Raw genomic sequence first — 127847 nt, forward strand, 5'->3', positions numbered from 1 at the left:
AAGGGCGTGATGAGCTCCAAATTGCTTACGTAGGGTCGTACCACTTACCTCACGCAGTACTGCAACTTTCAATAGGAAAATTCAACTGCAGTAGCCACCGTTCAACCTGAAGAGGGCAGCACTTAGACGTTTTTACTTCATATATTGTAGCATTGAAACACTTTATACCCAAATGTCAAAAAAGTTACTAAAATCAATGAACAGTAGTACTAATAAAGCCCCATTCTTACAGATCTTTAACTATAAAAAGTTGGTTTAGGGTTTAGTTACTCTTTAAGTGTTATAACTGGGTCCCCAGTGCTTCTATCAACCTAGAAAACGTGAAAAATAACAACCCAGTAACTTAGTTTGGGTAAGGCATTTTCTTCAAACATGTGAATAATTAGGTAATTCAGATTTTGCCTGTTTTGTGAAGTAGGTAGCAAGGCGAATCACAGTTATACCCGCAATAATCTGGACCAACCACTGCACTGCCATTTAGTGCAGAGAAAAGAGAGAAAAAAAGAAAATTGACAGCACAATTGAGTTTCAATTTCAACAAGCCAGCATCATTGTGATCAGTGTTTGCATTTCAACAGCTCATTAGCATTTTAACTCTTTCCCCGCCATTGACGATATATCTCGTCAATCAAGAGAAAACGCTTCCCCACCAATGACGAGTATTTCCGTCTTTCCGCAACTTTTTAAAACCGGAAGTATTGCCCTAAGCAAACGGCTGCATGTCCGTGTCTGTTTTAAAGATCGCTCTGAATGGGATCTCTATGAAAAGTCAGTCACAAAAATGGAATTATCTCTGCTTTTTGCTCAAAATGTGGTGTTTTTGCAGAAACCTACCCATATTCAAAAGCTGATTACAAAAGAACTACTGAAGGTAGGATGAAACTTTTTTTGTTTGAAGAAGAACATTTTCTGAAAGGCATTAAACTTTTGTGAAAATCATAAAAAACTCTGGCGCTGGCTGGCAACTTTTTTAAAAAACGCTGGCGGTGAAAGAGTTAAATGACAAACCTAAAAACGGCACACTTTGTGCCAATTTTAACATGCTGTAATTAATTATCTGTGAAGTATTTTGAGCTAAAATTTTACGTACGCACTCTGGGGACACCAAAGATGTAGTTTACGTCTTTAAAAAAATCTACTAATATGACCCCTTTAATATCTTTATGGTTTCTGGCATTCATTTTTTTTTGATAATTTTGACCCATACAATATATTTTTGGTAATTGCTATAAATATTCATGTGTTCCTTTTTTTAATCACAAATAGTAATGATGTGATATTTGGCTAGTGGTCATGCCTTCAACCATTTACTATTACTATTTATATACCTAAACCAAACAAACAATAATTTCATAGCTCTTGCTCTCAAAAACTTTGTGTATGGCCAAACATTTGACAAGACTATACATCATGTGATGTCTTGTTATTTAATGAATAAAGTTGAGAAACACACCATTGAATGTAACACACACCACTGTTGATTTGATTAACCAGAGAGCAGATTTTGACATGCGGTACTTCATACGTGAAAGCAATACAGGGCAAACACAGCATATACACTTAATTTAAAACAATTTATTTTTTACATATTTTTAATGTACAATCAAACCATCAATCATATGTAAAATTCTCAGTATTGTACAACTCTAGCACTAGTATAAATAAAAAAAAATTGGATCAATATATAACAACATTGTTTCCTATATCGATTAACAGAGCAACATCAACTGCTAATGAAAACACAGAGCCTCACTCACACAAACTCATTTAGCATCAATCAGCAGGGTCACCATGGAAACAAAAATGACAATTTCACCGTCCTGTTAAAAAACAACACTTCAGCCTTGTTTCAGAAAAAACATATGCTATCAAGTAACTAAAGAAGTGAAATTTTAAGAGAAAACAAAAGGTTAAGAGGAGCTGGTATGTTATAAATATGTGATTTAACATACAGAATAGGGAAGAGCAAAGTCAAATTTGCACAAAACTGAGCCATTTATTTTTGCAAAAACGATTAGAGTGACCGAAAGCAACTGTCACACATGAAGTGCAACTATTCATTCCCACATTCTCTAGTATCTCAATAATAAACTCTGCAACTGTGCCAAAAATAGCAAGTCTGCATGATTTACCATTTCTAAAATAAAACCCTGCAGAGATGGTTTATATGCAGCCTGTATGTACATGTGGTTTTGATGAACCTTCCTAACCCAAAACTCAGTTGCCTACTCAAATCAGGGTAAGATCTTTTTCTAATTACTGTAATGTGATAAAGATATTTATTCAAATTGTTTACAATGTACATTGTGCAACTAATTGTTGTAATTAAATTCATGCTCAAACGCAATATACTTTCTATAGACGGGACAGGATTTGTGTTAGTGTATTACAATACGTGACTTATGTATTACAGTAGAGTCAAAAATGTTGGGTTGCTTTAACCCATAGCTGGATCAAATATGGACAAACCCAACTGTTGGGTGATTAATAACCCTTCACTGGGTTGTTGTCATCCAACTATGGGATGAAATAACCCAACATTTTTAGTGTGTAAAAGAAAAAATAAATTTTGAAAGTTTAAACAAGGCTTTTATCTAACTGCTCTGGAACCAACAATCTCCAATTTGATCATTTATGTTTGTTCACCAACACAATTTTGTTAGAGTAGTTACTTAGTATGTTAAAATAGGACAACCAAGACAGCAGCTTTAAAAGAAGTACCTTCACGTTTTGTTGATGAAAAACAAACAAGTTCTCAGATTTGTGGACACTAAATCCGGTCACAGAACCTTGGTTGACATACTTGGACTGCCATTTGTAGTGTCGAGGTTTAAGGGGATTAATGAAAGTTAACTAACTCACCCTGTTATCTAACCCTCCTGTCGCATAGGTAGCACAAAACCTGCTTTTTTAATGCTTTTTGATAGTTTTAATACTTCATAAATATAAACAGGCATGATCTGTATACACATACAGGACTTGGAGCGTTATATCCTGGCTGGAATGTTGGGATGCTTTTACAAACACAATCTCACTCCTTCAAAACGTACACACAACAGGTAAACAATGTTATGCAGTCTTTGTTTTTGGGCAGTGAGTGAGGTCTCGCTTTGCAGTGAAGGTCCCTCCTCGCAACCGAGCGGTTCATCTTGACCTTCTCAAGACACATTTTCTCAGGCAGAAAGCGAAGGGAGGCCAAATAAAGAGAGCCCGAAGGTAAAAGAGTAAAGGTGCCTTGTGTGGGTGTTTGTGCATGCGTGTGAGAGTTAGCTTTAGCGTGTTAGCATGTAAACGCTAACCCGAGACTTTTCTCAAACTCCAGACTTCTCAAAGCAGCCAGACTTTACCTCAACTATCTCCTTCTGGTATCTTGTGCATGTATCCAGAAGATATGGCCAGGATGGGGTCCCATCTGGCATAGTGTTTTTTTTTTGATGGGCAGGTTAAGGGTACCAAATGAACGTGTGGTCAGAGGGATGAATTGTCCAGTAAACGCACCTCCTCTTCACTTTCTTCCACGTAGCGAGAGGAGGAGGATGCTAATTGAACATTATGGACTCTGGGTCTTGGTTTGCCATCTGGGCCATATGACGGAGGATATCTTTTTTTGTAATAATACCAAGGAGGCGCCTGCAAAGAGAAAAGGGTAAAGAAAAATGAATCGTTGGTATGGTTTCTTGTCTTAAGCAATGAAAACTGTCATTTCTGTTGCCATGTTCTGCAGGGAAATCTCACACAACTATTTGTTTTTGAAGAATTTTATGAATCTTACAAACGAAGATGTGTTATACTATAATTGACAATGTTTGAATCTTAGTCAAATTATTGCTATAATTAGATTACGCCAATTCAAAAATGCAGTTTTGGCAACAGACAGTTGACAGCCTTTGGATAAAAAAGGGCAGAGAGTGTGGAAGATTGTACAGGAATCACTACAGCATTTCTATAAGCCAACAGCACCTATACAGTGTGAAGCAACTGGAAGTGAAACAGTGTGAGCGTCTTCATCTTCACACACTCTGGCCTTGGTGAACAAAAGAGCAGACAGTTATTTTACAACACAAATTCAAGAGCATACTTATACAGAATATTAGTTTGTTCATTTATTTGTAAACAGTGTTGGGAAGTAACATCAAAGAGATAATTCACCAAAAGATGAAAATCAACTCATCATTTAATTTATGCCTTTCAATGTCACTATGGGTTTCTTTGCTCTTTGTAACCAAAAAGAACATTTAAGAAACGCTTTTGGTTTATGTCTTTATAAAGGCTGCGCAAATTACTTATTAAGTCTTATTTAAAGGGATACTCCTTTTTTTACCGTTTTGGAATCCATTCAGCCGATCTACGGGTCCGGCGCCACCACTCTTAGCACAGCTTAGCACAATCCATTGAATCCGATTAGACCATTAGCATTGCGCTCAAAAGTAACCCAAGAGTTTTGATAGTTTCTTATTTTAAACGTGACTCTTCTGGAGTTACATCGTGTACTAAGACCGGCAGAAAATTAAAAGTTGCAATTTTCTAGTCCGATATGTCCAGGTACTATACTCTCATTCTGGCGTAATAATCAAGGACCCTGCTGCCATTCCACGGCCGCAGGAGGCGCAATGATACTACTCAGCAGCCAAAAATAGTGCCCTTGGTAACTTTCAATAGCAGAGGACTATTTTCGGGCAGTGCGTAATATCATTGCCCCTCCTGCAGCCATGTTACGGCAGCAAAGCCCCTGATTACCACGCCAGAACGAGAACTCCCAGCCATATCGGCTTAGAAAATCGCAACCCCCAATTTTCCGCCAGTCAGTTAGTAGACGATCTAAGTACAGAAGAGTCAAGTTTTAAATAGGAAAAATAATGAAACTCTTTGGTTATTTTTGAGCGCAATGCTAACGGTCTAATCAGATTCAATGGATAATGCTAAGCTATGTTAAACGTGGTAACGCCAAACCCGGAGATCGGGTGAATGGATTCCAAAACGGTAAAAATCAAATGTTTAACTCTGGAGAGCTGGAAGATGAGCATATTTTCAATAAAAATTGGAGTATCCCTTTAAGCCAGGGGTGGGAAACCCTGGTCCTGGAGGGCCACTGTCCTGCAGAGTCCAGTCCCAGCCATACTCAAACACACCTGAAAAATCTAATTTAAGTCTTCAGGATTACTTGGAAATGAACTTCAGGTGTGTTTGGTTAGGGTTGAAACTAAACTCTGCATGACAGTGGCCCTCCAGGACCCAGGGTTTCCCACTCCTGCTTTAAGCCCAAAGTGTAGTCTACTTTTTATGCATTCGCGAGCGTACGTGCATAGTCGAATGCAAAGCATCATTTATTTGACTCAATGCACATGCGCAACGTCAGTGCACATGTTTGAGACAAAATGCAATACCTCTTATGGCCTACATACTACATACTCCTGTGCGACCTAAGCGAAGTAGTACAGTACGTGCACACTCTTCTGATGATGAAAATTCCATCATGCGCACTGTACGCAGGTCCTCACAAACGTGTAGAAACTGGACTATAGACCGTTTTATTGGATGCACATGCGGTGACGCAATTACACGTCTTGTCTGAACTTTACTTCCGGTTTCTGTTAGTTTAATGGTCTGACTAGTTAGACTTTTAAACAAATACTTTGTCGAAAATAACAAATGTTTTGGTTTCATAGGTTATCTACGTGTTGTTTATTTTGCTTTTTATATAAATAATGTTATTTATTCTTCGCTGAGTTTACCGGAAGTTACGTGTTTTCCACGAAAGCCGCTTGTTTATGTTGTTACCGTCTATACTTCCAACTTTAGAGTAAGACGATTCACGCAGTTCAAAAGTCAACAATGTGGGTTCTTATGCCCACACCATACCCTATCTAAGGGGAGGTTTACACAACAATGATTGTAATAAAAACTGAATGTTTTTTCCTTAGTGTTGTTGAAACATTTAATGTACACACCACATCATTGTAACATGATCCATATATTTACATGGATCCACAATGGTTGTCAAGTACTTACGCATGCCTGTAGACTAGAGACATAATCCGCATACACATGAAGTCACGGTTTTCACAGATTTATGTTTTGAAAATTTAGAAAAAACTTTGAAACCAGTTTTTAAGCCCCCTAAAGACTGTAAAAACAAATGCAGGAAAATGTTATGTAAACGTAGCCTGAATGCAAACCTTTGATAGGCAAGAGTGTGCACACAAGAACCCGCTTTGTTGCTTTTTGAACTGCGTGAATGACCCTTGTTCGCACAGTAGCTGGCAAAAAAAGAAAAGTTTTTTGGCACTCTTGAGAACAAGTGAACAAATACTAAAGGTTACATTTTTGGGTAAACTATCCCTTTTGTACTTTTTCTAGATGATATATCTCACCACTCACATAGTTGTTACGGCTAGAAAAGCAATGGTTCCCGTTTGGTGAGTAGTACAATAATGCAGTGTGTCAAGCAAACTGTATAGTTACATTATTGAAAGTGACAAATTGCTTAACAGAAATAATCACTTTGCACTGCAATTTACCTTTAACATATTACCCCCACCACTGTTTGTCTAGATATTTTGTCTGGAGCCAATCACTAATTTCTCTCGCTAAAGGTACATAAAGGTAAAGGTATTCTTTACATGAACTATGCTCTTGAGTTTGGTCTTAAAAAAAAAGAGGTTTAAGTCTGATGACAATTAGTTTCACACAGAGAAGGTTAGACAATTTGACAGGAGCTGGAAATGTGTTAGCCCATCCAAACAGAGCCAGAGGCATGAAACGCTTGTGAAATGAGTGTCAAACCTTCGTGAAATGTCTGCAAAATGTTTGTGGACAAGAAGTAAAAGGTCAAACGTCGGAAAACTTAAAAGGGCGGGGTGTGGGATTTGAAACAAAGTGAGGATTGTTGGTTTGGGGTTCAGCTGATACTACAGCAGGAAGAGCTTTACTTCTAGAGCCACACCAAATCAACATGGTAACAAGACAGCATCCTATTCACAGATAATACGACTACTACAGAGATGAATAAATAGATATGTTGCTGAATGAGAAGATATTCACTACAAAGGACAGTTACTCGCCAATCATTTAAGGGCGGAGCTGCGCAAGGGGTCAGATGTCATCGATCTGTTGCCCAGCAGACGCAGAGCAGGTGCCCCGATGAGGAATTTAGCATTAAACAAAGAAGGAAACAAAATAAAATTCAGATGAAGGACATCACGGCATGTGTATTAGATGTGCTTTGCGAGTACACGTGCACAATGCAGAACTGAAAGGGAAGGGCGACATAAGAGTGCGTTTTAAAGACATCGCAGCTGTGTGACAAACTACTCTACTCTGCAGTGATGACCAAGGACAGGAGCAACAATCTGAGTGAAAGCAGATCTTATGAAAATAGGACGTCTGCAGAAGAATAAGGCATTCCTGTAGGCAGGGTCCAAAACCCTCACAGTCAATGGGAGTTGCTGTGATTTAAATTTTTGGATGTGTGCAACAGTAAAAGATTGGCTATTTGACAGTAGGATTTCCATTGTGATGACTGCCAGTCGCCAGTCTCTACAGTCAACAAGAAATCAAAATCTCTTTCTGGATTTTTCCACCATTTAACTCTTTCCCGCCATTTTTTTAAAAAGTTGTTATGCAGCGCCAGCATTTTTTATGATTTTCAAGTTTAACGCCTTACAGAAAATGTTTTTCTTTAAATATTTAAACACTATATCAAATAAAAAAAACAGACCCTCTGCTTTTGAAAAACCTGTTTTATCCTATCTTTACTTGTTTTCTTTTTATCATCTCTCAAATATGAGTAGGTTTCTTAAAAAATACCACATTTTGAGCAACAGGCCAAAAAAAGACTTTTGTTAGAGATCAGATTCAGAGCGATCATCAAAAATATACACATAGTTTTTACTGTTTTTAAACCAGTGGATGCTTTAGTTGAGTAAAAGCGCCACCTGGGAAGTGTTTTCTCTCAATTGACGAGATCAATGGCGGGGAAAGAGTTAATAGAATAAAATCCTATTTTATTCAGAAATAACATCATTCAAGTAAAATATGTTGTAAACATCGACTGTCGTCAAAAACAGACTGATGCAATGGTTGAATGATCAATTTTACAATGCGATTTGACTTGTGAAATTTAGTTACCAATTGGCCAGTAACCCTTTATATTTATTTGCCAAAGCCAAATTGTACTATTGCATTAGGTACTGTTGAGGCTTTTGGACCCTGCATATAGGACAGTTCCACAATTTAAAATATTTCGAAATGGTTTTAAAAAAAGTCTCCTACAGACATTCATTGAAGGAAAACACCAACATTTTTCAACACCTCACTATGTTTTTACCCCAACCCAGACAAATTATACACACCCATCTTCACTCAATGTGTGCACTTAAAGGGACAATAAGTAGAATTTACCCCCATCTAGTGGTGAAATTGTATTTTGCATTCAAACGAATAGTGCTCTCTAGCACCTCGCTTTTCCAAATGTGTGTTGCAACTATTGTAGCCGTTACGTACTCACTGATCTCCTTGTCCGTTTCAGCTGGTTCACGTGTTCTGAATGAAAACACGTTGTGGAAATGCGTTGGTAGGCTAGTGCTTTTTGTCTCTCTCTGCTATTATAGTTTATCAATACGGCAGAACAACATGTAAGCCTCCTTGGACTTACCCGTTCAATGTAAGTAAAGAGAAAAAATTCTAAGCTTACAAAGGAAAGTCAGATCACTGGCAAAGGTCATTTGACACCAACGAGGACATATTTATGAATAAAGATTGATTTTGATTAATAAAACACTTAAAACCCTACTTACTGTCCCTTTAATCTTTGTACAGTGCGCTGTGAACGTGCCAGCATCCAGCCCAGCCCCATCCACTCCCCAGGATCCAAACAGGGATGAATCCAGAAGCCAAAACACCTCCATGTTTTCCCCACTCAAAGACTGTTACATGAGTAGTTATGGTGGCACAAAACAAAAAGCGGCAATTTTTTAAGGCGATAAAAAAGAACTATACTGTATGGCAGAAGAGCACCCAGTTTGCAGCACTTTGATCTCGAGCGCAGTAATATTGACTGCAGTTTGAGCGATAGGGGGAGTAGGCAGGAGTGATGATGTAAGTGCGCGCCGAGGTCAAAGTGCTGCAAACCAAGTGCTCCTCCGCCATACAATACAGTTATAATTTTTTATCTACTTAAAAATAACCACGTTTTGTTTGTGCCACCATACTTACTTGTTTAAATAGGGAAAACCTGGAAGTGCCTGGTGGCTTCCAAATTCATCCCCGCCTGGATCCCAAGGAATGAATGGGGCTAGGCCAAACGCCAACACATTCACAACGCGCCGCACAAAGATTAAGTGCACGCACCGAAAAAAGATAGGCATGCATTAATTCATCCAAGTTGAGATAAGAACATAGCAAAACATTGAAAAACTGTGGTGTTTTCCTTCAAAGTGACTAGAATAAATGTAGAATTTGTAAAACTGAATGTAGCGACATATAGAATTGCATCTTATTTGTTTTTTAAGGGAACTCAGACGTGTCTATCTTTTCACTCAAGTTTCATGCGTCCCTCCTAAGAGGTAGAGTGGGGGGGCATGTGCGGGGCTAATCACCAAGGGCTCCACTTGCTGCTTGATCTCTTCCAGGTGTTCTAAAATATTCTTCTTTGTGATGATGCCCAATACAATCCTGAAACACACACCGTGACGACCATCACTTAGCAACAAAAATTACACCGACAACTGAAGTACAAACAAATAGAAATTAAAAAACAACATAAAGAGTAATAAAGGCAACAGAAGCAATATGAACAGATCATCAAAATTAACAGGTGCAATGAAATGAAATAAACCGAACATAACCAAATTAATTAAATTGGAAATATTAGCCACCACCACCATAAAATAAAAAATATATGATTAAGAAAGTAATTTTTATCAAAACTACTACAAAAACTACTTAAACTAGTCAAACAAATTTTTGTATTGTTACTTACTACAGACCCTTTAACTGTTAGCAAACATTGTGACGTTTTTTGTGGGCGAAGTTTAGGTGGAGGCAAACCGACCGCTGATCTCTTCACTAACGCTAGCTAATAAGTTAAGTATGACTTCTTATAGTCGAGGATTCGACGTTTCGATTCGGAAATGTCTGATTCGACTATGAACCTCATAGTCGAATAGTAGGGAAGTGTCATGTAACCAATGAGCAGCAGCACTGAGAAGCTTAACAGCATGGATGACAAGTAACCGCAACAACCGTGCTTTTCACGTTAAATTCATATAAAGCTATGCCCTTCTTTTTTTCCACATCATATGTACAATAAAGGCAAAATAGAAAGAGTTAAGAGAGTAACTTGTTTTTCGTACATTTCTATTCAAAATGTAATACTATGCAAAAGTGAAACTAAGATGACAGAATAACTGTAGCGTAAATTAAATTACTTTAATTTAACTGATTGCTTTCCAGCATTAAAACCACTTAAAATAAAAACATTTATAGGTTTTTTCTTTGTATACAGCGTCCGCTCCGTGAATAAGGAGCTGCAGCCAAAAACGCCGGTGGCTTTATTATTAACAGACTGAACACTTGACTCTTACCTGGATATTTAGATATGAAAGTTTTTCATCAAAAGTATCTGCGTGAAACATTATAAACACTGAAAATCACCTGCGACTCGACTGTTTAAGCACGTCCACTATGTTACAGAGAGTCCGCTTAATTAACGGCTTTTCGTTCAGTCCGCGTGAGCTAAACTTTATGCTCCGTTATTTTTTTTTACTATATTTTGCTATATTTCTACATATTTTTGACCAAGTAACACTCGGATATAATGTAGTTGTTTTGTAATGTAAGTCCATCAAGCTTAATTTAGCCAAAATAATGATTTATTCGTTTTCATACTTTATAAAAGATACACATTAATTTATCTACTAATATACTATTGAAAATACCATAAATAAATATTTATTGCCTTCTGTACAGGTGCATAAATACTATCTTAATTTTAATTTCTTTTAGACACTGCTTTGTTCTGTATTTAAATTCCTTCACCGCAACAGCCCTAGCTGCTATCTAAAATAAAGGTTCGACTATCAGTCGACTACGGCAAAATCTAACGAATCAGATTCGACTATGAAAATCCTTAGTAGAAAACAGCCCTAAAGTTAAGTAAGCTAACACTATGACACCGTTGTATTTGTTAACATTAGTAAATGCATTAGCTAACATGAATTACCAATAAGCAATGTAGTTATTCATCATTTATTAATCTTTTTTAATGCCAATACAGTTATTCATGTTCATAGTGAAATAACTAATGATAACAGATACAACTTTTGATTTTAAAACATATTAGTAAATACTTAATTAACATAAACCAATAAATGCCATTTTCATTGTTAGTTCATGTAAGCTGATGCATTAACTCATATTAGCAATTACAACCTTATTGTAAAGTGTTAACATTTTGAAACAATGACTGTAGAAAAAGTTTAAAGTTTTTAACAGACTGGCACACGCTCACAATGTATGAATGATGTGACAGGATTACCTCCAATTAAGTTAGTGGCCTGATATCTACACCTAGTGTTTATATTAAAGAGAAATTGAGGGATTATAAATCCTTAGATGTCGATATCTACTGGATGGACGCGAACATGAAGTGTGCAAGTATTTTTGATGATCGTTTCTGTCCAGTCTGCCCGTTTTATAGCATTTAACCACTGCTGTCATCGTTGTTTTGCAGGGTATGCATTCATTTTGTAGCCGACTCTATGCTATGTATTGGCGGCCTCCAGTTTTTTCTTTGTTTTGCCTCCAGCTAGCGCTGTGACGTAATTGTGAAGTAGGCCCTAAAAGGATCTATAGCAGAGGTCTCCAACATGGTGCCTGTGGGCAAAGCACATTCTACTAATAGCCCCAATTTTAATATTTATTTATTACATATTTTTATATTAGCTTGCCTTGTTTTATGCATGTTAACATTTTAAATAATAAAACAATAATAAAATCAACAAGTAAAACAAAAAAGTTTTGAGTAGACTATATCAAAAAATAGGATTGGGGAAATTATTCAGCTTTTTGTTATGATGATCTGGGTCAACATAAAAGCAGATAAAGGATGATAGAAATTTTTTTATATATTCCTATTCCAAACGACTCCAATGCTTCATAGACTGTAGTACATCGTTTACACAGCAGGGTGCGCTGCAAAGCAACAGCTGACTAAAATTGCATCACATGACTCTTCACATGACCAAGTGGATTCATGGGATATTATAAAACCCTGTGGCCTTTTAAAAGAAACTTAAAGCTAATAAATATGCCATGCATTTCATTACATTCACTTTACTTTTAAAGACAATATTGCTGGTGTGGCTTTTTTAATATTTGAAGCTATAGTTTTTGAGACGCGATTATGCACACAAGGGGATAAAAACTGCACAAGGAATGAAATCTTTGTTTTTTGTGCGGGTGTGTATGAGTGTTGTTTCAACCATGGCTGAGCAGGAGACAAGCAGCTGAGAGTCACAAGGTTCAGTGTGTGAATCCCCAGATGAGTGACACCACAGAGCCATCAGCACTCTACTGATGGGATGCATGTTAGTTGAAAACTATTACACAAAGAACACTGGGGAGGGAACACGTTTCATGCTCCGGCCTCCAAGTGGACACTTACCCATTGTGCGTCACAAGGCACTGACGCAGCCCGAGCTTGCGGAAAATGTCGACCACAATCTCCATGGGTGTGTGGTCTGTGACGGTGAAGGGGCTCATGTCGAGGATGCTGCGGAGTTTCAGAGGCCGCGGGCTGTCGGCCGGAAGGGTCGGGGCATGCTGGGTAAAATAAACTCGTGAATTCATCACTATTCCCTCCTGCTTACGGCGGGCATTTTCTGAAGAGGGTAAAAAAAAGAGCAAAGGAAACGCTTTTGGTTAGCATATGTCTGTTTGGATACATTGTTTACGTAATGATGTGCCACAACACCACAGAGTACTGGACTTACAGTAAGAAAATAAAGTACAAAAATGATGCTGAAAATAGGTTTAATTTTAACCTGCTAACTGGCACTGTGCCTTGAGCGGGACACCTAAGTTTACATCAATATTTTTCATGTAAATGTTAAAGGCGGAGTCCATGATGTTTGAAAGCCAATGTTTATATTTGAAATCACCTAAACAAACACGCTCCTACCCCAATAGAATCTGGACCTTCTGTTGATAGACCCGCCCCACACATACGCAACCCGGCATTTGATTTGATTTGATTGGCTATAAGTGTGTTTTGGTAGTCGGCCTGTCTCCTTTTCCAAAGCGTTTTTCAAACATCGTGGACTCCGCCTTTAATCTATCACGACAAACTATTGAGGCTTCAAGACCAAAAAAATGGCAGTGTTATATTAATTTGAAGGTGTACATCAACTTTACACCACCACCCCACTCAAAAAGGGCTGCGCCAGTTAAAGGGTTAAATCTGTAAACAAATCAAAGCTTATTGCTTAGGATGTTTCCCTGAAATTAAACTTAAACATGCTATTGACAGGTTCAGCCAAGTTCACCATTTTGTTTGTTGCGTTTTATTTTGGGTAACATTGGCCCCATACACACTGCAGCTGAATTTGTTTGCAATTTCACTTTTTAGTATATATAATCCTATTTTTCTACACACACACTAGTTATGGGAGTGACAACCGCATTCAAATACCTAAAAGAGCTATGAGCATACTCATGTTTACATACTCATGTTGCCAGATCTTCAAGACAGCAAACAAGAACAAGTCCATAACAAACCAAAATATATCCTAATCTTTTACATTGAAATAAGTCCAAAATATCACACCCCGCACCTGCCCGGTTTTAATAACCCTCACAACTTGATCGCTTTATAAGCCCAACTCAAACATTACTTATGATAAATGTAATATTACTTTGGGTTAAAACAGTGAATGCTGAACATGTGAGAGGACAGAACGTTTCTATCGTACCTCTGTGTCAATCATCTCAATGTAAACTATAGCCCTGTACACAATGCAAAGTTTTAGGACTGGCAACCACATTAAAATTAGTAAGTGAATCTCCTTGCTCGCTTTTTCTTGTTGCATCTTTTTTCGTACAAAATCTGGCAACACTAGTAAGCAAACACTCATCATACCTCTGTGACGTTCTGCACTGTGCATACAGAAGATATACTGTCTAAATATTTATTAATATTTACAATATATTATTGTGTTTGTACAGAACAGGATTAAGCACTAAAAGGTGAAGTGACAACTGAACTTTGCTGCAGTGTGCACTAGGGCTGTCACAATGATTAAATAATCGTCTCAGCGCCATTGTTTGACCTCATCGTGATGATTTTAGATCACCGCAATGATTGCACATTTCTCTAAAAAACACAAGGGGGAGCTGCAGGAATTTATTTTTTTGCAGCCACTACAGGTATGTGGTCCTGCACTAATATGATCTTAGCAGGATTGGCTACTATTTAGGCCTGTTCTGGTATAGTTTATTTTGATTGCATTTTTATTTTCATGTATTTTTTAGACACTTTATTGTGTTTATTTCTTGTGAAGAATTTTCAGATTTTGAAAGATATATTAATTAAATAATTATTTTGAAATAAGTGTTATGTGTACTAATATTTACTGCCAGGTAAACCTTGCAAAAGATTTAATTAATCGTCATAATCGCCATAATTAATTAGGCAATTAACCATTAGCCAAATTTCATAATCGTGACAGCCCTAGTGTGCACAAAATGCAAGAGAAAACAAAACCAGACAGACTATGTATGAGAACAGACAAGAAAGTGTATTTTTGTTACCTATGGCAATCGTCATATCCCTACGCAGGGCAAAGCCCACCAGTCTCTGTGACTCTTTGGAGACAATGACGGGGAAGCCATTGTAACTCGTTTCTGCGATCATGGCCTGCAACTCGCCGAGCGTCATGTCATCCTGCGTTAGCACGGCCAGCGGTGGGTCACTGCGACGTGGACGCATCACTTCCCGTGCCAACGTGGTGTGCGTGAACTCTTCTTTAGCGTCCAGGAAGGGGTATCCGTTCAAACGAATATGGGCCTCATATATTCCCTCTCTCCCGAATGCATCGCCCACCCATTTACTGGTCATCACGGCTGCCATTAAAGGAACAATGTATTCCAGCCCACCAGTCAATTCAAACACGATGACCACCAGAGACACGGTCATTCGAGTCACACCACCTACAGCGGGCATAATGCTACAAATTAGTTCACAGACAAAAGCAAAAACACATGCAAAGGACAAAGCAGGATCAAAGCACGCATGCACACTTACCAAGGCAGGCTGCCGCCCCCACCATAGCGTACAGTCCAGGCGTGATGCAGTCTGCACCCACCTCACACCACTCTCTGAACAGGAACCAGTCGTGGTGATAATACGCCAGCTGCTCTACAGCGATGCCCACAATGCGTCCAGCAATTGCACCAATGGCCATGCTGGGAATGAATAGACCTGACGGCACCTGTGAATACCATCACAAAACCAAATAAATATTTTCAGCCCATTGTGTTGAATTTCATAACTGGCTTGAGTTTTTAGTGCATGTGATTTTTCCTATTTAAAATATTGAAACTCTTTGGTTATTTTTGTAGGCGCAATGCTAATGGAATAATCAGATTCAATGGATTGTGCTAAGCTATCCTAAAAGTGGTAGCACCAGACCCTGAAATCGACTGAATGGATTCCAAAATGGTAAATATCAAATGTTTAACTTTAGGGGAGATTTAACTTCTGGAAAATGAGCATATTTTCAAAAAAAGTGGAGTGTCCCTTTAACTCATACTATGTCCACCTTATATTACTTCATACTTTATTGGGTATGTAGTGTAAAAGTAAACTAAAACTTCATGTGCTGTACAATACATTAACTCTTTCCCCACCATTGACTAATTATCTCATAAATTCAGAGAAAACGCTTCCCTGCCAAAGACGAGTTTTATGGCAAACTATTTTCAGCTGTTATCCACTAGGTGGCGCTCTTACCCAACTTATAAACACTTAAGCACCAACTGATGCAAAAACAGTAAAAACTCTGTCTATGTTTTGATCATAATTCTAAATCTGATCTCTAATAAAAGTCCTTTACAAAAATGCTAGAATTTGGTATTTTTGAAGAAACCTATTTAAAAGGGATAGTTCGGCCAAAAATGATACTAAACCCATGACTCACTCACCCCGAAGCTGTCCGAGATGCACATGTCCATCATTTTTCAGACAAACAAATTTTCCGTTATTTTAGAAAATATCTTATATCTTTCAGCTGCTAAACAGTAAAGCTACGGGGTCCACGTCCTTTAAGTCCAAAAACTGTGCATATATCCTTGCCCAAAGAAATCCAAACGGCTCTAGGATGATAAATAAAGGTCTTCTGAGGGTAATCCACGCGGTGTTGTTGTAGAAATATCCGTATTTAAAACTTTATAAACAAAAGTAACTACCTTGCGGTAGCGCCGCCATCTTAGACTCCTCTGTATTCAGGAGAGTATCAGCGTAGTGTACGCACTTTTCTTAGTGATGTATGACAAATTCGGAGGGGGTGGCACAGAGCAGCAGCAGATAAACCTCTGTAAGCTGTGTAAGCTCTCATCTTGAATGCGGACGCGACTAAGATGGCGGCATTACCAGAAGTAGTTTTCGTTTATAAAGTTTTAAATGTGGATATTTCTACAACAAAGCGAGGCGGATTACCCTCCGAAGGCCTTTGTTTATCATCGTGGAGCCATTTGAATTTATTTTGTGAAGGATAGATGCACATTTTTTGGACTTGAAGGACGTGGACCCCATAACTTCACAATTGATTAACTGAAAGATCTAAAACATTTTCTAAAATAACTGAAAATGTCATCGTCTGAAAAATGATGGACATATGTATCTCGGACGGCTTGGGAGTAAGTAAATCATGGATTTAATATAATTTTTGTCCGAACTATCCTTTTAAGAGGTGATAAAAAGATAGGATGCAACTTTTTCTGTTTCTTTTTGTATTTTCTTTCATATGATATATGGTATGTTTATATATTTAATGAAGAAAGTTTTCTGGAAGGCATTAAAAATGCTGGCATTGGCTAGCAACTTAAAGGGATAGTTCGGCCAAAAAATGATATTAAACCCATGATTTACTCACCCCGAAGCCGTCAGAGATGCATATGTCCATCATTTTTTTAGACGATGACATTTTCAGTTATTTTAGAAAATGTTTTAGATCTTTCAGTTAATCAAATGTGAAGTCCAAAAAATGTGCATCCATCCTTCACAAAATAAATCCAAACGGCTCCACAATGACAAACAAAGTCCCTCTGAGGGCAATCCACGCAGCTTCGCCGCAAAAATATCCATATTCAAAACTCCACAAACGAAAACAACTAGCCTCCGGTAATGCCGCCATCCCAGTCGCGTCCGCACTCAAGATCAGAGCTTTACACAGCGTACGAAGGTTTCTCTGCTGCTGCTCTGTGCCCCCGCCCTCCGAATTTGTCATACGTCACTAAGAAAAGTGCGTACACTACGCTAATACTCTCTCCTGAATACAGAGGAGTCCAAGATGGCGGCGCCACCGGAAGGTAGCTATTTTGGTTTATAAAGTTTTAAATATGGATATCTTCACAACAGCACCGCACGGATTACCCTCAGAAGACCTCTATCCATCATCCTGGAGCCGCTTGGATTTATTTTGTGAAGGATGGATGCACATTTTTTGGACTTGAAGGTCGTGGACCCCGCAACTTCACATTTAATTAACTGAAAGATCTAAAACATTTTCTAAAATAACTGAAAATGTGAAAAATGATGGACATATGCATCTCGGACAGCTTGGGGGTGAGCAGGGGTTAAATTGGGATTTGTTATGTGGGGGGGCTCTGCGGGGAGGGTACTTTAAGGGGTAACATGTTTAATACTGATGACAGCAAAGCCACTGGTGTGTTTTAATGACATTCTGGACCTCTGATAGGATTTGATAAGTTTCAACTTTAAATCTGTGCCAGAGATTGACCACAAATATTTTATAAAGAGTGTCTGAATTTTAAATTATGCAAATCTATGAGTTTGACACCCTATATCCTTTTGTTGCACATGTCATTATGCACAATTGATTAAAAACTTTAAATGAAGTAAAAGGAATCAACCTCCTTGAATAATTCTATATGCATAAGATAGGCTACCCAAAAAGATTAAATTAACAAGAAAAGGTACAACACACAGTACTGTATTATCAACATGTCATAATACATTAGCAATAGAAATTCCCTATGCTGGTCAGCAGCTAAAACAATCAAAAATCTAAATACATAAATGTATTAAACTATACAGTGAGTTATATCCAGTGTTATCCAGTTAACAACATACTGTAAATAGATGAGTGACATACATACTTTAGTCCGTTTCTAGTCTTCTATTAAATTTCCTCGACGTGGGCCCCTCTCTCTCTCTCTCTCTCTCTCTCTCTCTCTCTCTCTCTCGCTGGCTCTTTCTCTCTGCGCGCTCTCTCTCTCGCTCTCTCTCTCGCGCTCTCTCTCGCGCTCTCTCTCGCGCTCTCTCTCTCACGCGCTCTCTCTCACGCTCTCTCTCTCTCTCTCTCTCTCTCGTCTCTACAATGTCAAATGATCCTGTGTGAAAGCGCGTTCTTGAAGTTCCTGAGTTTTTTCGCTCGAGTTGCATAACTTGCGCGAAGACGCGTTTAAAAGGAAAAGCGCGTGTTTCCGCGGCAATTGCGCCGCCCAATTCGCGTCATTTGCATCGCCCCGTGCTAGGACGCGTCTGATTGCGTCTTTGCATTGACTTTGTATGTAATCTACTCGCGCAAATCGTTGAACTTGCGTTGGTGAGTATGCCCCATAATGAATGGAAACACATTATTCCCTTCGCGTCAGTGCACACGCACCAGCGCAGCGGGGACACTGGCACGAGCAGAACGAGACCTTCAGCCTATGTGCCGGAGCTTAGCCCCGGACGGCCCCGGCCCAATTTAAACCCTGGGGGTGAGTCAATCATGGGTTTAATATCATTTTTGGCCGAACTATCCCTTTAAGCAAAAAAAAAAAAAAAAAAAACGCTGGCAGATGTTATTAAGCAACTGAAATAATGGTTGGTGTAAATTGCCAAACAGCAGATGCTGGATGCTCACCTTTAGGCCGAAGGTAAAGATGGTCATGATGATTTTAAAGATGAGTGCCAGGCTAAGCTGCCACATGGCTGAGTAAACACCTGGCGTGGCGGCCTCTGATCCTTCTGGGTAAGCTTGACTGCCGTTCATCTGACTTCTGTACTGGCAGAGTTGTGATGACTCCAGCGGGCCACAATCTGTGAACAGCTCCTTAATCAGCTCGCTGGTGTTCTGCCGCGTGTACGGATTTGGAAATGCAACGATGGCCGTGATAGCAGCGACAGTGATCACTTCTAAGACCGGATACTTTCCTGGTGTAACAGATGTAAGATGTTTACATTACTTGCCTCATGATATCACTGCAATTGAAATACTAATATAATTTTTCACAGTATTGCACCAAAAAAAATTATTCTCACAAGAAAAGATGTCATGGATATCTGGGATGGCATGAGTGTTGTGCAAGTTAATGTAAAGAGATTTTTAAAATTTTTGGTGCAATATTTCTTAAAAACCACATAACACATTTTTACCAAAGCGTGTGGATTTGCGGCGCCGGCACCACGCAATATTGGCCCGGATGAAAAAGGCCCCCCATAGGCCACCAAATACCCCCAGCAGGATGAATGGGAAAAGCTCAAAAAGGTACCAGGGAGTGTGATACTCAACGTAGAACAGCACTAGCCGACTGTTCCCGAATGGATTTATGGAGCGCAGAACAAACGCTGCCACCAGTGCAGCGAAGAAAGAGCGCCACAGAGTCTTTAGAGGGAAGTAGTAACTGACCTGAGGGAAAACATAAGCAAATATGTTAGGCTAAATACCCGTTTAAGGTGATCTAATTGGTTGGAGTTGCTTGGGTGTTTTGAATGGCTGTTTAAAAACCCATCTCAAAAAAGCCTACTCCGAGGTACTATAGTATTGATATTCTGGTTTGCTGGGTTAACCTGGTCATTCCTTCAATGTATCTTTATTAGCTATTTTGCCATGAGATGTTGTAAATCAAATTGGTTAGATTGGTAACCTAACTATAACCAAAAAATATCTTATGCTTGTCTAACAAACCTGTATAAATTTCTTTGTTCTGATGAACAGGAAGGAAGACATTTGGGGGAATGCCTGCAACCAAACCACTCGCGAACCACATTCACCTCCACAGTAGGAAAAAAAGAATACTATGGAAGTGAATAATGGCATCATCCTCATAGTAAAATAGCAATAGCTCACCTCCTCTAAACTGAAGAGTACTCCTCCTATAGGAGCTCCAAAAGCAACAGACACTCCAGCAGCAGACGCGGCAGACAAAACCTGCAACAAGAGAAATACACAGAGCCATGAAAAAAGGTATCCTAAGTATCTTGTTTCTGATTTGTCTGTTGCTAAACTACAATCAATACCCAGACTATCTCCTAACCCCCACACTGTTCTGGTACTGATGTCTGACCTCTCGTTTCTTGGCCTCGTTTTTGCTGTATTTAGGGAAGAGGTAGGAAAAGATGTTGCCACAGCAACAGGCCACGTGGACCAGCGGGCCCTCCTTTCCGAGACTGAGACCTGATGCCACAGCTAGCACCAGAGTGATGGTCTTTATCAGAAGGGTCCACTTCCCAAGGTACCCCCGAATAATGAAGCCACTCAAAATGGTTTTAATCTGACAGAGAAGACACAGAAAGAGTAAGATGATCGCAAAGTAGAACAGAGATAAAGGTCAACTGCATTTCATAATGTTGCTTAATTTTAAGCTCAACACAGTTTTGTCATGCTGACACCAGCGCAGCATATTAAAACTGATAATGGCAATGCAGATACATTTGGGGCTCACCGGCCAATGCTTTTGGACCCGGACGATAAGTTGATATAGCCTACAAGGCATGGACTTATTGCCTACAATTCAAAAGGTTACCTCAGGTATTCCAGACCCGCAGGCGTAAGGTGCAAACACTTTCACCAGAGAGACTGCCAGGAAAGCAAAGGACAGCGCCCAAAACGTGAACATGAAGTAGTTCATTATATAGGAACCAGGCCCCTAGAGGACACAACAAAAAGAATATAAATCTTTGGGTAAAGCACCATCTGGTGCACATGAATACTGATCCAGAGTCAGTTTTACATGGTTCTGACCTCAGCCTGACCCAGGATGAGTTCGGCCCATGTCTTCCACTGAGGACACTTGTCTCTCTCAGCAAAGGTGGTCTCGTTGGAGCCCCAGCAGCACTGTTCATGATTGAACCACATGGCACTGAGACAAACGCCCTCCTTTAGGTCGTTCATCCAGTCAGCAGCGATGTCTATGACGCCCGCTAATGCTCCTGATGAAACAAGACAAAGACCAATAAATGCGTCACTTCTAATTTCTGTTAGTTTTTTATTCTTCAGGCCATCCCAGACTTAGGTGACTTTTCCTACAGTTTCGCTTTTTTAAAATGTCAATATATAATCAAAATCCATAAGAAATCTTTTTTTGTGTGTTGCCTGGATCTGCTTTTTTGACTCTCAGATGATTGTATCTGTGCATTTAATGAATACCCAAGCAGCATGGTTGTTGCTAAAATCTTTACTCATCTACTGAAGAAAAGTCATCCCTATCTAGAGTGAAGACAATGCAGTATTCCTTTATACTGAATTACTTTTAATTAAATTTTTGTACCTGAGAAGTACAGTACTGTTAGATCAGTCTGAAAAACCTAAACAGGACTATTTTATTTCATTATGTTTTTACTGTTGTTACTGTAATTATCTGTGCCATTGCTCATAATTTGATTATTACTAACGGTTTACTTGTCTTTAAAAATATTAAAACGCTTCTCTCGTGTGTGCACTATTGAGGGCCCTTAAACGTGCGTGCACACAGAGACTGAGGGCGAATCACAAACAGTGCAGAATCAACAATCGCTCCACATAAAAACGTTACGTTGTTTTTCATTGCTTTATTCGCAAAATGTATGTTAATGGACTACAGTATGAGACACATTAGCGCGACTCTCTCTAAAGTTCACACATCTTCTGATCTTTGAAGGGCATACTGTGATGATCACGTCTGGACCGGACACATTAAACTGCATGTGCCTCAGTGCGTACAGAAAGCTGCTCACTTTGGCTTCTTTTTGCGGTTTAATACATCCACAACGCAGACATGTTGCTTCAGACAAGCACGTGCAGGTCACGTTTTCTGTTTGTGTCATACAACCAAAATGCTCTTTTGGGCCATTTTGGGGCCTATCTAAAATGAACAAAAATGAATTAATGCAGTTAAACTACATTACTCATTGTCAGTTCATGTTAGCTAATGCATTTACTAATGTAACAAATGCAACCTTATTGTAAAGTGTCACCTATAGACCGTTTCAGCAGTAACAACATAAACAAGTGGCTGTCGCGGTCCGCATGAACTTCCGGTAAAATCCGCTAAGAATAAATAACAACAAAGTTCTTTAAACGTAGTTTATTTATATAACAAGCTAAAAAACAACACATAGATTACATAGGAAACCAAAACATTTCTTATTTTCGACGAGGCATTTGTTCAAGAGATCAGTTTAGCACCTACTCAGACCATTAAAAAAACGAAACCAGAAGTAAGGTTCGGATCTAGACGTGTATCACGTGCGTCCGATGAAACCGTCTATAGTCAGTTAAATTGGGATTTGTATGTGGGTGGCAAATACTGAAATTGTGTTACAAAGAGAGAATATAAATACAAGATATTATCAGTAGAACCTTCTTTTATTCATGAAAATTAAACTAAAATTGAAATCGCAGGGCTCCACAGTTCCAAATTTCATGATTAATAAAAACTAGGGATGTCAAAATTAATGCGTTAATATAGCGTTAGCTCAAATTCATTTTAACCCACAAATTTTATTAACACGCGATTAACGCAACACACAATTTCTGTTTGAGCCGTGATCTAGATAAATTGAGACAGCCGCGGTAGAGGCGGCAAGCCTGGTGATTTACATGTTAAGTCAATGCAAAGGCGCGATAAGGCATCCTGCAGCGCGAATGGCGCGGAACGCGCGAAAGGCGCCAGGCGTTCCTCACAAATTGAGCGTTGCCGCGGGAAACGCACGAGTTGAAAAATCTGAACTTCAGCGGATTTCCGCACCGCGTTAACCAATCAGGGCCTTGCTGTAGTAGTGACATGATTACAGGAAGCGAGCGGAGTCTCAGCAGAGTCGCAGAAGCCCCTCCCATGACGCGGATTTCCGCGTGAATGTCTTGAATGAATAGAATTTCACTCGCTGCGAATGAAGCGAGTAAACTCAAATGTTCAAGTGTCCAACTACACGCAAATAGCGCATTTTTGCCGCCTTTTGCCGTGGCTGGTGTAAACACAGCATTAGACAGTAAATATGATCCATGCTGTCTAAATGAATCAGAGGTTTTTATAAAAATAAGAACATTAAGCCCTTGTCTAAAGAAATCTGATAGTTGTACAGTCTTAAATGCTTAATCTAATGGCGCTTTTCCATTGCATAGTACCCCACGGTTTAGTTTAGTTTGGGTCGGGTCAGCTTTTCCATCGAGTTTGGTATCACTTCGCAGTGGGAGGGATTATAGGCGTGTCGTTATATTTGCGCTGCCTACTGCTGTGACATCACAAGTGAGAGCGTCCTTGTAAATTCCCATACATTTATTTATTTCTCAGTCCGCCACAAAATTAAAATTGGCCACCACAAACAGATGTTTGCACATCGCGTTTATTACTAACGTAACCTCTATCTCTCATGACAGTTTCTGTTTAAACACCCGTGGTGTCAATAGTTGACGCACTCCGCTGAGCCTCATTTAAGTTGCATTTAAGCATATAATGCTGACGTGCTCGTCGTGAAGGTTCTGCCACAAACTGCAAGTTTGGAAAAAACTGGTATGGTGTTTCTGATTCTCAACCTGTGGATGTTTTTCATCGCTAAAAGGGAGTTTGGAAACTTATAGCAGAGCACAGATGACAACATGTTTGCTCGAGACAGCGCAAGCTAATCTTTTAAATTATAGCGATGACACTGGTAGTTCTCTCAGACCAATCAGTGATCTACTGTGGTTTCGCGTCACGTTTGGTATCAGCTCGGGTCGCTTGGAACCCCAACTGAGATGGTATGAAAAAAGTATCGGGTACTACGTACTGCACCTATGGAAAAGCTCCCAAAAGTAAGCTGACCCGGCCCAAACTAAACCAAACCGTGAGGTACTATGCAATGGAAAAGCACCATAATACACAAAGAATGGTTGTCCATACACTTGCGCATCTGATATTTTGGTTTCGGTTTTAAAGCATGCAGGAATTAGAAAATTGAGTGCAGGACTTGCTTGATGTTTCACAATGGTGAAACATTACTGGTGTGCATCTTGAGACAAAACAATGGCACTTATATATTTAAAGATATGTCAGCACAAGCTGAGGACAACTCAAACAAGCATTTTAGTCTTGGACAAGAGTGGGCGTCTTTTGTGGCTGCTCGAACACATTCGACCACATGCACGTTTAAACCACAAAAGCATTCCAGTCGAATGTGTTTTTGGCTGCCTCTAAATGTGGTCAAAAGTGGACGAGCTTAAAGTTTTGAACACCATTTACACCTGTCTTTAATGTCATCCACTTGTGATCCGATCGACGAAAATGTATCTTAATTCCAGGTGTAAACAGCCCCTATAAAGTTACTTAACCCATAAACCTGTACTTGCATTTAAAGTCAGAACAAGAACAGTAAGACACTGCTTCATACTAAACACATTTCCCATTTTGTGCTTGGATCCCTAATAAATCTCTATATGGTTAGGTTAAATAGCTGTTAGCTTGAACATCTGTGCAGCAGGATACCTGGTTATTACGAGTAGAGCCCGACCGATTTATCGTTTTGCCGATTTTATCGGCCGATATGAGCATGTCGCAGATATATCTGTATCGGCGTATAAGCCGCAGATATGCGCCGATATGAACGTTTGTTACAGAACACATTAAATGCATTTGAAAGATGTAAGTACTTGTTTGTCCAGCAGAGTGCGCCATACTGGTTGCTAATGGTGACCCAGATCACTCACTGTAGTGACACCAGCCAATCCCCCACCCCCTTCACTTCAGTTCAGTCAGTCAGTCTCTCAGTTCAGGTGGCATGGAAGCAGTCACGCAGTGTCTTCTTCACAACATTTTTACACCTGGTATTAAGACGCGCTTTGGTCGATTGGATTATAAATGGACAAGAGAGACGCATTCCCGCTTACATTTGGTGTTTTTAATCCGTCTCTTTGTCGACTTGCGAGTTAAAACGCAAGCGGGAGAAATGACGCGAGACGGAGAAATGACACGTTTAAACTACGCGCAGCCGTGCACTTATATAACACTATATGAGATTACTGCTGCTTGTGTTGTTAGTTAACACGCTCATTTCAGAGCAATTGATTCAATAAGCTCGCGCAACTCTACACCCTTGCTAAATAAAAGAGGCGGAGCGAAGACGCATTAGTTTTATTAAAGTCTAAAGTTTGCACGGAACCCTGGGTTTGTGTTATAAAAACGTTGTGCACAAGCACAACATTAAACATAGTGTACATTAGTATGTGCTCCGTCAAGCATTGTCTTCGTAACTGTGAGTGGCTAACTAATTTGTGAAGTACACAACTTACTGTAAAGCTAATATTAATCAATGACTTCATAAGTTTCTCTTTATAACGTTATTCTCGTCAAAACTGCAAATGATGCAAGTTTTATGTATTTTGTTCTCTTTGTGTTTTAAAGTTATTTATAATAAGTCAAGTTTACTGTTTAGTGCACTGATATCCAACTAATTTTGGATAATAAAGTTTATTGTTAACTTCTTGCCTATAGTACATATCTTTGTCACATCAATATAAGTGTTGGATCACCACATTTGTGAGTAATCACCACATTTGTGAGTGATCATTGCATTGCATTGTATTTATTCATAGTATATTATGTTAAAGTATATAGTGTATTCTATGTACAGTACTTTAGTATAATATACTGTAGTATATACTGAACTATAATGTACACATAAAGAATATCGGCCGATATATCGTTATCTGTCTTTTTTTACTCCCTAATATCTGTATCGGCCCGAAAAAACGCATATCGGTCGGGCTCTAATTACGAGTCATTGTTTAAAGATTGCATCCAAACTGAATTTAGCAATTAATATTGTTCAGACATAAGACTAAATTTAATCAACTTCTCTATAACTATTCTGGACAGTCTGCACCAGCTTTGTTATACTCAGATTTCATGACTGCCATAACCCCATCGCCCGCAGTAATATTTGCAGAGCAATGATGTTTAGTAAAACACTGAGCCAAGACACCTTTCTGAGAAATCTCTCTGGGAAATGATTATGTTCAAAGGTTGAATGCAAATTGACTGTAAACAAAACGATTTAGTTTGCAATATGTTGAAAAGTTCCTAGTAAAGTTTTACAAATCCAGTTTAAAATGTGCCACTTTGGCACAACACGCTGTCACATGACATGCAGGACAGAAACGTGTGTATATAAGTGGCTGACTAAGCCTACATCAGCTCTTGTTGCTTTTCTGTTATCAGCGCTACTGCAATGTCGGGGTTTGCAAGATATATCATTCGTGGCAATATCGTTGTTGTTTTAAAGCAACACCAAAGAGTTTTTTTTTACCTTAAAATAACGTTTCCAAAAAAGTTTCAGTGGTTCATCCACTCAAAACAGGGTGAATGCCAAAACCGCACTAAAGAAGTTTCCAACCGTCGGGTAGTAGTCCTGTAGTTCGAGTGAAAACTACAAAAACTTGCTTTACGGCAGACCTACAATCCAATCAGAGCCAGCTATACTGCAGTATTTACGACAGTGGTAATAAACAATTACGATTCTAACCTGTAGGGGGAGCAAAGAGCAATAAGTCTTTAGTGTTGCTTTAACGTTGTGCAAAATTATATTTTTGAATATACCACTTGCACATTCAATTCAAACATTCTGTGCCCACAAATTCAATTTGCATGTGCTTTCAGAGCGTGATGTAGCAGCACATTTGATTGCGGCGTGTATGCCTGTAAAAATCAACGTCATATTAACTTTTAACACTTTATCCGATCGCACTCTTTGCAATTTCTATGTTGCCAGTGGACACGCACAGATAAAAATGGCAGGTAAAGGGAAGAGAAGTTACTGACGAATACAGTCAGTTTGTAGGAATATTTTCAAATGGACTACAAGATCATCAATATGAACTATGAACAATGAACTATTATAAACATAACAATGTGAAATGGCTGAAGAGGAACTCACTACATTATGAAAAGCTGTGCATCACTTCTTATGCTGTGTTTAATGAAAGTTAGCATTTTCTGACATACTGTATTACAATGTTATTTTTGCTTCAAGTACGCTACTCTTTACGTGAACCAACATTAACCTTAAAGTGCGTGTTGCAGGTTAACCACCACTGTCGATTAATGGGTACATAAATCACTCAAGATATGTTTATAATTTTTAAAATGTCTCAAAAATGGTCTTAAAGACCACTTTTTTTTACGTTTTTGGTATTAACGGTTTTTTTAACGCAATTCTGCGATGACGTCACGTTGGGGAGAAGTGGAGAAAGACTCAGCCAGAGTCATAGAGATAGATGTGACATTTATTGCTGTTTTATACTTACGTATATAATTTGGAAATCATATATACATCGTAGGAAATATATAATGTGTTATACTGCAAAGTTACCATGCTAATTATTATTTATGATATACGTGGAGATAAATAAAACTTCGCAAATCTGCTGATTTGATCCATTCATGTCCTGACCACCAGGCTAGAGATTTTTAAACATCCTTAATCCACACTTACTAGTCTATCAAATAATATCTCAAATATATTGTTTTGTGACATAAAAGGATGCTTTGTTATATTGTTTATGCGATTATAACGAATCACACGATCATTTTATACGCAGCAGCAGCAGCAGCTGCAGCACACTCGGATCCGACCGCATACATACTGTAATAAACAGGCGTTCGGCGGCTTTTTACATCACGACAGGCTATGCCATTTGAGGAGGAACCGCTCATTGATCACCGTATTTTTATAAATCCTGTACATGTTTGGACCTGCCGAACAGGTTAAGCACTTTTATATACTTTGTTGAGCAGAGAGGCTGCAGTTTGACCAGCGGGCTGCGGGAACCGGCCGCACATCACGCCGCCAGACGGTTTTGCTAATATAACTCGAAATTAACTATTATCAGATCGGCCCACCGGGAAGGTCCCGTCTCTCCCGATTGCCATTCCGCTACTGGCTGTAAGAAAGTGAGTGCGTTTGGGTCGCTGGTACCCACGAACAGACGTGACGTGCTTCACTCACCTTCAAGGATTAGAGACATGCTGCCAAAACCGTTTGTGCTGAAGATCGCATAAAGTTACACCCATTTCAGGCAGGATCATGGACCCCTTCAAGCCAGCATGCACGAGTATGTTAATTGTTTGTTTACTTTCTACACGAAGATATGCTAACGTTATGCTATCTGGCTGTCTGCCTATCTCTCTATACTAGCCTATCCATCTGTCTGTCTATCTGTCTGTCTATCTGTCTGTCTGTCTGTCTATCTATCTATCTATCTATCTATCTATCTATCTATCTATCTATCTATCTATCTATCTATCTAAATAATCTGCGATATCAGAACTGTACTTTACTCGTCTTTCTATAGTCATTCTCAATGCTCTCAAGGCGGCTTTGGTAAATTCTCTCCCCAGCGTGACGTCATACAGTGCGTTGTGGGGGAAAGGAGAATCATTGCAAACCGCTGTACTTTTTCATACTTTTTCAGGTTTTGTGATACCCAACAACATAAAATACAATGGATAACAGTTTAAATGTTTATTATCAACAAACAAATTGCACAAATTCGTTGAAAAATTTTACCTGCAAAACGCCCTTTAATTATATCCATCTGTTGTAGGAGGGAGCTAGAGCAATAAAATACTTTCACAAAACACATTTTTGCAGGATCTAAAATATTCGTAGGTATTATCCAGATAGGATTTTTTTGCCAATATTGCACACCCCTATTGTAATGATGTTTACATACAAACCAATCAGCTTTGGGCCAAATAAAGGCCATGACACAGCAACCCAATGGTCGGCCTTTGGCCAATGTTTGGCTTCATCTGTTGACCAAATTTCTGCAGTGTGTTCTGCATTAGTGATGCGCGGGTCACCGATATAATCGCCCGATATTAGGCATTTTCCAAACTATCTGCATTCATAATGGCTGATAAATGAATATTTTTAAAAACCGGCCTTCAACCATGTTGTTATTTACCAGAACTTAACAGAATTTGTCTACAGTCATATTCAAAGTTATATTTATGAACCAAGTATTTTAAAAGTGGTAACTTTGATTTGGTTGTTGTGGTTTTTGTGTTTTTGTTCAAAGGCCTTTACGTTTCATATCATAAGTTTGTATTTTTATAAATTTTATTTATCAGAACTTTAATATATTTTGATGTTCCTCTGTTGTGACAATAAAAGAAACAAGTTTCTTTTTAAAATGCATTATCATATTATTTTAGTTAAAACTCATAAATAAACTACAAATAACTGGGAATGTTAGGGAAATCTGTTAATGTTTTGTTGCGCGTTTCTGAAATAATAATAATAAAAAAAAAAAATCGGCCGATATATCGGAATTTAAACCCAACAAACATTTGTATCGGTATCGACCTTCAAAATCCTTTATCGGTCGGGCTCTAGTTTATTTTAATCATCGCGGGGCAGTGCAGGTTGTAAAAATAGATACAGTGATGCGGGGCAGGCCAAGTATTTCATAAAAGTGGGACCCGCAGGTTGGAAAAATCGTCAACCCCCGCATCACTATTTTGCATCATTGACACTACTTAGATCCCAGAGTGAGCTGTTAGATAGACTCAGAGATCAAAATTCTCTAATGGTGATTTGACAGTTGAGGTTGAGTTATATTCTAATATAATCTTTTATACTCAATGTATTGAGCAGCTATACAAATCCATATGGTGACATTAGTGTAAAAATGATAGGGTGCTTTGCTCACAATTGGTATATCCACAGTTCTATTTTTTGCTAACAAGAAGGTGAATACTTAAAAAAAATTATCATTGATCTTTAAGGTGTTTGGGTTTACCTGACGCAAGTCCTGTAAGTGTGACCACCAGCCACCCTGACCAGGCATCATAAAGACTCTTGGTGAACTCCCACGCCGATTCCTTCTTTTTACTGTTTATCTAAAAAAGGAAAATCCAAATAAGACACATATTTTCTGATCAAATAAAAAATCCATACAAGTGATCACTTGTGAAACCACAGAAAAAAACCCTGTAAAGCAGAAAGATAATTTACCTAAATACTTTCAGACAGATAAATGGTCCTTTTAAAGTCATTCGCATTTTTGCAAATGACTTAGAGCAGGGGTGGGCATTCCTGGTCCTGAAAAGCCACTGTCCTGCAGAGTTTAGCTCCAACCCTCATCAAACACACCTGAAAATCCCAACCAAAGCCTTCGGTATGATTTGGAAATGAAATTCAGGTGTGTTTGATTAGGGTTGGAGCTAAACTTTGCAGGACAGTGGCCCTCCAGGACCAGGAATGCCCACCCCTGACTTAGAGCTTGGAAATTCAAAATAGAAGCCCCAAACTTAACATTACAATGTGCTCTAGTGTGAAGAGAGTGATTACTTCCTGTTTTCTTCAGCTGCATTCTAATGGACGAAAGCATGCTCAGTGACAGATCGATTAAAGTACAGTGTGAGTGCATGCAAGTGGGGGAGTGGGGACAATTGACCTATGGCTAAGCCACGCCCCCTCCACTCACTCGGACAAACAATCAACATTCGGTGACAGGTGCTATGGCAGCTGTCACAGCAGGAGACATTTCACAGGAGGCAATTGATGATTTCTGGAGACAGAAAGACTATATATCATCTCAAAGTTACCAAAAGGGCCTTAACTATGCATTGGAGGGTTATATTAATAATTTTATTGTTGAGAAGTAAAATGAAAAGCTTCCGCATACGTTTCCAGGACAAGCCTTTTTACCATCTTTAGAGTAAGTTACATCTCAGTTAGTTTGGTGCTTCAGTATTTACATGAATCATTCAGCACAACATTGCTATTACAAATAGCATTTGTTAACTCGGTTATTTACAGATACGTTAATGAAGCTTAGTGACATGACATAACTTAATCTGGATTTAGCAGACACTTATCTCAGTTGAGATCTGACTTGGGAAAGGGTTAAAAACACACCATCGCCCAGCCTTAGTGTCAGAGTTGCATGTACCCTATGCACACCGTTTGGCTTAGCCATAGGTCAATTGCGCTCAGGCATGGTTCGGTCCTGAGTACGCCCTTAGTTTCTATTTTTGCTGCTTCTGTTTTAAATTTAGCTCCACGTGGCTGTAAATGTAAACATCAAATGTTTTCTAAGATTTCAAACTGATATTTTCAAAATGGATCTGATATTTTTTATTCATCATATGTTCAAGTCCTAGCCTTCTCTCTTGTTTTTTTTTTTAAGGACAGATGTGTTACCTTGCGGTGGCGCTCTCTGTCTTTGCATTTTTCTCTGACCCAGTCGATAGTGTGGAAATCATCATAGGTGCCCACACCTGGAATGGGCTCATCCAGTAGGTCCAGCAGGTGTGTGGAGCTACTGGCCCCTCCTCCACCTCCACCATTAGACATGGCGTAGTTTGACCCTAAAGAAACAATGATGAATAAAATCACTTCTACATCTGCTGAGGGAGTGAAACAACTAAACGCAGTTATACAAATGTTGGGCCTTATTTATATTAAAATGGATATCAAAACCATTATATGTGGGTAAGATAAGACCCATTTTTATGTAGGGATGTGTGTGTACACAGAAAAGCCTAATGTTCATCTTAAGAACCATTTATTTATTGGAAATAGTGCGGTGTTCAAAATATCGATAAATCGTCATGAACTTCTGGTGATGTGCGCATCAATACTTCACCTTCTGTATCAATTTTCTGACAAACTTTTGAAGGTAGCTGATTGTTATGAGAAAATATTTTGTTTTGTAACCATTATTAGTGGTGTGATGGATCGTAGTTCAAACTTGATGTACATGGAAGGAATGCATGTAACCCACAGATGAAGTTTAATATCATAGAGTGAATGTTTAAGCGTGTCCTTTCTATCTTTCCCCGAGTTAATATGAATATATCTGCTGCATATGACAAGTAATAGGACCCTCTTTTTGATTATATAGGCTATTAAAGGTTTTTTAAGCATCTGGTAATTATTTAAGCATATGCAAATGTGTTCTGCAGCTCACAAATTATTTCTAGAAATATTTAAAGAATTATTGTACAATTACATGTTGGATGATTCTACTTCTTTAAAGGGCTTGGGTCAATATGTGGCAAGTATGAAATTTGCCAGGGGTGATCACCAACCAACAAATGAGCAAGAGCCTAGGTTACTTCAGGTCAGCTCACTCTGGATAAAAATATTTGCTCACAGACAAATTTTATGAATATGGTAAAAACAAAACAAACAAACAAACATGGAAACACCATTTTCACCAAAACACACACAGTGCATTACACTGTGAGGCACTCACGGCGCATTCACACGGGGCGTAAGCGTTAACGCTTAACGGAAGGCTTGTCTGAAGCGTGACCAACAGCCAATCACAGTGACCGCTACACATGCTCCGTTCTTCCATAAACGTAATTGGCTGGCTCTGTCTAGGTAATTTGCATATGGCGATCTGATTGGCTGACGTGCGCGTTGCCGCTTGAAAAGTTGAGATATGTTCAACTTCTGCCGCGAGCAACGGCACTGACGCGGCGCCGACGGATCCACAATTCAGTTCGGCAACGCATGACGTCACCCATTAAAAGTGAATGGGAAGCGTTAACGCTGACGCCCCGTGTGAAAGCGCCGTAAGAGTAACAGCACATTCAACAATCATTATAGCCACATTTTCATCATTCACACTGAATCGTCTAATGAAAGCGGATAACTGGTTCATCTGGTTGACAGATTGAATGCGTGTTCTGTTCTGAGATCAGCTGTAACTTAAGCACATCAGCTGATAATCAGCTAATCAGCTTTCCAGATCCTGCATATGAAGCTAACCAGAAATGAGCAGACATGGAGCACACTTAAAGTACACAACAGTAGTTCCATAAAGAGCATATGTTAGAAAAACATTCAACAAAAAAGAATATGTGGAAAAAGAAACTATGTGGGAGTGGGACTACTTAATTAATCATAAAAATAATCACCAGATCACTTGATTACCAATATAACCACTAGCGGAAGCCCTAGTCAGGATGCTCAAACAAACAGCCACGTTTAATTGCCACAGTCAGCGTTTCAACTTTTTACAGAGAAATCAACCTACAAATGGCCATCACTCTATTGAGCATGGGCAAAAAGTATTTTAACTGAAAAAAAAAAACTTTTAATGTATTAAAAAGGCAAGTACCAAACATAAATGTATTAAAAGCAAAAAAATTATTGCTTAAATAAAAGGGCAAAGACTGCATTTAGGCTAAAGGAACATAATGTTTCAGGCCGAAACAATTGCGCACACTCCGGTACTGAAGAAAGAGCAGGGCAGCCCTGAGGCTTACAAATAGTCTGTCGCCAGTCTGATTCCCTGCTTATTCAAAGGCCAAACCTGCATTTTAATTTTTTTACTTTCAGTATCTAAAAAAGTGGATATACTGTAATAAAGACTGAGAAATATGCTATTCCAATTTATTGTATAAAAAACTGTAAGCTCTAAGCTGTAAAAGCTAACTGGCTGTAAAAAAGCAAAGACTGTCAAGGGAATCTGTTAAGATGAGGTGCTTAAACTGTGTGCGAGTAAAGATGACTGCTGGGCCTAATGTCTGCCAAACAATGGATATAACCAGATATCAAAATCAAATTTACAAGACAATGTATTCTTCAACTGTTAATTGAAAAATGTACAGGGGTTTTGGGGGACCTTAAAATGCAAGCATTTGATTATGGGTTTCAAAGGGGCTTTTTTGTTATTAAGGATGTTTTGGTCGATCGGATCAAAAGTTAAATACTAGAGATAAACCGATAATACATTTTTTTTATACCAATTATCCAGACTGATATCCAAAGCTGCATGAGCTTATTTCATCAACTGCTCTGATACTTCAGAACAATTGATGAAATAAGCTCCTGCAACTTTCACATGCTCACAAAATGAAACCAAAATGTAAGAGGCTTTCATTTCAGTTTTATAAATAAAAGCCTACAGCGCGGTACACATTGTGTTTGTGCTAGAAGTCATGTCCTATATTAAAACACTGAGCTCAATACATTACACATTAAATCAATAAGCGTATTTTGTGGCTGTTCAAACACATTCGACCACATGCAGATCTACACCACAAAAGCACCCACTCGAATGTGTTTTCTACTACCTCTGAATGTGGTCGAAAGTGGATGAGCTCAAAACTTTTTACAACCCGTTTACACAGGTATTTAATGTTGTCCATTTGTGATCCTATTGACCAAAATGCATCTTAATACCAGGTGTAAACAGCCTCTTAATACCAGTTTTTTTTTAAAACAACACCTTGTTGCCACTGTGTAAACTACATAACCTTGAATCTGTGACAAAGGTGACATAATGCATGTTAATTCAGTCTATAGGCATGCAGGAGTATAAACAAAAAAAACGACACAGGCCTACGAGACAAGAGATACAATAAGGTTCATTATAGGGATGCATAACGATTAGGGGTGTAACGGTACGCAAAAATCACGGTTCGGTGCGAACCCTGGTTTTGAAGCCACGGTTCGGTTCATTTTCGGTACAGTAAGGGAGAAATGCAAACATTAAACTGCAGGTTGTTTATTACTATAAACTTTTTTTTACAATTTGTTTACACTTTTTTAAACACTTTTTATTAAAATATAACATATAAAATATATATAAAATGAAAAAATTATAAATAAAATACTACTGCAAAGTTCTTTTTTACATTATTTTATAACAGAAGGTAACTCTTTTCTCAACCTTCTCTTAAACTTTTTCTACTAAAACCTTGAACTAACAAATTCAATTCCCGAATACATTTATGAACTATTAGCCTACATTTTTGCCACCAAAAATTTTCTGTTTTGATTTATTTTGGATTGTTTAACTCACAGTATTGAATTGGCTATGTACCATCTCTGTATAAAAATAATATTACTGCTCTATGTCAAACTGCATAGCAAGCAACATGATGATATACTTATTATACATTCATTTTGAGATTAGTGAGTTGCATACCTAGCCATCTTTGTTCTTTTGCATGTTTCTCCTAATCTTTGCTTGTGTCGTCAATGTAAGCTGTAACGAACCCCTCCGCAGCTGAGTGACAGCTGAGTAAGCCCGGGTTACAGCTCTTCTCTGTCCCGACCAGCTGATCGCATTGGCACAATGATATGATTGACGTGATGTGCAGATGAAAAATCTGATCACGCATTCCTTATTCTCGCTGTCACAGAAAGCGCGTCTCATGAATGCGTACCAACGAAAGGCGCGCATCCTCTCACGCACTTTTGAAAGAACAAAGCAACGCGTTGACACGCGTTTAACATGCGCTTTTAGATACGACACGTAAACGTTTACATCAATAATCAAACGGATATACATCTAAGTAAATAAAAATCTTTCTGCGGGCCGAATTATGTTATATGTTTGACAGAAGACTTGCGCTGAACGCGGAGACTTCCGCCACTTAAAGGAATATTCCATTTTCTTAAAAGAAAAATCCAGATAATTTACTCACCACCATGTCATCCAAAATATTGATGTCTTTCTTTGTTCAGTCGAGAAGAAATTATGTTTTTTGAAGAAAACATTGCAGAATTTTTCTCATTTTAATGGACTTTAATAGAACCCAACATTTAATACTTAACTCAACACTTAACAGTTTTTTTCAACGGAGTTTCAAAGGACTATAAACAATCCCAAACGAGGCATAAGGGTCTTATCTAGCGAAACGATTGTCATTTTTGACAAGAAAAATAACAAATATACACTTTTAAAGCACAACTTCTCGTCGTGTAGATCCGATCGTGATGCGCCAGCTGACCCCACTACGTCACCGCAATACGTCATCACGTCAAGAGGTCACAGTGGACGAACGCGAATCTCCGCCCCAGTGTTTACATGTGTTGAGAAAGAGGACCGTTCCTACGTTATTGTATGTAAACTGATACTAATTAATGTCTTTGTGGCAGTTTATTGTTTAAAATGGTCCGCAAATGTGCGTTTTAGATATGTAACACGTGACCTCCCTACGTCATTACGCATTTACGTTAGATCGCGCTGGACTGGACCTTGACGAAAAGTTGTGGTTTAAAAGTATATATTTTTCACTTTTCTTGTCAAAAATGACAATCGCTTCGCTAGACAAGACCCCCACGCCTCGCCCGGGACCGTCCACAGTCCTTTGAAACTCCGTTGAAAAAAACTGTTAAGTGTTGAGTTAAGTATTAAATGTTGGGCTCTATTAAAGTCCATTAAAATTAGAAAAATTCTGCAATGTTTTCTTCAAAAAACATAATTTCTTCTCGACTGAACAAAGAAAGACATCAACATTTTGGATGACATGGTGGTGAGTAAATTATCTGGATTTTTATTTTAAGAAAATGGACTAATCCTTTAATATGTTCGTGCGGAAACGCACGTATTATGTTCCGCACAGGCGCACACAAAATGCATTCAGCCTTTCGGTGCACGTGTGCACCGTGCCGAAAGCCCTGAACCGAAACGGTCCGGTTCGAATACACGTACCGTTACACCCCTAATAACGATTAATCACGATTAATCTATAGCAGAATAAAAGTTTTTGTTTACATTTATCATATATGTGTGTGAACTGTGTTTAATAACTTTGTATAGATAAATGCATGCATGTATATATTTAAGAAATGTTTACAAGTGTATATACATTTAAACATTTATGTATAACTTATATTATCTGTAAATTTAAGTACTTAATATATAAATATATTTTTTTCTTAAAATTATACCTGCACGTGTGCATATTTATATATACATAATTATTATACACTGTTCACACACATAAATGATCCAAACAAAAACTTTTATTCTGCTATAGATTAATCGCGATTAATCGTTATGCATCCCTAGTTCATTAGTTAGTGTATTAACTAACATGAACAAACCATAAGCAATACATTTGTTACAGTATTTATTAATCTTTGTTAATGTTAGTTAATAGAAATAAAACTTTAATTGTTTTTGTTCATGTTAAGTTTACAGTGCATTAGCTTACGTTAACAAGATTTTAATAAAGTATTAGTAATTGTTGAAATTAACATTAACAAAAATTAATAAATGCTTTATACGTGCAGTGCAGCTCATTATTAGTTCATGTTAATTAATGTAGTTAACTAACGTTAACTAATAAACCTTATTGTAAAGTGTTACCAACACTTCTACAGCAAAGTTCACATCATTTCATCGTTGTTGTGTAAAGGCACCTAGATTAAATGCATATGTGACTGTCATTCTACCTCATCATCAGGCAACTGCAGCTCATACAAGTTCAGGCCTACAACTCTTCAGTTTGTGTGAGATGTTAAACTGCGGTAAACTGACAGGAAAGATGCACGTTATTATGTAGTTACTAAATATCACAAAGACGTGTTTGTGCTGCGGGTTGTTCAACACTGAACCAAGGAAACAAGGTATGTTTTCTCAAGAATAATCTTCTCTGACATGTTTCTGATGTCAACATGGAACAACCACGTTTAATGAGATGAGCAGCACTATTCCCCATCCATGTTTTATAACAAGGAAAATAAAGCCATATCATGAACACTTCGGTGTTCTGTTTGCTAGCATGTCCACTTTAAGTCGTTATTGTTTTCTTGCATTTAAATTTTAGCATAATGGTGTTGTTACATTTTCAGAAAAAAGACAAGCTAGGCTAGCATATAAGGCGTAGAGCGGCAACTAAAAATTATTTTCATAATCGATTAAAGGCGGAGTCCACGATGTTTGAAAAACGCGTTGGAAAAGGAGACGGGCCGACTACCAAAACACACTTATAGCCAATCAAATCAAATCAAATGCCGGGTTGCGTATGTGTGGGGCGGGTCTATCAACAGAAGGTCCAGATTCTATTGGGGTAGGGGCGTGTTTGTTTAGGTGATTTCAAATATCAACATTGGCTTTCAAACATCATGGACTCCGCCTTTAATCACTAATAAAACTCATAAATATTATCAATTTGATTTTTCACTTATTATAGCTAAAGGCGGCACTAAATTAGGGTATTCACACATAAGTGTACTTTTAAAAACAATAAAGCCACACATTAGGGCTGTAACGATTAATCGCGCAAATGAGCATTTTCTCAATGAATGAATTTTAATGAATTACGGTGAAATCCTGGCACATCCGAACGCCAGGGGGCGCTCTCATGCAGAAACTGCCTTTGTGCCACAGAAGTTGCAGCATTACAAACGCTATTCCTGGAAATGTCTACAGGAATATTTATATTGCCATTCTTCAAATGGTTTCAGGTATTTTCATGATAATAAAGAATATTTTGAATGATTTTTATTTAACTTTTTAAATGCACGTTATAAACGACTCCGACTCATAATAATTTTAGATTGATAAGGACTTCCTACTGACCAAATGCCGTAGTACATGCACAAGCTGTGCATAAAACAAAGAATCACAGCTTTGTGATTCAGAATCGATTTCAGACAGGCATTTTTAATGGGACACACAATTTAATCGTTACATCCCTACCACACACTACTACAGAGGTTTACTAATATAATATTTTGATATTTTAAGCCTTAAATAAAAAGTTTGTAAACTTAAATATAAACAAACAAGGGATGTGCTAGTGAGGAAATTTTGCCACATATTAATAAACTCATTTTAATCTTCAACTTTGGACTTTGATGAGAATTAACATTACTCACAATTAACAAAATAAACAAGCCATATGACATGAAAGTGATATACATTCATTATTACAGAAATAAAAACCTTGATTTCCTCCTTACTTTAAACTTAGTTTGTGGTTCAATACTATTTTTATGAAAACCCTAAAACAATTAAACAAATACAAACTCACTTATATTAAAGGATGAAATTACACCTTTATTAACTCTTTCGCCGCCATTGATGAGATATCTCGTCAATTAAGAGAAAACGCTTCCCCGCCAATGACGAGATTTTCCGTCTTTCCGCAATACCGCTATTATCCACGAGGTGCAACGTATACAACCCGGAAGTAGCGCCTCACGTGAAAGAGAAAGAACTCTGTGTACACTCTAAGAACGAATGTGTTAAAAACAACACATTAGTGTTGATTCTGGGACAACACACTAACTGCGTCGTCCTGGAATCCACCCATCTCTGTGTTATTATTGAAACAACCCATTTTGTGTTACTTTTAACACAACATGTGTTATACTTGAACACAAAATCAAGACAAAATGACTCATAATGTGTTAAAATTACACATAATGTGTTAAAAGCTTACAGCACAATGATGTGTATAAAATTAACACATCCTTTCTAAGAGTGTATGTTTTAAAGATCGCTCTGCATCTGATCTCTATCAAAAGTCCTTCGCAAAAATGGAATTATCTCAGCTTTTTGCTCAAAATTTGGTGTTTTTGAATAAACCTACCCATGTTTGAGAGGTGATTACAAGAGAACTAATGAAGGTAAAAGGCAAAAAGTAGATACAAAAATTAGGCCATTCAGAAATACTTGTTTGTTGGCAGAATTCATAAAGAGTCTGATAAAAAAAATGTGCATTTATAAGAAAACATCTGAGCCCTTAATATATTGTCACAACAGAGACAGAGTACAGTGTAAATACACTGAATGATTCTGTAACTGTCTGAAAAAGGGAAATGAGAGAAATTATGCAATGACCTGAAACCCATAATGTTAGGCCTAGATTTTAGAGATTCAAGTGCACTCAGAAAGCTACACGATCGGAGTCGAGCAGTCATCAACATGAACATCACCCCTTAAAAGAGTTCAAAACAAATGTAGAATGTTAAATAAAAAAAGTAAAATATATAAAACTCACAACGATATTCATATGTACTTCAAACAATGAAATTCACTTACATAAAGGAGTTTAGTGAATCCTGTTTGTATGACAGATTAGTAAAAAAACTGTTTTGCGTGTATTTGTAAGAGGTAGAGAGACAAAGAGATTATGATTGCTCTGAAGTAAAGCATATTAGTTGTGCTGCTGAGTCATGTCGCCTGTTATGTGGGTTTTAATGTAAAGTCTCACTCTGAGCAGCAGCACTCAAGCAGAAAACCTCTATGGCTCTAGGGGCTGATGGGCATCTGGGGCCGGTTGCACCAGCTGTGCGTAAGTTACAACGTAGCTTAGTTACGACGTAAATGGGCACTAAGTTACAACTTATGCACTACTAAAAAGTTTTTGCGTTGCACCATTAAACTTAGTTTAAACGTAACAATACGTTGTAACTAAATATTTACGGAAGCCCCTGTCCATGAATAACGTTTGGAATAAGATGTCATCCAGATTATATAACATCGATGAGCTCTTATTAATTATGAAGAGTCGCAAATTCGTCAACGAGTTTTCAAGAACTGTTTAATTTTCTGTGTATCCATCAATTAAAATAAGATTTAAAATGTCTTCCTGTTTATTTTCTCTTTCATGTGTGGGATATATATTTTCAATTAAAAGTGTAATGTTTTGAGTTCGATAACATATGCTTTAACGTCTTTTTTAAACTTTCAGTTTATGCGAGACAAGAATGAGTTTGAAATTACGTACTGTTCAGACTATTTCCTGTTTGCCCATTATAAGGCTTGTGATTGGGTTAAGAAAAATAAACGTCATTCTATGCGACAACGCATTACTTTATGGAAAGCTTACGACCTACTAGCTACTTTCTGCCTTAAGAACAAGTGGTGCAACCGAATTAAGTAAAGAGTTAGTTATAAACTAGCTAGTAGTTACTAAGCCTCTAGTTTGGACTTTACGTCCCAGTTTAAGTAAGGACTTACGAACGACTGGTGCAACCCTACCCAGATGCTTAGTGCACACAACGTGTGATAGTTCATAGCTTACTGATTCCTTCTTCACCAGCACAAAGATCTAATAAACAGCACTTTAAGGGCAAAACATTTAAAGAAACGTTTCAGTTTTTCCCGCATCAATAAATTACACAGCGATTAAAAAGAATCAAGGCATTAATAAATGGCCAAAAAAATTCAACACTAGCAGACCTTTTAGAGACTATGGGGTGGTTTCCCAGACAGGGATTAGCTTAAGCCAGGACTAGGCCTTAGTTTAATTAGGAAATATAACCAGTTTTAACAAGCATGCCCTACTAAAAACATTACATGTGGGCATTTTGAGGGAAACCAAAGGGTACTGGTGTATTTTAAGATGTAAGTGCAAGTTGTTTTCAGTTTGGACAGCTCTTAAACATTTTTTAGTCTAGGGCTGGTCTAATCCCTGTCCGGGAAACCGCCCCATAATTAGTGAGGACCTCTCAGACTCTTTTAATTTAGTATAAAACACATTTTCTTTGCAATACATTTACACTCACACAAACTTGTTTTCATTTACAGATTTGATCGGACTTCAACCATAACATATACATTGAGGGGCGGTTTACCAGACAGGGATTAGACTAGTCCTAGACTAAAATAAATGTAAAAGCTGTTCAAACTGAAAACAACTTGCACTCACATATCTTTACATACATGATTGCCCTTTTTTTGCCTCAAAATGCACACAAGTAATGTTTTTAGTAAGACATGTTTGATAAAACTAGTAATATTTCCTAATTAAACTAAGGTCTAGTCTTTGCTTCAGCTAATCCCTGTCTGGGAAACTACCCCTTAGTACATTAAATTAATACATAAAATACATTGAATTATGAAACTTTAATTGTGTGTTTTATCAGTTTTATAGCTTGACGGCACAGATCCTCATTTAATTTTTTGTTTGTTTACGACGACATGAAGGTAAGTTTATTTTTTTTATTAAAAATTAAGATAGATTCCTTCCTCTTATTTAAGTAATCTCATGTAAGTGTCAACAAAACGTTCTTGACTAGTACCTGACTGCTCACACACGTATGCATGTAACTTACGCATGCACATGTACAGTAAATACATACATACACACAACTAAATGCTGCTATAAAGAATGCTGACATCCATCAACATTACATACATACATACATACATACACTTTAACAAACACACAAAATGCAACGCATCGATAAATAAATACATAGCACTCATTTCGTTCATACACACGTTCATACATACCATAATACACATCTTTGCTGTTTTGTTCACACCCATTGTTTCTTCACAAACTCTCCTATGCTCGCATTGCAACACGTTCATGACAAACACAATACAGCACAGCAATAAAACACGTTATATTTTCCTAGGCACTTTAGATGAAACCCTCGTCATCGTCTCAGATTATTAACTGGACGACACTTGGCTCGATTATTTAACCTGCCGCGGATATAATTTGAGTGAGAGGTAAATACTCCAAAATTCAAAATTGGCCACGTACCTTTCTTTCTTATTTCATGCAGGGGAATCGTGTCCCCTCCGCCGTCGTACGGTAAATAGGGGTCGGCGGAGTCCTCCTCCATACCAATGAACGATTCACAGATCAACTCTCACATCAGCGTTATTAGCCATAAACAGCGTAGCTGCGTTTGCGCATATGAGCGCGTGCGTCTCTCCAGCACGTCAATGCGGCATCCCGTGACGTCACCGCGTACAAGACGACGCAGACTCACGAACGCTCTGTTAAGTAACTGCTGAAATCTCTCTTCTCTTAATGCCTTTAAACGCGAAAACTCATTTAGTATGTCTTAAACGTCCTTACATGTCAGAAAAGAGCACGTTTCTAATATATATATTTAAATTAAATTAAACTATTTTAACCCAGCAAGTACATTGACAAAGTGAGAGAGCCGCAAACGTTTCACATTGGCTGTGCTCACCAGGTGACAAGTCTATTATTACTATCTTGTTATCGCGCACACACACAAACATCTGCCACTCTATATCAGAAGTGAACTATAAAGTAGACCGCATCAAAATAATCTCATGGATTGCTTCCAGATCGAGTAGCGTACATAAACATAACTACAGCACTGCACGCATACACACCAGATCACATTATCTCCTGCCATTTACCTTGTCAATAATCCTCCAGTTGCCAAGTAACTGTTCTGGACCATGCGATGAGGTTAGCCATTGCCTCTGTTGTGGTTTATGACTATGTTGAAAATCAAAACAGCTTTCATAGCTTAATCTGATGTTTTGTTTGAAGTTTTCAGGTTCAAGTGACATCATTGCTCCCATGCACACATCTCATTGGAAACACAGAGTATTTAAAGAGTACACTTGTGAGAAGGCAGCCCTAGAGACCCTCCTCTTCCAGAAGTTTAAAAACAGAAACCACCAAGCTGTGAAACACACCAACAACTGGGGTAAGTCAATAATACAAATTTCCTAAGGTCTTCCCTTTAAATGGCAGGTCTGACAAACTGGTTCCTATATGTTGCCTCATATAAGCCACGTCATTTCATTCACACAAACTGAATTTACAAACCTTCTGGTCTGACTAGCCGGTTATGCCATACAGTACCTTTCAATGACATGAACCTTACTCTGGTTATCCATCATTCTAGTCTCGTGAGTCAAGCAACTCATTTATGACTACTTTCTGGTTTCCTTTATCAGCCTTTCCATTGTGATGTCAGCGTAGGCTTGTGTCGGACAGGTAACTTTCCAGGTTGAGAGCGGCTGGAGAGAGTCAAAGAATTTGATAGGGCAGAGATTGTTGAATGACAATGAAAGGTGATACCTCCCATTACACAGCTACAAAGACTCTACTTGTGTGTGTGTGATCCAGTGAAGGTTTGTAAGGCCACCCGCTACGCTTGCACTGAGATGCTAATGAATAATAAACTTACTAATGAGCGGCAAGACAACACAGGACTTTTTTCATGACCTCCAAATACTGCACAACATCCAGTGAAATTAGTAAGTTACATTATAAATCAACTCATTGTTGCTAAAAAAATTGTAATGCATTTTTCACCCACCCTACTCTAAAAAAGATATTAATACAAGGAGCTTTGTGTTCTACAGTTAGAAACCCATTTGCAAACGCTGTGTAGGCCAAGGACAGAAAACAACAGGCTTATGCTGTCTGTTTCAAATAAAATTTTTGTATTATTAGATTCACAAAAAATCTGTCATTACTGTTGTTCTAAAGTTTGCCGGTATTTGTTCTGTAAAACACAAAATGACATTTTGAGAATCTTTGTGGCTCCTTTCTGGACAATGACAGTAGATAAAGTTAATAATTAATTCTAAACACAAATGAGGTAACAGCTCTTAAAATGTCTGTTATAAATTGTTTGTTTATTCATAATGCCATTCCAGTATCTATTCATGGCATATCTGGTTAATCTATGTACAAGTTAATCGATACTCACGTTGGGGAAAAGGCCATTTTACATGTCCCATTCACATAACCTGCATGTTTTTGGCGTGTAGGAGGAAACTAGAGTGCCCAGAGTAAACCCACGCTGACAGAGGGAAAACATGCAAACTCCACACAGAAAGGCCACCTGACCTATAGCTGGGGCTTGAACCAGGGACCTTTTTGCTGTGAGACAACTAGGGCTGTCACAATGATTAAATAATCATCTCATTGCAATTGTTTGACTTCATCGTGATGATTTCAGATCACCACAATGATTGCATATCTCTCTAAAAAACACAAGGGGGAGTTGCAGTGCCTGTATAAACGAGACATTATCAGATAACTTTTAAAAATGTGTTATGTGTATACATTTTTACTGCCAGATAAACCTTGCAAAAGATTTAATTTAAATAATCACAACAATCTGTGAAAATTATTTCATAAACAAAAAATGTATGAGAATTAAACATCAAAGCAGTAAACAGGCAATTAATCGGCATAATTGCCACAATTTATTTAACAATTAACCATCAGCCAAATTTTATAATCGTGACAGCCCTAGAGGCAAAAGTACTGAGCTGCCACTGTGCAGCCCCACGTTTTAAATACACAGACTTGTAAAACATACAATGTAACAACTATGGCTTATGTAGCATCTGTTTCCTGTGTCAACAAGCTGTTATTAAGTACAACACTTTTTTTTAACAAAACACCTTTAATTTTTGGTTGAAACATGCTGGCTTCAAGTAGCTGGATTTTTCAGTTGATTCTGCATGAAGCGCAACACAATTTTCTTATAGGTGCTGTGTTGATTTTAGCAGCATCTAGCAGTGATATTGCGATTTGCAACTAATTGTTCAGTCCACAGCTCACCCCTCCCTTAGGCTGGGTACACACCAAAAGATAATCGGGCCGATTTCCCCCCTTCCAACAGTCCAAGCTATGTCCCGAGTATCACGATGGTTCTACAGATTATTTGATCAGATTGTCCCTTTGTGTGAGGTGTGTTAAGAGTGTCCGAACCTGCTCGGAAGAACGTCTGCGCTGGCCGATCGTGAATCGTAAATATTCAACATGTTGAATATTTACGATCAGAAATCCTGATGTGTGTGGGGAATCCCAAAGACAAACAAGAGCACGCTATTGAGATTATCACGTGAAACGAAACCATATCCAATCAGAAAGCGAGATGATAGAAGACGGAAGCAGTCATGGCGCAGCACAAAGGCCGCTTCTCAATCCGTAAGTCGCATTTCCAGGCTGCATATACGTCCTCAAGACTGTCTTATTTCAGAATATTAACAGTTATAAAATTGACTATTATTCCTAGTTTATCGTATATTGTTGTAATATACTTATGACTTGCGAATGTAATGCTCAGTTACTTGAATTTCATGACGTATGCAGCCTGCATATGCGACCTGGAGGATCAGCTTGTTGATTTGTGGCAACAGCACGAATGTTTAACAACGTGTCTTGTAAAAATTATTCCAATCACTAAATGTCTTCCTGTATATCATCGGCCATGTTTATTCTGAAGTTTTGCGGGATTTTGTGGGATTTCCTGTGTTCACAGTCGAGACTCAGGTTAAAAATCTGTTTGTGTGTGGTGTGCTGTCTTTGACACATAATGGCACACCACACACTATTGGAGCCAAATGGTTAAATCTAGGATTTTTTATCCTCATGTTTGTGGTCTCACATTTTTTAAATCTTATAAGATGTAAAAAAAACTTTTGCTGTGTACCCAGCCTTACGAAACACCTAGAGAAGCTACGGTAGCCATCACAGGACAAACATGTCGTCTGAGAGACAACAAAGTAACAAAATGCGGCCTGTAGAGCAGTTTGTCTGTTTAGGGCTAATGTAGAAATATTGAGCTGCATAATGGCAACTTCCATGTAAGGGGACTCTCTGTGTATCTAGAAAAAACTGCTCATTCTAAAGTGATAAAAACATAACAGTTTATTATGCAAGGCAGGGGTGCCAAATCCTGCTCCTGGTGATCGACAGTTCAGGTCCAACTCTCATCAAACACACCTGCCTTCAATTTTCAAGTGATCCTAAAGACCTTGATTAGCTGCTTTATGTGTATTTTATTTAGGGTTGGTGCTGAACTTTGCAGGACAGTCAATCGCCAGGAGCAGGATTGGGCACCCCTGATGTAAGGTCTTTACACACCTTTATTATATTTAATTATATATTATATTGCATTTTTGTCAAACAAAGTTATATAAAAAAAATCAAAGAATCATGAAACTAATAAATTGTAATATTAAAAAATATATATTTGTCAGAAAGTTATACAGAAAACAAAACATTTTTTTTTGACAAAATCCATTTAAGCGCACATCACGTGACAGTTATGCCAATTACGATATAACTACAAACTCATAAGCAGGTACTTCCCATAAGGTTAAAGAGAAAGCAGGTAAAAACATTACAAATCACAAACAAGGACAAGTCAACCAAACTCAACTAAAGAAGAAAAATAAAATAAATGCATGGAAGTAAATGGACAAATTTAGCTGAAAGCTGAGGTCTGGCAATCAGTAAGTAAATGCAAAAATCCAAAATTGATAATGTCGTCATATCCATCTTTTACTTCAAGTCAATAATAACTACTGTAAATGAGGAAAATCTCACCTAATTCTTAATCTTGAATTACGTCAAGAATAGCCTACCTGGGGACGCGTCCCCGTCGAGCAGGTTGTCGTCCTCTGTGGTGTGGAAGTCCATGATGACTCCAGCACCATCAAGGAGCTCTTCGTCACTGCTGGCACTGGTGATGCTATTGTAGCTGTTCCTGCCGTAGCCTCTGTTAAACAACTGCTCAGACTCCATTTAGCAAGACAACACCCTGAGAAACCATAACACAAATAGACACAGATAATCAGGTCATGAGAATCAATAATCTGCTAGAGATAACCACACTTTACAAACTTGGACAAAGAAAAGTTAGCAGCATCAGCTGTTACCTAAAGGGGACATTTTATAAAGATGTAAAATAAGTCTTCAGTGTCCCCAGAGTGTTTTTCAGTGTCCCCAGAGTGTTTAGCTCAATATACCCCATAGATCATTTTTTATATCTTTTTAAAATTGCCACTTTATAGGTGTGACCAAAAAATTTGTCGTTTTAGGGTGTCCCTTTTAAATGCAAATGAGCTGGTGAAATGCAAACACTGATCGCCATAATGGTGGTTTGTTGAAAATTGAAACTCAATTGTGCTGTCAATTATTGTCTCTCTCCCTATCTGCACTAAATGGTTCTGCCGTTGTTGAATAGTGCAGATTAGGGGGCGGTATTATTATAATAAGATCCCCTTTCTTCATCACATAGGAAGTCAAAATCTAAATGACTTATTTTTTCACATGCCTGCAGACAATGGTTTACCAAAACAAAGTAACTGGGTTGTTCTTTATTCACGATTTCTAGGTTTATAGAAACACTGGGGACCCAATTAAGGCACTCAAACATGGAAAAAGTCAGATTTTTATAATATGTCCCCTTTCATTTTTTTATTCTGCCTATTGTGTACATTTTATTGTGCAGGGGATTATGATATTATCAAAATAAATATACAAATATGTTTGACAGAATATGGCGACAGTATGAAGCAAGTTGCAAATGTGTATTATAGGAACAAAAGCTTATAATTGGGACAAATTGCCGTCTGTATCGCACATCATTGTGTGAATGCTGCAGCTTTAGTACTTGGGTAATTCCTCCAGTACTTGTTCCTAAAAATTAATACCAGAACTAAGCGGTCCAAAACTCTCTCATGGAAATTCGTACGCGTTTTATGAGGTGGTTAATTTGTATTATTTCGTACGGCCACATTTGTACATTACATGATTTGGCTTTGCCCCTTGATGGGTTTTGTTGTTGTTTATGATAATCTTACATTTTTACATACGTTTGCTTGCCAGTTTTTGTTAACATACAGAAGTACAGTACTGGTAAAAAGGTTTGGACACATTACTATTTTTTATGTTTAAGACTTTTTTATGCTCATCAAACCTCTACTTTTATAATGTAATAATAATAATAATAATAATAATGAAAAACTGCAATAATAGTTTTCTATTTGATGAATATACTTTAAAATATAATGTGTTCCTGTGATGCAAAGCTAAGTACATATAATACTTTTGTGAGTTAATTAATAATTTTAAAAGAATGTGTGATGGCAAAAACATATTGATAGAAAATAATTCTTTTTTTAACTGCTTTTCTTTTAAACTTTCCAAAGAGTCCTAAAAAAAGCATTACAGGTTTCAAAAAAGTTTTTTTAAGGGGAATGGTTTCATTTTACAATCAATAATATGTAGCTTGTTTATTACATTCAACATGCTTTCAGGTTGCTCATTGAAAGAATCAATTAAAAAGTTCTTACAATTAAATCAATATCTAATATGTATTTTTATGTATACATTCAGTTGCATGTCTGCGTATGACCAAACAAAATGTTTATATTTACATTTGTAATAAAATGTATATACATTTTCGTAAATTCCCATACATTTCCATAAAGTTTCCAACTTGGAATATTTCCAAAGTTCCTAAGTTTTAGAAAATTACAAATTTACTACCCTTTTGCAACCCTACTGTTTATGGAGATATGATTATGGAGTTACTGTGCTATGATTTTCCATAGTACTAAAATTCCTTATCACTACTACCCCCTATTGGAGAGACTGAAACATCGTTCAAAAGTCTGATGTAACCCTCAAGTAAAACTTAATATGGGAAATGACAACATCAGGTGCTCTTTGTACTCTATCCATTTAAGAGAAACAAGCCATAAAGTTTCCCTGCTGCTCTAATCTTTTCACAAAATGACAAATATTCGCATAACTTCCAAAAAAATTTTACAAAGTTTTTCGCTTTTAAAAGACACTCCTCCCTCCTGTATCTTTTTCTCTCCTTTCTTAATTTCCTTTCTCCAGTCTGTTTTTGACATTTCTTATCTCTTGATCTGTAAGATGAATCATGAGTCACTGTGTGATGAACACTGCTCTACTGGACTAAGATCACATATTGCAAATAATTAACTTGACGATGGCAGCATCTGTTTCTCTCAACACTCTTTTGAAAACAGAAACGTTTGAAGTTTGCAAAACTATTGACTGTTCTTAAAGGTATCAGAACAGCCCTAGACCCCCCCCCCCATTTCATGGGTCAAATAAATAGATAGTCCTGTACCTTTGGCACCTAACAGGTTAGAAACTTCACAAACAGAAGCAGCTCGCAGCAAGAGCAGAGCTGAAGCGGGCAAGCGGCAGTGCCGTCATCGTGCAGCCGGTGTGAAAAACAATGGGCATCGACTGCAAAGGCTCTGCCAACTCACCGCAAACACACCCCTTTGCACATTCCAGTGTGAAACACACATAAACCTATGATGCTATGTGACATGCACATACGTAACAAGCGGTTTTAGAAAATTCTTACAATACACACTTTGTCTTTATTTATTTGAGATCCTTTAAAGCATTACATTTCTATTTAATTAAAATGTGTTTCACACTATGATTTCACAAACAAATGATGAAGCCCAAGAAAGTAGCTGCAGGGCACAAGAGCCTCTCTGTCAATTGATCAACTGTCTGGGGAAATGTTCAAGTTGTACCAAATTACAGCAAGAAATTCTATTTTTTTGCTTCAATGTGTTTTTTATTCTCAAAGTAAGGTCAAAGTTTTAAGAAGCGCACAATCAAATATTTAGACTGAATAAAGGACAGATGAATGTCATTTGATCATAAGGACTGATCATGCCTCTTTTCTAGTTGGTTCAAGTTATTTACAATCACAGAAGAAATCATTTATGCAAGTCCAATCTTAAAATGTTTCAGAAAGTTGTTAGGTGTGTCCCCAAACATTAATGTGGAATCAAGACAAATAACTTGAAATATTTAAATTAAGCAGGTCATGCTCAATAGTGTGAAATAATATCAAGCCTCAAAAAAGCTTTTTTTTAAAGGGGTCATATTATGAGATATTTTTAAGATTTAAAATTAATCAGAGTGTGTATGTGAAGTTTTAGCTCGAAATACCCCACAGATAATTTATTATAGCATGTTAAAATCGCAAATTTGTAGGCCTGAGCAAAAGTGTGCCGTTTTTGGTCATTTAAAATGCAAATGAGCAGATGAAATGCAAACACTGATCACAATGATGGTGGTTTGTTGTAATTGAAACTCAATTGTGCTGTCAAGTCCTTCTTTTCTCTCTCACTTTTTCTCTGCACTAAATGGCAGTGCTGTGGTTGGATAGTGCAGATAAAGGGGGCGGTATTGTTGTAATTCGCATTGCTACCTACCTCACAAAACAGGCAAAATCTGAACGACCTAATTTTTCAGATGCTTGCAGAAAATGGCTTACTTAAATTAAGTTACTGGGTTGATCTTTATCACATTGTCTAGGTTGATAGAAGCACTGGGGACCCAATTATAACATTTAACATGGAAAAAGTTTGAGATACCTTCATCGTCTTGTCTCACAATTCTATGTGATGTGTTTCTTGTAGCTGCCTTCGAAGTCATTGCCTCATGAGGCAGCAAGGCAATAAGTCAGCTGGCTAAGCTTTCGGACACAGCCTAGATCTCGCCACATTAATGACTGACAGGCTGTGCATGTGACATCAGCATCAATCTAAATCTCTGACAGGCGAGTCAATTAGGTCCCCGTAGCAACAATTCCACAAGTAATGTCAGCAAGAAGAAAGGTGGGTAAACAGATTGTAAATAAAGTGCAGCGACAGTTGAACACGCCAAAATGATGCTGAGAGGACATAACGTGAGAAAACAGATCACATGGTGTTTCAATAGTCAATCAACAGTGACATTCTTATTAAAGGTCACATATGGTAAAAACTGAAATTTTGGGGCTTTTTTATGATAACTGAGGTCTAGGGGCTATGGAAGTACCATATAAGTATTAAAACAGTCATTTAAGAGTCAAATTCACACAGCCTGCTTGAAGTAGCTGTGAGTTAAAACGGTTCGTTTGTACTTCCGGGAAATTGCTACGTCACCGTGAGACAGTCGCCGCCTTCAGTCTCCACCCCGAGCACTGTCCACCGTCCACCGCCACACCCCCTTGTTGCTAAACAAACTCCTAAGTTATATCACACCACGTGAGAAAATGCTGTTCAATTGATGGATGTCAGGAAACTAAATCAATACTGCCCATCAATATTTTTTGTTTATTACAACCTGATTTTATTTAAATTATTCGGGTTACCACACTTTTTGATGAAATCGCAATGATACCTCTGGGACTTTCATTTGTGGGTCAGGTTACAATCTTTTGGATTTATGCATTTAAATTATTAGTATAAAAAAGACATGTCTTTTATAATTTTACACGTTTTCTGTCAAAATATGTTTATTTTTTCCATGACTATGTGAACCCTGGTTTGGGCACGACCTATTGTTTAAATAAAATACTGCAGTGTTGACTGCATTTTGAAACATAAAGCCTCAAACAATGTTACACAATTTTAACCATCACTCGCTTTCACTCCGTTGTCATGGTAGTATTGCCTAGGTGATAGTTGCTTAGAGATGAATCAGCATTTTCAGATCTGCATGAAATGATGGGTTCTCACAATCACTTGTTTTCCTAACTGCTGGTAAAGACAACATAGATACAGCTGGTAAACAATACCACAAAAAGTGATTATAAACAGTCGCCCTGTACAGTCTGTCATTAAAGATTTTGTATCCTACAATGAATACTACAAAAAAGTAGGCAAAGTTAACTTTATTGTGTGTAGACAGTTGGAAAATGTGGGCAAGTTTAAAGTCACTAATGCCTGACAGAAGGAAACTATAGTCTAACGGTGCATTCACCGTAAGCGTTAGCGCTTATGGCCAACAGCCAACCACAGTGGCCGCAGCACATGCTTTGGTCTTCCATAAACGTAATTGGCTGGCTCTGCCTAGGTTATTTGCATAAGGCAATCTGATTGACTGTCGAAAGAGAGAAATGTTCAACTTCTGCCGCGAGCAATGGCACTGACGGATCCACAATTCATGACGTCACCCATTAAAAGGGAATGGGAAGCGTTGACGCTTATGCCCCGTGAGAAAGCACCATAAATTGATTTCCTGTGCGACAAAATCACTTGTGCAAAGACGGACAGTAAGTATAAAAATATGCATAAACAAAAAGTTATAGACAATATCTCCATATCATATACAGACTTATATCTTGTGATGTAAAATATTAATGTAACAGGTCAGGTGTGCTATAAGGTGCAGATCATATGTTTGAAGTCTATCCAACTTCACTTGACACACACTTTTACTGTTGCTGCAGTCTTTCTTGACTTTTTTAAAAGTTTTATGCAACAGTTGAAATTTATATGAGAACGCACTTTTATTACACACAGGCATAGCTCCCGGAATGAAATTAAAGTCTGAAATAATTTATTTAATTTTTGAATTCATTCACAACTGAATTTTTTGGGAGAATTTCTTGCATTATAAGCGCTTAAATTGTGTTCAAAACCAGCACCACTGTGCCAAATTTAAAGCGCTTACGGAAATGCAGTAACAAGATTTCTGTCTGCAGCATTTGCCATTTGCAGACATTCCTGTCCTGTCAGAAACAACTTTCTACAAAGGAAGTTTCAACTCAAGAAGGAAGATGGTCATATTTACATCTGACGGCTGAGTTTTCATTCAAACAAGACAAGAGGACACACGCACCAAAATCAGTGAACAGTCATGTCATTATATAACATCCAGAACATATATATCAAGTAAGTCTGTAATACTTAAAAAGAGCTTTACATTCATCTCAACAGAAGCTGCCTAACCGGCATGGACCCTGGAAGTACACAACATGTCTACTGTATTCTGCAAAATGTACTACATTTCTGCAAATATTTACAGGAAATTTTCTGCCAGGACATTGTCCATTAATTTTACAGACTTTTCCGTTAACCCAAAAACGCAATGCAATGCAGTGAAAATTCTGTATATAATATAATGAAAAATATTTTAAATGTATATGTTGCTTGGAAAACAACATGGGTAGTTTTGAATTATGCCATGCAGAATTTGCATTGCACACTGCAAACAAGCATATAATTGTGCATTTGCCTTTTCAATTTATGAGATCCAATCCTGTATCATGACATGCATTGTACCTTTATAAAATAGCGAATCAGTATCTGTGGTTGATTTTCCCGAAGGAGACATTGTAAATGTGTATACATCTACGAAAGTATAATGCTGTGAACTTGTATATTTACAGATATGGGGTCTCCAACCACCCTTACTCAAAGTAATCATGTTTCATTGTATCGGTTTCTGTAGCAAAATCTGTTTTACAACAGCAAAAGTGGTTTATCCATGTTTTGTTGTAGCCAAACCATGGTTATTTTGTATTAACCATGGTTTAACTAGAGTAACCATGGTTCTTTTTCTCAAGGGCATGATTCCTAGATTTGAAAGTTATTAAACATATTTGTTGAATTTTGATTTTCTGGAAAATTTACTATTATATTGTGATTACCAAAAGTTCATATTGATAATAAGAATTTGAGTTTTTGAGGACATTTTTGATATTGTTAATTTTACTGTGTTAAGTCATCACTTGGTGTCTAATGTAAATAGAGTATCTGAAGCAGTCTGTGTGTCCACGTGCAGACGTGCACTGCTGTAATTTAAAGGAAAAGCAGTCAGACCTGACACAGCCCACTTTAAGTGACAATACATGCAATAAGCCATAAGCGTGTGTATATGAAGAATCGTCCTTATTTATATGTGGGCATCTTATAAACACAGTAAAGTGATATTCTGCTTAATGACAAAATACCCAAGTCAAACTACAATGCTTAGCTAAACGTCATAAAAGAATAGCAGTGTGACTACAAGTGTATCTCACTGGTGTTGAATAAACTGAATAAAGAATAGCAATGCGCTACAACACACAATTACACCAAAATAAATATTCTAAAACAACAAATAGTACAGAACGACATATTGCTCGAACTGACAGTGGCTTTTAAATCAGAAATTAGCAGAAATTTATAACGTGAACCCGCGCGCAAGCTGTGTATCGCACGCGCTCAAACACGGACGCGACAAACCCACCTCTGTAATGTCTTGAAACGACCTCTGAAAAAATAACTCATCCCTTCAACACAAACATAAAGTAAAAATGCATTTTCTCCTAAGAATTGTTTATCATTCTGCTCCGGTGCGGCTTATTTTGGGCCATTCCTGTGTATGTGACGTTCACTTCCGGTGCCCCCCTTCGCCTTCACAGCGCAGAAGCTTTGAAGTGATCAGGCTTCATCTCAATGCACTTCATGGTGTTTTTCCCACGTAACTAACTTGATTCATTAAATACTTGTTTTACAACAAATATTATTTATAGTTAATAATTTCTTAGTAATAACCAAAAGTATATAGGTTTAAAAGTTTTGTTTCATTTTTAGTCTCACAATGTAAAATTGAATGTATACAAAAATATGAATAAAATAATTACTGTTGAAAGGCTTTGCAACGCAAGCATTATAAGAATGTAAATATTAATACAATACTGCATGCAATTATACTGCCCTACAAAGGCTAAGTGCAGTAACTACGCAAACACTGAAATCAAGAAAAATGCCCTTTAGGTTTTTTTTTTACACCAGCCAGTCAAACATGTTACTGCAATTTTGGCACACACGTTTCTCTGAAATGGGGCAAATTTTAACCAGGAGACTTTGTCACAAGACACAACTGATCTCGCAAAGCCCATTTCAACCCTTAACTCAATTTTGACCAAATGCCTTTACTCCGCTTTGGCTTTATAGGGCAGTATAGGCCAGCCCTAAATGAAATACTCTTTGTCCACCAAAAGGATTTTGGGCTAAATGCTCCTTGTATAAATAATATCTTAAAAACGAACAATAGGATAAACAAACAAAGAAAGCCAAAATGCAGTTAATATTAAGCATTTTTAATATTTTAGGTTTAAAATGTGAAGATTTCATGAACTGATCAAATACTCAGGCAAAAAAGTACCATACAATGTTATAACCATATTTTTAACATGGTTCTATGGCATTTTTCAAAAATACATGTAAAATCCATAAATATATACAGAAAATCATTTAGTTTATTTTTTATTTGAGATTAAAGATTCAATTTTATCCAAATGCACACTAGGGGGCGGTTTCCCGGACATGGATTAGCTTAAGACAGGACTAGGCCTGGAGCAAGTTGTTTTCGAACAAGACCACACAAACATTTAAGTTAGTCTGGAACTAAGCTTAAGCCCTGTCTGACAAACCACCCCTAGAACATTCAACCCTGCAACACTTAAGCATTTTTTTTTATTAAGTTAAAGGTTATGCACAATCATAATCATACCTTGATGTATGTATAATAATGTATAATAAATACAACATATGACATATTTACACTGAACAAAATTATTCAGGCTTGGCTGAAGCGTGGCCAACAGCCAATCACAGTGTTCACAACACATGCTCCGGTCTTGCATAAACATAATTGGCTGGCTCGCACTAGGTTATTTGCATAAGGCAATCTGATTGGCTGACGCATGCATTGTAAATGCGAGATGGAAATTAATTTACTGAATAAATTCTGACTTAGCAAAATTAAACCCAAGGGACTGACCGTCTAGCTGTTTCCACTGACGTTGTCTTCACCACATATGGGGCTTGATGTCATATTAATGCCCTTACTACTAGTGCCTGCAGTCTACATGCAGTCTTGTCTCCATTTTCCTAGCATTCCTTGTTTTGTTTACTGTTGGTTACTCCTGTAGATTACCAATACCACCCCCTATTCACTCAAACAACTTGATGAAAACACACCTAATTCGTATTTGTTTTTCTTTTTTTGCGAATTTTGGATGGACGTTTGGATGGAACCCAGCTTCGTTTGTTTTTGGCAAGATAGATCGGTTGGATGTACTGCCAAATTCTCTGAAACGCCTTTGGAGACGGCTTATGGTAGAGAAACAACATTCAATTCACAGAGAATAGCTCTGGTGGACATTCCTGCAGTCAGCAGGCCAATTGCAAGGCCCCTCGAGACTTGCGACATCTGTGGCATTGTGATGTGCGATAAAACTTCAAATTTTTAGAGTGGCCTTTTAATCCGGCCAGCCTAAGGCACACCTGTGCAATAATCATTCTGTCTAATTTGATTTAGACAGATTTGTGAACAATATTTGAGAGAAATGAACCTTTTGTGTAGATCTTTTAATTCATCTCATGATAAATGGGGTCAAAAACAAAAGTGTTGCGTTTATAATATTGTTCAGTGTATTATGTATAGTCAATTTAATCCAAGCTGCAGTAATACTCCTTTGCTCTTCGATGCTGTTGTACCGGCATGTCTCTCCTGACGTTATGTAGTCCCTGCAGGTCAATCTGAACCATAGCCATGCCTACATCAGATCCCCCACAGTCCCCGAGCACAACGCCCCATGGATCCACAGCTAGAGCATGTCCATAAGATGTCCTCTTGGCATGATGAACCCCAACCTGTGCAGCAGCAATAACAAAACACTGTGTCTCAATTGCTCTGGCTCGAAGAAGCACCTGCAAAAATAAAAAATAAAATCCAGAAACTCAATCACACAGTTTATCAAGTGTAAAGTTATTCCTTTAATCTGAAGGTCTTTTGATTAAAAACACAGTAACACAATAAACCATTTGTGCATAAACATTTAAAAACATTATCAGCTAAAAGATGCACCTTACACATTGTGAAGTACATTTGGTTGTCGATCAGTGCCACCTACTGTACAGGAGCAAATTTGTTTTTCAATCAGCCCAATGAATATTCCCAGCGATGAGGTCAAAAGCATGAAACTTTTATGTAGCATCTACACCGTAGGTTAACGGTGGTTTATACTTTTGCGTCGGACCTACTCTGTAGACTCTACTACGCCGTAGGTTAGAACATCGTTGTTCACATTAACATGCAATTACACATCCAGATCGCTAGTAGTAGGCAATGTCCATGGGAAAGCATGTTACAGTTTCAAGGCAAAAGCCGAAGTAGAAGCTGCTTGTTGTGTACGTTGTTGGAGATACATCAGCAGTGATGGAGTAATTGGACAGTGCAGCTTGAGTTAATAAATATAGCTCCTTAACTCTGCCCATTTTTGTTTTTACATTGTCAAGCGGAAATGCGTATGAAAAATGCGATGCAGATTTTTTTTGACCTCACGGGAGGGGTTCTAGATTCTCCCCATTTAAGTAGTTTAAAGCTTAACTTGTGTAACTGGAAAAAAGCTGTACGGCAAAATTGCCAAGATGGTCAAATGAACAGTCTTTCCTTAATAGGACTCAAATTTTACATTCTTGGTATAAACAGACCATTCATCATTGATCTATTTCGCTTTTAGTATAAAAGGGACACTCCATGTTTTTCGAAAATATGCTCATTTTCCAGCTCCCATAGAGTTAAACATTTGATTTTTACAGTTTTAGAATCCATTAAGCCGATCTCCGGGTCTGCTGCTACAGCTTTTAGCCTAGCTTAGCACAATCCATTGAATCTGGTTAGACCATATAGCATTGTGCTAAAAAATAACCAAAGAGTTTCGATATTTTTCCTATTTGAAACTTCTTCTGTAGTTATCGTGTACTAAGACCGACAGAAAATTAAAAGATGTGATTTTTTTAGGCAGATATGGCTAGGAACTATACTCTCATTCTGGCGTAATAATCAAGAACTTTGCTGCCGTAACATGGCTTCAGGAGGCGCAATGATATTGCGCAGTGCCCGAAAATAGTCCCCTGCTATTGAAAGTTATTAAGGGGACTATTTTCGGCTGCTGCATAATATCATTGTGCCTGGGAGCTGGAAAATGAGCCTATTTATTCCTTTTACCTTCAGACTGTACATTATTTTTATATGCAATAAAAAATCTTGACAAAACAAAGATTTATTGGGTTTTCCACTCATGAAAGTTTGGACCAAATAAATGTTATAATTTCATTAATATTCAAACCATCATGCCAAAAACAAAACCTACTGTAACATCATACTGCATTAATTGGTGATGATGTCATGACAGTGTTGTACCTCCCAGTGTGCAGTCCCTGTTGCCACAGTGAAGGCTGAAGGGTATGTAAGGATTTCTGCACCATGTCTCTGCAGGGCTGTCGACAGCTCAGGAAAACGCAGATCATAGCAGACACCAAGGCCAACCTACCATAAATATAAATCATTAAAAAAGCTTATGTATTAAAAAAATGTACTTTTAAGGTATATTTCTACTACTTGTTGTGCTATGATTGTTCTGTTACAACCTTTCCGATGGGTGTCTGTACTGGAGGGACTAGGCGGGGTCCAGATATAGTGAAAGCGCTCTCTTTAAGGGACACACCTTTACTTGTTAACTCAACATCAAACAAGTGTCCCTTCCTGTACACAGACACAATTTCACCTGGGGGTAGAAAAACAGAGCACATTTACTTTTTATTAGGTTTTACTTATGGCACCATACTACAGTTTTTTCCAATTGCTAACACACTAAAATGACATGAACAGCACAACTTTTTAAACTGACACACAGAGAGCAACACCTCTTCTCAAGTCTCCAAAAGTCTAAACACATTTTCTGCTTTACACACATTTTGCAGTTCACAATGGCACTTTTTAAATGCACTGAACACGGTTCTCTGCACAATCTGACATAAAGTCACATGTTTGCCTTTTCAAAACACTACCATTCAAAATGACACTACACGAGCTAAATGGCCAATATATGTGCCACCTGCCCAAACACCTGAATGGTTAATTGTTAACACTTCAATCAGGATGTAAGCACTAGAAAAGACCACAGGTACGTCATTGGCCACAGAGCCATTATAGATGTTCCTGGCTAACGTGGTGGGAACATCACAATGTGTGCTGCCATCTCCAATATGGATGGTGTCCTCCACCGTCATGCCAACCTTGATACAACACAGCCCATATTCTCACATTTCTAGAAAGACTCCACAACATTCTCATCTCAACATTACCATTAGAGTGTATGAATGATGTAGACCAAAGAAACCGGTATGTTGTAGTATGGCACAACGTGAGCTTTCATCGTGCAGCCCCAGTCCAAAGCTGGTTTGCTGACTACCAAACATTTATCGTGCAATACCTCCCACCATACTTGCCATTTTTGAACCCCATAGAAGAGTTATATGACCAGCAGCCCTTTGTGCGCATGCCTCTTTTGCAGGCTATGGAAGAGACATGTGATGAGATCGATGTTGGTGCAATTTAGGGATGGATAAGGCGCTTCTTCCCTCGATGTCTGGCAAGGGAATATATTGCCTGTGATGTGGACGGGGCGTTGTGACTTGTTTGGTGAAAAAAAATTCAACAGCATGTGTGTGTATCTGCAAATATTTCTGTGCATGTGAACAATCTAATACATATTTTAGTATTATGGCAAAGCATACTAAAGAAAAGTGCACTTTTCATTATGCCCAACTGTGTGTAGTTGGTTAGACAAAAATCTGGTAATATGAATGAAGTGTGTTCCAATTTGTGTCAAAGTTTGATTTTGATAATGTTATATGTAGTTTAGGTTGGAGTGCTTCATTTTGCAGGATATATGTGGTATTTTGCTATTTGGGTGTGTGGTTTTGTAAATTGTGTTAAGTTTTTTGATAAAACCAGACTAGTTTGCAAAATTGTGTGTTAGCAATTGGAAAAAACTGTAATAAAAAATACACTCAAAAAGCATTTGTGCCATGAGCCACCCAGGAAACCACCTAGCAACCACAACAGAACCACAAAACAGCAGCGAGTTTCGATGGAAACAGTATCAAATAAGGGAACTAAGAAAAAGATTAAATGGGTACCTTGTCCGTTTATTATAATATGGCTGTTATAAATTCTTTGGTCAGTTTTCCAGTCATGACCTCTTTCATGGAATCCACCCAAAGATAACCACACATCCAGTTTTCTAAAAGACACAAAACTCATGTAATGTGTTTCTTGAATTGAATACTTTGTCATTCGTATTGACAGAGACATTAACTAACTTTCTTTGGCATCCAATTTAACCTCCTAAAACAGGTTCCAGTTACACAGAATTAAGTATTATGGTGCAAACAACAAAAAATGTGATGTCCACGTATGTGGACACACCACGTATTTGGAGGTTAAAGGAAAATTGGACCCAACTATGCCTTCAAATCCTAATGTCTAATGCCAAACCAGAATCTTTCATCTTTATCAAAACACAATTTTACATTGGTAAAAGAATACAGTTTAAAGCAAATGCATTATTTTCTCAGCAAACATGAAATTACTTGGCCAGGTGAGTGTAGCGGGTTATGATGTCACCATCAAGGCTCTCCGAAAGCTGTAGCGTCTCCTCTCTGCTTGAGCCAATATAATCAAAGCCTTCAGGTAGAAAGACCATACTCGCTCCACCCTCTTTAGCCTGCTCAACCAATCGCCTACATGCTGTAAAGTTGGCTTCTTTGTCTGGGGTGGAAGTCATTTGACAAACTGCTGCTACTGGAAGTGATGACAACATCCTGACAAAATGAAAAAAAAAAATGGTATGAGAGCACAGTATAGTGAGGTAAAATAAAAAATGCTAACATTACTTTTACAATACATTTCAAAAGAATGCATATTCTTTATATTAATCAGTAACTTCAACACCAACACATTTTTTTCTTTCAATACATGCTTTATCTGGAATAACGTCTCATCTTTAGTAACAAATCATTAGACCATATGATATTCATTGTAAGCATACAGTTTGAAAATATGCTACGTACTATCAAGTAAACATATCAATTTAAGCAAAGTCAAGTTTTATGTAAATAAAGTGTTGTTTATAAAAAGCTATATAAATGGATCAAAAAGGTTTGTTGTCCTAAGACAAGAATGGGTATTAGGGATTGGTTTTATGTAAACTTTTATTAAAGGTTTTGATCCACTTCGAATGTTGACTAGTGTATATTTGAGAAACAGTACCTGATTTGTCCTTGCACTCTCCAGAATTTCAAAGCAAAGAGACCCGGTGGTAGTTGTCCCCTCAATGCGGTTAACACTAGTCTTGACATAACATAGAACCGTTTTTGTTTTAATACAGATTGCACTTTAAACCCATTGCACTTTCCACCAAGCTAATAACTAATCTCACTGCTGGCGTATTGCGAAAACACATCATCCAGCCATTCTAGGCACAATACGCATGGAAATAAACATTAACCACATTATTTGAGTTAGTGGCGACTGGCGAAACACAAATTTAAAGATACAAGTGGGACATAAAATGCGTGCTGCTGAGGCTTTGAATCGAAACCTTTACGAATCATTTGTTTCAAATCATGGGATCGGTGCGTGTTTCCATTCAAACTGGCCAAGTCACGTGATTTTAGCGAGCCTTTAGGCTTCTTCGACTTCATGTGGCGCTGCAAGAACCGACAAGCAGATGACGTCAACGTACCGCGAGAGTCATTCGAGAAATCATACGTAGAATTGTAATTTCGATTCGCTCTCGCGGTACTTCAACGTCATCCGCCTGTCGGTTCTTGCAGCGCCACATGAAGTCGAACATACATTTTATACGCCATAACTGTTTCGAAACTCCGATGGTTCACCACAAGGGGGCGTTGGTCTAAAAATGAACTCGAATCAGTAGCCATGTTTTCATCATCATGATTTTATGCGCATTTTGAATATATCGCATCCAAAACGAGTGATGCCGGTTTGGGAACATTTTGAGATTTTGGAAAACAATATTGTTTAGGTCTATGTAATCACCTACATACCACAATAATGCTAATATTTAATGACATGTAATGATTTGTATATTATGGAAAGCATATGTTGTGAACATATTATGGATTTGCAATTGTTTGTAGAAGGTGTCATTACAGTATGTTTGGCCCTTTACACATTTTGACCAGCAAGTGTCGCCATCATGTATGTGTTTCGCTTCGAAGCAGTGAATTGATTCGAAGCTTCGTATATGGCCGATTCTCAATCCAAAGGCTGCAGCCTCCTGAGGTCGCATATAGGCTGCATACGTCGTTTAGAATTTCTTGTGTCATAATATTAACAATTATAAAGTTGACTATTATTCTTAGTTAAAGGTAAATTGTGCTTATAATTTGCGAATGTAATGCTCAGTTAAATTAAATAAACCAGGCTTTATGACGTTTGCAGCCTGCATATGCGACCTCCGGAGGCAGCAGCCTCGGGATTGAGAAACGGCAACCCGGATGTTGTCTTTGATTGGATTAGTTTCTTCTTCTGTTATTTATTAGAGGTTGGCAAGCCAGTTTTCGCCGCATCATCACCGCCACAGACTGGACAGGAGTAAGAAGCATCACTGCGATGACTTTTACTAATAATTCCCATAAGGGATTACATTTTCCACTAGTAAAATGCGAATTATTCAAATCAAGTACAGCATTACTCGTATATGCATTTTTGCCATCACAAATTCTTTTTCACTAGTGAAAATTAAATTGTTGATGTCAAAAATTAATATTATGTGAATGATTAATAATAAATCGGCTGGTGTACGCCCTGATCCCTTTACGTGCCCTGACTTTTTGGTTTTCATATAAAAATAAATCGCACACAAAACTCATTTAAATAACTGTTCGGAGATCGCAGACATTTTAGACAGGCATGTTCGCAGTTACTCGCAAATGTCACGTGTTGAGGTCCTAAGCAGAAAGGTGCTGTGCACTTCATCATGGCAGCGAACAGTAGCAACAACACGAGCGGTAAAAGTGGTGGGGGAAAGCAATCCACTCCCTCCGCGGAGCAGGTAACGGGACATTGGGAATGTTAGAGTAATTCACTAACATCTTATTTACGCGTCAAATCGGGAATTCTCAAATCGATGCACAACATAGCTGCACGACAGCGACTCTACGTTGGTCGTATAGTATAACGTGTGCATATCATTGTGTTTTTAAACGGTACAATTGGTAAAGGTGTCATGCACCAGTGCAAACCTCTGTTCTCGTATGCGAAAATGTATCGGCTCATAATGCTGTAAATCTATAAACGCCAACAAATTGTGGTAGTTAAGTGAAGGTAGTGTCTCCCTTCATGAGGAGGAAGTACAGTCCCTGGTTGTCTATATAAGGAATGTGTATCATGTGTACGTCTGCCACTATTCTTGCCATGCTAATAGCAGAACTTCCTAAATGTGCATTATTGTAATAATGCCTCTATTGTTTTGTCAGTTAAGTGTGTTTTTTCTTTAGATTTAAATGCAAAATGAATCATGATCCTGAGAAAATGGTGGTTAGAAAAATATATACTGGTATATTTTGTTTCCACTTCCCATAATTAATGTATATTTTGTGTGGGTATTAGGTTGTGGCTACTTTCCAGAGGATGCGTCAAGAGCAGCGCAGTATGGCATCCAAGGCTGCTGAGTTTGATATGGAGATCAATGAGCACAGGTCTGTTTGTTTTCTCTATTCATGAAATACTATTGTTATTTATATTTTACGTGGCTTATTTGCGCCTAGATATTTCCTATTATATTGGATTAACAATGATATCATTTGTTCCCTGTCAATCAATTTACAGTGAAAAACACAAGCCGCGCCTGCTATTTTCCTCTTCCAATTCCATTTCAATTGGAAATAAATGACAATTTGTAAGTCGATTGCACATTAATATACCCGGATAGTGTACTATTTCTGGTCAAAATTTGATGTGCAAATCCATGCCTGATATTGCCCACAAGTAGAGTTGCAAAGGGGCAAATTTCTAGAAACTTTCTATGGGAAATAAATCTGGAAAACTTAACAGGAATTTATGGAATTTTTCCAGGAATCTATGGGAACTATTTGGAAGGAAACTTAGGGAAATGTAAATTATCAACAATTATATACTAGCATAAATAAACATTTTGTGTGGTCGTAAGCAAACATGCATGCATGCAAGGTAATACAAATTTTAAATATGTGTATAATAGTGTTAACTTACATTTAGATATCTGATTTACTGGCTGCTAGCTAGCTAACTACTGTATAAACGCATTTTGGAATTTGCTAGTCGAACCTTAAAGAAATACTTTAGAAGGGCTTTAGAAGAAACCCAGAATGGAGGGGGTGGAGTGAATGGAAAAATGTCGTGAGAAGTCTACAGACACTCGATTTTTATACTCTCTTTTTCAGAGTACTTACATTTTACTTATGTATTGGTATACAAAGACAGTTTAAACAAATTTGTAAAAAAGTTTTTTTTAGATAATTCCTGCCTATCCTGCCTTTAATACCATAGATCAAATATATTTATACTAGTTTTATCATTGAAATTATCTTAATTTTTTCTCAGTCAGTGTATTTGTCTTTACAATGGTATAATGTTGTTGTACACTAGCTTACACACAGCACAAGGAAGTTTTAAACAAATGTATGTAATTTACAAGAATACATGCAAATATGGAAATTTTGACATTATTTTGTATGCGGAAATCAATAAATTATCTTTGCATGTTATGAAATAATGCAAGTACATGCAGAGGGGGTGTGGCCTCAATGGCCCTTCAGTAAACTGTGTGCATGTGACTAAGAAATGTGCAGGGTAGAAATTTAACTGAAATTGCATTAAGTCTTGTTGTTTTAAACAAAATTATGTGGCAAGATTTTTTAAAACTACACTTTAGTTCCCTGTTACAGGCAGCTGTCCATTTTTTTTCTAATTTCCAGTTGATTCCCAGTTAATTCCTGTATATTCCTGTTAATTCCCATATATTCCCGGTAATTCCCATGGATTGTGACTTTTCACTGTCGTGATGACAAAATGTGGGGCGGGTCTTGAGGTCATCCATTGAGAACTAATTGTATTGTTGAAATTGGGCCTGCAATCTTTTTGGGGGCAGAAACAAGTCCCGCCCTCGTGCCATTCCTCGTGACAGGAAGTAAAGAGGAGGGGAGGAGATTACCATTTTGATTAAAGATTATTAGGGCACATGATTTTTTTAAATAATGAAATGCACAGATAAATGATTTATAATAAACACTGCATTAGTACATATAAGAATTGTACATTTTGATTTCATACGGCAGTTACGGTGTTGTAAATGCAACAACGTTTGGTTCTATTATGCGTTAGCATGTTGCAGTACTTGCACCCTCTTGCTATGCACTAAATTGTACAGATCATTGTGGTAAATTAAAAAAATAGGGCATGCCTATATATAACTTGAAATCTCATATAAGAAGATAACATAAAGGCGTAACCTTTACTGTTAATATATCAAATACACATGCAGCAGATTTCTGTGTTTTTACAGATTAGCACTAGAATGCTGGTAATCATGTCATTTGCTAAAAAACTACTGGGAAATGCTTTATGTGTGAAAGGGGCTAATGTTGGGTTTTTATTTCTTAATTCACCCACCTACATGTTGTTCTAAACCTGTATATGTTTCTTTATTCTGTGACACCAAATAGGATAAATTATGGCCACCACACAAGTTGACAATACCCACTGACTTTCATAGTAGGAAAAACAAATACTATGGAAGTCAATGGGTACTGTCAACTGTATGTTACATCATTTATTAAATATCTTCTATTCTGGGGTGCGTTTCCCAAAAGCATCGTTAGCCAACTACAATTCTAAGTTACGTTGTTACTGGCGAAGGTCAAGGATTTGGTGTTTCCCGAAACCATAGTTCAAACGATATATTCGCAAGCTGCATCGCAAACTTGTGTGTTTTGAAAGACAGCTCTTCACCTGTAGTTAGAAGCATAGTTCTTTGTTATTATAATATGTAGACTTACGTTGAACATGCTTTTGGACAAAAAAAGCCAAAAACATGTAGTACATTCTATATCCCTGGGATGAGTAAACAACAACTAAATCACAATATCAAAATCAGCCTTCCGATGCAATATGTTATTTACAGCAGTAATCTGACATTAAATCTATTTGCACAGATTAATTAGTACTTCACCTCCCATGTGACATCATCAGCTATGTTGTTAAACCAACATGGTTCAAATGACGAATGTGCATTTCCTAATACACTTTTTTTTTTTAAAGATGCACACATTGTTTGTACTTTCTTGGTCTAATGCTAGTTCCTTCCTCTCTTCAGCCTTGTGATTGACACACTAAAGGAAGTAGATCCCTCAAGAAAGTGCTTTCGTTTAGTTGGGGGTGTGCTTGTGGAGAGGACTGTCAAAGAAGTACTGCCTGCGTTAGAAAACAATAAAGAACAGGTAACAATTTGCTTGAACATTTGCACATTTTGTCATTTTTATTGCGGTTTAAGCTTAAAAATGTTTATGGCTACTGTGTGTGATGATATCATCTTTCTATCAGATTTCGAAGATTGTGGAGTCTCTTAACACGCAGATGCAGGCAAAAGGACGGGAGCTGACAGAATATCGTGAACGTTACAATATCCGATTAGTTGGAGAAGATGACAAACAGGGCAAAGCAGATGCCAGTCAAGCGAAAGAAAGTGAAGGAGGAGGGTCTAAAGGTGGCACTGGAGTTCTTGTCTCATAATGGATGTAGTCTTTAGTAGCTGGTTAGGAATTGTGCTTGTCAGCGCTTTAATATTTGAGAGACTAAGAGGGCATGTTATGACTTTGTCTTAGATATGCCAGTCACTGTACATGGAAAGAGAGTGAAAGTCTTGTTTTTTTTATGCGCATTTTGTATATTTACAATTCTGGAACATCACATATATCCTATACCAGTTTGATTATAAATACCAGTTCACATTTGCAGTCATATTCTCATTTTTGTGGTTTTATTGCAACTGCATGTTTACTTTCATGTTCAGTCCATTATGTGCCATGTTTAAATGGATTGCATAAAATTACATAATTCAAAATGATCGACTCAGAATTTCAATGGGCCTGACTTATTTTTTTTCTTGACTTTCACCTTCTTCTGCACTCGGGAAGAAATAATGTATAGCTGTTGGTGCTGTTCTTGACTATCACAGTGAAGACTGCTGACTGACTCATACCAGGACTGTTGAACATGACCCTACTCAGTCATTTATTACGTCACAACTGTATGCCTGTATGGACGACACTTTTTATGTTTTTGTGGTTGTTTTGTTTAATGAATTAAAAATACAAACTTGAGCAAGATCTCATTACAGTGTTGTATGTTGTGTTGCCACTAAATTCACACAAATGTAAGTATATCACTTCAAATGGTTTTTTTTCTAAATGCACAATTATGCATCATTGTTCAAGGCAGGGTTTCACGACCCCTGGTGGTTCGCGGGGGAATTGCAAGTGGGTTCGTAAATAAATACAATAAAATCATAAAATGTAAATAAATAGCGGGGGAAAAAACTAACAAAAATATTTACTTTGTTTAATCTCCATGTCATGTGACCATTGCACAACACTACAATAGATCAGACAAATTATGTCATGCTAAATGGACACAAGTTTTATGTACCTATTGGTTCTAATGGAATATGGCCCAAAATACACTACAGTGTAGTGGTTTTAATGGTAAAAGCTAATGGTTCCTATTGGTATTTTAATGGAAGCCATTAGAATTTTATGTAATGTTTTTTTTTTCAGCAGGGTACTGATGAAAAATTTAAAACGGATGAAAAATGTTTTTGAAAGGTAAATGTGCTATTTAATTATTAAAATATTTGCTATTAAAATCTCAGTAGGTACTTAATTTAGATTAAGGGGTCCAGATGACACACAAGTTTGAGAACCCCTGGTTTAATGCATTAAAAAATGACATAATACAGATGGGCTGAAGGGGGCACAGTCTTGCCTCTTTAGCACCCACAGACGCCTTATCGAATAACTAGTTTGCTTTATATTACATTAATGAACACTTAAACACATAACATGCTATAAGCTGGTGTTTTTAAATTAACTTAAAAACGCTTTGTACTTACGTTTCTTAACATATATCAGTGCTGTTGTTTCGTGTCAAGATGCAGACCAGAATTGTTTTTGTAAGGTTTGTTTGTAAAAACTACTTAAATGTCCCAATATAAACGTCTATCTAAAGATAAGGCGTATAGACGGTTTCAGCAGTAACAACGTAGTTTCCGGTAAACTTTAGCAAAGAATCAATATCAACAGTCCTTTGAGTATTTTATTAACAGGCAAAATAAACAAGTATATTAATTACCTTAGTTTTTAGCTAAAAGCTACACTATAAAACGAACAGTTCTGGTCCTTCATTCTGATTAGTTGAAACGGGTTCTAAGCTGTAATAAAATACTTCGGTAACCCCCCCCAAGGTTCAGACCGCATTACATAGCTTAAGTATCACTGCGCCACTGTTGCTGTGTACTGATTTATGAAAATAAATCTTTAATCATATACATTTTTTAACAATTGCACAGTAAATAGCAGATAAATGTCAATAAACATGGCTGAGTTATCTCGTCGATAAAGACAAAATACTTCCCTGAGAAATATGTATATTTCCCCAATTCATATTTCCGCTATTATGCACTAGGTGGCGATCTTACACAACTAAAACTGTCACTGAGGCATTCACTCAACACTAAAATCTCCGTGTAAATTCTGAATCTGATCTCTAACAAAAGTCCTTCAGAAAAATGGAATTATCTCAACTATTTGCCAAAATTTTGAGAGATGTGACAAGAGAACAAATGAAGGTAGGCCTGTTCTTTCATTTGATATATTTTATGTTTATTTAAAGAAGAACATTTTTCTGGAAGGATAACGTTCAACTAAAACTGGGCGGCAACCTTTATTTAAAAAACCGCTGACGGGGAAAAAGTTAAGCATGCTTCCGAGCATATTCCACACTTTAACAGTTGCATGATATAAATGTTAATGTATAAATTAGATGAATGTTGATTTATGAAAATAAACACAGTCTTTAAACATATTTTATTGTGTCTTTGGTGCATCTGTGTTTCTTGGGAACTGCGCTCTGTTGCAGCCACACTTGATTCTGAGGAACTACTTTGTTTGGCGGAATAGTAATATTTGTACTAATATAATTAAAATTTAGTCTTGATTTTCAAGATATTATTACTCAAAGAAAAAAAGCGATTTTCGACGAGGATGGGATTCGAACCCACGCGTGCAGAGCACAATGGATTAGCAGTCCATCGCCTTAACCACTCGGCCACCTCGTCTCATGACGGCGTATTCTCAAATGATGTCGTTTCATCCATACTCCTTCCGTCTCTGTTGTTTTAATGGTGCTTTTCTTTTTCGTAATACTTATTTATGGCATTCCTGTCGGTTTATAATGCGATTATGTGTGTATACAGAATAGTACGCACGCGTATGCAACAACACCAAGTTACTAAAAGTTTAATTAGAGCCATTTGTAGAGTGTTTACGGTAAGCATGCATCGAATAAACATGCGCAGTGTCCGATCTTCAAGAACGTTCATCTCTTCTCGCTTACGAGCATTATTTCGCACGGAACCAAACATGTAACTGAATTTTATATGAAATATTGTCAACAAGCTAAACTTCACTACAGCTTGCTGTAATACAAGTCCTGTCTGATGCATGCACGCGGGATACATAGCCAGATAGCAGCACACTGGCTAACCCTGGATGACTTACAGCATAGCACTTTGTCTCTGGATCTGTTTCATTTGTATTGACTGAAAAGTAGCAAGTATTGTAATGCATCTCTCCAAAAAATGTTCCGTTTTTAAAGTGGTGCTCAGTGCTCTTCTTATTGTTGCACTATTGCAGCTTTTATATCTGTCTTTTCTTTCAAAACTGCATGGCAAACAGCAGCGCTACAAGTATTCAGAGCTCTTCGGCTCCAAAAAGACATCCCAGCAAGAAGAGAAAAACCCCAGACGAGAACATTTCAGATACTCGTTGTCCACCGGTGGTATCTTTGATGGGAGCGGACAATATCGTGTATATAAGAACCTAATCAAAAGTGACTTCTCGACCAATCAGAAGCCGGGCGCAGATCCGAGATCTCATCACCTTGCTTTGGCCACCCATACAACTATTAATAACCTTCATCACCTGGACTCACTGTTGGAGCGATGGCAGAATCCTCTGTCAGTGGCTATATTCGCCCATAACCAAGATGTCAAGTTTGCCACAGCCTTCGTCTATGCCCTTAGCCACTTTTGCCCTCAGATTAAGGCTTTGGTGGACTTCCATCTCGTCTGCCACTCGGGGGAAATGGCCAGCTTTCCAGAGCAGGACAGAGAGCATTTCATTGGGCTTGAGGAGAAAGGTTGTCCTGGTGTATTCGCCAAACTTGAATCTCATCGAGACAAGTATAAGAACTACGCCATCGGTGGCAACGTCTCCTATCCCAACAATCTTCTCCGCAACGTGGCCCGTAGTGGCACAGATGCTGCCTACATCTTAGTGATAGATATAGACATGATGCCCAGTGCTAATTTACACCACCAGTTTGTGACCTTGCTGATGAAACAAGAACCGGCTGTGGATGAAGTCCTCGTGCTTCCTGCTTTCGAAATCAGACACACTCGGAAGATGCCTGCTTCAAAATCTGAGCTGCTGCAGCTCTATCAGGTTGGGGAGGTGCGACCGTTCTATGATGAACTTTGCCCTCGCTGTCAGGCTCCAACTAACTACTCCCACTGGGTCAATATGCCTATCAAAAGCTCGGGGCCTTTGGAGGTGGCATTTACGATCAACTGGGTGGACCCATGGGAGCCTTTCTACATTGGGGCTCGATCTGTCCCTCTCTACGATGAGAATTTCAGGCAATATGGCTTCAACCGCATCAGTCAGGTGAGTGTGTGGGGATGCTTACGCTGATGCTTACTGTGTATATGGGTCCATACACAGTACTGGTCCAAAATCACATGCCTGCCTTTCAGTGTGTTTTCACACCTGAGCCTTTTTTTTCCGGAACCTTATGTGTTTTCTTCCTTGGTTAGGTTCAAAACCAAAGCGCACCTTTTCCTTTTAAAATGTCTTCTAATTGTTCTTAATAGGTACATGGAAAAATATTGTCTCACCTGAAATAAGCATCAAGGAATTTTCATTAAAAACACACAACAAAACTATTTTTTTTAATTTGACACTGATGTTAGACAAGTTTTAAATCTAAAGAATTAATACGACAATTCTTAAAAAACTTTAATGTGTTATATGTTGCATTTATTTACAAGAAATTGTAGTACAAAAGTTTTTATTGAATCAGGAATTGTTTTTGTTCATAAACAATTAAACTTCACGTTATTCAAACTATTCAAACTCAAATTCTTTCTTTATCAATACATTTAAGGGCCATTTACACAATAACATTTTCAACTGAAACCAGGGGCCTCATTTATAAAGCGTGCGTAAGCACAGATTTGATCGTAAAGTGCACATACGTAAAAATCCACGGCAAAGTCCATATTTATAAATCTTTGACGTGAAAAAAAGTGCTTAGCGCTACGTCAAGGTCTGAGCAGACGTACGCACTTTTTATTATCTGGTGGCTGCAGGTTTTTGGCGATATAAGCCATTCTTGCTTTTCTAAATTGGGTTTAAACATTGACAAGTGCTCTTTTATATGTCTATGACATTAATTAGGCATCGTTTAATGGCGGAGGTCTGAAACTCCTCAGCTGTGCACAAGTTCAAGATCATTTGTGTTTATAAATTTCACATCTGAAAGAAAGAGGTACGCGCATTTTCTGTGCATAAGTTCGGTTTATAAATCACATGTACGCATTTTTGATAAATGATTGTAAGATCAAATGTAGGATGGTTTCTACACAGCATTTTATAAGTGAGGCCTCTCATTTTATGCAGTTTGGCATTTTGGGGTCTTTTTGAAAAAGTTTTGAAGAAAATTGCAATGTCATCTGCGTAAACTGCGTAAATGCGAATCTGTGTTAATAGTGACGTCATTCGTTAATTCAATCTATAGACGGTTTCAGCAGTAACAACATACACAAGCGGCTGTCGCGGTCCGCACGTAACTTCCGGTAAACTCCGCTAATAATAAATAACAACAACGTACTTTAAACGTAGTTTATTTAACTAGCAAAAAAACAACAGATAGATTACCTAGGACACCAAAACGTGTTATTTTTGACGAGGCATTTGTTCAAGAGATCAGTTTAGCAACTAGTCAGACCATTAAAAAAACGAAACCGGAAGTAAAGTTCGGATCCAGACGTCTATCACGTGCGTCCAATGAAACCGTCTATAGGCATGTGCGAGTATAACCAAAATAACAGCAGTGGCATGCTGCTCAAGATACGGAATTTATTAAGGCTTTTCCAACAAAGTTTACATTTACAAAATTTGGTCGGTTTAAACTCAATGGTAACTCGTACTTGTAGTAATAAGCCTACTTCAAAATTTTTCCAAACAAAATTGCTCTGATTTTGCCATTTTAATTGTTTGTATGCAAGTAATTATCACTTTTGACAGCATGTGTATATGTCAAATATATGCCCTTTTTTAAACGTAAATGTTTTTGTTTTTTTACTACACCATTGTCATGTACACTTAGCCTCAGTTATTTACTCATTTGTGACCTTCTTTTTCTTCGTAGGCCTGTGAGCTTCACATAGCAGGTTACAGATTCTCTGTGGTGAGCAATGCCTTTGTGGTGCACAAGGGGTTTAAGGTCCACGGTGAGTTCCACAGTAGGAAAGATGAGGAAAACCGTAAGAACCGCCTCCTTTTCCGTAGCTTTAAGGAGAATTTAAAGGCCAAGTACCCCAACTCACCTCGCCGCTGCTAAGAAAATGACTGCCAGAGACAAAATTCAACTAAACTGCAATCAAACCTTAATCACTATTCTTCCAGCTTGGATTTCACAGCTGCAGAAAACTGGAACACAAAGTCGGTACACATTTCTAGTATTTCGTATATAGTCATAAAACAGCCTAGCACAGCTGGACTGTCACATGATCTGTATAGATGTAGTATTTTTATTTATTAAGTTTAGAAACATGGTCCTTTAGGATTTTGAGAGCAGCCAACAAGGTTATTTTATATCTTGATGTCTTGAATCAAAGCTAATTTATTTATATTTATTTTTATGCAAGTTCATCATTGCAATGTTAACTGAAGTTTAGCATATTTTTTTTCTTTTTATCCAAGAAATAAAATGTCTGCTATTCACATACACTACACAAATTGCATAATTAAAGATGTAGTACTGCATCTTTGTCAAACTTTCAACTAAGTAAAGTTTGTGTAGAGTTTTTATCTTGTGCAGCTATCTGATGTTGTGATTATGGATTTGTTTGTTTGCATCACTCATCTTTCATAAAGATCCACAGCTGTTAAGGTTAATAGGTCACTTTTATGCTAATAATGGATCTCAAGAGGCTTGAAAATACTGATGATACCATAAAAAGAAACATTAAACATAGTGTTTTAGTTATTTCTGACTAGATGAGTATAAACTAAAATTAAATTAATGCAGGAATTTGCAGGTTGAGATCTTAGTGCGTTGATAAAGCAAACTCTGTGTCGCAGATGTTTACTTGAACCGTAAGGATCATTTGTAACACAAAATTATTTGTTTAGCTTAATTGAAAAACTAACCCTACTTTTTCCAAGTATTTTAAGTTTCTGCTAACGTTTAGTATTTAAAAATCAATAATACTTTATGATAAGGTTCATATGTTAAATTCATTTAATTATATTAGTTAACCTAAACTAACAGTGAACAATGTTCCTAAAGAAGGCCGTAAAACACATTGCTCATTGTTGGTATATGCATTAAATATTTTTTTAAATAACCTAATTATAAGTGTTATGAAATTCTTTAACCTGGTGTTGACTGAATGCATTTTTCTTATAGTTTCCATTAGTAGTATTATTTTGCCAAAACGGCAGCTTTTTTAAAAAAAGTTGTTTACTTTTGTGTTGTGTAACAATGAAGCATGTTGTGATGTTTGAACACTGGAGAAATAAGTCAAGGAACTTTTGTGGTACTACAAAAAATGATTGTAAAGTGTTTTATATGACTATATTATATACAAAGTATAGTCAATCAAAACTAAAATGCTTAATGTAAACCTGAACAAGGAAAGAACACTTTGAGTTATTTATTATTATTCACATGTTAGTTCTGATCTTGTTACATAAATCCACAAGGTTTTTGTTCACTTTGTCTTTAAACGGATAGTTTACCCAAAAATTTAAATTCTGTCATCATTTACCCACTCTCATGTTTTTACAAAAATATTTTGAGGGATGTTTGTGAACATTTCGTGAGCCCCTTTCACTTCCATAATAGGATTAAAGAGTACTATGGAAGCGAATGGGGCTCACGAATGGTTTGATTGCGAACATTCCTCAAAATATCTTCCTTCGCGTTCATCAGAACAAATACATTTATACAGGTTTGTAATAACATGAGAGTGAAAAAAGGAGGACAGAACTTTCATTTTTGGGTGAACTATAAGTTTTAAGTTTGTTTTTTCTGACTACTTTTAGTGCAGGTTTTAAGGTGAATAATATTTTTGTAAGACTGATTTGCTGTTCTAAGGTCAGTGTTTTTAGCTGGTGAATTGCAATGTAAAACTTGTGTGCAATTAACTGTGATCTTGCAAAATAAAACTCTTTTATCAGTTTTATAAATTGAGAAGATCTGTTCTCTACATATGTATATTTATATATGCTATTTTGGTGAAAAGGTTATTTTTCAGTCGATAGACGTTAGCAATATTAGAGAGATAACAGTATGAACATGTTTGAGATTTCCCCTTATATCCTGGAAAACCAACGAACAACCAAAAAAAAGTTTAAATACAACACAGACTACATTAAATGAAGTTTATTAAACTAAATTTGGGAGGAGCATGGTAATGTAATCCAACCAATCAATGCAAAGAGGTCCTTCACCTATCCCAGTTAAAGAGTTGGGAGAACTCTAGGTTTGAGCTAATATTCCGAGCTCCGAGCCCTTCACTCGGGCAGGACGCAGAATATGCATTATTTCATATTTGATTACATGTTAATGCAAACTCATGAAATACAGGTTTACCTGAAATTAAGATAAGTGGCAATATTTGGCCACCTAATTGAAACATTGATTTTTTTTACTTTAGTCACTATTTCAAAGATTTAATGTAATTCGTCTGTTTCATTTAGATTAGAGAGCCTCTGGCGTGATCTCTGGATAGGGGTCACTAGCTTGTTCTACCATATTTTACACACACTAGAGGAACAGGACATGCTGGATCTGAGCAGTGCTCTTCACTTATTTTGCTGCCATTTTGTGTTTTTGCCACGACTGCAAGCAAACCTAGATTTGTTTCATGAGAGATGGGACAACCACCCACTGACAACAAAGCAAAACCTCACACCAAACCAGCTGTGGGAAATCGGACAGATGGAAAATCCCATTGCCAATCCAGAGACTTGAATGCTATTTGTATTGTATTTATAATAACCAAATAAACTGTGAATTATGATGATGTAAACAATAAACCTTATGTTTTATTTTAGGAGATGACCATTCCTGATATCAAAGGAGAGGACAGTGGATCTATCAAAGATAAACACATGGCGATAAATGAGCCACAGTTTAAAGGGCCTATAAGTCCTGAACATATGGATCAGTTAAGACAACATATTAATGCTTTACAACCCTTCAAGTACAATGGCATGGACATTTATATGAGCACAGTCCAGTTCAAAAATAAACATGCACTGACCAAAAAAGCATATAAGTAATAATACAGTGATTTGATATAGGGTGTATTCTGTAAAATTATGAATATGATTTGTAAAATTATGAACCTTTAGTGTAGAAAACAAAGAGGGGTGGTTTACCAGACAAAGATTAGCTTAAAGCAACACTATGTAGTTTTTTTACCTTTAAATAATGTCTCTAAAATTATTTCAGTGATAGAACAACTTTTAACTGGACAAATTGTACTGTTGCTGCAATCTGAGCAGCCTCCTAGCTGCTACAAGCACACTCTGAAAGTGGCGGTGGAGGGTAGAGCACACAGCCCTGCCCCTCCCCCTGCCTGCAGAAGAGTGTCTGATACCAGGCACTGTTGCGCTTTTCAACCACATGGGGGAGCTGTAAGTCATTTTTACATGGAAACTAGTGTTGCTTTAAGCCAGGACAAGCCCTAGGTTTAATTAGGAAATATAACTAGTTTTAACAAACATGCCTTACGAAAAACATCACTTGTGTGCATTTTAAGTCAAAACAAAGGGCACTGATCCATTTTAAGATATATCACTGCAAGTTGTTTTCAGTTTGGACTCTCTTACATTGATTTTAGTCTAGGACTAGTCTAATCCCTGTCCGGGAAACCGTCCCAGAGAGTTCAAAATTCTCAGACATTCCCAAGTAGATGAAATGCGATCATTTGTGGCCCGTTTATTGGCATAATTAATATTAAGTGACTGTTGATATCAACCTATTTTCATGAATTATCTATAATAAATAGCACAGTGTTTAAAAATTCATGCAATATACCAAGTTCAAATTTGCGAGCATATGATATGCCAGTCCTTCCCTTTCCTTTAATACCGCACATCTTTTTGTGTCATTTCATGTATTGGTTTCTTTTTTCCAATTTTGTTTACCATTGTCACTTGGGATTGGAGTTAGAACAGCTTTCCGTTACATTTCAGACATACTAACTCCAATTCTAACCCAAACTTCAAGGGAGCATGGCTTAAAAATAGAGATTTTTTTTAGGAAACCTATACATACAACAACATACTAACCCAAATCCCAAATCTAACCCCAATCCCAAAAGACAATGGTTTAAAAATACCAATACATAAAATGACATGAAAAGAGGATATTAAGTGAACGGAAAGGACTGGCGTATCGTGTGCATGCAAAATTGGACTTTGGCGTATGTATTGTACAACTTTTCAAACAGTGTGCTATTTATACAAATACACTTAGTTGGGGTTTATAGTTTTTTTCATTACTAAGTTCTACTTCACACTAGTGTTTTACACAGTAATGCACTGAACAATATACAACATACACCTTCATTTTTCTTTAAAAACACCATTAGAAATGGTCCTGACCTCTAGATCTGAGTAAGCTGTACAACAAATCTCTTAAAGGGATAGTTTAACAAAAAGTTCTGTCATCAAACCTGTATATATTTCTTTGTTCTGATGAACACAATTAAAGGAAGATATTTTGAGAAATATTTGTAATCCAACCAATGTGAGGCCCCATTGACTTCTATAGTAGAGTAAAGGAATACTATGAAAGTCAATGGGGCCTCAGATCAGTTTGGTTACAAACATTTCTCAAAATATCTTTCTTTGTGTTCATCAGAACAAGGTTTGTAACAACATAAGAGTGAGTAAATGAAACTATCCCTTTAACATTACAGTTTTAGTGCATAATTGTTATGCATTTGACAACATAAGAGTTTTCAAAATAATGAGAATAATTCCTTGCAGAAATGTAAACAAGGCAGGAGCCAGGGATTTTATAGGGGTGGCTGCGTACACAAAATATCATTAAACAAGCAAACAAGGCACTTAGCTAAACCTAAAATATGTTTCAAAATAGAATATACAATGTATAATGTACCTAGATGTACCTAGATAATTGAAAATGGTTGTTTATTGACTTTTATAAATTATTTCTTATAGGGTTATGAAAACATTTCAATTCTGGCTTAAGGGCAAGTTTGGACGAATCTAAAACTATTTTAAAAGGACACTGACTATGGGCCCAATGGGAAACGACTTGCTGATGACGCACAACCATGATGTTTGGTCTTCTTTTCAAATCCTGTAGTGAAAACAATTCATAAGCTCTGTCCCAAATGACATACTACACACTATACACTGAAACTACACACTATGTACTCACACATGAAGTGTATACATTTTAGAAGAGTAGTATCATCCCAAATGAAACACTTGATGGTTTTATACTAATCAGAAGTGTAAGCGTTTTCCAGATGAGGGCAATGACGTCAAATTCATACTGTAATATATACTGCAAGACAAGTCAATGAAGATCAATTTGTACACTGTTCTTTTAATATCATTGTTATTTATTTTGTTTAACATGACTTTAGTAAGTGTCAGACTGTCTCCACAGGTAAACATCACTCTTACTGCATCTGAAAGCCCCGCCTCTCTTACATTATGTAATCAAAGCCATACGTAGCAGCCATATCACCCTATAGCCCAAGACAGCTTGCCCACTGAAGCTAAGCAGGGCTGAGCCTGGTCAGTACTTGGATGGGAGACCACCTGGGAAAACCGGGTTGCTGCTGGTAGTGGTGTTAGTGAGACCAGCAGGGGGTGTTCACCCTGTGGTCTGTGTGGGTCCTAACACCCCAGTATAGTGATGGGGACACTATACTGTCAAAAAAGCACCGTCCTTCGGATGAGACGTTAAACTGAGGTCCTGACTCTCTGTAGTCATTAAAAAATCCCAGGATGTCCTTCGAAAAGAGTAGGGGTGTGCCCCGGCATCCTGGCCAAACTTGCTCATTGGCCTACTAATCATCCCTCATACTAATTGGCGATGTCACTCGGTCTCCTCTCCACTAATAAGCTGGTGTGTGGTGGGCGTTCTGGTGCAATATGGCTGCCGCCAGGTGGATGCTGCACATTGGTGGTGGTTGAGGAGATTCCCCCGTTCAAGGCGCTTTGAGTACTGAGAAAAGCGCTATATAAATGTAAGGAATTATTATTATACGGCCAAAAAATACATATTTTAACATATACAAAAAATGGCCAAAAAATATATTTGCTAAAATATTTTGGAATATATTTACAAAAATATATTTTTCACCATTTTATATATATATATATTTTTTTTGAAATGTAATTTAAAAATAAATGTATTTTTTAAAGCATTTATATTCACATTTCGCATGGGAGAAAAGTTTTGAAAATGATAAAATTAATGAAATTTTAACTGCAAAAATATACTTATAATTTTTTATTTTAAACATACTTATACATTTTATAAAACATTTATATTTTGGCCAGGAATCTTTTTTTTGCTGTATAGGTTGTAAAATTGGCCCTGAAATACATTTTGAAAAATATGTAAATATATGAAGGTTTAATCTAAATATTTTTCAAATAAAAGCAATATTAAATTAAGCTTTGCTTTTTACAAAATGTATTTAGCATGTATTTAAAACATATTTTTGGCCAGAGAAATTTATTTTTTTGCCATATGGGAAGCCGCGACTGTTGATTGTATTAATTGCCAGCGTTGCACTCTTGGAGTGCATCATCCAGATACTTAAAGTACACTTTATTTTTGGGTATTTTTAGTGTGATCACTACTTACACTAGAAAATGGCTTAGAATAGTGCATAAGTGTGCGATTTGGGACACACCTTTCAAGTCCTATTGGATAATCAAATAGTGTTATAAAGTTTCAGGAAAAATGTTTAAAACCATTTAAAAAAAGAGACTTCATCCTATTGACAATGAAACCAGTGATAAAGTGAATTATGTTGTATTTTTATATTGTATATTGATGTTGAGTGTTTCTGCATTAAGTTCTAGATGAGAGCTGAGTTGTCGTGGCAACCGTGACGCATCATCAGTCAACAAAGAGCAGCACCAAACTCTCAACTCTCTCAACTCTTCTCTTTTATTGTAAAAGGTTAGTAAAAATTATTACATTTCAAAGGAAAAACATTGTAATTCACACGCTTTAATGTCAAAGTAAAGTTTTTATCGAATATTTGGTTACACTTCAACATTAACATTAATAAATCCATTAATTTACATGAACAAACAATCAACAATTTAGTTTTTCAGCATGTATTCTTGTTAATGTTAGTTAATGTCAATACAGTTATTCATGTTAGTTCATGGTGCATTTATTACAGTTTTTCTCAGTTGCTTTGGAGCTTAAAATGTATGCGTGCATTTCTCAGAACAATCTGTACTGCACAACATTATGGATGTCCTGCAAAAGCCTGTAACTTGTTCAAAATATTTAGGTCATCTCTTAAAAGTACATTTTTACGTCAGTGAACATGTTAGTGCCATCAAAAAGCAAATCCGCGTGTCATTGTTCATGAACAAGAGAGTCAAAATGTTTAGTCAAATGTTGTCAACATACCAAGTGTACCTACACAATTATAAGTGTCAGTATTGTCTGATGTAAAGTGTGATGAATTCACCTTCCTATCATTTTTAATGGCGAAATTGTATATTGGACAATTGTATAATAATCTGCATGATTGTATTTAAGCATTTGCAATTTGTCCAAAACAATGAGAAATTGCTTTTATGTTGTGCACAACTGACTTGATGATGTAGAGGTTGAACAAAATGTTTTGAAAATTAATTTCTAATCTGAGAAATGGTCCAAAGAGACTGAGAAAAACTGTAATAAGTAAAAAAATGTGTTATATACAGTCATGTGATGAAGACAAATGCAATTTGGCATTTCCAATTCATCTAACCTGCATGTTTTTACCTGTAGGAGGAGACCGGTATACCCAGAGTAAACCCACGCTGACACCTGAAGAACATGCAAACCCCACACAGAAAGGCCACCTGACTTAGCCGGGGCTCGAATCAGGGACATTTTTGCTGCCCTGTTTGACTCTCATTATAAAGGTAAGTGTGCGGTTTTATAGTTTTATAAGTATTTTATACATGTTAAAAAACATCACTGCAAACACACAAAGAAAACTTAGTAAGACTGAAGTTTATAGGTTAGTTAAGTGGTCACATTTGACAGTTTAGGCTAAAAAAAGTCCAATGAAGTTCAACACTCAGCTCTTAAAGGAGAGAGTTACGACAGCAGGAGTTCAAAATTCTTGAGCGCCTCGTGATTCATGTTGACTTCAGATACTTCCAGAAACTTGATTGCAGGCCATTCAAAAACACTGAATTAGAGGCAACAAACTTTAATTTTTGGGTCAAAAAAATGCATTGATGTACATTATTTTAATAACACACCGATAATTGTATAATTAACAATTATAAAGTTGACTGTTATTCTTAGTTAATAGTAAATTGTTTAATATGCTTACGACTTGCGAATGTAAAGGTCAGTTAATAAACCAGGCTTGATGACGTATGTACCCTGCATAAGCGACCTCCGCAGGCTGCAAGCTTTGGAGTGAGAAACGGTGAGTGTTTTCCCCATACACGACAATCCCAAGGAGTTGCAAACTTGTGTCAGTATAACTAAACCTTTTATAAATGGGGTGGCAAGGTTATTTAGGGGGTCCCTAATCCATGAAAGAAAATTACCCCAACATGGCAGAAGCATGAATAAATGTTATGATTGCTACATACTTAGATTACTGCACTGTGTTCATTACTTGCACATATGTAGACATAATGTCAGGTTGCATTTTAAACTTCTATTTTTCACACTGATTAACTAACTGTCTGTTAATGAAGTAAAAGAAGATTTAATGTTAACTACTAAACTAAATTTAATTAAGAATGAAATATCAATAGCATATTCTTCAGTTTTATGAAGTAAAATATGGATTCATATTTGCTATATACATAGTGATTTTCTTTTCTTCTTTTTGACAAAGACTTAAACAGTTACTGTTTATTAGGCTCTATGACATAAACAATTGTTTTTTATAGTACATTAAATTTGGGATGGCACCGGGGTGGCGATTCAGATGTTACTGAGAAAAGTACATACTGAGTTGTCTGTTGTTTAAGTCAAGTAAACGGTGATAAACAGTTTTTGCAATGCAACAACTTTATTTATGTCCCCACCAATGCCAGAATCAAACTTACGCCCTTGAATGTATGTGTGTGTATATGTGTATGTTATGGAGCCAAAATATTATGTGTGAATGAGTTTATGTCGGTATGTTTGTATGTAAAGTTTGCCTATATAAAGTGGAAGACTTGTCTAAATATCTGAAAATAAGCTGTAAAAAGGGATTAATGATCACTGGTCTGATTGTATGTTATTCTGTGTTATCATCATTCAGTTTGAATTTGATCTTTTAATGTACAAAGTAGCTGATATTGCCATTACTTCTAGTTGACTCCCGAGTTGCTTTCATTCCAAAATGGTGGATTTGTAGGGCTGCTGCTGGGCGCTGGTGTTGCAATGGAACGTTCTATTGAGTTTCCCCTCTTGTGCTTCTATACTCTTTGGATTAATGGAGCTCCCAACATCACTTTGAGCACAGAGAGCAGTTGCCATAGCATTCATACAAAACACCAGACATCAACAGGCTATAATGATGCTCATTAATACAGTTATTCATGTTAGTTCATGATGTATTAATTACAGTTTTTCTCAGTTGCTTTGGAGCTTAAAATGTATGCGTGCATTTCTCAGAACAATCTGTACTGCACAACATTATGGATGTCCTGCAAAAGCCTGTAACTTGTTCAAAATCCTTAGTTCATCTCTTAAAAGTACATTTTTACGTCAGTGAACATGTTAGTGCCATCAAAATAGGAAATCCGCGTGTCATTATTTATGAACAAGAGAGTCAAAATGTTTAGAGAAAATATTGTCAATATACCAAGTGTACCTACACAATTATAAGTGTCAGTATTTTCTGATGTAAAGTGTGATGAATTCACCTTTTTACTAGCCTAGAAATCTAGACGCACCCTAGCGGCCGCAAAATATATTTGCTGCCAGGGTTTAGTCTAGGCACTCACAATACACTTAACAGCTCCAAAAACCAAAATTTGGTCAGGCCAATCACATCGTGTGTAGCGTCTGTGGGGCGGGCTTAACATGATGACGACAGAGCTGCATGCGACGGTTCCTACTTGAAAACAAAGAATGGCTGCTGCTGCTGGCGAACAGCTTTCTTTTGAAGCGGCTTTGGCCGCGACTCTGGAGGACTTAGACTTATGTTTTTCTTTGAGTGAAGAGCAAATAACCCTACTGAAGTCCTTTTTAAGCAAGAAAGATGTGTTTGGAGTTTTGCCGACTGGTTACGGTAAAAGTTTGATATACCAATTAGCTCCACTGAAACGCATGGGACTCATACGTCACCTTCTTCGTTGCTCTGATTGGTCATAGCGCTATCCTATTGCGTACAGAGGCATTTTGAGGGACAACCTTATATCCCGCCCCTTGCATTGAGCCGTTTGTGTGAAGAGTTGCCAGACCTTACATCTTGATGTAGGTCTGGCTAACCAGGCTACCTTTTTACCATTTGTAATGGTGAAATTGTATATTGGACAATTGTATAATAATCTGCATGATTGTATTAAAGCATTTGCAATTTGTCCAAAACAATGAGAAATTGCTTTTATTGACTTGATGATGTAGAGGTTGAACAAAATGTTTTGAATGCTCCAAAGAGACTTTAATAAGTAAAAAATGTGTTATATACAGTCATGTGATGAAGACAAATGCAATTTGGCATCTCCTATTCATCTAACCTGCATGTTTTTACCTGTAGGAGGAGACCGGTATACCCGGAGTAAACCCACACTGACACCGGAAGAACATGCAAACCCCACACAGAAAGGCCACCTGACTTAGCCGGGGCTCGAACCGGGGACCTTTTTGCTGCCCTGTTTGACTCTCATTATAAAGGTAAGTGTGCAGTTTTATAGTTTTATCAGTATTTTATACATGTTAATAAACATCAATGCAAACACACAAAGAGGTAAGACTGAAGTTTATTGGTTAGTTAAGTGGTCACATTTGACAGTTTAGGCTAAAAAAGTCCAATGAAGTTCAACACCCAGCTCCCAAAGGAGAGCCACGACAGCGCCTCGTGATTCATGTTGACTCCAGACACCCCCAGAAAGCCGACAGCAGGCCACTCAAAAACACCGAACCAGAAGCAACCAACCCCAATCCCTGGAGAAAAAAATGCATCGATGTACATTATTTATATAACACACCGATATGTGTATGTACACAGCAAAACCCCTATTGTTAAATGAACACTCTACAGACAAGGCTGAGCTAAAGCCATTTTAAAATGATAATGATCCTCGCCTATACTGGCATTTAAAAAAAATATTTTCGTCCACACTATACACAACCCTAAACACATGAAACATGACCATTAACACACACTGGTCATGCGCACAACAGGGCAAAACAACCTATCACTCCAATAATAGCTCACTGTATCCCCAGCACACACTGGCAAAGATTCATACCTGGATTATTTTGCCGGTAACATTACCAAACAATATTTTGAAATCTTCAAAAATGTGTTTGTGAAAGTCTTATATTGTTCTAGCACCCCCCTACAACATTTGTATTTGTAACACATCAATAAGTTGCACAGGGTTTCTATTAATGTTATTATTTATTCATTTTCACAAAACTTATCAACAAAACATTGATTAAAATTAAGAGACAAATTATATGAAATGAAATTCGCAAGCTAAACTTAAATTAAACTCGAAAATTATGTCTGGCCCTCTCTATTTCTCCCATCATGCTGACCTTCAATCCATTACAACGTGTTTAAAATTACAGTCTGTCTTTCGTAATAGGCTAATTGAATTGAAACAAAACATAAACAACATTACAACAATATTCAAACCCAACAATACTCAAACATAAATATAAAATAGACCTTCTGTATTAGGATACCTGTAAAAATCAATCTGATATAGCGTTTATAATAGTTGGGTGCACTAAATTTATAAAAATCACTTTCACACCGCAGACAAAATAAATAAATACATGTATTTTTAAAGCATTTATATTCACATCGCATGGGAGAAAAGTTTTGAAAATGTTAAAATTAATTATATTTTAACTGCAAAAATATACTTATAATGTTACATTTTAAAAAATGTTTCCATATGGGTCGCCGCGACTGTTGATTGTAATAATTTCCAGCGTTGCACTCTTGGAGTTCTTACACCCGGCGCAATGCAGCGCAATGCACGACGCAAGTGTCTTTTGCTAGTTTCCACCCTGCGCAATTATAATTTTCACGTTTAGCGCCGCGTTGTTTAAATAGCAAATGCATTTGCCCCCCCTTTTGCGTCCATGGACGTTCTGGTCTGAAAACGAGGTGTGTTCAGGCGCATTGTTGGCGCGTTGCTATTTTGAGGCAACTAAAATAGACTACGCCATTGACCAACAAAAACCTGGTCTAAAGTCTACAGTCAATGGCGCAATGTGTTTTATGTTATTTAAAGAGCGCATTAGTAATATGCGCATAAACGGGACGACAACACGGGTTTGCTTAACACATACATGAATGCGTAGCAGCACAAAAACGCTTTTAAATATGAAAGATTAAAGGATTGAATGTAAAAGATTATTATTGAGTCTCTTGGACATAAATGAAGACTAATTATGAGACGTTAGAAGGCACAAAGAGCTGCTTCACCTGCAGCCTGGTCAGTAAATAAATGCTTTGCTTTAAACAAATGCATCTGTTTTTAAATGTTTTTTTTTAAATGCTACCTCACAGGTTTTATTGTATATGATGACTCTGTACCTGTGGATATGGTTAGATGAAAAACATTTTTAAAGGCATTCCATGCAGTTTGACGTTTTTGTCAAACAGCAACCCCTAGAGTAACTGGGGAAAACATGCAACTGTCGTAATTTCGCACCCCCACTCTGTACGTACCTGTAAGGATAGTGTTGGGCGTGAATATGCAGAGATGGACTCCGAAGATAATGACCAGGGAATGCTTCACAATTTCATACAAATATTAGGCTACTGCATGTCTACTAAACTACAGATGATGGTAATAGGATAATAAGAAGTTAATGCCAAGTGTAGAGTACGCATATAATAATAAAGTAGCCTGCCGCATTTGCTGGCTTACAAGATTGCAGCTTAATCACAAGTAAACAGTCTATAGTCTAACGTTATGTCTACTGTATAATTTCATTTGTTATTTAATTGTAAACATTACAAAATGCATTGACAAAGTTAATTGTAATGTATACGCTGCATTATTTCATAACTTTGGCCGTTATTCGTTGGCCATAAGAAATCAAATTAGACAAATGACTACGTACACATCACAACACAACACTTGAGTTTAGATGGCAAAAAAAACATGTAAGAGAAACGAGTGTTTGTTAGCAAGTCTGCTAAATGCTCTTATGATCGTAAGCTAGCTAGACCCATGTTGAAGTTATTTTACTGGTCTAATTATCAACACTGGATGAATGAACAGCAAAAAATACGCAAGCAAGCGCAACCACATACAACATAGACCGCAAACAAATTTACAAATAAGAGATTTACTTACTTGTCCATCAACAAGATCGCCAGATCAGCATCCCTTTTGCATCCAGTGCTGTCTATTAGCTCACGCCAACGAGTAAAAACCTGACCTGATTCTCTTCCGAACGGGTTTTCTTAGCTGTTTCCCTCATCGAGCATCACGTCTCAAATGCGCGCGTGCAGTTGTTGTTATAGGCTTGCTTGACTTCATGCAGCGCCGCACGAACCGACAGCCGGACGACGGCAAAGCGCCGTCTCGGATCATTCTCGGGGTACTTTTACGTCATCCGACTGCCGGCCCCCGCAGCGCTGCATGAAGCCAAACAAGCCCAACGTGTGTGACGTCGTTGCCGTTAAGCAAGTCTTGATTCTCGTGAGATTTGTCAGGGGCGGTTCTCTCAAGCTTGCATTGGTGGTTTTGCTAGCGGCGTCCTACCCGAGCTTCAACAGGAGGATGATTCACCATACTATGACTTCGTTTACCATCGAAATGACTTTGAAGCTGTTATATTAAGGTAAAATAACTGCATAGTGTGTCTTTAAGTAATGCTTAAAAAAAACTGACGCTGTCCAAGTGCTGAAACATACGGAGGGCCGTTTGTAAATTCTTTATCTCCTGTTTGTTACAAATAAAGTATTTTTGCAGTAAACCTTTTCTTACATACTTGTAAATTATTTTTTGATGATATTGGATAGCCATACATTTAAAGCAATTAAAAGCCTGCTATTTTACTTCCATGAATAAAAGAAAACGGGTTTTAAAGGTTTTAATGAAAAAAAAAAAAAAATTTCTATACAAGTGAAAAACAACACAATTATTTAACATTAATCTTAAACTGGGGATCTTCTTCCTCCGCTTAGTTTTTCAGTTTACAAAAACTGACATAGCGCCAGCGCAACTGGCTTTTAAAGGGGATGAGAGCTGAGACTCTCATTGGTTTATTGCACATTACGCCCAAAATCCTCCCATTAATCATTAAAAAAATAGGACCAACCCTATTCGACCATGTGCTCGGCGCACAAACCATTTTTCCCGTCATTAAATTAGTAAAAGTGCATTCGGACACGCCCATTTAGACGTTGCGCTGTGCGCTTTAGACAGTGCGCTTAGATCGTTAAAATAGGGCCCTTGGATTGCATCATCCAGATACTTAAAGTACACTTTATTTTTGGGTATTTTTAGTGTGATCACTACTTACACTATTATACTAGAAAATGGCTTAGAATAGTGCATAAGTGTGCAATTTGGGACACACCTTTCAAGTCCTATTGTTGATAAGTTTTGTGAATATAAATAAACAAGAACATTAAAAGAAACCCCGTGCAACTTATTGATGTGTTACAAATACAAATGTTGTAGGGGGGTGCTAGAACAATATAAGACTTTCACAAACACATTTTTGAAGGTTTCAAAATATTGTCTGGTATTGTTACAGGCGAAATAATCCAGATATGAATGTTTTTCAATATGCGCTAAAGGTACAGTAAGCTATTATTAGAGTAATAAGTTATTTTACCCTTTTATGCGCATGCCCAGTGTGTGTTAATGGTCATGTTTCATGTGTTTATGGTCGTGTATAGTGTGGACGAAGATATTTTTTGAAATGCCAGTATAGACGAGGATCATTATCATTTTAAAATGCCTTTTTAAAACGCAAATGCTTTCTAATGTAAACATGGCCTGTATAGACCGTTTCAGCGGTAACAACATAAACAAGCGGCTGCACGTAACTTCCGGTAAACTCCGCTAAGAATAAATAACAACAAAGTTCTTTAAACGTAGTTTATTTATATAACAAGCAAAAAAAAACACATAGACTACCTAGGAAACTAATACATTTGTTATTTTCGACGAGGCATTTGTTCAAGAGATCAGTTAGCAATAGTCAGACCTTAGAAAAAACAAAACCGGAAGGAAGGTTCGGATCCAGACGTGTATCACGTGCGTCCGATGAAACGGTCTATACCCCCCTAGAAATTTTACGTTCCCATAACGTTCTCAGAACGACCCCGCTGGTGTTAAGGACGTTGCCCAGTAAAGTTCCCAGAACGTTATGAGACGGACGTGTTGTGGAGTTCCCTAAAGGGTTGGAGGACGTTATTTGGCAGACCTCCACGGAACATTCAGGACGTTCTGGAAATGTTAAGGGGACCATATTTTATGTACACTTTACGTTCCCATAATGTTCTTAGAACGACCCCGCTGGTGTTAAGGACGTTGCCCAGTAAAGTTCCCAGAACGTTATGAGACGGATGTGTTGTGGAGTTCCCTAAAGGGTTGGAGGACGTTATTTGGCAGACCTCCACGGAACATTCAGGACGTTCTGGAAATGTTAAGGGGACCATATTTTATGTACACTTTACGTTCCCATAATGTTCTTAGAACGACCCCACTGGTGTTAAGGACGTTGCCCAGTAAAGATTCCAGAACATTCCAAGACTGACGTAATGTGGAGTTCATTAAAAGGTTGAAGGACGTTATTTGGCAGACCTTCACGGAACATTCAGGACGTTCTGGAAATGTTAAGGGAACCATATTTTATGTAGAAATTTTATGTTCCCAGAACGACACCGCTGGTGTTAAGGACATTGCCTAGTAAAGTTCCCAGAACATTTGAGACTCACCCACAACTTATCCAGAACCCCCAGAACATAGCCATAACTCAAACAATATATAATTATACTGTGAAATTGATACGGTTGGTGTGGTGGAAGATTGAGAGAGTGAGAGGTGAGAGGTGAGAGAGAAATGAAGTCCAAATTTGGACTTCATTTCCCATAATCCTTTTCACTCTCTCACCTGAACTGTGTTTGTTATTATCCTCACCTGACAGTGGAGAAACAAGCAGGAACAAATTGGGACTGTGACAAAAATGTATCATTGAGAAACACAGAAAATAATTGAAGTGAGATTACAGGAAAAACAAATAGAAGGTCAAAATCTGGCAAATTAACAGAAGGATAATAAAAAACAAAAACAAATAAATAGCCAAAAAATACAAGAATAACATAAAAGCTAACAAAAACCCACATTAATTAAATTGTTTTAAACAATAAAGATGCAATTAAAACAAAACATTTACATTTGGAGTGCATAAAATGTAACATATTTCAATATACAACAACTGGTTAAATAAAATATATATATAATATATTTACATAAAATGCATAAGTAAGGGCAAAAACACATATTACAAAACATCACAAATCCAAGAACTAAGATTTTTAACATTCAAATCGAGATGTGAAAAAAATATGTAGGAAGATTTCAGACTTCCAGAAAGATTTTCAAATTACCAACTTAAACAAAAAAGCAATTACAAACTACAAAAATGTTAAGCTCCAAAACTTCTTGGTCAAGTATTTTTTATTGCCTGCTTCATTATTTGCCATTATTCTTTACTACTTCAAACAATCCAAGCCCCAGTACCTGAAACATTTTTAAAACATGCTGTCACTTTTAAGCCAAAACACTTGTGCTTTTGTATCTAATACTAATATTAGGCAAATTAACCCATACAAGAAATTACCTCATACAAAATTTAACAAATTCAATACATTCAATATTGTAATTTAAATCAAGTTACACAAAGATAAATAATGAACATGACTCTTATGTTTTTAAATAATGTGTATTAAAGTTACACCTTCTTTACCCAGATTGAAAGGTTTGACAATGTGTGGTACATGACTTCTGCAAACACAGCACAATAATGATTACATTTTTTTTGTAAGACAAACGCTAATTTATGATTCTTAGGTATTAAATTCCTTTACAAAAGTATTTCCAAAAGTGTCGATTTTTTGTTTTGTACACAAATCATTTGATCTTTGGTTGGCTTCTCTGTGGGCTGAGCATTAATTTATTTTGTAAAGATCGAACATCTTAAAGATTTTTTTAACATCCTCTTTATGAAAATTGTTTAGCTCACTGTAAGCCTGCATGTTTATCATTATACTTTAAATGGCAAATAAGAATATATAGCCTAACATAGAAATAAAAAACATCACAGAAAAGAATAGCAAATAAACAGAAAAAACATTTATGTAACTCGCTGTAGAACAACGAGTGATATCTATTTAAAAAGAAAAGTATCTTAACTTACCTTACAGTATTATATAAAGACAAAACAAAGATCACGCGTCGTCAAGTGTGGCAGTTTGAATTTCATGTGACTTCCGGGTCCTCTTGTAAGCTGTTGCATTATGGGAAAGGTAGTTCTTTTCATAAAGCGGATTGAACGCTGTTGCTGTTAACTAACTACTGTTTCCAAGATGCATTGCAATCTACATCATTATATTCAGAGAGTACAACATAATACATATTAGTATAGTATTATTTACTAGTATTTTTTGTGCTTGTTAACACAATGTAATGTAAAGTCTTATTTAATTACTATTTGTCTTTGTCTGATGTACGATAGTGCAGACTGAATCACTCATTTATTTTTCTTCATTCTGAAATCATTTATTTATTACTTTGTTTGTATGGTCCACTGCACATTGACACATACTTTGTATTAACTGCCTATAAAAATAAAATGCTCTAACTGTAATTTCATATTTTGTCCTCCTAGTGATATCAGGAACATTATTAAATGACCAACAGAGGACCATGTGAGAACATTCTATTAATGTTCCAAATGTCCTCTTTGTAACGTTGCCATGTGACCACAGGATAACCAATATGGGACGTCCCCCTAAAGTCATATCAGGAACAATATTATATGACCAAAAGAGGACCATGTAGGATGGTTCTGTAAATGTTCCAAATGTCCTTTCTGTAACGTTCTTATGTGACCACAGGATAACCAATATGGAACGTCATCATACAGTCATATCAGGAACGTTATGATATGACCAAAATAGTACCATGTGGGAATGTTCTGTTAATGTTCCAAAAGTCCTGTCTGTAACGATATTATGTGACCACAGGATAACCAATATGAAACGTCATCCTACAGTCATATCAGGAACGTTATGATACGACCAAAATAGTACCATGTCGGAATGTTCTGTTAATGTTCCAAATGTCCTTTCTGTAACGTTCTTATGTGACCACAGGATAACCAATATGGAACGTCTTCCTACAGCCATATCAGGAACGTTATGATATAACCAAAATAGTACCATATAGGAATGTTCTGTTAATGTCTCAGGTGTCCTATCTGTAACGTTCTAATGTGACCACAGGATAACCAATATGGAACGTCATCCTACAGTCATATCAGGAACGTTATGATATGACCAAAATAGTACCATGTCGGAATGTTCTGTTAATGTTCCAAATGTCCTTTCTGTAACGTTCTTATGTGACCACAGGATAACCAATATGGAACGTCATCATACAGTCATATCAGGAACGTTATGATATGACCAAAATAGTACCATGTGGGAATGTTCTGTAAATGTCTCGGGCGTCCCCCTAAAGTCACATGAGGAACCTTGAACTGCAAGACTTTTATAACCAACAAAGGACGTTTTAGGAATGTACCTAATGTTCTCTAAAGGTTCAGGTCTTTTCATCCTCTTTAGAGAACTTTTAGGGAACGTTGCGAAAGGTCGCGAGAACGTCACCTTCTACGTGGGTATTTACATATTCTCGGCCAAAATAGAAATGTTTTATAAAATGTATAAGTATGTTTAAAATAGAAATTTATAAGTATATTTTTGCAGTTAAATATAATTAATTTTAACATTTTCAAAACTTTTCTCCCATGCAATGTGAATATAAATGCTTTAAAAATACATTTATATTCAAATTACATTTCAAAATATACAAAAAAATATATAATGGTAAAAAATATATTTTTGTAAATATATTCCAAAATATATCTCAGCAAAGTGTTGCCAAATTATCAAGAAAAACTTTACTTTGACTTTTGTAAGTATAAGTATTTTGCAGTTGAAAACATAATTCATTTTAAGATATTCAAAACTTGTCTCACATGCAATTAAAAATACATTTATTTTTAAAGCATTTATATTTATAATTAAATGTCAAAATATACATTTTATATATATATATATATATATATATATAAAACTCAGAGAGAATATATATATATATATATATATATATATATATATATATATATATATATATATATATATATATATATATATATATATATATATATATATATATATATATGTATATAAGCAACTGAGAAAAACTGTAATTAATGCACCATGAACTAACATGAATAACTGTATTGACATTAACTAACATTAACAAGAATAAAAAATACATGCTGAAAAACTATATTGTTGATTGTTTGTTCATGTTAGTGAATGGATTTACTAATGTTAATGTTAAAGTGTTACCAAATATTCCACACCAAGAGTTCTGTGCCCGGCCGCATGAAACTCCTTAAGTGAGGGTTTCCCTGAGGGAGAAAAAATCCCTGAGGTAAGGGATTTATTTAAGAGCGTTGCAACAAAGGTCTTAACTGTCACCCTTACCTAAGTGTTTATACTAAGTATTTTACGGCAGTCTCTGCCAAAACACGGCAGCGGAGACGTGGTTGCTGTAGTTACAAAATCTCACAGCGGTAACAAATCAACGCACGCAGCTCAACAGACGGCAGATTTGTGTACAATGAAACATCGCAAATAACAGACTGTAAAGTGCCGCATGTATAAAACCTCAAAGTAATTCAAACTGGAAACACTTTAGATTGACGGACGATCAAACCGCTATTCTCCTAATAAATACGCATCACTTTTCTCTAGGGATTATTTCGATCGTTAGAAATGCGCGTTGGTACTTCATTTTCATAAATAACCATACAATCAGCCATCGCGTGTGACGTTAAGGGACCTGTTATAGTCCCTTAAGTTTTTAAGGGAAAATTGGACTTAAGGACTTTGTTGCAACGCATAGCAGAACTTAAGGTAATACTTTAGCAGTTAAGGGTAAATAGGGTTCACTTAAGGGTTTTTCTTGCAACCCATTTTTTATTAAGGGCACCCTTAAACTTATATTTAAGGGATTTCTTAGCTTAAGGACTTTCATGCAACCGGGCACTGATCTTTGAAGGGCATACTGTGATGATCACGTCTGGACCGGACACATTCAAACGCATGTGCCTCTGTGCCTACAGACAACTGCTCACTTTAGCGCCTTTTTGTGGTTAAATACATCCACACCGCATACATGTTGCTTCAGACAAGCACGTGCAGGTTGCGGTTTCTGTTTGCGTCATCACAACATTTCGGCCGTATTGTTTCGGTGATAAATGTCTTTTCGGTGGCCGAATATTCGGTGCATCCCTATTTAAAACCATTTAAAAAAAGAGACTTCACCCTATTGACAATGAAACCAGTGATATAGTGAATTATGTTGTATTTTTATATTGTATATTGATGTTGAGTGTTTCTGCATTAAGTTCTAGATGAGAGCTGAGTTGCCGTGACAACCGTGACGCGTCATCAGTCAACAAAGAGCAGCACCAAACTCTCAACTCTCTCAACTCTTCTCTTTTATTGTAAAAGGTTAGTAAAAATTATTACATTTCAAAAAAAAAATGTTGTAATTCACACGCTTTAATGTCAAAGTAAAGTTTTTATGGAATATTTATTGCAGTTTTTCTCAGTTGCTTATAAATAATAAAAAAAAAAAAAAAAAAAAAAAAATATATATATATATATATATATATATATATATATATATATATAAATTTAATTTAAATATAAATTTATTTTTAAAGCATTTATATTGCATGTGAGACAAGTTTTGAATATCTTAAAATGTATTATGTTTTCAACTGCAAAATACTTATTAAAGTCAAAGTAAAGTTTTTCTTGAAAATTTGGCAACACTTTGCTGAAATATATTTTGGAATATGTTTACAAAAATATATTTTTCACCATTATTTATATATATTGTAAAAATTATTACATTTCAAAGAAAAAACATTGTAATTCACAAGCTTTAATGTCAAAGTAAAGTTTTTATCGAATATTTGGTAACACTTTAACATTAACATTAGTAAATCCATTAACTAACATGAACAAACAATCAACAATATAGTTTTTCAGCACGTATTAATTGTTGTTAATGTTAATTAATGTCAATACAGTTATTCATGTTAGTTCATGGTGCATTAATTACAGTTTTTCTCAGTTGCTCTGGAGCATAAAATGTATGCTTGCATTTCTCAGAACAATCTGTACTGCACAATATTATGGATGTCCTGCAAAAGCCTGTAACTTCTTCAAAATCCTTAGGTCATCTCTTAAAAGTAAAATTTTACGTCAGTGAACATGTTAGTGCCATCAAAACAGCAATTATAAAACGGCTCGTTCTGGTTCTTCATTTTGATTGGTTGAAACGCGTTCTAAGCCGTGATAAGATACCACGGTAAACCCACGGTTCAGACAGCATCACAAGTATCACTGCGCCACTGTTGCTGCGTACTGATTTATGAAAATAAACACCACAGTCTTTAATCAATTTTTTATTTTTCTACCTTTGCACAATTATGCCGATATCCAGATAAATGTCAATAAATAAAACATTTCAATACAAGAAACAACAAAGAGCAGGGCCGGCCCTGGTCAATTTGCTGCCCTAGGCAAATTTCACCTGGTGCCCTTTAGAATCACAGAATCACAATTATGTTCCAATCATTTTGTTCATCAACTTACACAGAAACAAACTGCACAGCTTTGTCTTGTTTTTCTTAATTTTGAAAATATTTTGGAAACACACACACAAACACACACGCACGCACGCGCACACATACACACAAAATCCTGTCACTCAGGTATTTGATCTTGACATTGTTACTGAAGCGGCAGTTTAAAATGTGAACCCAGAGTTCAGCGAACGTCAAGAACAAGAAAACGGAAACAACAATCAGGCCGAGACGCGGGATTTGGATTACGTTACACGGACCATGTTTGGATTTCAATGTTTCTGCACAGAAATACCAACTTTGTCTGGTATTAATGGGCTGTACATTGGAGTGTTGGCTGCTCCCCGCGGTGCTGGAGACGCGTTCTGACAGAGTACTGATGGCACATATGCACAGATATTTACGTGCAATCTATTGGAAAGCGGAGGAGTCATTAGTTGGGTTAGTAAAATAACGAAATTATAGCTTTTAAATAGAAGAAAAAAGTTTTTTGTAAAAAGATATATTTTTTTAAGTTTAAAAGTACACAACTCTTCTCAAGGGGAAGAAAGCTATACTTTTCCCCTTACGTGCAACCTATTGGAAAGCGCAGATGAGTTTGGTTAGTAAAATAATGAAATTATAGATTTAAGTACAAAATAGTATTTATATAAAGAGAAATGTTGAAATAAAAAGTGCAAAACTCTTCTTAAGTGGAAGTAATAAAGTAAAATAACGAATACTAATTATATAATAACGAATAATAGTTTCCAATAGGTTGCACGTAAATATCTGTGCTGCCACCAGTACTCCGTCCGAGCACGTCTTCAGCACCGCGGCCTGCACTCCAGTGCGCAGCTTATTAATACCAAACAAAGTGAACAAGTTGGTATTTCTGTGTAGAAACATTGAAATTTAAACATGGTTTGTGTAACATTATGTAAATTCAGCGTCTCTGTCTGATTGTTGTTTCCGTTTTCTTTTTCTTGACGTTTGCTGAATTCTGGGTTTATATTTTAAACTGCCGCTTCAGTGCAGTATAGCCACAGAGCTATTTAACAAGCACGATCTTCCGAGATTATTTATATGCTACTAATAATTCATAAATAACTGCTGTTTTCTTTTGCAAAATTAAATATTTATAGTTAAATGTTTATATACATATATTAAAAAAATAATAATTTGGGCGCATGGGGTCGGCGGCGCCCTTAGCATTTGCCTATTCCGCCTATGCCCAGGGCCGGCCCTGATAAAGAGAAAACGTTCTCGTTCTCTGAGGTATTTTTTGTCTTATTGATATTTCCACTATTATCCACTAGATGGCAATCTCACCCAACTTAAACACTGACGCATTCACTCGACACAACAGCGCTGTGGTGGATTTAGCGTGACGTGTAGTTTTGATCAGGCTTTGAATCTGATCTCTTACAAAAGTTCTTCACAAAAATCAGAGGTGGAAAAAGTAATAAAATATTGTACTCAAGTAAAAGTAAAGTTACTTTAATAATATTTTACTTAAGTAAAAGTAAAGTTACTTGTCTAAAAATCTACTCAAGTAAAAGTAAAAAGTAACTCATTTTAACTTTACTCAGAGTAAAAGTTACTTTTTTACAGCGGGGAGAGGTGGAGATTTCTAGTATAGTTCAAAAACGACAAAGAAATATAAATCTCAAACTAGTTGTTTTTAATTGTAGGAACATCTTTACAATTAAATTGCAATAACAAAAAGTTAATAAAATAAAAAGCTTTTTTAAAGTAAGAAACATTTATGGAAATGTTTAATGATTTTTATATGTGAGTTATGCACTTTTGAAGATGGTCAGCAGCTAGTAAATAAAATCACTATAGTAAAGTTGTAATTGATGTATTGCTGATAACACATTCTTTTATTAAACTATATATAGTTTAAATGAGCATATAATGAGATGAGTGCCATGTCTATATACATTTGACACGTTTATTGTCTTCTAGCTGGGTACCTGATGTCAGACCTTTATTCTTCTCTCTCTCTCTTTCTCTCTCTCTTTCTCTCTCTCTCTCTCTCTCTCTCATGACCTGCGCAATCTCGAGGACGTTCTGAAGTTGTGTTTGACTTGACACGAAGCTGCTAGACTGCGGAGGATAATGCGCATTGTATTAAAAACGCGTCGTGCCTATGAGCGGTAAAAACCGGGTGGCAATTTCATACTCAAGAGCATGAATCCTACCTTTCATAGAAATGAAACACTCGCTTCGCGTCAGTGTTCGCTTAAATATGACCAGGGGTTTCTTTCATAAGATTTGAACTGAGGCGGGTCTGCATTAGCGCGCGCCTGTCTCGTCCGTCTCCATGGTTCTTTTTGCGCGTTCCCCCGCCCATCAATCATCCGTTGCGCGTCTTTATCATCTTGCTTTTTTAAATATTTTTTTACTCAGTAACGAATATGATTTAAAATGTAGCGAAGTACAATACTTTAAATAAAACATACTTAAGTAAAAGTAAAAGTACAGATTTTAAAAACTACTCAAAAAAGTAAAGGTACACAAAAAAACTACTCAATTACAGTAACATGAGTAAATGTAATTCGTTACTTTCCACCTCTGACAAAAATGGAAAATTTGAGAGGTGATGATAAGAGAACAAATGAAGGTAGGATGAAACGTTTTTTGATGTTGTTGGAAAGCGGATGGACTGTTCTTACATTTGATTTTTATGTTTATTTAAAGAAGATAATTTTTCTGTAAGGCATTAAACTAAAACTACTTTGTTTGGCAGAAGAGTAAAATTTGTACTAATATAATTACAACTTATTTGTGTTTTATTTTGTGAAACCCTGCTATGCATATGATGTAACCGTTTTATAAACCCCGCAAAGCAGTGGGTTACCAGTGCATTTTATAACAGCTAAGGGGGTTTAGGAACTCCGCTTCGCGTCGTGCCTAACAACGCCCCTTAGCTGTTATAATATGCACTGGTAACCCACTGCTTCTTGGGGTTTATTGCTTTAATCCGCGTGTCATTGTTCATGAACAAGAGAGTAAAAATGTTTAGAGAAAATGTTGTCAATATACCAAGTGTACCTACACAATAAGTGTCAGTATTTTCTGATGTAAACTGTGATGAATTCACCTTTTTACCATTTTTAATGGCAAAATTGTATATTGGACAATTGTATAATAATCTGCATGATTGTATTAAAGCATTTGCAATTTGTCCAAAACAATGAGAAATTGCTTTTATGTTGTGCACAACTGACTTGATGATGTAGAGGTTGAACAAAATGTTTTGAAAATTAATTTCTGATCTGAGAAATGGTCCAAAGAGACTGAGAAAATCTGATAAGTAAAAAACGTAAACCCACGCTGACACCGGCAGAGCATGCAAACCCCACACAGAAAGGCCACCTGACTTAGCCGGGGCTCGAACCGGGGACCTTTCTGCTGCCCTGTTTGACACGCATTATAAAGGTAAGTGTGCAGTTTTATAGTTTTATCAGTATTTTATACATGTTAATAAACATCACTGCAAACACACAAAGAAGACTTAGTAAGACTGAAGTTTATTGGTTAGTTAAGTGGTCACATTTGACAATTAATTTAAAAAAGTCCAATGAAGTTCAACACCCAGCTCTTAAAGAAGAAACTAGGGATGCATAACGATTAATCGTGATTAATCTAAAGCAGAATAAAAGTTTTTGTTTACATCATATATATGTGTGAACTGTGTATAATTATATATATATATATATATATATATATATATATATATATATATATATATATATATATATATATATATATATATATATATATATATATATATATATATATATATAATGCACACATCTATGTATAATTTTGTATTTATGTAAGCAATAAGGTACGAGAGGCTGTGCTGTATCTTGAATAAATAACGACTGAAGGGCGTTGTTAGGCAATTGTCTAACAATTGTTCTTCTCTACAATTCTTTACTATGATTACAATCCAGCCCAATAAGTCCCATTCTTAGTGATTTGTTTACGATGTAACTGGTGCAGCGTCGATAAGCCCCTGTGTTTCTCTGTAAGCTAACACTTGTTAGATGAATCAAAGGCTTCTCCATGGTGAGTTCTCCATAAGGCTTGTCCGCTGAACTGACTCGAGTCTGTACAGTCGGGGTGCTGTGGTAGCTCGCTCTTTCTGCACCTTAGGCAGCAATATGCAGTGTGGCCTCTGCCATCGGGCACTCCAATCGCTAACCGTGCCAACTGACATAAAGGCCCTAGTGGCTGTGCCAGTTGGTGGGTGACACTTTTGAGTGTGGCTCGGCTGTGTTAGAGGCGTGACTGTTGAGCAGTCGAGGTGGGGAGGGCAGACGGCACGACACGAAGCGGAGTGCCTGTAACCCCTTCAATCGTTACTTATTCACGATACAGCACTTGCCTCGAGTACCTTATTGCTTTTATAAAACGGTTACCACACAATATTAAAGTAAAAAAAATATTAGTGCAACTTTCATGAAGTTAAATAAATAAAAACATTCCCTCCGCTAGAAAAAATAGTCCCTGACTGCGAACAACAACATGAAAGCTCAAATAAAAACAACAAACTGTTCTCAGACTTTGTCTCATTATATGTTTATGTGTTGCTAAGGGTGTTGCTAAGGGCGCAGTGATATTAAATAGAACCGTTGGGTGAAGCGGTCATAGCAGTGTTTTATTGTGAATAAAGCACACCTATTGACCAATCAGGATCAAGGATTGGAACTAACCGTTTTATAAATATAATATAAATGATACATACGGTACCGGTAAATATACAAATGTATATACACATGTAAACAGTTCTTAAATATATACATGCATGTGTATGCATTTATCTATACAAAGTCATTATACACAGTACACACACATATATGATCTAAATGTAACCGGATTAGGCGAACGGTGAGTGACACCTGAAGCCACCTATCAGGGAGGGGCTGCCCCTATCGATTGGCCGCAGTATGTTATGTGTCATGTCCGAGGTTCCACTTGGTGCATGTTGATAATAGCAACGGGTAAGCGTTGGTTATGTGTTTACGCTAGCAGCTCGTACTTTCTGTGCTTGGATTTAAAACACCTCGGTTGTTGCTTTTAGCGTGTCTCTTGCCCTGTGTGTGTGGTGCCCTGGTTGCGCTGTTTAAGTGGATATTACGACTGCTCACCCTCAGGTACGTTTGTTAAACATGCTGTGGTATAGACTGGGTGGGGTAGCATTTTGTGCTAATATGAAATGCGTATGTGTGGTCTCTTGTACCCTAGTTGCCGGCGGCTGATAAGGCTGTGCTGAACCCATGCCTGTAGCAGCTTATGTTTATCATACCATTGGTTGGTAAGTGTTTGTTATTAAAACATTTAAACATTATTGTATGTCGTCCATCGCGGTTTGATAACATTATGCTCGTTTTTAGGATTCTCCCTTTTTGTTCTCTGTGTCACTTTGTTGTGATTCCGAGTTTGTGATCTGGCGTTCGTATTGCCGTAAAAGCATCACGGTCTTCTCCACGCAACACAACGAGTACCGTAAACTGTCTGGTTCAGCTGTGTTTTGCCCCCTTTCTTACTAAATTAGAGCTATGGCGTCTTCTTGACGCGTAGGGGGACGACTAGCAGCCTCTCTATTGGGTTTTTGTTTTGTTTTGCTGTAACGCATTGCGTTTCCTTTTTGTTTACCCTCTCTAGTTTTGTTTATTTTGATTTTGTTATATTGTTTTTGATAGGATTCAATGGATTAGTTATTTACTCCTTTTTATTCTTTAAAGTGTTTGGTATTATACTGTTGTTGTTTACTCTCTGCTCCAGTGAACTGGGTCATACGTGACCGGTTAATGGTTTACTTATTGTACAACCATTGCAATTCTGTTATGACTTGTGTTTGGTCTTGTGAATTTGTTTTGATTATGTAAGATGTCGTTAGTTTAATTTCATTTCATTTGATATTTATTTTTTTCTTTCAGCTAAGGCTGACTGGTAATATTTTGTATTATTTAATCCAGTATTAATCCAGTTTTCCATCTGTTGCAGGAGCTGGGGTCCCAACGGGTGGATGGAACTTTCCGGTGGTGGTTTTCCTTTTTCATTGTGTGCTGTTTAACACGAAGTGTGTGATTTATTTCATTTGAGTGCACAGTGGTGTGTGTGTGCGTGCGTGTGTGTCTATGTGGACCCAAGTCAAGATTAAGAACCCCTCTATCCTGTTGGGAACCTCAGCTCTGCTTAATTTATTTTTCTTTAACTTTCAGTTTTGTGTGTTTGCAGTGTGGTTGCCGTGAATTGAAGTAGAGTGACAACTTATATGATTAACTGCTTATTTTAATGAGATTAAGTAATAAAACTATTTTTGTATGGTACTCACGTCTCTCTACTCTTTCTTTGTTTAAACGAGGAGTGAACCTGTGTGCTTTCCCACCCTTCTGGGTGTTATTAGCATTTCCCCTGGTGCAAGTCCTGGGGTGGCGTAGTTGGAGTTCAAATATTAAATCTGTCTTTTTGTTCTAAGTTATACCCTCACGTCACATAAACAAAAACTTTTGTTCTGCTTTGGATTGGTTGCGATTGGTCGTTGTGCATCCCTAGTGGAAGCACATTGAATATATGGATTGCTTAGAAAAAAACAACATGTAATACTCATTTTGGCCTGTTTGGACTAGTTTTGAATGTCCGTCAGATCTGGCAACCCTGTTTATAATCACTTAATTTTATAATCCACTGATTGAATACTTGTTTATCATGTTTAAACCTTGGCTGAAAAGTACAAATACATAAAAATGTATAAAAGTAATCAATCCAATAAATTAAAATCACAAATGCAGATGTCTGGTTAACATGACCTCTGCCTGCAACGTCCATTGACACAAGGTAAATTATTTTCTGTGGCGCAGAATAATGGCTAAATTTGAACCCACAGTAAGGGCTATACAGGCCATGTTTACATTAGAAAGCATATGTGTTTTAAAAAGGGATTTTAAAATCATAATTATCTTCATCTATACTGGCATTTCAAAAAATATCTTCGTCCACACTATACACAACCATAAACACATGAAACATGACCATTAACACACACTGGGCATGCGCATAAAAGGGTAAAATAATTTATTACTCTAATAATAGCTTACTGTACCTTTAGCACTTATTGGCAAAGATTCATACCTGGATTATTTTGCAGGTAACGATACCAGACAATATTTTGAAACCTTCAAAAATTTGTTTGTGAAAGTCTTATATTGTTCTAGCACCCCCCTACAACATTTGTATTTGTAACACATCAATAAGTTGCCCTGGGTTTCTTTTAATGTTCTTATTTATTTATATTCACAAAACTTATCCACAAAACATTGATTAAAATTAAGAGACAAATTATATGAAATGAAATTCGCAAGCTAAACTTAAATTAAACTCGAAAATTATGTCTGGCCCTCTCTATTTCTCCCATCATGCTGACCTTCAATCCATTTGCATGACTTCAATCGTGTTTAAAATTACAGTCTGTCTTTCGTAATATGCTAATTGAATTGAAACAAAACATATACAACGTTACAACAATATTAAAACCCAACAATACTCAAACATAAATATAAAACAGACATTCTGTATAAGGATACATGTAAAAAACAATCTGATATAGCGTTTATAATAGTTGGGTGCACTAAATTTATAAAAATCACTTTTACACTGCAGACAACATCAACGCATTTCAGAGAGATATGGCTTAAGGATGTGGAAAATCTATCTATCTATCTATCTATCTATCTATCTATCTATCTATCTATCTATCTATCTATCTATCTATCTATCTATCTATCTATCTATCTATCTATCTATCTATCTATCTATCTATCTATCTATCTATCTATCTATCTATCTATCTATCTATCTATTTATTGTCTGTAAAGTCAGTTTAAATCGTACTACCCAGTACTAACACTAGCAGTCAGTCTTAAGTGTCTAACAATTGTTCTTCTCTACAATTCTTTACTATGATTACAATCCAGCCAAATAAGTCCCATTCTTAGTGATTTGTTTACGATGTAACTGGTGCAGCGTCAATAAGCCCCTGTGTTTCTCTGTAAGCTAACACTTGTTAAATGAATCAAAGGCTTCTCCATGGTGAGATCTCCATAAGGCTTGTCCGCTGAACTGACTCGAGTCTATACAGTCGGGGTGCTGTGGTAGCTCGCTCTTTCTGCACCTTAGGCAGCAATATGCAGTGTGGCCTCTGCCATCGGGCACTCCAATCGCTAACCGTGCCAACTGACATAAAGGCCCTAGTGGATGTGCCAGTTGGTGGGTGACACTTTTGAGTGTGGCTCGGCTGTGTTAGAGGCGTGACTGTTGAGCAGTCGAGGTGGGGAGGGCAGACGGCCCAGCGCTCTTGGCTGCGTGCTCAGGGAAGTGCCACTAGAGGCACCAAATGAAAGGTAGCATTCCCTATCCTTCAAAGGTTGGGCCTAGCCCAGCCACTCTAGCTAAGCCCCTTAATTATCTATCTATCTATCTATCTATCTATCTATCTATCTATCTATCTATCTATCTATCTATCTATCTATCTATCTATCTGTCTGTCTGTCTGTCTGTCTTTCTATTTCTGTCTGTCTGTCTGTCTGTCTGTCTGTCTGTCTGTCTGTCTGTCTGTCTGTCTGTCTGTCTGTCTGTCTGTCTGTCTGTCTATCTATCTATCTAGACTAACATGCACATTAAAGCAATGCACAAAAAAAGATGCTAGAGGCTCGGCCGCGGTGGTCCGGTTTGGCGCCGACGGTGATACAAGAGTCTCTAGCACGACTAACATGCAAATTAAAGTAATGCACAAAAAAGATGCTAGAGACTCGGCCACGGTGATCCGGTTTGGCGCCGACGGTGATACAAGAGTCTCTAGCACGACTAAACATGCAGATTAAAGCAATGCACAAAAAAGATGCTAGAGGCTCGGCCGCGGTGGTCCGGTTTGGCGCCGACGGTGATACAAGAGTCTCTAGCACGACTAAACATGCAGATTAAAGCAATGCACAAAAAAGATGCTAGAGACTCGGCCACGGTGATCCGGTTTGGTGCCGACGGTGATGCAAGAGTCTCTAGCACGACTAACATGCACATTAAAGCAATGCACAAAAAAAGATGCTAGAGGCTCGGCCGTGGTGGTCCGGTTTGGCGCAGACAGTGATACAAGAGTCTCTAGCACGACTAAACATGCAGATTAAAGCAATGCCCAAAAAAGATGCTAGAGACTCGGCCACGGTGATCCGGTTTGGTGCCGACGGTGATGCAAGAGTCTCTAGCACGACTAACATGCAGATTAAAGCAATGCACAAAAAAGATGCAAGAGGCTCAGCCGCGGTAATCCATGACAGCAGCCACGGTGACAGAAGTCTCTAGCACGACTAACATGCAGATTAAAGCAATGCACAAAAAAGATGCTAGAGGCTCAGCCGCGGTAATCCATGACAGCAGCCACGGTGACAGAAGTCTCTAGCACGACTAACATGCAGATTAAAGCAATGCACAAAAAAGATGCAAGAGGCTCAGCCGCGGTAATCCATGACAGCAGCCACGGTGACAGAAGTCTCTAGCAGGACTTACATGCAGATTAAAGCAATGCACGAAAAATACGCTACAGGCTCAGCAGTGGTACTCCATGATGGCGGCCACGGTGACAGGAGTCTCTAGCACAACTGAAATACAGACTAAACAAATCTGTGAAGAAGACCCTACAGGCTCGGTCGTGTTGTTCCAGGATGGTGCCCACAATGACATGAGTCTCTAGCACAACTGACATACCAACTAAAAAGATCTGTAAAGAAGAAGCTACAGGCTCAGCTGTGGTACTCAATGACAGCAATCACAGTGACGTGAGTCTCTAGCATGACTGACATACTGACTCAAAGATCTGCGAAGAAGACGCTACAGACTCGACAGTGGGTGACCACAGCTGTTGGAGCCTCTGGTGCAACAATAATGAACGGTATGTGGAAAATCCATCTGTCTGTCTGTCCCTTGGTTCGTCTGTCCATCTGCTCGGCCTGTCCCTCTGTCCGTCTGTCCATCTGTCTGTCTGTCTGTCCGTCTGTCTGTCTGTCTATCTGTCCGTCTGGCTGTCTGTCTGTCTGTCTGTCTGTCTGTCTCTTCGTCCATCGGTCCGTCCTTCGGTCCATCCGTCTGTTTTTCTTCCTTTCCTTCTGTCTTTCCGTCCGTCTGCCTGTCCGTTCGTCCGTCAGTCCATCCGTGTTTCTGTCCATCCATCTGTCTGTCTGTCTGTCTGTCCGTTCGTCCGTCAGTGCATCCTTGTTTCTGTCTTTCCATCTGTCTTTCTGTCATCAGTCTTTCTGTCTGTCTGTTTGTCTGTCTGTCCGTCCGTTCGTCCGTCTGTCAGTCCATTCGTGTTTCCGTCTTTCTATGCGTCTTTCTGTCTGTCCGTCTGTCTGTCTTAAGTTACTTTGGTAATTTTCATTGTTGTGTCTGTTTTGGCTGTTTCTGTATAGTTGTGTTGTGTCTGTTTTTGCTTTTAAAAAACTGTTCTTGTAACATCATTGTTATTTATTTTGTTCAACATGACTTTAGTAAGTGTCAGCTATATCACACGACTCCGAGAGCGATATTGCTTTTATACAACAGTTCGACGGTACACGTTTGAAAAACGAAAACTAGAAAAAAACAACGGAGTAATTTTAAAAGCCTCTTTGTTTGAGAACTACTTCCGCCACGGATTTGAGGGCGGACAGAATGACAGGTAACACTTTCGGCTGCTTTGAATCTCATAACAACTCAATGGACGTAGTAGCCGTTTCTTTATATTACCGTTTCTTGGTCACAAAGTGTAGTTTTAAATCTGCCGTCGGCAACTCTGGAGGATTGAGCAGTTTCCAAATGTTTACAATTTCATGTCCCTCCTCCACTACCTCAGAGCAACCTCCCTCAGAGCTCGTTCTCGTCAGCGCGTGTGCAAAAGTATTATTGTGAACGCATACTTAGCAAGAATACTTAGATTACTTACATAACACTCCGAAATACAATCAATGGTTGATAAAGCGCAATTACCGGTTGAGAAGAAATGTGGCAAGCTCTGCATCCAGCTTGAAATCTCGTAGATTCCTTTCAAATGCCGGTCCGATATTGATCCTAGTTTTATTACGGTCACAGTCGCTTTCTATCTTTGTTTCCTTCTTTTCATTGGTTGTTTTCCTAGCTCTAGTTGTTAACCGAGAAATCGGAAGTTTGTTACTGAAAGTTCTCTCCGCCATCACGCTGTTCAAACCAAAACACCTATGAATTCAGGCGGATGCACGTGATAGGGGGATGGGGATCTGTGGCACGTGCAGGTACTGTGATTGACAGGCAGATTTTACACAGCCCTGCGCTGATTGGACCAAATGAACCAGCCTGCGCTGATTGGACCAAATGAACCGGGAGCGGTGGATTTTTGCAAAACAAATAACAGGCTCCAGGTGGAGCTAGAAGCGCGGGTTTTTTCTTAAACAGTCTAATTTATGTTGTTCTATCGGAGCATAGTGTTGGTTTCAGTGAATATGATCAAAAAATATGATCAAATAAGTTGCCGACCGCAGCTTTAAGATTAGTTCAGTCGAGAATGTATATGTATTATATTTAAATCTGCAGTCGATTAGTAAAGATAGCGCCTGTTTGAACGTTTGCCTGGTGATATTCGGTACGAATGAGAACCAAAGCATGAGCGGACGTCAGTGTTCACTCGCCCCGCTGACCACCGCCCTCTCTGGGCTACATCTCTGACAGGGATTCCCTGGCTCTCATGTTGGCCTTGTTTGTTTATGATCGTCAAAATGAGATCAAATCATCAGTATTTGGTGTCATGATCAAACTATTACTTGTTTTTTTATTCATATTTAGTGTCTTTTGTGTTGTTATTGTATATTAATAAAACTATACTTGTATAACGTTACTATTGCTTTCTCATTTATTCTTAACGCGATACGAGCCCTCGATTATTATTATTAAACTTTGTTCTTGTCAGTACTATATAAAACGTTTTTTTATAAGTGTCAGAGAGATGTTTTTGCATGCTGCTTATAAAGATATCAATGGCGATATCTCATAACATGTTTTAATAGTCACATCACGATAAAGTAAATGATCAATGTCCACATTTAAAAGCTGCGATGCTTACCTGCAGTTCCACGGTGTTTTCGCGTTCTGATAAGAGGTATAGCTCCAGAAAAAAACGAATGTTTATATTCCTCTTTCCAAGTGTTAATCGTCCACACGATGTGACAAGACATTACTCCCATTAACTTTAACGTAACATCCAAGAGCGCTGATCTTTGACGGAATAATAACTTCCGATTGGGGATTCACAGACTGATTTATGAGCTAGTGAACTAATGAGACACACCGAGAGTGTTTAAAAACAGGGCGTCTGTGTTTTTCCATTCAGATATGAGCCTGTTTAGAGGACCTCCATTCACTAGGTGGTGGAATGATGTGTTACCAAATATTCGATAAAAACTTTACCTTGACATTAAAACGTGTGTATAACAATGTTTATTCTTTGAAATGTAATAATTTTTACTAACCTTTTAAAATAAAAGAGAAGAGTTGAGAGAGTTGAGAGTTTGGTGCTGCTCTTTGTTGACTGATGATGCGTCACGGTTGCCACGACAACTCAGCTCTCATCTAGAACTTAATGCAGAAACACTCAACATCAATATATATGGCAAAAAATAAATGTCTCTGGCCAAATATATGTTTTAAATACATGCTAAATACATTTTGTAAAAAGCAAAGCTTAATTTAATATTTTTTATTTGAATAAATATTTAGTTTAAACCTTCTTATATAAAATGTATTTCAGGGGCAATTTTACAACCTATACAGCAAAAATAAAAATTCCTGGCCAAAATATAAAGGTTTTATAAAATGTATAAGTATGTTTAAAATATAAAATTATAAGTTTATTTTTGCAGTTAAAATATAATAAATTTTAACATTTTCAAAACTTTTCTCCCATGCCATGTGAATATAAATGTTTTAAAAATACATTTATTTTTGAATTACATTTCAAAATATACAAAATATATATATGAAGAGTTTCGTTGCAAAACGAGATAACCACTGTTTTTTAATTGTTCAGAAATCTCGTTTTTTGGTTGTGCATTGCAATTCATTTCAATGCAACTGCAGTTAGTTTGTTTTGATTTAAACCTTCATAACTTAAAAAAATAAAACTAAGTAGCACCATAAAACAAAATAATAACATGATAACATAATTATAAACATGTTTTGACAAAAATGTTAAAAAATGGATTCATCTCGTTTTGCAACGAAACTCTTCATATATATATATATATATATATATATATATATATATATATATATATATATATATATATATATATATATATATATATATATATATATATATATATATATATTATGAAGAGCTTTTTTCCAAAACGCTATAAATCCATTTCAATAGTTTTCAGAAAAAGTAAATTTTTTACCTAGACCCACACATTTTGTGAATATTCAATTTATTCTGTTAAAATTGTTTTTTTTGCTCAGTCTGAACATGTTGAATAATGACTATTAAATCAAACAACAATATTGTTGATTATAAATTGAAAGTTTATTTTATTTTTTTTCAAAACGCTATAAATCCATCCATTCTTTCCATAAATTTATGTTTTTTTCTTTAAAAAACAAAAAACACAAATAAGAGAACATCCAACATATACTCAGGGACTCTTCATACTATAAATGAATAAGTAAATTATTCAGATTGTGATATACATTGGAGCCAGTATGAAATAAACAGAATTACACATAACCAACTTGCTATTACTCCCTCCACCATTTCAGTTTTCTCCTTAGCAGGGCGGTAGGAACCTCTTTTGCTCAATATTTCACATCTCTCTCTCTCTCTCTCTCGTCTACACACAGTTGTATTAACCTCACACGCACACACAGCGAGCTCCCCTCGATCTCTCAATGACATACCATGTAACAACGCGCTCATAATGTCCAATCCAAAAAGCACAACTTTACAGATGTCCCTGCATTGTTCACAAGCCACATTTTGTACTTTTGCACTACACACAATCTTCAATAGCACCTTATCATGGTCAATGTATCAAACGCCAGTCTGTCTATCAGCAGGCTATCGAACTATTCAGTACTTTTCATGTTACGTTAGCTCAGTGCTTCTCAATTATTTTCTGTCACGCCCCCCCTAGGAAGAGGTAAACATTTCGCGCCCCCCCCCAACTCTCCGCCGTGACTGTAAATAGTATAATTTGCCTATAAAATTACACATCTGCTAAACATTGTATCCTTATTAACATTGAGAAAACACAAAAAGAAAACACAAAAAAAGAAATATCGATCAACTTACAACAAAGAATAACTTTATTAACATTGTTTTTTAGTCTGTAACAGAAAAGACTTAAAATGCATCAATTTGCCTGAAATAAAAAAAATCAATCCTTATGTAAAGTATAATATTTTTTGACCATTTGATACTGAAAAATTAAATATAATCAATAAATAACACAAGCGGTTTACAGCGTGATTGGGGTGTAATGTCTTTAAAAATCACTTCCTGAAAAAGTATTTTCCCTGGGGTCTCGCGCGCCCCCCCTGGTGTCGCTTCGAGCCCCCCCTGGGGGTCCCGCCCCACTATTTGAGAAGCACTGCGTTAGCTGGTTTCTTCACAGGAAAAAACTTTATCGCGAACGTACAAAACGGTATTAAACGAGCCAGTTCTGAAACGAAAGTTGTACATACCAAACACTTTGATGAAGATCGCCTTGCAAACGGGTACATTCTCTGGATGATGTATTAACATGACATTAATCCTCATTTTGAGTAACGAATGAACATAAACAAACATCTGTTCAGAGCACCGCCATTGGATTGCATCGAATGCTCATCGAAATCTGATTGGTCGACAGGATAAATCGCGTTTAGGCTAAAAATAGGCTCCGGTGCTTATCGCTTTTGGAAAAGAATGGCATCTTGTACCTACATTTTAACAAGGAAATGTAGTGATTTGGCATAAAACGTTCATGGAGCAGTGAATAGGTTCAGTACACAGCCAAATGACATGACAAAGTCATTTTTTTTAAAAAATGGCGTTTATCGCGTTTTGGAAAAGAGCTCTTCATATATATATATATAATGGTGAAAAATATATTTTTGTAAATATATTCCAAAATATATTTCAGCAAAGTGTTGCCAAATTTCCAAGAAAAAATTTACTTTGACTTTTATAGGCGGGTTGCTGGTTTACAAACATTACAGGGTGCGCGCGCATCTAGGAGGCAGAAAGCCCGATTGGTGAGCTGGTCCGCTACTGCAACAACCTTAATTATTGAAGCATTCTTTATTGTTTGTATATAAATAAAACTTGATTTTAGTTGGATCTGTTTTTCTGTCTTTATTTTTGCAGTGTTACTGTGATACATGTATGAATTATAATGTTGGCTAGTAACGTAAGTCGCATCTATTGGTATGTTAACATCAGGCACCCGGCACTGGCTCCATTGGTACTATTATCCACGCAACAACTCCTCGGCATTTTGACTTACAGACACAGTTACTAGCGTACAACACAAGGCACGGCTCTTCTTTCTGCCTCTCGGTTGCGCATGCAAACAGTTATGACGTCGCCGAGCAACCCATCTATAAGTATTTTGCAGTTGAAAACATAATACATTTTAAGATATTCAAAACTTGTCTCACATGCAATATAAATATAAATGCCTTAAAAATAAATTTATTTTTTAAATTAAACTTCAAAATATACAATATATCGTTGCTGTCTGATGAAAACCACGTATGTCCATTTTGCCGATTTTGAGATTTTTCAACGGATTGAATGTCCAGGTTCATTTCCGTATACAGTATGCTTCACATATCTAAATGGCCAATAAAAAGTTGTGAAATCATGTCATCTGATTTTCACGTATATCCATTTGGTGTTAAAGCTGTCAATCACGCCGTGTATCTCCCGCCCTGTGGAAGCATTTCGCCGGTCTCGTGAAGTTTCATCGAAGCTCAGGACTGGATAGCTGAATAAACACAGCCTGGTGAAACGATTCACGCATTTACATGCGTACTTTTACCCTGCAGATCGGATCACAGATCGGAGTACACAACCCCCTTCAATACGATCCAAATTTGCATCCGATCGTCCGTATTGATTAAGGTGTTTACATGAAGGCTTTTCAATACAATCGAGCCATCAATATGATTACAAACGGATTATTTGGTTGCATGTAAACGTACCTACTGACTTTCCTTCATCGAGGTAAACATTTCCCCCCTGACGCCAGACGTACGTCTAGGAGTGACAACATTACGATAGGACTGTGCAAACAAAGTATCTGTTTAGCATTACCATGTCAGTGTATTGATTCATTGTCCCTTCATAGTTTGCAAGATACAGTTAATAAATGTATAATTAATATTAAATAAACTAAGCGTATTTAATAAACCAAGAGGTAGGCTATTTAATAAACTGAGCGTATTCATCTGTCAATATGAAACGCGACTTGGCCATTCTAATTAATGAAAGGAAGAACGCGTATCGACCACTGTTACTGTAAAATATGCACGTATGTCCATTTAAACTAAATTTTGGTCAAATGTGGATTATATCATTACACTGACAAGAATATGGTTACATGTAAAGATGCCGTACCAAGTATGACAACGCTACATTCAACTGCTTTTGAAATACGATGTTTTTTTCACTTCCTGAAAAATAACCGTTTTGGACATACGTGAGTTTCATCGGGCAGCGACGATATAAGAAAAACTGTTATAGAAAAACTGTATTGCATGCACCATGAACTAACATGAATAACTGTATTGACATTAACTAACATTAACAAGAATTAATACATGCTGAAAAACTATGTTGTTGATTGTTTGTTTATGTTAGTTAATGGATTTACTAATGTTAATGTTAAAATGTTACCAAATATTCGATAAAAACTTAAGTTTGACATTAAAGCGTGTGAATTACAATGTTTTTTCTTTGAAATGTAATAATTTTTACCAACCTTTTACAATAAAAGACAAGAGTTGAGAGAGATGAGAGTTTGGTGCTGCTCTTTGTTGACTGATGATGCGTCACGGTTGCCACGACAACTCAGCTCTCATCTAGAACTTAATGCAGAAACACTCAATATACAATATAAAAATACAACATAATTCACTATATCACTGGTTTCATTGTCAATAGGATAAAGTCTCTTTTCTTAAACATTTTTCCTGAAACTTTATAACTCAATATTCTGATTATCCAATAGGACTTGAAAGGTGTGTCCCAAATTGCACACTTATGCACTATTCTAATAATATTCAAATAAATAAAACAGAAACCAATTTTAATCTTTCTTACCCTCTTCCTCTTCTGGTGACTCCATGCTAGAGCCACACCGGTTAGCTCTGGTAATGTGGCAGGCCACTAGAAACATGTTATTGGGTTTTTTAAAAGCAAAAATAGACAAAACATAACTATACAGAAATAGCCAAAATAGAAATAACATTGAAAATTACCAAAGTATTTTTTATCAAGACAGACAGACAGACAGACAGACAGACAGACAGACAAAAAGACAAAAAGACGGAAACACGAATGGACTGACGGATGGACGGACAGACAGACAGACAGACAGACAGACACACAGAAATACTGATGACAGAAAGACAGACAGAAAGACAGAAACACGGATGCACTGACGGACGAACGGACAGACAGACAGACAGACAGACAGACAGATGGACGGACAGAAACACGGATGGACTGACGGACGGAAAGACAGACGGAAAGGCAGAAAAACAGATGGATGGACCGAAGGAAGGACTGATGGACGAAGAGATAGACAGACAGACAGATAGATAGCCAGACGGACAGACGGATAGATAGACAGACAGACAGACAGACAGACGGACAGACAGACAGACAGATGGACAGACGGACAGAGGGATAGGCCGAGTAGATGGACAGACGGACCGAGGGATAGACAGATAGATGGATTTTCCACATACCCTTCATTATTGTTGCACCAGAGGCTCCAACAGCTGTGGTCACCCACTGTCGATCCTGTAGCGTCTTCTTCGCAGATCTTTGAGTCAGTATGTCAGTCATGCTAGAGACTCACGTCACTGTGATTGCCATCATGGAGTACCACAGCTGAGCCTGTAGCTTCTTCTTTACAGATCTTTTTAGTCGGTATGTCAGTTGTGCTAGAGACTCATGTCATTGTGGGCACCATCCTGGAACACCACGACCGAGCCTGTAGGGTCTTCTTCACAGATATATTTAGTCTGTATTTCAGTTGTGCTAGAGACTCCTGTCACCGTGGCTGCTTTCATGGAGTACCACGGCTGAGCCTGTAGCGTATTTTTTGTGCATTGCTTTAATCTGCACATAAATCCTGCTAGAGACTTCTGTCACCGTGGCCGCCGTCATGGATTACCGCGGCCGAGTGTCTAGCATCTTTTTTTGTGCATTGTTTTAATCTGCATGTTTAGTTGTGCTAGCGACTAACCGCGGCCGAGCCGTGGCTGAGCCTCTTGCATCTTTTTTGTGCATTGCTTTAATCTGCATGTTAGTCGTGCTAAAGACTCTTGCATCACCGTCGGCACCAAACCGGACCACTGTGGCCGAGCCTCTAGCATCTTTTTTGTGCATTGCTTTAATCTGCATGTTAGTCGTGCTAGAGACTCTTGCATCACCGTTGCCGCCAAACCGGACCACCGCGGCCGAGCCTCTAGCATCTTTTTTTATGCATTGCTTTAATGTGCATGTTAGTCATGATAGATAGATAAATAGATAGATAGATAGAAAACTAAGGGGCTTAGCTAGAGTGGCTGGGCTAGGCCCAACCTTTGAAGGATAGGGAATGCTACCTTACATCTGGTGCCTCTAGTGGCTACAAAGGGGAGAAAAGTGCACCTCTTTCACTACACTTGTTGACTATTTAAGGCTTCCCAGGTGGAACCCACAGACAAGGCACTTCCCTGAGCACGCAGCCAAGAGCGCTGGGCCGTCTGCCCTCCCCACCTCGACTGCTCAACAGTCACGCCTCTAACACAGGCGAGCCACACTCAAAAGTGTCACCCACCAACTGGCACAGCCACTAGGGCCTTTATGTCAGTTGGCACGGTTAGCGATTGGAGTGCCCGATGGCAGAGGCCACACTGCACATTGCTGCCTAAGGTCAGTTCAGCGTACAAGCCATGTGGAGAACTCACCATGGAGAAGCCTTTGATTCATCTAACAAGTGTTAGCTTACAAAGAAACACAGGGGCTTATCGACGCTGCACCAGTTACATCGTAAACAAATCACTAAGAATGGGACTTATTGGGCTGGATTATAATCATAGTAAAAAATTGTAGAGAAGAACAATTGTTAGACACTTAAGACTGACTGCTAGTGTTAGTACTGGGTAGTACGCTTTAAACTGACTTTACAGACAATAGATAGATAGATAGAGAGATAGATAGATTTTCCACATCCTTAAGCCATGCCTCTCTGAAATGCGTTGATTTTGTCTGCGGTGTGAAAGTGATTTTTATAAACGTAGTGCATCCAACTATTATAAACGCTATATCAGATTGTTTTTAGCATGTATCCTAATACAGAATGTCTTATATTTATGTTTGAGTATTGTTGGGTTTTAATATTGTTGTAATGTTGTTTATGTTTTGTTTCAATTCAATTAGCCTATTACGAAGACAGACTGTAAAGTTGTAATGGATTGAAGGTCAGCATGATGGGAGAAATAGAGAATGTCAGACATCATTTTCGAGTTTAATTTAAGTTTAGCTTGCGAATTTCATTTCATATAATTTGTCTTTTAATTTTAATCAATGTTTTCTTGATAAGTTTTGTGAATATAAATAAATAAGAACATTAAAAGAAACCCAGGGCAACTTATTGATGTGTTACAAATACAAATGTTGTAGGGGGGTGCTAGAACAATATAAGACTTTCACAAACACATTTTTGAAGGTTTCAAAATATTGTCTGGTATCGTTTACCTGCAAAATAATCCTCATTTCCAATATGCGCTAAAGGTACAGTAAGCTATTATTAGAGTAATAAGTTATTTTACCCTTTTATGCTTATGCCCAGTGTGTGTTAATGGTCACGTTTCATGTGTTTATGGTCGTGTATAGTGTTAACGAAGATATTTTTTGAAATGCCAGTATAGGCGAGGGTCATTATCATTTTAAAATGCCTTTTTAAAACACAGATGCTTTCTAATGTAAACATGGCCTGTATAGCCCTTACTGTGGGTTCAAATTTAGCCATCATTCTGCACCACAGAAAATAATTTACCTTGTGTCAATGGACGTTGCAGGCAGAGGTCATGTTAACCAGACATTTGCATTTGTGATTGTAATTTGTTGTATTGATTACTTTGATACATTTTTATGTATTTGTACTTTTCAGCCAAGGTTTAAACATGATAAACAAAGTCTTCAATCAGTGGATTATAAAATTATGTGATTATAAACAGGGTTGCCAGATCTGATGGACATTCAAAATGAGTCCAAACAGGTTAAAATGAGTATTACATGTTGGGTTTTTTGAAGTAATTTATATATTTAATGTGTTTCTATTAGGGATGCATAACGATTAATCGCAATTAATCTATAGCAGAATAAAAGTTTTTGTTTAGATCAGTAATTCTCAAAGTGTGGTCCCCCCCAGTGGTCCGCCAAAAGATGACCTAAACTAGGCAAGTGTTTATACAATCTTCACTTATTTTAGAAGATTTTTAATGCACTTGCAAAACTGTGATATCAGTTCTTGCCATTCTGTTTTAATAACGTAAAAATGGATCGGTGGCTAAACCAAAGAGGAGTCAAAAGAAAGATCAAGCGTCAACTGAAAGCAGCTAAAATCCACAGATCTATTAGTTTTGCAATGTACTAGTTTTTGTTTCATGTGTAAAATCCCTGTAATTTCAGTGATTTTTTTTCATAGACTTTCATAGACTTCATATACCCACCACCTCAGTTTTAAACTAAGGGCCCTTTGGAATGACATTAATGGGACCTAGGCTGTTATATATGTTTAATTGCAGTTTTTTTTCATATGTGCAGTTTGTTGTTCATATTAAGCTGTAACTCATTTCACATTTACTTGTTCAAATGAAATAAAATTTATATAATAATTTCTGAACATAGCATTGCATTTGTGTTTAAAAAATTAGTTTTTGACTTGAAACAGTTGCATATTAAACTTAAATTTAGCTTATCCTTCCTATTTTGTTGTTTTTTGGGGGCGTGTTAGAGTGGGATTCTGTTAGGTGGTCCTCAGAAAAAAATTGAAGGATAAAGTGGTCCTTGGGCTGAAATAGATTTAGATCATATATGTGTGTGTACTGTGTATAATGACTTTGTATAGATAAATGCATACACATGCATGTATATATTTAAGAACTGTTTACATCTGTATATTTACCGGTACCATATGTATAATTTATATTATATATAAATACTTCATATATAAATATATTTTTTCTTAAAATTATACATACATGTGTGCATTATTATACACAGTTCACACATATATATGATATAAACAAAAACTTTTATTCTGCTATAGATTAATCACGATTAATCGTTATGCATCCCTAGTTTCTTCTTTAAGAGCTCGGTGTTGAACTTCATTGGACTTTTTTTAGCCTAAACTGTCAAATGTGACCACTTAACTAACCAATAAACTTCAGTCTTACTAAGTCTTCTTTGTGTGTTTGCAGTGATGTTTATTAACATGTATAAAATACTGATAAAACTATAAAACTGCACACTTACCTTTATAATGAGAGTCAAACAGGGCGGCAAAAAGGTCCCCGGTTCGAGCCCCGGCTAAGTCAGGTGGCCTTTCTGTGTGGGGTTTGCATGTTCTGCCGGTGTCAGCGTGGGTTTACGGTTTTTACTTATTAGTTTTTCTCAGTCTCTTTGGACCATTTCTCAGATTAGAAATTAATTTTCAAAACATTTTGTTCAACCTCTACATCATCAAGTCAGTTGTGCACAACATAAAAGCAATTTTTCGTTGTTTTGAACAAATTGCAAATGCTTTAATACAATCATGCAGATTATTATACAATTGTCCAATATACAATTTCGCCATTAAAAATGGTAAAAAGGTGAATTCATCACAGTTTACATCAGAAAATACTGACACTTATAATTGTGTAGGTACACTTGGTATATTGACAACATTTTCTCTAAACATTTTTACTCTCTTGTTCATGAACAATGACACGCGGATTTGCTATTTTGATGGCACTAACATGTTCACTGACGTAAAAATGTACTTTTAAGAGATGAACTAAGGATTTTGAACAAGTTACAGGCTTTTGCAGGACATCCATAATGTTGTGCAGTACAGATTGTTCTGAGAAATGCACGCATACATTTTAAGCTCCAAAGCAACTGAGAAAAACTGTAATTAATGCACCATGAACTGACATGAATAACTGTATTGACATTAACTAACATTAACAAGAATTAATACATGCTGAAAAACTAGATTGTTGATTTGTTTGTTCATGTTAGTTAATGGATTTACTAATGTTAATGTTAAAGTGTTACCAAATATTCGAAAAAAAACTTTACTCTGACATTAAAGCGCGTGAATTACATAATTTTTACTAACCTTTTACAATAAAAGAGACGAGTTGAGAGAGTTGAGAGTTTGGTGCTGCTCTTTGTTGACTGATGATGCGTCACGGTTGTCACGGCAACTCGGCTCTCATCTAGAACTTAATGCAGAAACACTCAACATCAATATACAATAAAAATACAACATAATTCACTATATCACTGGTTTCTATGGAAGTAAATCTGTGGCGTTGGATTTTGAATTCTAATTTTTAGCACTGAATTTTTTTACATCGAATTTTTAACACTGAATTTTATTTTGCATTTAAATCAGACTTTGAATTTTAAAAGCCATCGAATTTCTAGCACTGTTTTTTGCATATGACATTTTTTCAATGTTTAAAAAAAATTCAGTGTAAAAAAATCAATGTCTCAAAAGATTCAGTGTAAAAACATTCAATGTTTCAAAAAATTCAGAGCAAAATAATTCAACGTCTCAAAAAATTCAGTGTAAAAATATTCAGAGTCAACATCCGGGGAAGCAAGGAGAAGCAATCGATCCCTGTATCAAATCATTCAACATCCAGCCAATCATTTACGCTGCACTGGTCATGGGACGCCGAAACCCAGGCAAAGGGTTTATTTGCATTAACATACGAAATCTCGCATTTTTAACATCTGGCAGATCGTATCATCAGTATATCGGGACACAGCGCGTTTACATTTATCAACATCAAAGTGGCTTCTGTATCTCGATGTGTGATCGATCCCGTGCGGGGAGACGCGCTGGATGAATAGCTGTCAATCACAAATGGCTACAACTGGCTTTAACCATATGATTTAGGGTTGTCGCGGTAACCGCACTGTCCAATTGTACAGTTCTACTGAGAAGCAAACAGCAGAGAATAACTAGCAACCCCAACAACCGTGATTAACATTTTAAGCTTTATATTTTTAGCTTTAAAGGTTTTATCTCTGTTTATCTGCAGCGTCCGCATCGCAGACTTTACCTGAACTTGACTTTCACACATGCTTTTTATCAACAACAAAATCCATGTGAAACATTAGGATGACCATCACGACTCCACTGTTTTAGTCTGCCTTAATAACGGGCTTTTAGGCTCTGTCTGAACTTATACGTTTTTGTTCTTCAAAATTCTTGTGCTACAAATGAAATTACCCACTATTTGTCTCCTTGAAAATTCTTTTCTCTTTTCATTTCTTTCTCTCCATACATCAATTAAATTTTTTTCTTCCATCAACCCTTTTAGCTCTTTTCTCCCTGTATCTGTCTTTAAAACCATACCTTCTGCCATGTCCAATTTACTAAAAACAACATTAAAATCCCCCATAACAATAATTTCCTTATATTTCCTTAAAAGTTCCCGTAAGCCCTTAAAGTATTCCCTCTTCTTCATCTCTTCTGGTGGTGCATGCACATTTACCACAAGTGTTTTTTTTCCTTCATATTTCATTTCAAACGCTATGCATTTCCCAACTTCATCCTTATATACAACTTTACATTCTATATCTCTGTTTTCTCTTATTAACACCGCAACTCCTCTTCCAATTTTATCATCACCATTGTTATATAAAATCTGTCCTTCCATTTTTTTCTTATTTCACTTATATGCACATCTTTCCAGTTAGTTTCTTGTAACATAATCACATCCTCTTTTTTACACATTTCCTTAACTTTTTCAAATTTCCTTATATCTCTTAACCCTCTTACATTAAAGGTAACCATTCTTAAGATCATTACACAAATTAAGGTCCTTAAAAGGCCATTCCCAAAGTCCATCTTTTCATCCAATCTCCTCCAAATCCTTTACCTGCTCCTCTAGGTCCATATTTTGTTGCTCACTTTTTAAAGTCACTCTTTTTCTAGCTAATTCAATGTTCGGTATTACCTTTATGGGTCTTCTCCTTTTGCTTGATTTAGCTGAATTGTCTTCTTCTACATTTTCCGCTTCCATTTCAATTTCCACGTTTTGCTCCTTGTTCTTTTGTTTTTCTCTGTCTAATTCACTTTCCCGGTTCACTGTCATGTCCATTTGTGTCCAGTTTTCATCCTCTTGTTGTATTTGTTCACCCCGTTTATTCCCATCGTCCGTCTGTTCATTACTACCTTTGTTTTCTGTAGTTTCCCTTATCTCCTTTCCTTGGTTTTCGTCTTCTTGCTCATTTGCTGCGTCTCTTTCATGCACCTGCTCCTCTTCTTCCTCTTCTTCCTGCTCTTGCCCCATCCAGCATTCACATTTGGTAAGGACCTCTCAGCAATCCGGGCACTTAACTGCATTACAGTTCCTTGCAAAGTGACCTTTCTCATCACATTTAAAACACTTGAAATCAGTCTTTTACCACATGGTCCGGGCTCATACACAGTCGACAGGTTTTCACCTGGTGACTTTGCATCACCCGGAAGTATTGTGGCCCCTCTGCTGTCTCTATTTTTGTGCTGTACGGCAGTGATGCCACGTCTCTCAGTAACCTTGCTTTAAAAAAGCGCGTGCCATCCTCTACGTTTGTGCCTGTATATACCCTCCTTTTAATCAGGGAAATAGGGATTACTCTCCATTGTTCCAGTTTAACTAAAATGTCCTCATCATCAATGTAGGCAGGCAGATGCATAAAAGACACAACATAGTCCCTGTTATGAAGACTTTTAACCTCAAAAGTCATACCTTTAATGTCCAGTCCATCCAATAAAGCTCCAGTGTCCTCTTCACATTCAAGGGTGACTTCATATTCGTAAGAATGCTTTGGTCTCACCGCTAGAATCTTTCCATCTCCGATCTTCTCCGTCACTGCTCTTATTATATCCATTGCTTTCACCTCCTTTTCATCTCTTAAATCCACTGTTATTGTTGCTTCCTTTTTGTAAATCCTTTTGGTGTTCTCCGTTGTTGTTTCTTTCCCCTGTCCATGTCCATCTCTTTGTTGTTTGCCAGGTCCATGGTCATTTCGCCATCGTGATTCTCCAGCCATTGCAATGTCCGTTAACGTTTGTCCATCCATTAAAAATGAAGAGCACGCAAACAAAGTATTTAATTCCTCCCAAACAGCAAACGCTGTTGGGAGGATTAAGCTTAACAAAAAAACCCTATAAACCAAAAAAAACCTGATTCTAACATAAAACAAAAGAAAAACACGTTTGGTGAGCCTTCCTCACAATCTACTGCCAACTCACTTCCTGGCACGTACCAAGTCAGGCGTGCTCAGGGTGGTGTGGCTGTAAGCGAGCGCTGACTCGATTCGAGAGCCACTTCAAGACTATTGTGGCAACGCCATGCCATCGGCGAACGCTTACAGAAAGGATGCATTTATGGAAAAAAATTATATGAATAAATAATTAAATGCTTACAGCACCTGGTATTCCCAGGCGGTCTTCCATCCAAAAACTAACCAGGCCCGACCCTGCTAGGCTTCCGAGATCAGACGAGAGCGGGCGTGCTCAGGGTGGTGTGGCCGTAAGCGAGCGCTGATTCGATTCGAGAGCCACTTCAAGACTAATGTGGCAAAGCCATGCCATCGGCGAACGCTTACAGAAAGGATGCATTTATGGAAAAAAATTATATGAATACATAATTAAATAAATAATTAAATGCTTACAGCACCTGGTATTCCCAGGTGGTCTCCCATCCAAGTACTAACCAGGCCCGACCCTGCTTGGCTTCCGAGATCAGACGAGAGCGGGCGTGCTCAGGGTGGTGTGGCCGTAATCGAGCAATGACTCGATTCGAGAGCCACTTCAAGACTAATGTGGCAACGCCATGCCATCGGCGAACGCTTACAGAAACGATGCATTTCTGGAAAAAAATTATATGAATAAATAATTAAATAAATAATTAAAAGCTTACAGCACCTGGTATTCCCAGGCGGTCTCCCATCCAAGTACTAACCAGGCCCGACCCTGCTTGGCTTCCGAGATCAGACGAGAGCGGGCGTGCTCAGGGTGATGTGACCGTAAGCGAGCAATGATTCGATTCGAGAGCCACTTCAAGACTAATGTGGCAACGCCATGCCATCGGCGAACGCTTACAGAAAGGATGCATTTATGGAAAAAATTATGTGAATAAATAATTATATGAATAAATAATGAAATGCTTACAGCACCTGGTATTCCCAGGCGGTCTTCCATCCAAGTACTAACCAGGCCCGACCCTACGTGGCTTCCGAGATCAGACGAGAGAAGGCGTGCCCAGGGTGGTGTGGCCGTAAGCGAGCGCTGATTCGATTCGAGAGCCACTTCAAGACTAATGTGGCAACGCCATGCCATGGGCGAACGCTTACAGAAAGGATGCATTTATGGAAAAAATTATATGAATAAATAATTAAATAAATAAATAATTAATTAAATAAATGATTAAATAAATGATTAAATGCTTACAGCACCTGGTATTCCCAGGCGGTCTCCCATCCAGGTACTAACCAGGCCCGACCATGCTTGGCTTCCGAGATCATACGAGAGCAGGCGTGGTGTGGCCGTAAGCGAGCGCAGACTCGATTCGAGAGCCACTTCAAGACTAATGTGGCAACGCCATGCCTTTGTCTTCCTTTTCTACTTTTGTTTCAATTATTTTATACAGTTCTTCACTTTCATCTAGCTCCCCTTCCATTGTAAATAATTTCTCGTAATACCTTTTCATCTCTTCTAGTATTTCTGCACTGTTCGTTGCTTCTTCTCCATTTTCCTTTTTGACAGCTTTTATCATTTCAGCTTTTCCCTTCCTTTTTTCTAAGTTAAAGAAAAATTTTGTACATTTTTCGCCTTCCACTATATATCGGGCTTTACTTCTTAAACGTGCTCCTTCATATTTTTCCTCTTCTAAATCTTTAAGTTTGCCTTCCAAATCTTTTATCTTTGTCATATCTTTCTCCTTCTGGTTTAACTCATTTTCTAAGTTCTTTCTTGTTTCTTTTTCTGTATACCTTTTACATTTCTCTATCAATCTGCAAAAATGTATAGTGTGACTTTTAATTTAAAAAAATTCATTTTCCCACCACATTCTTTTATCTTCTACATACATTTCATTCATTTTTTCCTTTTCTATCAGCTCTTTTATGTCTTGAACGTAGCTATCTCTTTTTAACACCTCAGCATTTAAAACCCACACCCCCGGCCCCCTTTTAATCATGCTCCAATCAATTTGCATTAATAATGGTTTGTGGTCTCTTAAACTTTTTCCTCATATCTCACATTAGTCATAAAGCATTCTATAGTTTGTGAACACAATATATAATCTATTCTCGTTTGACACAAAAAATTGCCCACCATTTGCCTTCTAGAATATTTTCTTCTTTTTTCATTTCTTTCCCTCCACACATCAACCATATTGTTGTTTTCGATTAATAATTTCAACTCTTTTCTTCCCGTATCCGTTTTAAACACCATTCCATCAGCCATGTCCAACTTGCTTAAAACAGTATTAAAATCACCCAATAAAATAACATTCTTGTGCTTCGTTAAAAATATCCTTAAGTTTTTAAAAAAGTCTCTCTTTGTCCTCTCTTCAGTAGGCGCATGGACATTTATCACAGTTATTTTGTTGTCATCGTGTACCATTTCGATAGCCAAGCATTTCCCGACATCATCTTTGTAAACAACTTTACAAGAAACATTTGCATTTCCTCTTATTAAAAAGGCCACCCCTCTGCCATATCTCTTATCATCATTACTGTAAATTATTTGTCCATCCCATCTTTTCCTTATTTCACAAATATGCTTTTCCCTCCAGTTCGTTTCTTGCAATATTATTACATCAACATTTAAAAACATCTGTTTCACCTTTTCAAACTTGTTAAAATCTGAAAGTCCTCTGGCATTAAAACTGGCCAGACTTAAAACCATAAAAAATAAACAAATAAAAACTTTCATAAAACCAATATCTTAGCTTATGTCCTCCAAACCCTTTAATAGTTCAAATCTATTCTTAGAATAGACTTTATTAGCGTTCCTTTTCTTTCTTTCTTTTAAGCTTGGTTTTACCTTAGTTTGGCGTTTTCTAAAACCGAGCCTCGATGTTTCTGCAGCGTTTCCTTCTCCATCGTTGTTTAAATCCTCCTCTGCATCAGAAATGTTCTCAAAGGCACTAGTGATGTTCATTGGTGAACAAGTTCCTTCTACCAGACTGTCTTGTGAACGTTGGTCTCTCTGCTCTTCCAGGCTATTGCCTTTTGTTCATCTAGTTTTTGTTCATCAAGGTCGTTCTCTGCAATCACATTGATGATATTTTGCATCTCAGTCTCTTCCCCTTGTTTTAGTTGGTCATTTTGCTTTTCCTCTCTCTCCCCCAGTGCCAAATCATTGTCGTTGCTTGCCATTTGTTTCTCTGCTGGTTCTGACCTGTCTTCTTTCTCCTGTTCGTCCACATTATGTCGTTCACGCACCTGCCCGTGCGCATGAGCCTCTTCATCCTCAAACCAGCACTCACACTTGTTTAACACCTTTTTGCAGTCTGGGCACTTAACTGTATTACAATCCCTAGCGAAATGTCCTCTCTCCTCGCACTTAAAACACTTAAAATCTGGACAGTCTTTCAAGACGTGATCAGGGCTCATGCACAACCGACAGGTTTTAATCTGATGGCTGTGCATCACCCTAAAATATTGAAGGCCTTCAGCTGTTTCCAGTCTAGTGCTGTACGGGAGAGACACGACCTCTCTAGGAAAACAGGATTTTACAAATCTTGTGCCATCTTCAATCATCGTACCCAGATAGACACGTCTTTTAATATCCGAAATTGGGGTAACACCCCACCCTTCCAATTTATTCAAAATTTCACGATCATCAATGTACGCGGGCATGTGCATGAACGACACAACATAATCTCTGTTTTGCAGTCTTTTGACTTCACACAATGTCTCTTTTATCATTAAACCATCGACCAAAAGTTCAACATCTTCCACATTCTCTAAAGTAACTTCATATTGTTTATTTTGCTTGGGTCTTACTGCCAAGATATTACCTTTCCCAATCTTTTCCGTTACAGCTTTTATTATGTCTTCTCCTCTCGCATTCACGTTGCAGATATCCACAGTCACAGTTGCTTCTTTTAGGTAGTCCTTCTTTTCGTAGTTTTCCCTTTGTTTCTTATTCATATCTTTGCCATCTCGTTGCCTTTTATCCATTCCATGATCGTTTGTTAAACTTGTTTCTTCAGCCAAATTCGAGTTCATTTCCATGTGTCTCTCCTCCATTACTGTTTGTTCCTCATCCGTGGTGTTTCCTTCTCGTCGTCTTTTTTCAGTTCCATTTTCGTTTGTTAATCGTGTTTCTCCCGCCAAGTCCAAGTTCTTTGCCATGTGTCCGTCCTCCATAACCAAACCAATAAGTGAAAAGGTGAATGCAAACCAGAAAAAAAAGAATCCCCCCAAACAGCATATGCTGCCTGGGAGGATAAAACCAAAAAATTGATAAAACAAAAAAACTTTAAACAAAAACCTTATCTATTCTCTACTAAATAAAACACAAATAACAAAATGTGTGGTGAGCCTTCCTCACCAAACTACTGCCAACTCACTTCCTGGAACGTACCAACTAACGGGCGTGCTCAGGGTGGTGTGGCAGTAAGCGAGCACTGATTCGATTCGAGAGCCACTTCAAGACTAATGTGGCAACGCCATGCCATCGGCGAACGCTTACAGAAAGGATGCATTTATGGAAAAAAATTATATGAATAAATAATTAAATAAAAAATTAAATTCTTACAGCACCTGGTATTCCCAGGCGGTCTCCCATCCAAGTACTAACCAGGCCCGACCCTGCTTGGCTTCCGAGATCAGACGAGAGCGGGCGTGCTCAGGGTGGTGTGGCCGTAAGAGAGCGCTGACTTGATTCGAGAGCCACTTCAAGACTAATGTGGCAACGCCATGCCATCGGTGAACGCTTACAGAAAGGATGCATTTATGGAAAAAAATTATATGAATAAATAATTAAATAAAAATTAATTAAATAAATAATTAAATGCTTACAGCACCTGGTATTCCCAGGCAGTCTTCCATCCAAGTACTAACCAGGCCCGACCCTGCTTGGCTTCCGAGATCAGACGAGAGCGGGAGTGCTCAGGGTAGTGTGTCCGTAAGCGAGCGCTGACTCGATTCGAGAGCCACTTCAAGACCAATGTGGCAACGCCATGCCATCGGTGAACGCTTACAGAAAGGATGCAATTATGGGAAAAAATTATGTCACTAAATAATTTAATGAATAATTAAATGCTTACAGCACCTGGTATTCCCAGGCGGTCTCCCATCCAAGTACTAACCAGGCCCGACCCTGCTTGGCTTCCGAGATTAGACGAGAGCGGGCGTGCTCAGGGTGGTGTGGCCATAAGCGAGCGCTGACTCGATTCGAGAGCCACTTCAAGACTAATGTGGCAACGCCATGCCATCGGCGAACGCTTATAGAAAGGATGCATTTATGGAAAAAATTATATGAATAAATAATTAAATAATTAATTAATTAAATAAATAATTAAATGCTTACAGCACCTGGTATTCCCAGGCGATCTCCCATCCAAGTACTAACCAGGTCCGCCCCTGCTTGGCTTCCGAGATCAGACGAGAGCGGGCGTGCTCAGGGTGGTGTGGCCTTAAGCGAGCGCTGACTCGATTCGAGAGCCACTTAAAGACTAATGTGGCAACGCCATGCCATCGGCGAACGTTTACAGAAAGGATGCATTTATGGAAAAAAGTATATAAATAAATAAATAATTATTTAATTAAATAAATAATTAAATTAATAATTAAATGCTTACAGCACCTGGTATTCCCAGGCGGTCTCCCATCCAAGTACTAACCAGGCCCGACCCTGCTTGGCTTCCGAGATCAGACGAGAGCGGGCGTGCTCAGGGTGGTGTGGCCGTAAGAGAGCGCTGACTTGATTCGAGAGCCACTTCAAGACTAATGTGGCAACGCCATGCCATCGGTGAACGCTTACAGAAAGGATGCATTTATGGAAAAAATTATATGAATAAATAATTAAATAAAAATTAATTAAATAAATAATTAAATGCTTACAGCACCTGGTATTCCCAGGCAGTCTTCCATCCAAGTACTAACCAGGCCCGACCCTGCTTGGCTTCCGAGATCAGACGAGAGCGGGAGTGCTCAGGGTAGTGTGGCCATAAGCGAGCGCTGACTCGATTCGAGAGCCACTTCAAGACCAATGTGGCAACGCCATGCCATCGGTGAACGCTTACAGAAAGGATGCAATTATGGAAAAAAATTATGTCACTAAATAATTTAATGAATAATTAAATGCTTACAGCACCTGGTATTCCCAGGCGGTCTCCCATCCAAGTACTAACCAGGCCCGACCCTGCTTGGCTTCCGAGATCAGACGAGAGCGGGCGTGCTCAGGGTGGTGTGGCCGTAAGCGAGCGCTGACTCGATTCGAGAGCCACTTCAAGACTAATGTGGCAACGCCATGCCATCGGCGAACGCTTATAGAAAGGATGCATTTATGGAAAAAATTATATGAATAAATAATTAAATAATTAATTAATTAAATAAATAATTAAATGCTTACAGCACCTGGTATTCCCAGGCGGTCTCCCATCCAAGTACTAACCAGGCCCGACCATGCTTGGCTTCCGAGATCAGACGAGAGCGGGCGTACTCAGGGTGGTGTGGCCGTAAGCGAGCGCTGACTCGATTCGAGAGCCACTTCAAGACTAATGTGGCAACGCCATGCCATCGGCGAACGCTTACAGAAAGGATGCATTTATGGAAAAAAATTATATGAATAAATAATTAAATGAATAATTAAATGCGTGCAGCACCTGGTATTCCCAGGCGGTCTCCCACCCAAGTACTAACCAGGCCCGACCCTGCTTGGCTTCCGAGATCAGACGAGAGCGGGCGTGCTCAGGGTGGTGTGGCCGTAAGCGAGCGCTGACTCGAT

The 127847-nt window shown here is 37.4% G+C and overlaps 4 protein-coding genes, 2 long non-coding RNA genes, 7 other non-coding genes and 7 pseudogenes across 19 annotated transcripts; 4 read left to right on the forward strand and 16 right to left on the reverse strand.

Annotated features, from left to right (window-relative positions):
• Nucleotides 1–1555: 1555 nt before the first annotated feature.
• clcn3 (chloride channel 3) lies at nt 1556–54924 on the reverse strand. 6 transcript variants are annotated; one of them, XM_055195167.2, is made up of 16 exons: nt 54766–54924; nt 47343–47518; nt 31667–31833; nt 30261–30360; nt 21249–21436; nt 21031–21153; nt 20572–20778; nt 20355–20435; nt 19661–19913; nt 19149–19438; nt 15302–15488; nt 14809–15207; nt 12665–12881; nt 9597–9672; nt 7062–7107; nt 3519–3630 (listed from the first exon to the last, which is right to left on the reverse strand). In XM_055195167.2, the coding sequence occupies exons 2-15, from the start codon at nt 47500–47502 to the stop codon at nt 7093–7095; spliced, it is 2463 nt and encodes an 820-aa protein (XP_055051142.1). In that variant the 5' UTR covers nt 47503–47518; nt 54766–54924; the 3' UTR covers nt 3519–3630; nt 7062–7092. The 6 variants fall into 6 exon arrangements, with proteins under 6 accessions (XP_055051113.1, XP_055051133.1, XP_055051151.1 ...); XM_055195138.2 differs by lacking the exon at nt 7062–7107 and having other exon boundaries at nt 1556–3630; XM_055195158.2 differs by lacking the exons at nt 7062–7107; nt 9597–9672 and having other exon boundaries at nt 1556–3630.
• Nucleotides 42920–44744, forward strand: LOC129436899 (uncharacterized). 2 transcript variants are annotated; one of them, XR_012365850.1, is made up of 4 exons: nt 42920–43410; nt 43495–43654; nt 43908–44210; nt 44730–44744. It is a non-coding gene; the product is annotated as an uncharacterized lncRNA (long non-coding RNA). The 2 variants fall into 2 exon arrangements; XR_008641986.2 differs by lacking the exon at nt 44730–44744 and having other exon boundaries at nt 42924–43410; nt 43908–44433.
• Nucleotides 54925–55778: 854 nt separating the features above from the next.
• nit1 (nitrilase 1) lies at nt 55779–61987 on the reverse strand. The gene is made up of 6 exons (XM_055195204.2): nt 61645–61987; nt 60966–61196; nt 60513–60616; nt 58959–59095; nt 58732–58857; nt 55779–57236 (listed from the first exon to the last, which is right to left on the reverse strand). The coding sequence occupies exons 1-6, from the start codon at nt 61731–61733 to the stop codon at nt 56976–56978; spliced, it is 948 nt and encodes a 315-aa protein (XP_055051179.2). The 5' UTR covers nt 61734–61987; the 3' UTR covers nt 55779–56975.
• A 1309-nt stretch (nt 61988–63296) lies between these two features.
• Nucleotides 63297–67771, forward strand: pfdn2 (prefoldin subunit 2). The gene is made up of 4 exons (XM_055195206.2): nt 63297–63454; nt 64012–64100; nt 66755–66878; nt 66982–67771. The coding sequence occupies exons 1-4, from the start codon at nt 63380–63382 to the stop codon at nt 67168–67170; spliced, it is 477 nt and encodes a 158-aa protein (XP_055051181.1). The 5' UTR covers nt 63297–63379; the 3' UTR covers nt 67171–67771.
• Nucleotides 67772–69690: 1919 nt separating this feature from the next.
• trnas-gcu (transfer RNA serine (anticodon GCU)) lies at nt 69691–69772 on the reverse strand. The gene has a single exon. It is a non-coding gene; the product is annotated as a tRNA-Ser (tRNA).
• Nucleotides 69767–73943, forward strand: b4gat1 (beta-1,4-glucuronyltransferase 1). Its single transcript, XM_055195207.2, has 2 exons — nt 69767–71381; nt 73147–73943. The coding sequence occupies exons 1-2, from the start codon at nt 70278–70280 to the stop codon at nt 73336–73338; spliced, it is 1296 nt and encodes a 431-aa protein (XP_055051182.1). The 5' UTR covers nt 69767–70277; the 3' UTR covers nt 73339–73943.
• A 26303-nt stretch (nt 73944–100246) lies between these two features.
• Nucleotides 100247–101687, forward strand: LOC129423665 (uncharacterized). The gene is made up of 3 exons (XR_012365836.1): nt 100247–100508; nt 100600–100669; nt 101362–101687. It is a non-coding gene; the product is annotated as an uncharacterized lncRNA (long non-coding RNA).
• Nucleotides 101688–121300: 19613 nt separating this feature from the next.
• On the reverse strand, nt 121301–121419 carry LOC129417409 (5S ribosomal RNA; annotated as a pseudogene).
• Nucleotides 121420–121548: 129 nt separating this feature from the next.
• LOC129416985 (5S ribosomal RNA) lies at nt 121549–121667 on the reverse strand. Its single transcript, XR_012366477.1, has one exon. It is a non-coding gene; the product is annotated as a 5S ribosomal RNA (ribosomal RNA).
• A 129-nt stretch (nt 121668–121796) lies between these two features.
• On the reverse strand, nt 121797–121915 carry LOC129414278 (5S ribosomal RNA). Its single transcript, XR_008634306.2, has one exon. It is a non-coding gene; the product is annotated as a 5S ribosomal RNA (ribosomal RNA).
• Nucleotides 121916–122047: 132 nt separating this feature from the next.
• Nucleotides 122048–122166, reverse strand: LOC129415511 (5S ribosomal RNA; annotated as a pseudogene).
• A 3481-nt stretch (nt 122167–125647) lies between these two features.
• Nucleotides 125648–125766, reverse strand: LOC141359712 (5S ribosomal RNA). The gene has a single exon (XR_012366193.1). It is a non-coding gene; the product is annotated as a 5S ribosomal RNA (ribosomal RNA).
• Nucleotides 125767–125910: 144 nt separating this feature from the next.
• LOC141360900 (5S ribosomal RNA) lies at nt 125911–126029 on the reverse strand (annotated as a pseudogene).
• Nucleotides 126030–126158: 129 nt separating this feature from the next.
• On the reverse strand, nt 126159–126277 carry LOC141360581 (5S ribosomal RNA; annotated as a pseudogene).
• Nucleotides 126278–126421: 144 nt separating this feature from the next.
• On the reverse strand, nt 126422–126540 carry LOC141360902 (5S ribosomal RNA; annotated as a pseudogene).
• A 152-nt stretch (nt 126541–126692) lies between these two features.
• Nucleotides 126693–126811, reverse strand: LOC141359966 (5S ribosomal RNA). Its single transcript, XR_012366466.1, has one exon. It is a non-coding gene; the product is annotated as a 5S ribosomal RNA (ribosomal RNA).
• Nucleotides 126812–126954: 143 nt separating this feature from the next.
• On the reverse strand, nt 126955–127073 carry LOC141360777 (5S ribosomal RNA; annotated as a pseudogene).
• Nucleotides 127074–127202: 129 nt separating this feature from the next.
• Nucleotides 127203–127321, reverse strand: LOC129414322 (5S ribosomal RNA). Its single transcript, XR_008634324.1, has one exon. It is a non-coding gene; the product is annotated as a 5S ribosomal RNA (ribosomal RNA).
• A 144-nt stretch (nt 127322–127465) lies between these two features.
• LOC129414327 (5S ribosomal RNA) lies at nt 127466–127584 on the reverse strand. The gene has a single exon (XR_008634325.2). It is a non-coding gene; the product is annotated as a 5S ribosomal RNA (ribosomal RNA).
• A 129-nt stretch (nt 127585–127713) lies between these two features.
• On the reverse strand, nt 127714–127832 carry LOC129415947 (5S ribosomal RNA; annotated as a pseudogene).
• Between the last annotated feature and the right edge of the window lie 15 nt (nt 127833–127847).

Source organism: Misgurnus anguillicaudatus, chromosome 23 (assembly GCF_027580225.2).
Source record: "Misgurnus anguillicaudatus chromosome 23, ASM2758022v2, whole genome shotgun sequence".
Lineage (NCBI taxonomy): Eukaryota > Metazoa > Chordata > Actinopteri > Cypriniformes > Cobitidae > Misgurnus > Misgurnus anguillicaudatus.

Bases quoted from the DNA above. Each gene is read 5' to 3' on its own strand.
- clcn3 (XM_055195138.2), bottom strand. From the start codon at position 47,502: ATGGAGTCTGAGCAGTTGTTTAACAGAGGCTACGGCAGGAACAGCTAC. The intron at 30,361-31,666 runs GTAACACATCTG...TTCCTTTTTTAG, and splicing joins ACAGAGAGCGCCACCGCAAG to ATAAACAGTAAAAAGAAGGA. The intron at 21,437-30,260 runs GTAAACCCAAAC...TTGTTTCATCAG, and splicing joins ACTTACAGGACTTGCGTCAG to GAGCATTAGCGGGCGTCATA.
- nit1 (XM_055195204.2), bottom strand. From the start codon at position 61,733: ATGTCAAGACTAGTGTTAACCGCATTGAGGGGACAACTACCACCGGGT. The intron at 58,858-58,958 runs GTTGTAACAGAA...TATTTATGGTAG, and splicing joins TACAGACACCCATCGGAAAG to GTTGGCCTTGGTGTCTGCTA. The intron at 57,237-58,731 runs GTACAACACTGT...TTATTTTTGCAG, and splicing joins CAGGGACTGCACACTGGGAG to GTGCTTCTTCGAGCCAGAGC.
- pfdn2 (XM_055195206.2), top strand. From the start codon at position 63,380: ATGGCAGCGAACAGTAGCAACAACACGAGCGGTAAAAGTGGTGGGGGA. The intron at 64,101-66,754 runs GTCTGTTTGTTT...TCCTCTCTTCAG, and splicing joins ATGGAGATCAATGAGCACAG to CCTTGTGATTGACACACTAA. The intron at 66,879-66,981 runs GTAACAATTTGC...TCTTTCTATCAG, and splicing joins TAGAAAACAATAAAGAACAG to ATTTCGAAGATTGTGGAGTC.
- b4gat1 (XM_055195207.2), top strand. From the start codon at position 70,278: ATGCATCTCTCCAAAAAATGTTCCGTTTTTAAAGTGGTGCTCAGTGCT. The intron at 71,382-73,146 runs GTGAGTGTGTGG...TTTTCTTCGTAG, and splicing joins GCTTCAACCGCATCAGTCAG to GCCTGTGAGCTTCACATAGC.